The 109786-nt window shown below is 54.2% G+C and overlaps 2 protein-coding genes across 2 annotated transcripts; both read left to right on the forward strand.

Annotated features, from left to right (window-relative positions):
- Positions 1-11663: 11663 nt before the first annotated feature.
- Positions 11664-74018, forward strand: AHRR (aryl hydrocarbon receptor repressor). Its single transcript, XM_065874523.1, has 11 exons — positions 11664-11728; positions 18886-19067; positions 36136-36150; positions 36352-36443; positions 60530-60619; positions 66792-66921; positions 67827-67963; positions 69526-69713; positions 72245-72306; positions 72538-72682; positions 73025-74018. Exons 1-11 carry the CDS (start codon positions 11667-11669, stop codon positions 74016-74018), a joined length of 2097 nt encoding a protein of 698 aa, XP_065730595.1. The 5' UTR covers positions 11664-11666.
- Positions 74019-80713: 6695 nt separating this feature from the next.
- On the forward strand, positions 80714-104712 carry EXOC3 (exocyst complex component 3). The gene is made up of 12 exons (XM_065873974.1): positions 80714-80745; positions 81905-82095; positions 84572-84791; positions 92294-92975; positions 94742-94859; positions 95453-95578; positions 97926-98026; positions 100065-100175; positions 100258-100408; positions 101521-101643; positions 103638-103927; positions 104414-104712. The coding sequence occupies exons 2-12, from the start codon at positions 81952-81954 to the stop codon at positions 104583-104585; spliced, it is 2238 nt and encodes a 745-aa protein (XP_065730046.1). The 5' UTR covers positions 80714-80745; positions 81905-81951; the 3' UTR covers positions 104586-104712.
- Positions 104713-109786: the final 5074 nt, after the last annotated feature.

Raw genomic sequence — 109786 nt, forward strand, 5'->3', positions numbered from 1 at the left:
TTGTCTCTTTTCCAAGCCCTCTTTCCTGCCAGGTGTCGGCCACCCTCCCACCCTGGGAGGACAAATGATCCAGGAAAGAGGAATTTGTCCCCAGCTGGTCGGAAGTTTGGGCGGAGTGGGAGGACGCAGCAACACGGAGCCTACTTGCAGTTGGAGGTCCCGAGTGCAGAGAGGAGGGAGGTTCCGAGAAGGCCTCCCGAGCTGCAGCCCCAAAGGGGAAACACTGCGGTGCGGGGGTGGGTCAGGGTGGTCGCGGTGGAGAAGAAAATAGGGGACACCCAGACGTACTCTGCAAACTGTTGTGTGTGTCTGCAGGACCTGTGTGAACAGGAAGTTCAGAGGGAAGTCGTGTCCGGCTGACCTCGTGGGAATGCTGCCTGGGGGGCCTGGAGTCACCCGCGTTCTGGTGGGAACAACGCCCAAGGTCTCCCACAAAGGGGGCTCACCCTGAATTCCTGGGGCTTCACAGGTGGCACCTCCCTGGCAAGGGTCATCCTTTTCGTGTCCAGTCCCAGTGACTGCCCCCGGGTCTACAGAGACTACAGGCTTTGCGGACAGGCACAGCCAAGGTGGGTTGGAGGGAAGGAGGGGGAGTGGACACTGGTTTCTCCTGCACCTCAGGCTGTGTGGCCTCACCTGCCGTTGTCCTGCCCCGGGAAGTGGCAGCAAGAAGCAAAGAGGCATCTCGCTCAGGCTGGTTCCCAATGGGATTGGGTGGGTGGAGGTGACTGATGCCTAGACAACAGGCTAGAAGGGGTTCTTTGAGACACGTGGGCTCTGTCTTCCCATGCAGGGGACGCAGGCTCTGACTACAAAGCTTCAAATCCTCGGGGCACCCACCCAGGTGTCTCTGCCCAAATTCCTGGGTCTGAGGGTTCCCCTACAGGCCTGGACTTGACAGGGTGGACCCACCTTACCTCTGCCACTCCAAGATATGCCCTCCCAACGTCATACACATGCTTACTTATTCTTTTTAGCAAAAAGAAAGAAAGAAAAAAACGACAAAAATGGTACAAAAGCAGTCCATGCTTCTTGCAAAATGGTCAGGAATGGTGGAAATTTTTAAAAAGTAAAAAATTAAACTTCGCCTGTAACCTGAGTTATTCACCCAGATTTTTTTCTGTGCATAATGCACTTTACAAAAATTGGACCAAGGTGCAACTGCTGATTTTAACTACTTAAAAAATACAGCAATACAGATGGATGTTGTTCCAGGTCAAAAAATAATACAAGATCATTCACTCAGCTGACACTTTTGAGCCCCTGTTCTGCAGTAGAAGCCCTGCTCTTCCTCGGATAGAGGTGAACAGAACAGACCTGGTGAGTTTACCTGTTAGACACAGGAGCAAAGAAACACCTGCTGTAATTTCAGGCAGGAATACGCCCTACAAAAGGCAGAGCAGGGAGAGATGGACAGCGGTGGCCTTTGACTGAGGTGGATATCCTCTCTGAGAACACAGGATCAGAGAGTTAGCCCTGCGAGTATCTGGAAAAGAGCTTTCTCAGAGTGGGGAGCAAGTGCAAAGGTCCTGAGGCACACACGCTGGTCTGTGAGGCTGGGGAAGGTAGCTGGGGCTTGGGTGGGGGTGGGATTTTGCTCAGAGCCGGGCAGGTGCCAGGAATGACTCCCTTGGCTGTGACTGACTGTGGGGTGCGAGTGAGCACTGGAGACCCCACAGGGCTGGCTGTGGTGGCGGTGGTCGGTGGGGCTTGGGTGGGGACATGGTTGGTGCTGAGGGGCTGCCTGGGGAACGCAAAGGGACTGGACATGAGGGGGCAACACAAGCCCCCACACCACCCCCGCCGGGGCAAGGATGGTGGCAGCAGTGGGGCGAGGTTTCTGGGGGGGCCCCTCAGGCCTTGGGGCAGAAAGCCCAGGTTGTGAGGCCAGGCTCACGGCGTGTCCCGGGGCGCTCCGGGACCAGACACACAGTAGGGGCCCGGTGAAGGAAGGGGAGCTTTTCGAAGTCTGGACGTGTCCTCCAGGACGGAGGAGGGGAGGGGCCAGATGGTTCGCGTGGAGGAGGGGGAAGGAGCAGCTGGAGGGGCGGGAAGGGCCCCGCTGGAGGCCTGGCTCCTTCGAACCAGAAATGTCGGGATGAGACTTCCATGAGCTGCCCTGCGGCTCCAGGAAGGTGCAGGGTTAAAAGTATTACATTAATATTTTTAAACTGTAAAACCCTTTGATTTTAGCAACAACCTAATTGGAGCAGGCGGAGCAGGACCTGCTACGCTCACGTTACACATTCGGATCCGGGCGCCGGGACCCAGCCGTTAGGACAGTCTGGGCCCCGCACCTTCGCTCCGCCGGCAGGTGCGCGCTCGGCCTCCGCAGGCGCAGGTGGAAGGGGGCGCGCGACTGCGGGCGAGGAACAGAGGGTCTGGGCCTCCCGCGGGGAGCACGGGGGCCTCGGGGAGCACGGGGGCCTCGAGGGGCACAGGCACCCTGGTGCCGACAGACCCTTGGGTAGACCACGAGGACACGAGAGGCGCAGAGCGCGACCCCACCGTGGCGCACACAGATCCGGAGGACCACGGGGACGGGGGGCCGCAGGGCGGGACCCCACCGTGGCTCACAGAGATCCCAGGGACCACGGGGACGCGAGGGGCGCAGGGCAGGACCCCACCGTGGTGCACACAGACCCGGGGACCATTGGCCGGGCGGAGATGCGCGCGCGCGCCCCCTGCCGCCTCCCGGGCTCGGTCGTCTCCGGGGCGGGGCGGCTCGCGTGCCGGGGTGGGGCTGTCCTTCCGCGGCCACAGCCTCCGCCTGGTCCCCGAGATGCGAGCGCCGGCAGCCGCGCAGCCACAGCTCCCTGTCCCCGCGGACACCTCCCGCGGGCGCGCTTGAACCTCCGCGCCCCGCCGGCCGGGTAAGTGCGCTGGACGTGCTCCGCAGGTCCAACTCCGCGAGGGAGACCCTAGCGCAGGGCCATCTTCCCAAGGCTCCCGCACCCTCGGCCCCCCCCATCCCCCTCTCCCCTCCAACCCCACTCACCCCATCCTCACGTCGCCAGGCCCTGGGGTCCAACGGGCAGCTTCTCACCTAAAACTAAAAACAGGGCTTTTGAGGAAAGCCAGTCCGCTTTCACTGCTTGCGGTCCCTCAGTTTCCCGGCCTGGGAGCGTCCGACCCCCGCGCTGGGGGAGCTGGGCTAACTGCCCTTTGCTCTTGGCACAGTTTCTTTCGGAACTGTTTTGGGCAGATGCTGGGGGGCGGGGGGGGGACTTTGAATTGGACTCCTGAGCCCTCTCCAGGGCAGCTGGTGAGGGGAGGCCCCCAGCCGGGGGTCCCAGAGCTGGGGGTGCACAGCTCAGCCCCTTCCTTCGGGGCCAGGAGCGCCAGCCTTGGTTCACACACTCTGGAAGGGCGGAAGGTGCGTGTTCCAGGAATTCACTGGGTTTCAGTTAGTGGCACCAAGAAAGTTTTTTTCCCTAAAGTCTTATTTTGAGAGGTGGAAAATCCCAGATTGTGGATACTTTGTGAGAGGCACAGGCCCTCAACACTTCAGGGACCCGGTGTTGCTGCTGTGACCCCCCCGCCCTTGGGGAGGGGGCTGCCCACAGGGCAGGTGATTAGCCAGGGTCAGAGGTCAGAGGCCTTGGGCAGTTTGCCCTTGGGTTCCTCGTCTGCTTCCTGGTTGGTCTGAAGGGCTGGGGCCGGAGGCGTCAGCCCCCGTTGGAAGCATCCAGTGGGTCTCCAGCTGTGGCCGCCCTGTGACTCACGCGGGGCCTCTGTGTGACCAGCCACAGGCTCCGGTCCTCGAGGGGCCGGGCACAGAGGGGCTGCGCGAGTGTGTGCCCTGGGCATCTGCCCCCTTGCTCTGGGCACTCAACAGTGGTGAACTGGACTTCTCCCGGCCTGGTCAGCAGCCCAGCCCACCCAGGACACTCTCCAGGGGCCTCTGGCAGAGCCGGGCTTCTGACCGGCTGGCCTCCACCCAGCGTCCGCCATCAGGGCCTAGAGCCTGGCTTCTGCAGCCTCCTGGGCCCACGCCCAATCCCAGTGGAGGCCTCAGGACCCGCTCGTGGGCAGCTGAGCAGCGGTGGGCAGTGTGGCCCTGACGGGGGCTGTGCTACCTCCAACAGCCGTGGCTGCAGGCTCCCTGTTTACGGATGATGACTTCCAGGTGGATACCGGGCAGTCTGGACCCTGACCGTGTGCGTTGTTTCCCTCTCAGTTCAGTCCCAGGGCGGTGCGGCCCTGTGGACGGGGCACACATGCTGGGCGGGAGCTGAGGGCACCGCTACGTGGCATGGGACGATCGTTTATGTTTGTTTTATGCTTATGTGTATTTTCTGAAATGGTCAGCCATTATTTTTACCATAAAAGGTTCTTACAAAAGTTCAGATTCCTCTGAGAAACACAGTCAGCTCAGAGCTTCTGGGGGGCTGGCCCTCGTGCTGCCTCAGTGGCGCATTTCTGTGGGGAGTTTGGGGCAATCCGATGAGGGCTTCACCTTTTTGAGGAAAGTGCACAGTATTTAGTAAAATGGAGCCGGTATTGAGGATTCCTAGGGCAGGAATTGGCAGGAACTGGACCCCAAGCCACGGCTCTTCCAGGGGACAGCGGCTGGCCCCCTTGATTTCTCCCCCACCCCCGAAGGGGTACCTGGAGGGTGTTTATCTGCCCTGGTGCTTTTCGCCATAGCCCGTGTTTCTAGGCCCCTTCCACCAGGGAGGACGGGCCTTGTGGGCCAGCTGGCAGGCCACGTGCGCGGCTGGGGAGGGCCCGCACCCAGGAGCCTGGACCCCGTCTCGGCTCCTGCTGTGGGGAGGGGGTCTTGGCTGGAGGAAAGTGAGGGGCCAGCTCTGCCCCCCGAAGTGCCTCCGGCCCCTGCTTGTCTTCCCTGTCGCCTCCAGCCCGCACCTCCCCTGCTCTGAGCTCGGACTCACTCAGGGAACGGTGGTGCTGGGGATGGGCCTCCTGGGGCTGAGGCAGGTCAGCCAGCCTCCTCGCCTTTGATCTTGAGGGGCGTCCGGCCCGTCTCGTGTGTGGGGAAGCATCCCTGACCGGTTTCCCCCCAGGCTGGGGCCAGGCCTGGGCCCGGCTCCAGCCTCTCCTGCTTGAGTTGAAAGCCCTTGCAGCTCAGATGGGATGACCTTGCCCGCCGGGTTCCAGCTTCCCAGAGAAGCGCAGGCCCGGTGGCCGTGGCTCAGGCAGAGACGAGAAGGCTGGACCCTTCCGAAGCATCCGTCCGCCCGTTCCTGCTCCAGCCTGCGGCCACCGGGGCCCTATCCGCGCCCACCCACCCCAGCCCATCTCTCCAGAGCTCTCCTATCTCCTCTGCCGCGTCATCCCCCGCAGCTTAAAAACCAGCATTTGACCCCCAAGGCCCCGCAGCTGCCACCCGTCCCTGCCTCTGCTCTCACAATGCCCCACAGGCGCTCCTAGTCCCGCTGCACGGTTCTCTCCTGCCACTCCAGACATTTAATTTATATTTATATACAAATTTGTGTTCTTTGTTTTTAGTGAGGTGAAATTCACACTGCATACAATTAACCATTTAAAAATGTAAGGTTCAGTGGTATTTATTGAGTATATTGCCAAAGTTGTGCAACTGCCACCTCTAATTCCAAAACATTTTCTTCATCCCGAACGGAAACTCTATACCCTTTAAGCAGTCACTCCCCATTCCTTTTTCCTCCAGCCCCTGGCAACCATTCACCTACTTTCTGTCTCTGTGGGTTTGCCTGTTCTGGACATTCCATATAAATGCAGTCAATATGTGTCCTTCTGCGTCTGCCTTCGTTTTCACATAGCATGATGTTTTCAAGCTTCGTGTGTGTTGTAGGGTGCATCAGAGCTTCGTTCCTTCTTATGGCTGAGTAATAGTCCACTGTATGGATGGACCACATTTTGTTTATCCATTCATCAGTCGGGCATTTAGGTTGTTTCTGCTTTTTGGCTCTTGTGGGTAATGATGCTGTAAGTATTTGTGTGCCAGATTGTGTTTGAACATATGTTTTCAGTTCTCTCGGGCATATACGTAGGAGTGGAATTGCTGGGTCGTGTAGTGACCCTATGTTTAACTTTTTGAGGAAAGACTAAACTGTTTTCTACAGGAGCTGTGCCATTTTTCATCCCCACCAACACGGCACAAGGGTCCCAGTTTCTCCACAATCTCACCAACCCTTGATATTTTCCTTTTTTTAAAAAAATATTATGGCCATTGTCGTGGGTATGAAGTGGTATCTCATCGTGGGTTTGATTTACATTTCCTTAGTGACTAATGATGTTGAGCATCTTTTCACGTGCTTGTTAACCATTTGTACGTTTTTTGGGGGAGAAAGGTCTATTCAAGTCCTTTGCTCATTTTTAATTAGGTTGTTTGTCTTTTTGTTGTTGAGTTTTAAGAGTTCTTTATGTAGTTTGTATACCAGACCTTTATCAGATATATGATTTGCAAATATTTTCTCCCATCTGTGAGTTGTCTCTTCACTTTCTTGATAGTGTCCTTTGAAGCCCAAGTTTTAAATTTTGATGGGGTTCAATTTATCTCATTTTTCTTTTCTTACCTGTGCTTTTGGTGACATATCTAAGAATCCATTGCCAAATGTAAGGTCATGAAGATATAGCCCTATGTTTTCTTTTAGCTCCTACACTTAGGTCTTTAACTAACTTTGGTTAATTTTTGTAAAGGGTGTGAGGTAGGGGTCCAGCTTCACTCTTTGGTATTGGATGTCCATTTGTGCCAGCACCTTTTGGTGAAGAGACTGTTCTTTCCCCGTTGAATGGCTTTGTTGAAAATCAGTTGACCACATTATGTTTATTCTTGTGCCACATTTCTGTTTTTTCAATGCTTTTTTTAAAATTTTATTTATTTAATTTATTTAGTTTTGGCTGCGTTGGGTCTCCATTGCTGCATGCGGGCTTTCTCTAGTTGCAGTGGGCGGGGACTACTCTTAATTGCGGTGCGTGGGCTTCTCATTGGGGTGGCTTCTCTCATTGCAGAGCATGGGCTCTAGGTGCATGGGCTTCAGTAGTTGTGGCTCACAGGGGCTCAGTAGTTGTGGCGCACGGGCTTAGTTGCTCTGCAGCACGTGGGATCTTCCCAGACCAGAGCTCTAACCCGTGTCCCCTGCATTGGCAGGCGGATTCTTAACCACTGCGCCACCAGGGAAGCCCTCAATGCTTTTTAAAAACCTTTTTATTATGAACATTTTCAAATCTTTTACGAAAGTAGAGAGAATTTTATAATGAGTCCAGTTTATTCATCGAGTATCATAGATGGTCAGCTGTCAATATTGGCTGATTCAGTGTCATGTAAACCGCACACAGAAGCAAATCGCTGAGGTGTCATCCTTTCACAGGTGTTAGCATGTATCGCTAAAACGTGTGAACTTTAAAAACCAGCTTTTATATGTTTTTTACTTAATTTTTTGTTTGAATCGAGAAACTTTAATTCATATAAAGAAGTATTAACAACAGCAGGAGAGCTCGGAAGGGTACTCAGGGCTGCAGGGGTGCCGAGAGGGCTTGCCTGTATGTAGGGGTTCAGGCTCTGGGCTGGAGGAGATGTTTTGCTGGGCTTCCCAGCCTCCGTAAGAGGTGGGCAGGAATAAGAAGACATGGGGGACGCACCGGACCCAGAAGCCCCTCACTCTGTGCTCGCTACAGAGGAGAAAAGCTCGAAGGGTCCAGCCCATCCGTGCAGAGCAAGCCCGAGGGGAACCAATACACCGCTTCCCAGTGGGGTGCCACCACCTCCCATTCCTGGCCTTCGTGCTGTGGTTGCCAAACCTTGACATCTGCATAGGTTATAAACCCCACAACACATTGTTGTCATTGTTGTTGAAACAGTCAATTATTTTTTAGAGATAGTTAGATAGTAAGAAGGAGCCTTGCATTCTTACCCATGCAGTTACCACTTCCTGTGCTTTCTGTTCCATTTTGTGGATCCACGTTACCATCTGGTATCATTTTCCTTTGGCCTGAAGACACTCTTTCACATTTCTTATAGTGTGGGTCAGCTGGCAATGAATTCTTTCAGCTTTTTTATGTCTGAAAAAGTCTTCATTTAGCCTTAATTTTTGAAAGATATTTTCACAGGGTTTAGAATTCTCGTTTCAGGTTTTTTCTTTCAGTGCTTCAAAGACGCTGCTCCACTGTCCCCTCGGGTACACGTTCCTCAGGAGACATCTGCTGTCATACGTATCTCTGTTTCTTTGTACCCAATGCTATTTTCTCTGGTGGCGCTTAAGATTATTCTATTTATCTCTGGTTATGAGTCATTTGATTATGATGTGCCTGGTGTAGTTTTCTTCCTGTTTCTTGTGCTTGGGGTTCATTGACGTCTTGAATCTGTAGGTTTATAGTTTTCATTGTTTGGACAAATTTCTGCTATTATTACTTAAATGTTTTCTGTCACCTCTATTACCCTCCTATTCTTTAGGGCCCCAGTTACACGTATTCAACCTATTGAAATACCTAAATATTTAATTTTTATTTTGCTGCTGTTGTAAACGGTATGGTTCTTAAAAAATGTGTATTCCAGTTGTTCATTGCTAGTGTATAGAAACACAATTGACTTTTTTATATTGTCCTTTTTCCCTGTGACCTTGCTGGACTCAATTATTATAAGTTATAAAAGATTTGTCTTAGCCAAATTTTGGAATTTTCTGTATGTACCATCCTGTTGTCTGTGAACTTTAAGGGGAATGGTGATAGAGGACATCTTTGTCTTATTCATGATCTCTGGGGATGTATACAGTCTCTCACTGTTAGGTGTGATGTCAGCTGTAGGTTTTTTTGGTAGATGTCCTTTATCAGGTTAGTTAAGTTCCTTTCTATTCCTAGTTTGATGAGAGGGTTTTTTTATTATTATGCATGGATTTGGATTTTGTCAAATGCATTTTATGTATGTTGAGGTGACCATATTTTTTTTTCTTTTATTTATTAATAAAGTGAATTATACTGGTCAATTTCTGGATGTCGAATCAGGCTTGAATTCCTTGAGCAAACCCCATTTGTGATGTGTTGTGCTCTTTATATATTGTTGGATCCCATTTGCTAACATCTAATTGAAGATTTTTGTGCCTATGTTCATGAGGGATTTTTGACCATCGTTTCCTCAAAATGTCTTTGGTATCAGGGTAACGCTGAACTTGTAAATGAGTTGGCAATTTTTAATTTAATTTTTGGTTTTCTGCAAACAATTGGTATTATTTCTTCCTTAAATCGGTAGAATTTACCAGTGGATCCATCTGGGCTTTTGCTTTTGTTTGTTGTTGTTGGAATAAATACAGGGCTAAACAGGTTATCTGATTTTTCTTGAGTGAGCTTGGTAGTGTATGTCACTCAAGAAATCGGTCCATTTCATCTAAATTGTTGAATTTGTGGGGATAGCATTTGTTTTAGTCTGCTTGGGCTGCCGTAACAAAATACCACAGACTGGGTGGCTTAACCAACACCTAAAAACAATGAAAATCTATTTCTCACAGTTCCGGAGGCTGGGAAGCCCAAGATCAAGGTACCCACTGATTGGTTTCTGATGACAGTGTGCTCTTCTTGGCTTGCACACGGTGAAGACAGAGCTCTCCTCTCTCTTCTGTTTCTTATAAGGGCAACGCTTCTATCAGATCAGGGTTCCACCTATATGACCTCATTTCACCTTAATCACCTCCTTAAAGGTCCATCTGCAATACAGTCAAACGGGGGATTAGGGCTTTAACATATGAATTTGGCGGGCACACAGCTAAGTTCATGGCAGTGTTCTCTTATTTTCCTTCTAATGTCTGTGGGGTCTGTAGTGATGTCCCTTCTTTTATTCATGATACTAATACTTCATATCTTCTCTATTTCTTGATCAGTCTGGCAAGAAGTTTATCGATTTTGTTGATCTTTTTAAAGAACCGACTCTTGGTTTCGTTGATTTTTCTGTATTTCCATTTTAAGTTTCGTTGATTTTTTTCTCTTTTTTATTTCCACCTTTCGCTTGATTTGGACTTGTTTTCTCTTCTTCTGATTACTTAAAGTGGAAGCTTGGATTACTTATTTGAAACGTTTAATTTTTTGCTAATATAAACACTTAATGTTATCAGTGTCCGTCAAAGTACTGCTCATGTGTATCCCACAGAGTTTGATGTGCTGTGTTTTCAATTTCATTCAGTTCAAAATACGTCTACATTTCTCTGAGACTTTCTCTTTGACCCATGGTTATTTAGAAATGGGTTGCTTACCAAATAGTTGGGAATTTTCCATACATCTTTCTAGTTTAATTCTATTATTGTTAGCGAACGTACTTTGTACTTTTATTCTTTTAAGTTTGTTAAGGATTGTTCTAAGTTCAAGAACATGGTCTATCTGGATGAATGTTCCATGCACGAAGGATGTGTATTCTGCTGCTGTTGGCTGGAGTAGTCTCTATATTTCAATTAGTCTACATCTGTTGTTTGGATATTCTCTTTCCTTTGTGATTTTCTGTTTGTTTGCTCTATCGATTACTCAGAGAGGCATGTTGAAGTTACTAATGAATTATCTTTTCAGTTTCTGCTTCCTGTATTTCGAAGCTGTGGGTGATGCATTCTCATTTAGCATTGCTACGTCTTCTTGGAAAACTGGCCCCTTTATTCTTTTATCATATCCCGCTTTGTCCCTGGTAATACTCCTTTGTCTGAAGTCTGCTCTGTCTGATACTCACACAGCTACTCCAGCTGTACTTTTGATTAGTGTATCTTTTTTGATCCATTTACTTTACCTACTTATGTCAGTAGTCAAAGTGTGTTTCTTATACTTAAAGTGGATCCATGACACGTTTCCAGTATTTTCGGTGCACTTTCTGGACAGGGTGGAAATCGTGTGTTTGACTCTGCTTCCTCTTCCAGGTAGTACACACTTGAGGCCAGGGGAGGGCTCCTAACCTCCTCTCTGGGTCAGCTGGCCCAGAGCCTGGTGTTGAGGGGTCACCGGTCTGCAGGATGTTTGTGACGGCTCAGACATCCTCACTGCACGGGAAAATCAAGATTCTGATGCACTCCCTGAGGTGATGGGCGAGCTGACCAGCCTCAGGGCACAGACACCGACTGCAGTGTCCACACTGCTGGTGGAGGCCAGCTGGCATGGTCAGCTGGGCTCAGTGCGGCCGTGAGTTAGTGGCCAAAGTGGAAGCCCAGCATTGTGGAGTGGAGAGAGATTTTAGTAGAAGAGAGGAAGCCTGTGTGCCTAGAAATACAGGCCGTAGGGGAGGAGTGGGAGGGGCAGCGTGGCCTCAGGCGGCACTGGGATAGCCTGCCTGACTGCGCCCCGACCCAGCACATGGTCCTCGGTGCCCACTGCGGAGTGGCTCCTGTTTTCTGACGCCTCAGGGTGTTTACCTGCCGGAAGCTTTCCCGGCACAGGGCTGTCTCAGGAGTGTGGTGACAGGACTGCGTCCTCTGGCTAGGCTGGTGGCTGCAAGGCGGCCCATCGAAGGGGAGACGTCATGAGCCGGCTTCAACCTTGGGCTGAGGAGGGGATGGTTCACCCCCGCACCCCCGCACCCCACCCCACCCCACCCCGTGCCGGTCGTGCCCTCGGGCATCTCGCTTAGCCAGCGCTGGGGGAGGACAGCGTGCCGGGCCTCCGCTGCTGCTCTCGCCGCCTCGGTGGTTTGGGGGGGTATGGGGGCACTGGGGTCTCTTCAGTGTGACCAACTTGATGCCCCTTTTTCCTTAGGGCCCAAGACGATGATTCCGCCGGGGGAGTGCCTGTATGCCGGGAGGAAAAGAAGGAAGCCCATTCAGAAACAGTAAAGTATCTGTCTTCTGGTTTTGCTGACTGTTACTGATGGAGGGGAGGCATTTGTGTTTGCATTGAAAAAAGTGAATTTTAGAAACAAAGTGAGTGAGGCGAGGTTTCGGTCAAGCCTTACTGAGGGTGCGGGGACCCGCAGGACCAGCGGGGGCCGGGCCGGGCAGGGGACACCCTTGGTGCTCGGGAGCGCAGGTGGGACCCTGGGCCGCCTTCCCAGCCCTGATTGGACGCTGAGGTCTGGCCCAGGGCGCCCCTCTCCCGCCCTGGTAAGACCCCATCCTCGTCCTTGGCTGCATGCACCACAGTGCCTCTGGGCTTCACCCCAAGCGAAAGGAGACTGGGGCTCGGCCTGGGGCGTCCGGGAGGCGGAGTGGGGTGGGGGCAGGGAACCCCAGGCACGGCCCCCGCCAGCCCCGGGACACAGCACCACGCTCGCATCCCCCACCTGCCCGTGGCTGGCCAGTGGGGCTCGGGGCCATGAAGCGGGTGGCCTGCAGTCATGGAACTGGTCTGCAGAGAGCGACTCCCAGAGCCCAGGGCTGCGTCCGTCCTGGGACAGGTCCTGCGGCGTGTCCACTGTGGCTGGGGCTGTGTGTGTGTGTGAGCCTCTGTGTGTGTGCGATACAGATGTGTGAATGTGTGATGTAGCTTCATGTGTGTAACGCAGCCCTGCCTGGGTGTGGGCGTGTGTGCGTGTGTACCTGCAGTAGTGTCTATGTGGGGATCTGGGTTTCTGGGACCCAGGCCACCCTCCGGGCCCCCAGGGGCTGCAGGACCCCATGAGAGGTCGACAGGAATGTGGGCACCTCCAGTCCCAAGGATGGGTGTCAAAGGCTGGTGAGGCTGGACTTCGGAAACTGGTTGTCACCTGAGTCACTTGTGTGGCCACTGTGGGCCTTGGGATGGAGCCAGGGTGCTGGGGGAAGTGTTCAGCCTGGTCTGCAGGTGAGAGGGGCAGGTGTGGGGGGCAGAGCTATGCACTAGAAGGAGGTGATGCGGGGGGCCTATGTCCTGAGCTCATTTGTTCTGGTGAGAACATTTGTCACCTTAAATAAGGAAAGAAGTACCTGGAGAGGCAGCTGTGTACACCAGGATCTGGGGGGCTGGGAGCATCAACGCTCAAATCAGCAAACACGGCATGCAGCACAGGAGCTCCCTGCCTCTGTGCACAAGGGGCCACGGCCGTGCCCCTTCGACATTGCCCCTCATGGATTCCTCGTCCAGCTGTGCGGGGCATGCCGTGTTGTGTCGTCACTAGCCCTCCGCCAGCGTCCGTTCCGACGGGCTTACAGGCGCCACTGAGCTGAGTGCCTTCGTGCCTGGCGTTGGACTCGTGCTCGTCGTCGGAGAGGCCACCGCCGTGGCTGTGTGCTGGCCGTTCCCTCGCGGGCCCGGGCAGTCTTGTTAACTGTTTACTGTGAAAGTGGTGGATTGCTCGGCTTTGACACAAACCCTGCGCCCGCAGCCCCTGCCTGGCCCCTTCTGCGTCACCCTCACAGACTTGGGCTCAGTGATGCATACAGTGGCTCGCGCTGCCTGCCATGCTGTGAGCAGTGAGTTTCCTGTCCTTGACCGTGGAGGCTCACGCCTTCTGCCAGGATCCGTGGACAGCAGCAGGCTACTAGCTTGCAAGCAGGTAAATCAAGGCCAGACCCAACAGGCATATGCATTCTTGCAGGTGGGATTGCTCAGGCCAAGAGTGTGATTTCATAGGTGTCCCCAAACTGGCCAGCACTGGAGGCGTGCCCTGCCGGGCACATGGCGTGCCTCAGACTTCGGTGAATTTGCGTGTCCTTCTCATACGTGAGGCGTAGCAGCCGCTGTATTTCCTTTTCTGTGAACTGTCTGTGTTGACAACTTTTGATAACTTTTCTATTGTATTGTTTATGTTTTTTTTTTTTGCGGTACGCAGGCCTCTCACTGTTGTGGCCTCGCCCGTTGCGGAGCACAGGCTCCGGACGCGCAGGCTCAGCGGCCATGGCTCACGGGCCCAGCCGCTCCGCGGCACGTGGGATCCTCCCGGACCGGGGCACGAACCCGCGTCCCCTGCATCGGCAGGCGGACTCCCAACCACTGCGCCCTGAGGGAAGCCCTATTTATGTTTTTGCTTCTTGATTTGTAAGGGCTTGCTGTACACTGGGGAGACTGGTTCTTAAATGCATTTCACATACCTTTCCCCAGTTTTTATTTACTTGTGGTGTTCTTTGCAGCGCCGAAAGCATTTACTTTGTATGAAGTTGAATTTATTCATCTTTTACTTTGTGTCACAATTGGAAAGATCTCCCCTGCTTCAAGTTTATGAGAATTTTCCCAGGATTTCTTCTAAATTTCTTGGATTCCTTAATATATATATTTAAATTTTGAGCACTTGGAATTTTTCCTGGTGTAAGGTGTGGGGTCTGAATCTCTCTTTTCCCCTGTGGCCACTGGTTGTTCCTAATACCTCTATTCGATAATCAGTGTTTTCCTCACCGATCTGTAATGGCATTGAGCACTTAGACTTGTGATTTGAGGGGCAGTGAAAGACAGTGGAGTAACCTGAACACACTCCCCTGGCTGTGCCTGCGGACCCTCTGGGGGACGTGGCCATGCCGGCTTGTCCGAGTGCCAGCGTCTGTGTATCGCAAAGGCCAGAGGAGCTGCCGGCGGTGTGCACATGTGCAGGTGCCCGGGCCCACGGCCCCTCCTGGGGTGTGAGCCCCACGGGCCAGCTGCAGTACTGCCCCCTCGCCTCGCCGAGGGCTGTGGACTGTGGTCTGGCCCCATCCTCCGTGGATAGGCCGTGAAAGCCGTGAGCCTGTGTTGCCTGAACCGGGAGGTGGAACCTGCTAGAACCCCAGGGTAGAACCTGCCCCCTGCCAGGCCCTCAGGGCTGGACCTGCGCACTGCAGATGGGCACCTTGAGCTCGGAGGTGTGTGAGCAGCGGGGCTCCTCCCTCATTTGCATGTTTGGTCTTGATTGGCTGTGACTGAAGCACGCAGAGCTGCTGTAGCAGCCACTGTATTTCCTTTTCTGTGAACTGTCTGTGTTGACAACTTTTGATAACTTTTCTATTGTACACAGTCTGATTGGTTCTGAGATGTGTAATCACCCGAGAAACATTGCCGAAGCCAAGGTCACAGACGCTCCCATCACGTCCGAAGGTTCCCTATGCCCTTGTCACTCCTCCGGTAGCCTCGTCCCAGGCGACCTTGCCTGCACTCTTGTCCGGTAGGCTGGTTCGCATTTCCTGGAATTTTCTATAAATGGGATCCTACACCTTGTGGGGCTTCTCTCCCTTGTCGAGATGATGTCGGTTCCTCTGTGGTTTGTGTGCCGGGTGTGTCCTTCTTACGCTGAGTGGTGCCCGTCGTGTGGATGAACCACGTGTGTTTGTTCATCTCAGGTGGACATTTGGGTGGTTCCCAGGTTGGGGTATCACGAATAAAGCTGCTGTGAATGTTTACGTACGGGTCTTTGCATGTAAGGTTTTCATTTCTCTTGGGTAAACACCTAGGAGTGGGATTGTGGGTCACATATATAGCAGAGGAAGGTTTGACTTTTTAAGAAACCACCAGACCATTTTCCAAAGCAGCTGCACCGTTTACATTCCTGGCCACTGAGCGTGTGATTCCTCTACTTTCTCAGCGATGTCTGGGGTGTCAGTCTTGGTTTCAGCCACTCTGATGGGTTGTGGTGGTAGCTCACCATGGTTTTAATTTGTGTTTCCCTAGTGGCTAATGGTGTTGATATCCTTTCATGTGCTTATTTGCCGTCCATACAGCTTCTTTGGTGAAGAGTTTTCTAAATAATTTGCCTATCTTCTTAGTGGGCTGTTTGTCTTCTTGTTGAATTGTAAAACTTCTTTACATATTCTGGATACAGGCTCTTTTTGTGAATATTTTTGACCAATCAATGCCTCCCCTTTTCATTTTCTTAATGGTGATTTTCAAAGACAATTAAAAATTTTTGAAAAAAATCAATTTATCATTTTTTTCTTTCACAAGTTTTTTATTTTGGTGTGTGTCCTAAGAGTCCCAGGACTACTCTGAGGTCTCAAAGATTTTCTCGCGTATTTTCTTGTAAAATTTCATGGTACGTTTTAGACTTAGGTCTATGATCTATTTTGAGCTAATTTCAGGTATTTTGTGAGGTAAGGGCTGATGTTTACTTGTTTTCATGGATGTCCAGTTGATTAGCACCATTTATTGAAAAGACTTTCTTTCCCTGTTGAATTGCCTCAGTATCTGTGTCAAATGAATTGACCAAAAATATGTGAGTCTGTTTCTCGGCCCTCTATTCTGTTCCACTGATCTATGTTTCCATCGTTTCTCTAATACCAAACCATTTGGAACACTGCAGCTTCAGAGAGGCTTAGAGTCAGTCAGGCAAGTCCTCTACCTTTGCCCTCTAATTGGCTATTCTCTGTCCTCTGCATGTCCATGTAAAGTCCAGACTGCTTGTCATTTCTGTAAAAAGTCCTGCTGGAATTTCAGTTGAGGCTCCATTGAGTCCACGGATCAGTTTGGGGTAGTAACACAGGCCTAACAGTATTGAGTCTACAGTCCTGTACATGGTGTGTCTTTCTGTTTGTTTATGTCTCTTTAAGTTTCTCTCAGCACTATTTTATAGTCTCCGTTCAGGCGTCTGGAATGTCTTCTGTTGGGGTCGTCCCAGGTGTTCTATGTTTTGGCTCCCTTTGTAACCCTCGTGCCAGCGAGTGGCCAGGCGCCTCCCGTGCTGCTGGTCCCTTGTCCCCTCACCTCCTGCTGCGTCTCCACCCTGGGGAGTTGGAGCTTCCTCCCTGTGGCCCTGGGCTTAAGCCAGAGGCCAGCTCAGGGGAGCATTTCCCTCCACGTGGCCCCTCTCACCCACCTGGCGGGGGCAGGGAGGTTCTGCTCTGGCGCCTGGAGCTGGAGGGGGGCTGCGTGGAGGGGCAGCTAGGTGGTCTGAGAAAGCTGGAAGGACTAGAGCTTTTCCAGCACCTGTTTCTTCAGTTGCGAGTGTCCCCCTAGTTGCCCCTCGGGGGTGCGGGCTGGGGACAGTCACAGCTCGTCCCATCCCAGGCACGCGTGGGCTGGGAGGGGCGACTGCTCCCCACAGGTCTACCCGGAGGTGAGATTTGAGCCGGGCCACCCTCTCCCCTTCTCTGGCCCCCACACCTGCCCTCAGTGCTACCTTGTTTTCTGGGGCGGCTTCGAGTGTCTTTCACTCCTGGGTGGGCCTCTCCTCTGGCCGTCAAGTGCCATTCCACACGGGGTCTGTTCAGTCTCCCCAGGCCTCCTGACCCTTTAAATTTTGGCTAGTAGCATGAGTAATGTTGGTGTAGGTGCCTCACTGAGGGGAAAAAAATAAAAAAGAAACAGCAGAGAGCGGCAGGATAACCAGAGAACGGGAGAAAATAGTTGCAAATTGTATGTCTGTTAAGGATCTAGAATCCTGAATATATAAAGGTTTCCTACAACTCAAGAACAGAAGAGCAAACACCCCAATTCGAAAATGGGCAGAGGACTTGAGTAGACATTTCTCCAAAGAAGATAAAGAGATAGCCAACAAACGCGTGAAAAGACGCTTGACTTTACTGGTCATTAAGGAAATGCCAATCAAACCACAATGAGATACTGCCTTACACCCACGAGAATGGCTCTTATTTTAAAAAAGGAGAAGAGCACGTGCTGGCGAGGCTGTGGAGTGTGGCTGGGGGACGTGGCGGGGCACAGCCGCTGTGGAGGACAGTCTGGCAGCCCCTCTCAAAGTTAAACCTAGAACCAACAGGTTAAGCCGGTTGTTCCGCTCTTAGGCGTATACCCAAGAGAACTGAAAGCACGTGTTCAAGCAGAATCGTGGACTCGAAGTTCATGGCTGCAGGGTTTACGATACCCGTAAAGTGGGAGCGAGGCGAGCGCCGTGGACTGGTGAACAGATGAGCAGGTGCATCCAGCCAGGCCGTGGAACACAGCGTGAAAAGGAGTGGAGCTCCACCCGGGCTGTGCCGTGGGTGAACCTTGACGCCCGAGGGCCGGTGAGGGAGGCCAGGCGCGCAAAGTCTGGTTCCGTTTACACAAAGTGTCTAGAACGGGCAGAGCTGGGGAGACAGAAAGCGATTGTGGCCGCCGGGGGCTGAGAGGCGGGGAAGATGAGAGAAACTGCTTAGTGGCGCGGGGGCGGGGGTGACTTGGGGGTGAAGAAAATGTTTTGGAGCTTGATAGAGGTTGACAGCACTGTAAATGTAGTAAATGCCAAAACTTTAAAACAGCTTTATGTTATGTGAATTGCATCTCCATTAAAAGAAAGAAGCCGCTTCTGGGATTGGAGCTGCAGCTCTTGTGTGGTTTTGTGTGGCCTCGGTGCCGACAGCATGGGTGGGGGGTGAGCCCCGGGGCTTCTGACAGAAAGGATGGCGTAAGGCAGCTTTCCACGTTCGTACAAGTGAAAACACGGTAGAGGAATAGGAACTTCCGGACAAAAGAGTCCCGAGCCCCTAAGAGCGGCAGGGAGGGGCAGGCCTGGGGCAGCGGCCCCTCCCCAGCCGTCCTGGCTTTGCTTTCTAGGAAGGTGAGGGCGGGGCGGGGGAGGGCACCGTCGTCCCGGGGTTGAGAGGGCCCAGGAGCAGGGTCGCGGTGGGCGGGGAAACCTGGGCAGGGGCCGCTCCCTCTGTGGGGGGCGGGGGGGCAGGCCTGTGGCGGGGCCCCGGCCACCGCACTTCGGGGCCTCGGAGGGGCGGGCGGGACAGCGCTGCGGTGCCCGGGCCGCCTCCATCATCTTCACCTCAGAACCTTTCAGCCCTGCTGTGTAGTGGGAAACTGAGGCCCGGAGGGGCCGCTTACACCTGGACTGAGGGCCCTAGAGGAACACCGAGAGAGGTGAGCGGTGCGGCCAGAGCCGGTGTCCTTCTGCCTTGTCGGGGGAGTTAGCACAGAGAGGCCAGGAAGCGTGCTGGGGTCACACAGCTCTCCTGCTGCCCGCTCCGTGTCTCTCTGTGCTTCCTCCCACTACTGTGGGCCAGTGGCTGGCACGGTTGGCGTGGCCGACGGTTTAGTTCGCGCATCTTCGGGGATGGGCGCGTTTTCGTCTGGCAGCTGCATTTTGAAGCTGACGGCTCCTCCTCAGGTCACCGCCTGGGACGGCTTTCAGCCTGGGACTCCCAGTCTGACAGTGATCTTTCCCCACAGGAGGCCCGCCGTGGGCGCTGAGAAGTCGAACCCTTCCAAGAGACACCGGGATCGCCTCAACGCCGAGCTGGACCGCCTAGCCGGCCTGCTGCCACTGCCCCCCGACATCATCTCTAAGCTGGACAAGCTTTCGGTCCTGCGCCTCAGTGTCAGTTACCTCCGGGTGAAGAGCTTCTTCCAAGGTAGGACTCTCACCTGTGCCCACCTGGACCTCACCTGGGTCCCACCCGGCTTTGCTGGGATCGGCCGGTTGGCGCCTCTCAGCCTGGGGAACCATTTAGAGGCGGAGCGACACGAGTGGCCCTGGGGAAAGGGGCTGGGGCCAGACCTCACCCTGCTTGGCCTCACCTGCCCCAGGGCCCTGGGGACGCTGGGAGCTCTGGCCAGGCACCGGCGCCTCTCTGCACGAGGGTGCCTGGTGTGTCGGACCCTTGCAGTAGCTCTGGGTACTTGCCCACATCCGGTGCCCCAGGCCAAGCCTTACTCTGCATGTGGCCTGGCTGAGCTCCTGAGGAAGAAATGTGGTTGTCACCACTCTGCTTCAGACCTAGGACTGCTACCATCACCCCTCAGTTACGTCTGAGCTTCTTACACAATCCTGAATTTGTTATATGTCTTTGGGAGCAGGTAGGATAAGTGTTGAAGGTGGGCAGGCGTGGACGGTAGCCGGTGGTAGGCACTGAGGCAGACTGCTGGGTCCATGCTCTGTCTCAAGGCGTTGGGACAGCCTCCCGCGGCCGAAACCCACCTTGGGGTGTGGTGAGCGTGGCCAGCTGGTGAGGCTGCAGCCCTGCAACCACGGGCACCCGGGCCCGTGCCGCTGCCCAGCCCTGCTGCTGGGCCCGGGAGGCCGTGTGACTCCGACGTGTCTGAGGTGTGACAGCCTCTGCGCCTTCCTGGCTTTCTCGGCCCCGGGAGAGGGAGGGCAGCTTTCCTAAGGACTCAGCCTGCCTTCCACCCTGACCCTCCAGGGACCGCCAGCAGCTCTACCCGCTGTGCTCTCCAGCTGGGCCAGCGCCAACCAGCCCCTCCAAAGGGCCCCCCTTGGCCTTCACTTCCTCTCACGGAGCAGGAAGCCTAGACCCTCCTGCCGCTGCTGGCCTCTGAGAGCACCCTCTGTGTGAGAGCTCTGCACAGGGGCCTGACTCCGCGGGCCCCTCAGCTGTGTCCTGCTCTGCGCTGGGGCCTGGGCCCTCGTTGGTAGTGCAGACCTGAGTGTGTCAAGCTGTCCCTCGTGGAAAGCCGTTCTGCCCCCCGGGGAGGGCCCAGTTCACAGGGCTCTGTGTCTGCACAGCCGGGCTTGGTCCCTGCTCCCTGTGACACCTGCCTGTGTCCATCCCCCCACAGGTTCGTGGGCTGAGCTTTGACAGCCTGGCCTGGGGTTCACCCAGGGCTCAGCCCAGGTCCGTCCCCCTAGTAAATCGTGCTCTTTTACTGGGTGTCCGTCACCCAGACCCCCCATGGCTGGAGGCCCAAGCTCATGAAACATTTCTGGAAAAGTAGGTTTGGAAGACGACAGAGAATGGTGGGTGCCACGGGGGGAGGAATGCGGGGTGTCACCAGGAGGGTTGCGCAGGCTGGTGGGCTTCCAGGAGGAGGTGAGGGGTGGGTGTGATCTGCAGGCCACACAGAGGCAGCCCCCTGAAGGAGCCGTCTAAGGGACCCTTGCTGCTGCATTCCTGCATCTGGGGTGGGGCCTCCTCGGCACCCCAGCCTCCCCAGCTGTGGTATGGGCCCCCTCCCCGAGGCAGAAGGGTTTTCTCTTCCTCCCCCAGTGGCACTGGGACCTCATCAGGCCCCCGGTGCTGGGGCTTAGCGCCCTCCCCCCTGCCAGCCCCCTTTTCCCTGTGGGCGGCTGCGAGGCCCCTGCAGACCCTGTCTCCCAACCTCTGCAGCCTCCGGTGGTCCTGCATATCCCACTGGCCCACATTCAGGACTGGGCCTGAATTTTTTCTGAGCCCTTCTCGTTCCCACGGTGTCCTGTCCCTCCCCGAAAGCGCCTGTATTTCCCTGGATTTCGGGTTACCGTTGCCCCGGGACTTGGCTCTCCGATGGACTCAGGAAAACGGGGAAGTTCGCGGATTGTGCGGTGCTTTGTGCGTGGTGGGCAGCCGCTCTTCCCAGCTCGTCTGTTCAGAGTGGAAGTTGAAAGCGACAGCCCCTAAAGTGGCTTTGAATTATACTACTTTAAAATTAAAAATCAATACCACCGGCCAGTGGCACCTCCCGAGTGGGCTCCAGGGCACGTAATTCCAGGTCAGCAGTGGGCTCACTGCTGGACGCTGTGTCCTCGGGGGCTTCAAGGAGACCAGGGGCTGTGACCAGCTTTCTGACTTGGGGTCAGGCCTTCAGGCCTCTCAGGCCCTCCTTGTGTCCCTCCGGGGGAGGGTCTCTGTCCTACAGGGGCCCTGCTGTGGGGACAATGGGGAGGGCCCTGCACCTTGCCGAAGGAAGCCCTGCAGTGGGGACATCCGCAGACCCCGCCCGAGCCCCCACTGGAACTGACACAGAATCGTTAGCAGCATTTATCTCTGAGGCGCGGTTACAGGAGTTTTGTTTTACTTTCCAGGTTTCCAAAGTCTTACTGAAATGCATCAGTTTTTTAGGTAGGGAAAACTCAAATGTGTAAAACAGCAAAGACAATCATTTCAGTACTGCTGTGGTCTTGGTGTGGAGTCCGGGGTCCTCATCCTGGAACCCAGGCCCTGCCGGTGCTGCCAGGTCGCTGGTGCAGGTTGCTCAGGTGACTGCTGAAGCATCGCTGGCTTCCAAATAAGTGCAGGACATGCAAACACACACAGTCTAAAACGTGTGGTCAGCATGGAGCAGCCTGTGGGGCCCAGGGAGCCGGCTTTGGAAAACGTTGAAGGAGCAGTGGGAATTCCATCTCTTCAGGAGCCAACACCTCTGAAATCGGAAAAGTAGAGATTGCACGCCCAGGTTGGGGTACCGAGGGCTGTGCTCATGAAGCGGAGAGAGTTCCGTGAAGGGATGACAGGAGGTCTCTGGGTCAGCCCGGGAAGTGCTGGGGACTCACAGCCCAGCCTTTGGAAACTATCAGACCCTGGCTTCTGATGCCAGGTCTACCCATGCAAGGGTCTCCATTCCCATGCTGGGGTCTCCATCCCCTTGCTGGGGTCTCCATCTCCCATGCTGGGGTCTCCATCTCCCATGCTGGGGTCTCCATCTCCCATGCTGGGGTCTCCATCCCCATACTGGGGTGTCAGTCCCCATGCTAGGATCTCCATTTCCCATGCTGGGGTCTCCATCTCCATACTGGGGTCTCCATCTCCATACTGGGGTCTCCATCCCCATGCTGGGGTCTCCATGTCCATACGGGGGTCTCCATCCCCTTGCTGGGGTCTCCATCCCCATGCTGGGGTCTCCATCTCCCATGCTGGGGTCTCCATCCCCATACTGGGGTGTCAATCCCCATGCTAGGATCTCCATTTCCCATGCTGGGGTCTCCATCTCCATACTGGGGTCTCCATCCCCATGCTGGGATCTCCATCTCCATACTGGGGTGTCAATCCCCATGCTAGGATCTCCATTTCCCATACTGGGGTCTCCATCTCCCATTCTGGGGTCTCCATCTCCCATACTAGGGTCTCCATCTCCATACTGGGGTCTCCATCCCCATGCTGGGATCTCCATCTCCATACTGGGGTCTCCATCTCCCATACTGGGGTCTCCATCTCCATACTGGGTTTCCCATCTCCCTACTGGGGTCTCTATTTCCCATACTGGGGGCCCCATTCCTATTCTGGGGTCCCCATCACCATGCCTGGGTCTCCATCTCCATACTGGGGTCTCCATCTCCATACTGGGGTCTCCATCCCCATGCTGGGACCTCCATCTCCATACTGGGATGTCAATCCCCATGCTAGGATCTCCATTTCCCATGCTGGGGTCTCCATCTCCATACTGGGGTCTCCATCTCCATGCTGGGGTCTCCATCCCCATGCTGGGGTCTCCATCCCCATGCTGGGATCTCCATCTCCATGCTGGGGTCTCCATCTCCCATTCTGGGGTCTCCATCTCCCATACTTGGGTCTCCATCTCCATGCTGGGGTCTCCATCTCCCATGCTGGGGTCTCCATCTCCTATACTGGGTCTCCGTCTCCATACTAGGGTCTCTGTCTCCCATACTGGGGTCTCCATCTCCCATGCTGGGGTCTCCATCTCCCATTCTGGGGTCTCCATCTCCACACTGGGTCTCCATCTCCACACTGGGGTCTCCATCTCCACACTGGGTCTCCATCTCCACACTGGGGTCTCCATCTCCACGCCGGGTCTCCATCTCCACGCCGGGTCTCCATCTCAATGCTGGGGTCTCCATGTCCATACGGGGGTCTCCATCTCCATGCTGGGGTCTCCATGTCCATATGGGGGTCTCCATTTCCATGCTGGGGTCTCCATCTCCATGCTGGGTCTCCATCTCCACGCTGGGTCTCCATCTCCATGCTGGGATCTCCATATCCATACTGGGGTCTCCATCTCCCATTCTGGGGTCTCCATCTCCATATTGGGGTCTCCATCTCCCATTCTGGGGTCTCCATCTCCACACTGGGTCTCCATCTCCATACTGGGGTCTCTATCTCCCATTCTGGGGTCTCCATCTCCACAATGGGTCTCCATCTCCCATTCTGGGGTCTCCATCTCCACACTGGGTCTCCATCTCCACGCTGGGTCTCCATCTCCACACTGGGTCTCCGTCTCCATCTCCATGCTGGGGTCTCCATCTCCCATACTGGGGTCTCTGTCTCCCATGCTGGGGTCTCCATCTCCCATGCTGGGGTCTCCATCTCCCATGCTGGGGTCTCCATCTCCACACTGGGTCTCCATCTCCACGCTGGGTCTCCATCTCCATGCTGGGTCTCCATCTCCACACTGGGTCTCCATTTCCATGCTGGGGTCTCCATCTCCATACTAGGTCTCCATGTCCATACGGGGGTCTCGATCTCCATGCTGGGGTCTCCATCTCCACGCTGGGTCTCCATCTCCACACTGGGTCTCCATCTCCATCTCCATGCTGGGGTCTCCATCTCCATACTAGGTCTCCATGTCCATACAGGGGTCTCCATCTCCATGCTGGGGTCTCCATGTCCATACGGGGGTCTCCATCTCCATGCTGGGGTCTCCATCTCCATGCTGGGTCTCCATCTCCATGCTGCGGTCTCAATCTCCACGCTGGGTCTCCATCTCCATGCTGGGGTGTCCATCTCCATACGGGGTCTCCCATCTCCATGCTGGGGTTTCCATCCCTGTGCCTGGGGTTCCCCATGCCCTGGGCTTGCACAGTGACCTGTTGGACAGCTTAGGCCAGCTCTGGAGCTGCCCAGGTGGGGCTTCAGTTCACCTTCCTCCCCCAGAAGCATCCAGCTGCATGTGGGACATTAGTAGGGACTGGTCTCTTCCTCTCTGGTCACTTCCTCAGGTCCAGCTGTGCCCAGCCACACCAGGGTTGGTGATCTTGGAAAGGCTTCAGTTTTGCTGTTTCCAGGAGTTCAGGCATCTGTCCAGGTGTCCACCTGAACCCATGGTTCTTCTTGACCAGGAGCAGAGTGCTTTTCCCACATTACGGCCGATCCCACCCCCTCCCCTGAGGCAGGGGGTTGCCTGTCAGGTCTGCTGAGCCCTCGAGCTGCAGGTCACAGTGGGGTGAGCTCATGAACTTGGTTTCTCCATCACACCTTTCTCCCAAGGCTTCCCAAGTTTGTAATCCCCCTCAAGCTCTACATGTTAGGGGAAATTCTAAATATTTTCCTGAATTCATTTCCTCTGCATAGTTAGAAAAAAGTCAAGCTATAAAAATTGGATCTTAATCTGTGCTTCCTGACTCAGAAACGGATAAACTAATTTCATTAAAGCTTCCATAAAAAGTCACCTTCAGGAAGGACATGAACTGGAAAGTTCCAACCTCCCAGGGCAATAATGCCCTGAAAATTTGCTCGTAATGTTTGTGTTGGTGTTGACTTTCATGAATTTTTAAAAGGCAGTGGGCTTATTTAATTAATTTATTTGGTTTTTGCGTAGACTGAGGGCTGGCGCTTCTAAGTTACAAACCGTCTGCTTGTGCCAAAGAGAGGGATTTTCCATTCTTGCAGATTTCACCGTTCGAAAGAGGGGAAATTGGGGGTCGATAAAAGAAAAGGGAGGGAGGGTGGGTGAGTGGAGAGCAGGAAGGACACTGAGGGGGGCCAGAGATGGGTTCCTTCCAGGACATGTGGCCCAGGATGTGAGGTCCCAGCAGCGGTCTGCACCATGGTGTCGGCCCAGCTGGGAGACTCGCCGGGTCTGGGGTTCAAGCGCCCAGAGTGGGGACCAGCGTGGAGATGACCAAGGGCCTGCGGTTCACCGAGGCCTGTCGCGTGGCCTGCAGGCAGGATTGTCGGGGGGATCAACAGAGGGAGGGGACAGCCTCAGCAGGCAAGAAGGGAAGGAAGAGCACGATTCCAGCTTCCCATGAAAATCTGGAGATTTCCACACTGAAAGGCTGCCGCCTCCCCTTCACTGTGCACCCTGGCCTGGATCTGGGCCTCTGTCCACTTGCGCCCTCTGTGATGGGGTCGATCCTGGCCCCTGGCTCACCTGGGCTGGGCGGGTCTGCTTCACCCCCACCCAGTGCGGAGGTCCAGAAGCCCTCACGTCATGAGATGTGTCCGGGACCCCACACAGGATGCAGTGCTCCTTAGCAGGTCAGAGGTGAAATGCTCCTTGAGACTTAGCAATCCTGTAACCCAGGAGTGAAGTGTATGCAGCTATTGAGCTAAATTGTACCGGTTTTCAGCTTTCACTGAAGAGGTATCCTCCCCTGATGAGCCCTGCCACGGACAGAATGTCTGCATCCCCCACAAAGGCATATGTTGAGCCCTACCGCCAGTGTGGCCGTGTTGGAGATGGGGCCTCAGAGGAGGTCATTAGGGTAGGAAGTGGTCACGAGGTGGGGCCCTGATCCCAGAGGGTTAGCGTCCGCATAAGAGGAGGCACCAGAGGGCCCTTTCCTCTTCTGTCCCCTGCGGCCGAGGCCTTATGGGGCAGAGTGAGGAGGTGGCCGTCTGTAAGAAGAGCCCTCTCTGGAAGCTGAGCTTGGGCTCCTGGCCTCAGAGCTGTGAAGAAGTAAGGCTCTGCTGAGTGTGGGCTTTTGTCAAAGTGGCCGAGGCACCTGTGATGATGTGATGGGGAGGGAGGTTTGGGACCTGATTTTTCTCTCTTCACGTGGAGTGTTTGGTGGATTCCTTCCCACCAGGGATTGGATTTGGGTCATCACTGCGTTTACTTTCCAGCCCTTCAGCTGCCAGAGCCCCGTTCCCTCTATCACTGACACTTTCTGGAAGACAGCCTCCCCGGGGCATTTCCAGCAAAGATACACTTGTCTTGGGTTGTGTCAGGGCCTTCAGGGGAGGGAGCTGGCCCTGCTGTGTGCACACCCGCCTCTTACCCTAGACCCCAGGCAGGCCCCTGCAGAGCCATCCTGCAGAAAGTTCACCCTGGATCGTTTTGTGCTGGTTTTATTTCCCCCTTCATCTCTTAATTACCTCTGAAAGGTGAGTCTGGCCCAGCGGAGGGGCAGGCTCTTGGTTCATTCACTCATTCGTTCACTTTCTCCTGGTACCACGTGCCCCCCACCCCCGCCCCAGGACACAGAAAACAACTTTGAATTTTCTCTCGCTGCCCCTGGATGGACTGGGGGTGGCCCCAGACTTTCCTGGTCCCTTCTGGGTCATTTAGTGCCTTTCAGTCAAAACAGTTAAATGTCTAAAAGTATTTCAAGTGTGAGCCTTCTCCCTGCCTGCACAGAGGCTGCAGCAGGCAGGGGTAGGGGGCGCCTGGCGGTGAGGTCAGCTGCTCCTCCCTGAGGTCCTGCCTCATGGGGAGCCATGGTTTCCGGCCCTTCCAGGTTGGAGTAGCAGCAGGAAGAAGAGCTGAAGATTGGCAGAGCTCCTGCCTGACCGGCACTGCCCTGGCACACAAGGCTGGGTGGTCTTGGTGTTTTCCTGGCTTCTGAGGACCATGGACCTGGGGATCTGTTTGCCTCGGTGGCCAACATGGGCGACCCATCCTCTCCAGCTGGTTCTTTGTGTTTCCTTCCTTAGCCTGGGTGTCAGATGGTCTGAAGTCTCTTCTCATGTCTCCAGGCACCCTCCTGGGAGGAGCTGAGATACCCTAGGCCAGTGCTTGGACATTGTGGCCCCACCTGCTCCCCGGGAAACGTACATCTTTGACCTGCTGGTGGGGACGTGGTACTTCTCACTTTCAGTCCAACCTCCTTTGGATTTCTTGAGTGTAGAGAGACCCCAGCCCCACTAGCCCATGGAGGCATGTGGCAGGCCCTCACAGGGCCATCATGAAGCCCCTCTCACTGGGCATCAGGCGAGGAGAGAGCCCCCACCCATCTCCTGGTGCAGGTGGGGGTGTGGGATGAACAGCACAGCCCTCCAACGAGGCCCTTCTCCCAGCTTCAAACATCTCTCACCTCTGACATCTTTGCAGCCTTGCCGAGGTCACCTGGGATCTCACTTTGGGACCCAGGTATAGTTGGCATATGTATAGTTGTGGGGCCTTGGCCCAAATTCAGACTTAAAAGTTTCACATTAAAAACCAGTTATAGGGCTTCCCTGGTGGCGCAGTGGTTGAGAGTCCGCCTGCCGATGCAGGGGACGTGGGTTCGTGCCCCGGTCCGGGAAGATCCCACATGCCGCGGAGCGGCTGGGCCCATGAGCCATGGCCGCTGAGCCTGCGCGTCCGGAGCCTGTGCTCCGCAACGGGAGAGGCCACAACAGTGAGAGGCCCGCGTACCACAAAAAAAAAAAAAAAAATTTAAAGGATGCACTTCATGCAGAAGGAAAGGAAGGTTAGGGCTTTGAGAAGGAATGGATAAGAAGGTGGTGACTATATGTATCAATCAAAGCAAACACTGATGTATAAAATAGTAGTAATGGTGTATTGTAAGAACAAAAAAAGAGAGAAGTAAATCCCTAGCTGTGATAGCATATAAATCTGGAGCAGAAGATTTGAGTTAAAGATTTCAACAGTTCTTGTATTAATTAACTTTGGAGGTTGATTAACTAATTCATAATAAAATTTCCAGGATAACCATCAAGATGACAGAAAGGTATAATTTTCAGACTAATGGAGAGAGAAGAGTGGAATGAGAAAATATAAACAGTCAAAAGAAAAAAGACAAGAAGGGAGAAAAAAGAAACGTGAAGGAGTGGAACAAATAGCATAAAATTCCAAATGTGTCACTAGTTACAGTAAATGTAAATGGACTAAACATGCCAACTAACAGATAAGGATTACTAAAGTGATTTACTATATCTGTTTACAAAAGGCACAGAAAGGGTGAAAGTAAAAGGATGGAAAAGGATATATTGGAAACAAATAAATCTGATGAAGTTATATTAATATCAAAAAATTGATTTGTGGATGAAAAACTACTGGAGATCATGAGAGTATAATTTAATAATCATTTAGTAATGATAAAACATTTTATTTCATCAAGCAAATAAAATTATTTTAAATTTGTGTGCCTTTAATAACATAATCTCAAAAATATAAAACAGATATTGATAGAACTACAAGGAAAAATACATGAATTCATCATCAGAGAGAAAGATTTTAGATAGTTCTCTCAGTACTTAACAGAGCAAATAAATAAAAATCAGTAATGATTATAGAAGATTTGAACAATGCAAAAAAGGGTTAATCTCATGGACATTACATAACACTATACTCTGAAACTCAGAACTCAACATCTTTTCAAACCTAATGGAACTTGTAAATATATTGAAAACATTGGTCAATAAAGCAAGTCACAATAAATTTCAAAAGACAAAACCATGAAGAATGCATGGTGAGCCCTTAAGGCAGTTAAGCTGGAAATCCATAAAAAAGAAGACTTGAAAACCCTGATATATTTGGAAATAAACATATTTATAAATAAAATAGATCAAAGAAGAAAGCATGATGGAACTGAGAAAATATTTATAAATCAAAATGCGTGGGATGCAGTTAATGTAATTCTTAGAAATAAATAACCTTGAGTGTTTATATGTAAAAGAAGGAGGGCTGAAATTAATGAGCTAAGCGTTCAGTTTTGTAGTTTTGATAAAGAAGAGTAAAATAAACAAAAGGAGAGTCAAAGAAAGGAAATAATAAAGGGGAAGATATTCGTGAAATAGAAAGGAAACATACAATAGAGTTCCTTTAAAATGAAAAAAACTGCAAAGATCTGGTGAGACTGATCCAGGGAGAATAGCAAACAGTATTAGGAATGTAAAAGGAACACAATTATAGATGTTGCAGATATTTAAAAGATGGGTTGAGGTTGTCATGAACAAATTTATGCCAATAAATTTGAAAACATAATAAATGCCTAGAAATATAGCTTACTAAAATTGACTCAAGAAGAAATAGAAAACCCGAATAGTCACATGACCATTTGAATCCGTGGTTAAAATCTTCCCACAGAGAAAATCTAGGCCCAGATAGAATTAAAGCAATTTCTATCAAATATTAAAGGAAAAATAAGTCCACTCTGTACTGAATCCTGTGGTGTAGAATTGGAACTGGAGGTATCGGTGTGAACTCACATTATGCACACACATGCGTGTGTGTGTGTGTGTGTGTGTGTTCTAGCTCTGTCTGCTGAAAGGGCCACACCAGTAGCCGAGAGCTACAACTTACATTCAGATCTTGGTTTCCAGACATGGTTCACCATTAAAAGGAGGTTTTCTGGCCTCCGTCTAGAGTTGGAGCAGAGAAAGGACTAGATGAACTTAGAATGTCCGTGCTGGACAGCAGGCCGTGCTCGGAGCGTGAGGAGACCTGCCCTGGGACACAAGCCACCCTAAAGGGGCTCCCTGGCCAGGTCTGGGACAGTTTTCAGCGTTAAAATGAATAAGGATGGTGATGGATTATAATCCAGTGAATAAAATGGGATTCCATAAACCCACACTGATATAAATAAGTGAATGAATCAATAAATACCAAGAGAAAGTTCTTCCTAACAATACATCCATTCTACATGGATGACTGTAGAGAGAAGAGGTGAATTATAAAATCCCCAGTTGGTAACCATTGCAGGAATAATTCAGGCCAGAAACGTCAATGGACGCTAAGATTACTGGGTGAGCAGGTGGGGAACAGCCTGTGGGGACAAGTGTCTCGAGGGCGGGGAGGGGCTCCCCTGCGGCCCCCTCACAGCCCGGCCCGCTGGTCTCTCTCCTCTAGGCTTTGCTCAGAGTCACCCCCTCTGGAGGCCTCCTCCAGCCACACTGGGACGCTCAGTGCTCGCCTGTGTCCCCAGGCGGGGGCTGGAGACATGAATGACTGCGGGCAAGCGAGTGACCCGGCCATAGGAAAATCCACAAGCTGATGCAGGGTAATCCTGGCGTGGACTCGCTTGTTTTCTAAATGCGGCTCTGCGGGAAATGCGCACGTTTATTCACACTCCTGAGGTTTCTTCTCGCTCAAGTGAACTTGGGGCTTTGACTGGCAGTTGGAATCCCTCCTCTCCCGCAGCCTAACCGTGGGGTTTGGAAGGACGGGCACCCTTGCCCGTACCACCTGCTGGTGCCCCCTCCCCAGCCCGCCTCCCTCCGTGGTTAGATACGAGCTCCTGTGGCGCCTGCTGTTTTATTCCCACGTGCTTGCCGTCACCTTCCCCGTGCTGGGTGGGCGGACAGCTGGACGCGAGGGCACAGAGCCCGGCGAGCAAGTCCGTTCTTGGCAGCCCAGGTGCCGAAAACAGCCTGTTGAGAAGGAGACTGAGAGTAAGCAGCGTCCCCTGGTGCAGCGCTTTCTTCCAGCCTGCGTGATGCACGCGCGTCTTCCAAAGGCAAAACAAGGAGTTTATCGTTGAGTTCTTGAAAAGCGAAGGGAGGACAGTTGGAATGTCTGAAAACTGAAGTGGTCCATTAATTTGAGGCCAGGATTGCAGCGGGCTGGGGAGCTCCACGCCCTCCATCTGGCCCCGTCCCGGACGCCAGGCCTGGTCACTGGTCTCCCCCGGCAGGTGCACTGCACTGCACGGGAGCCCCATGTGCGCCCGCTCATCACGGAGAAGAGCGGGTGTCGGGAGAGGTGAGCTGGGGCTCTTCGGGGTTCCTGTCAACCCCTGGACTCACGTGGCCTCTGGGCCCCGAGAGTTGTCGCCAGGGTCACCCAGAGTGGGGCCTAGCGGTGGGGGCAGTGGTGAGTGGAGCCGGTTAGCAGCCCGGCCTGTGAAGGTGGCTGGTCCCCCACGTCCTGGACCTCTGTCTCACGGGAGGGCGTGCCGGCCCCACAGGAGGTGTCAGGGGAGCCCGCCAGAAGGTCCTGCTCACCCAGCCCCCGCGCCTGCTCTCAGCCGCACGAAGGGGCCGGCCGGCCGCCAGGGACTTGCCCCGCCGGCTACCTGGCTCAGCTGCTGTGACAAATACACAGACCTTTACCTCTCACAGTCCTGGAGGCCTGAGGTCCGAGGTCAGGTGCCCCATGGTCGGGCTCTGGTGAGAACCGCTTCTGGGTTGTCCCACATGGCGGAAGGGGTGAGGGAGCTCCCTGGGGTCTCTTATGAGGACACTAATCCCATTCGTGGGGCTCCACCCTTGTGACCCAAAGGCCCCTCCGAACACCATCACCCTGGGGGGCCAGGAATCTGGGGACACAGGCATCCATCCACAGGCCTTGTGGAGGTTGGCGCTGAGTTGGACGCGGAACATCACGACATTTGCAGGGCACCCGCTGCCCCACCCCGCTCAGAGCTCCTCCGGTGTGTGTCCCTGCTGGATCCTCACGACAGCCCACACCCGTCTTACGGCAGCGCTGAGGCTCCCAGGACCCCTGCTCTGAGCCCGAGCTCCTCTGCTAAGCAGGCCTTTGAGGGGGTCTGGGCTGGAAGTGGGCAGAAGTGGGAGGCGTGCCTGCTCCTTGGGGTCCCAGGAGCTCCAAGCTCACTGTTTCCCTCCACCCTGCCCTCTGGGCACAGCTTTGGGGAGAGCCGGGCAGAGCCGTGGTCATGCCAGCTGCCGCCAGAGGGACACGCGGACAAGCGTGGATGTCAGCCCTGAACTCAAGGGCCTGGGGCCCAGCGCGCTGCTGGACCAGGGCTGGAGCGGAAATGACCCAGGTGCCAAGGCCACGTGTGCTGTGCAGAGCCTAGGGTGCTCCCTCGATGCTGAGATGATGCCAGGTTTTACCAGGCATGTGTTCATTCAAAGCAGGGGCTGGGCTGTGGACGTGGACCTATCCACTCCAGGAGCTGCAGCTGGTCAGAATCGGGGTTCAGCCCATCTTCCCGTAGTGTCCCCAGCTTCTCTCTCAATCACCCTGGGTGGCAGAAGTCCTGTACCCCAATCCCCGGACTGCCCTACACGTCCCAGATTCAGCGTGCCCCACGATCTGGGCTCACCTGTCCTGTGCCCTGAGGAGCTGGCTGGCAGCAAAGTGGCTTCTGGGCATCACGCACCATCTAGGGGCAGAGATGGGGCGTCTTCTGGTTTCTCCTCCACCGGGAGCACTTGGCACCCCTCAGGGGCCAGACCCAGGCACAGGACCCCTGAGAAGCTGCTGGTGGGGGCGGGGTGTCCATGGCCCAGGGCTCGGCCCAGGGTGGTAACTGCCCTGAGTCTCCTCTGTGGGAAGGACTCGGAAGGAAGCGGGGTACCGGGTGGGGCCGGCGGGGTGCAGTCAGCCCCAGTCCGAGCCCCAAAGGGCAGTGGCCTTTCCATTCCCCCCTCCCCCTGCGGCTATGTGTGCCGCATATTCACAGGGACGCCCACTGTCTCCAGCACGATTCCTCACGTTCTCTCGGTTCCAAATGAGCCTTTTCAGGTATGCAAGAAATCAAGGAAGTGAGAGGAAGGCTGGTTCCGGTTGATTCTACAGCCAGTTGGTGGACAGCCTGGACCAGGCAGTGAGAACCTCAAGTGCGGCTGAGCTCGGGCCTGAGTGGCGGAGGGGGCCAGGGCTCCAGGCGGAGCACCGGGTCCAGGCTGGGCTGCGCGAGCCCCTGGGAGTCTCCGGAAGGGGCGGCCCTGGCCGGGCCTCCTGTCTGCCTCGAGACCCTGAGCTCTGTCTACCGACCAGAGGCGGCCCGGGCTCTGCCCTGCGGGAGGACGGCTTCCGTGGGGCCAGGGCTCTTGGCCGCTCTCACCTGCCACTGCCCCTCAGGCTAGGCTGGGCAGGAGGAGGGCCAGCTGCCCGCAGGGTGGGGCTGAAGGGACGCGGGTGCCACCGGGGTCCCGTCTCGTGGCTTGGCCCCCTTTCTGGGGACAGCGGCTCACCAGGGGCACGAGGCCCTTCGACGTGACAGGCCTCTCCGCCCCTGGCTGGACCGCAGGGGACGCCTCGAGCTCCGGGCCTCGGGGCACTGCTCCCCCACCCCGTCCCCAAACGTCCCTCTTCGCGGGGCCTAGGGGGCCACAGTGACTCCTCTGCACGCGTTCACCAACTCTCCGTGGACCCTCGCCCCACACACCTGCTCCCTGCCGCCGTTTCTCCCCGGCCTGTTGCCAGGGGCGACCAGGAGCAGGCGGGGCGAGGCGTGGCGGCGGGCTTGCCCCTCGTCCCGAGGGAGACCGGGCGGAGAGGGCGCCGGCGATGGGGCGGGGGGGGGGGGGGGGTCCGCCGGCGGAGGCCCCTGCCCAGAGCCCTGCCTCCCCTCCAGGGCCCCGCTCAGACCCGCGGGTGAGACGTGTGGTGGCTGGGAGAGCAGAAGCGGCACCCTGGAGAGAGACGCTGGGCCGAATACCAGAGCCAGGTGACGGCGGAGCTACCGCCCCGCCCCGGGGCTCTTCCCCCAGCTGCTCTCTCCCAGCGCCGCGGGCGCTCCCCCCCTCCCGACTGCCCCCCACCCGGAAGAGGGCTGGCACCCGCCGCCTGCGGGCCTGGCCGTGGCCCCCACCCGCACTGGAGTTTGCTGCCCTGAGTCAGCTTCCGGGCGCTCCTGACCTGGGGGCCGGGGCTGTCGGCTCTGATGAGTTTTAGGGAAGGCGCCCCCCACCCTGGCTGGGCCTCCGGGACAGCCTCGGAATCACATTCGGTTTCTTCTAGTCTCACCACAGGCCTGGGGGTGGGGCGCGCTGGCGGCCCTGCTCGCACGCGAGGCCCTGGCCGGGGTCCAGGCGGCTGTCACCGCGGCGCTGACGCCGCATCGCGTGACAGGAGCCCGAGGAGGCCCCGCCGGGCGTGCCCCGCGGAATGTGGCTGTGGAGGAGGGAAGTGCGGGTGCCCGGCGGGGGCGCACGCGAGGCCGGGGAGCCGCGTGGGGGGGCGGGGAGGGAGGTTAGGAGGGGGACCCCCGCCGCGGCTGCCCCGGTGCGGGCCGCGGCCCCTGCGCGTCTGTGGGCGACGGAGCGCATCTGTCTGCGCGCCGCCGAGTGGGGCTGGGTCCCGGCGGGGGTCGGCGAACCGCGTCCGCCGCGGTGACGTCACCGCCTGGGGCTCCCCAGCCTCCGGCCGTGGGCGGCAGCACAGCCGGCTCGGCGTCCGCAGGCCCGGCGAGCAGGGGAGACCCGTCCCAGCGTCCCCTTCCCCTCAGCCCAGCGCGCGCGGGGGCGGGGAGCTGGCTGGAGCCGGGGCGGCCCCTGCAGCGGCGTGTGTGGCGGGCAGGCCTTGGCGGTCCGGGCTGTGGCGGTCCCCCTGGGCGCACCGAGGCGGGGTCCTGCCCCCCAGCCCCGCCGCTGTGACCCCACGTCCGCCCAGGCCCGCTTGGGCTCTGCCCACCCAGCCGGGAGACGTGGCCTTGTGCTGGCAGGGGGCTGCGGGGAGGGGTGGGGTGGGAGTGGGTCCCGGGCCCCCGCCGGTCGGCGTTTCCCTCCTTTAGCTTTCTCAGCCCCTGAGAGCAGAGCACGGGGTCTGTGTGACCCTCTGTCAGAGGCTCGGAGCATTCTGACGCCAGAAGGTTCCCGCGCGGACATGCGCCTCTCTCGGTGGGCTCCTCCTGGGTCTGAGTAATCCGAGCTGTATGAGTTTCACGCATTCACCTCTCAGCTTCCTGAGCAGAGTGGAGCTCAAGATGGACTAAACTTTAGTTAACGCCTCTGGCTTCTCTGCTCAGAGCTGTCTCACTGCCTAGAGAACCAGCAGCCTCGAGGGGAGCTTGGCTGCTGGCGGGTTTCGGTTGGGAAGGGAGGCCTGGGCGTCTAAGGCACACACGGCGGCGTCTGCGTCTCTGCCCAGGCACCCAGGTGTGCCTGTCGTGTTTCCCAGAACACACCTGCTTTCCCTCGAGGAAATGGGTTCGTTTCTTGTTCTATCTAGTGCAGGAGAGGAAGGCGATGAAGCGAAGCTTCTGAGAGAGGGAGGGACGGAGAGGCCAGCGGAGACTGAAGGCCATGGCAGGGCCACCAAGGGCCACCGTCCAGGGGCCTCGAGGCCTCTGCATCCGTGCACTTTGCCCCCGTGGATGCCCTGAGCCTGGCGTCAGGGGTGTAAATGAAGGGCCACCTTGGCCACTGCCTGTGTGTGTGTGTGTGTGTGTGTGTGTGTGTGTGAGGGGCCTCGGTCCACAGTGGTCCTGGCCCAACCTGGAGAGCACGTCGGGGGCCTGCTGTCCTGGGGCCTGGGACCCTGCATTTCTGACCATCGCCTGGGGGAGCGGATGCGCCCTGGAGGGAAAGTTCGGCACAGCTTGCTGGTTTTGAAAGAGAAATGCTGGGGAGTCCCATACTGTGGTTGTATTTTACTCCAAAACCAGACGAGACGGGGACCGCCTGCAGGGCCCTTGGTGGCATTGACATTTCCCCTGAATGAGGGAAACGGTACGCACAGCCCTCCTGGCCTCCACAGAGGCACCAGCGCCAGGCCCGCTCCTGGCCGGGGCCCCCTTTAATGCCTGTGCCCTCAGCAGCCCCCAGCGGCCCCCATAATTCCCAGGTGCTGATGATGCTGAGCACGGAGTTGGGGGTCCCCCACCAAGCGCCAGGGGCTGGGATGTGGATGACGTCTGTCTGAGCTTTTCACCCCAAGTGGGTGTGAGGCCAGAGGGGGCGTTGGGAGAAGCAGCGTGAGCCTGCAGGGGGCGCCCGCCTGCCGGGGGCATCGTCTGCTCCGCTCTGGGTGCGGGGCGGGGGCTCCAGGAGGGAGGGGTGGGTGAGGGGCACGTGGGGGTCCCGGCCGGTGATTGGTTACCCAGACCAATGGTGTCCAGTTTGGGGACCTGCCCATGCTTGGGTCTTGAGAGAGGAGTTTTGGGGACCCCCGGGGGGTCCCTGAGATGGGGAGGGGGGTTAAGGGGTTTGCAGGAGGGGAGGGGGAGTGCAGTTTCTGGGGAGCAGAGTGGGGCGGGGTCCTCAGATGCGGCCTAGCCGTGAAGTCCCGGTCCCCCGAATGTCACCCGGCTCCCACCCAGCTGCCCCGCCCGCCGCCCTGGGTGTCTTCTGGGCAGCGAGGAGACCACAGGTCAGCGTGCCTGTGGAGGGTGGGTGGAAGTTGGAGAAACGTCAGGGAACCATCACTAACTGTGCTCTCCTCCAACAGCCCTGCAGCAGCCGGCGGCCGGTGCCCCCTCCCCAGAAGACAGGGATCCCTGTGGAGGGTCTGCCGTGCTGGAGGGAAGGCTGCTACTGGAGGTGAGCCCTCGCCCGTGTCACGTGCGGCTGTGTCCCGGTGGGCCTCGGTGGTGACTGCTTACAGCCACTGGGAAGTTAAGCCTCAGGAAGGGTTGCAGGGTGTGGCTCCAGGAACCCCTGGGGGCAGCACAGGCAGTGACCTGAGGCCCATGAGCTTCAAATCTGAAAACCGTTTTCTGTTCTGCATTTTCTGGTTTTACTTGTCAACGGGAGAACCTAACGAAAAATTGAGCGGGCTTTTTACCCCTCAAAGTGAGGACAGAAGACTGTGCACTGTGCGTCCCAGCTCTAGCGGGCGAGCCAGCTGCCCTGTTGTTGGTACTACACGCTGGGCGTCACGCCCGGGCTGGGCTTCTCACCTGAGACAGACCCGGCCGGCTGGTTCTGAACTGCTTTTCCTGACCCTGTTGCTCGTGGGTCAGTTTCTTAAACAAGAAGAGAGGAGGTGGAGCTTCCTGGGTTGGATCAAATCACAGAGCAAGGGTGCCACCGCCTCCGCTAGAGAGACTCGGGCCCTGGTCTGCCCCTCCTCCAAGGGGCTGGGGGGATGCAGGCTGTCCCTCCACAGGACAGTGTGGGTGCCGAGGGAGAGGAGCCCGTGGCAGGCTGCCCCTCAGCTGGCCACCGAGGTGACCCTGGAGCCGTGCTTCGCTGGCTGTGCCCACGTGTGTCCCTGCCTGTCCACCTAGGGCCCTAGAGCCCCACTGGGTGGGCAGCTCTGCCCCCAGGGGAAGCCAGCGGCATCCTCGATGCCCTCCGCACCCCGACATTCGGTGCATCTGTTAGGTTGACCCGATGAGGGGCAGACGTGGCCCAGGATGGGTGCCGCTTACACTAGGAGAAGTTCCACCGCGCAGGAGCCCATCGGCTTCCTCCAGGGGCTGCTCTGTAGCCCAGGCTGCTCCGTCGGCCGAGCCCCTCCCGCACCTGTCGCTCTGGGCTCAGCGCCCTCGCCAGCACGAGGGGACTGATCACAGCGGTCAGCTCCCGTTCACGTCCCGGCCCCCCGGGGCCAGCGCCTCTCACAGGGAACACATTGCGCTCCGCCCACGGAGACACACGGCTGAGCACGGCAGCGGCCGCAGCACCCCACTTCCCCCGCGGCCCCGACAGCGCCCCCCGTCCAGCAGCGCCCGCCGCGAGGAAGGGAGCCCACGAGACGCCCTTTCTGTCCCACCTCGGCCAAGCCTCTCGGAGGCGGGCAGCCTCTCTGCACGCTACTCCAGCTTTTTACTAGAAGCATCAAACGCCGACCAGGAAGGGAGGATGGACTGACAGGTGGCGGGACTGGTGGCCGGGCTCCGGCTGTGGTCAGCAGTGGCCAACCGGTTCCTCCAGTTCTGCCCATGTCTCCTCGGACACCCCTCGCCCTGGTGCCCCTCCTCACGCTGCACCTTCTCATCGTGCGGGCACTGCGTCCAGCCCTCTGCTCTCCCATGTGCCCGACCATGGCGCCCCCTCCGGTCCGGCCCCCCAAGCTCTCGGCCCCTGCTGAAGGGTGGATGTGCTTTGAGGATCTATGAGCTTAGGGACCTTTTGCTTTCTAAAGAGATAAGAACAGGCGAGGACTGAAGTTCTTGCAGGCAACGGGGTTCACGTCTGAGTCTCCTGTGTGGGGAGCCCGGGGCCTCCCACCCCTGGAGCCCGTCGGGAGCAGAGTGTGGGCCTGAGAGCAGCGTGCTTTTGGAGATGTCGTGCTTTCGGTAGAGGAAGTGTTCCCATATTCATTATTCATCAGGTTTTTAGGAAGCAAATCTTAAATATTGTTCTTTTTCCTTTGCAACTGTTTTTTTTTCTGTCAGTGCTGGTAATCATGGAGCTGAAAAATGTCCTGCCAGTTTGAATTCTATTCTTGGCAAAAGATAGCTGGCATTGCTCTTTTTCGTATTCATGTTCAAAATTAAAATGACATCTTAGCCATAAAATCTTTTTTAAACTTTTGTTCTGAGCTATAAATACAGAAGCCAATGCACACAGCCCGGTCTCCCAGTTAGTGCCCAGGGCACTGTCGTCAACTCTGTGCCCAGGGCCACACTCTTCCTGCTTCTCCAGTGGGTGCAGAGCTGCGGCACCGGAAGGCTCTCCTGCCTTCGGGGTGGGGGAGCGTGGGGCGGGCCGGGGGCACCTCGGGCCTTTCTGCTCGTGGGTGTGCCTCGAAGCCTGGACTACTAAGTCTTCCCTGGGGCCTCCGGACGTGGACGGCCGCCCTGCGTCCTGGCTGAGGCTGAAGCCCAAGATGTGATGACCAGGCCTGACTCCCAGGTCCCCACAAGCTCCTGGGGGGCTAGGGCCAGGGGAAGTGGTGCGTCCTGTGTCTGGCCTGGGGATGTCTGGGGAGCTACCCGCCGGGTGGACTTTCTCAAGAAGAGGTCCTGAGGCTGAGGGGTCTGGGTCTGCTGCCCATCGCCCTGGGCACCACAGCCTGCCCTGGTGCACACCCTGCCCACTGGGCTCGCTGGCCAGGCCAGAAGGGTGCCCACCCGCCTGCTCCATTTTGGAGAATGAGGTCCAGCAGTTCCTGAAGTGGCCGCCTTCATATCCAACATTCTCTGTGGCCACAGCATGTTTCTGGAAGCTCCCTTTGATTGGAATCAGGGTTGGTTATATGACGAGGGCCCTTCACAGCACTGCCAGAGCAATGATTCTCAAACTTCGGGATTAGAGACTAATTTTCAAGTTAAAAATATTCCCAAACAGAGCAAAATAAGCAAACCAAGCAATAATAACAAGAAAATCCTAGGTTTTATTTCCAATCTTCAGTCTCTTGAAGATAAACTGTCATCAATTCCTGTAAGATTTAGAGCTGACACAGACATTAAGAGTGACTGTGGTCTAACATCTGTGATTTTAACATGAAACAACCAAGAATTAGAGCCGTTAGGGGCTTGTCCAGGGTCCCCGTTGGGGTGGGACTGGACGCCCAGTCTCTTGGTCCATGTTTGGAGGCTCCCCCGGGGAAGCCAAGACCCAGCAGAGCTGCCGCCGGTAAGCACCTTGGTACAGGCACTGGGAGGGGTGGAGGAGGCGTGGGAGTGGGGAATGAGGGCAGACGTGGATCTGGAAGCACCGACTTGGGTGTGTGGTCAGTGCCACGCCCGGGGCTCATCCTCCGTCCAAGCTGGGCTACAGGGCCATCTAGTTCAGTGGGGACGGGACAACGTGCCCGCAGGAGCCATGAGTTCAGGCCTGTCCGGCTGGAAGACACTCTGATCACTTGACCCAGGCTGGAGTTCGGGTGTCCTGTGCTGCATGGGACATTTCCTGGTTGAGTTCTTTCGGGGAGTATAGGGTGAGCAACACAGCAATTCCTCCACCCCCAGGTTTCCCTCCCGCTGTCCATTTGCAGTCACGTCCTCCACCTGAGTGTCCGTCACCCATGTTGTGGGAGTCTCAGAGCGCTTGCCCACCCAACTGCTGAGGCCATCGGGGTTGTTTCCAGGGTGTGCTGGCTATGAGTAAAGCTGTGATAAACATTCACACACAGATTTTTCTCTGAACATAGGTTTTCCTTTTGTTTGGATGATACCTACATATGTGTGTGCCAAACTTCGTAAGAAATGGCCACTCTGCTTTCCAACGTGGCTGTGCTGACGCGTCCCCGCCAGCAGGGAATGGGAGTTCCAGCTGCTGCAAGTCCCTGGTTTGCACAGTATTACCAAGCAGTTTTAATAGCTGGACTCTCACTATGGTTTTAGTTTGCATTTCCCTCATGACTAATGATTCTGAGCATCTTTTCATGTGTCTATTTGCCATCCGTAGATCCTCCTTGTAAACTGTCTGTTCAGGTCTTTGTCCACTAAAAAAAAAAGAAAAAGAAATCAGGTCGTTTGCTTTCTTGCTGTTGAGTTTAGAGCTCATATAAATGTTCTGGACAAGTGTCCTCACTGTATGTACGTTCTGTTGTATGTAGGTTCTGTTGTGTGTAGGTTCTGTAGTGATTGCTCCCAACCTGGCTTGTCTTTTCCTTCTCTTGACGAGGCCTTGCAGAGAGTGAAAGTATTTAACTTTGACAAAGTCCAGTCTATCCATCTTTTTAATAAGTCATGATTTTGATGTCACATGCAACAACTCTTTACCTACCCTAAGCTTACAAAGATTTTTCTTTTATGTTTGAGTCCAGTGTTTTATACTCTTACATTCAGTTTTAAGTTTTACACTGAAGTCTGTGATCCATTTTTAGTTAACTTGGTGTAAGGTGGGAGGCATAGGTCAAGATTTATTTTTTTTTGGCATATGAATTCCAGTTCTTTCAGAACCATTGATTTGAAAATTGATCCTTTCTCCTCTGAATTGCCTTTACACCTTCGTAAAAAATCAGTTGGCCACATTTTTGTGTCTGTTTCTGGACTCTCTGTCCTGGTGCATAGATTGTTTGTCTGACCTTTCACAAATAAGTCGCTCACTGTCTTAATTAATAGAGCTTTATGGGCTTCCCTGGTGGCACAGTGGTTGAGAGTCCGCCTGCTGATGCAGGGGACACGGGTTCGTGCCCCGGTCCGGGAAGATCCCACATGCTGCGGAGCGGCTGGGACCGTGAGCCATGGCCGCTGGGCCTGCGCGTCTGGAGGCTGTGCTCTGCAACGGGAGAGGCCACAACAGTGAGAGGCCCGCATACCGCAAAAAAAAAAATAAATAAATTAAATTAAATTAAAGAAAAATATATATATATAGCTTTATAATAAGTCCTGAAATCAGACAGTGTGAATTGGCCCCTGTTTTTTGTTGTCCTTTTTCAGAATTGTTTTGACTATTCTGGTTTCTCTGTCTTTCCACATAAATTTTATTTCATTTTTTTGAGAGTTCAAGTATTATTTCTTTTATTTTTTTAATTAATTTTTATTGGAGTATAGTTGCTTTACAATGTTGTGTTAGTTTCTGCTGTACAGCAAAGTGAATCAGTCATACGTATACATATATCCACTCTTTTAAAGATTTCCTTCCCATTTAGGTCACCACAGATCATTGAGTAGAGTTCCCTGTGCTATACGGTAGGTTCTCATTAGTTATCTATTCTATACATAGTAGTGTATGTATGTTAATCCTAATCTCCCAATTCTCCACATAAATTTTATTTATTTTATTTTATTATTATTTTTTTAATTAATTATTTTTGGCCGCATTGGGTCTTTGTTGCTGCACGCAGGCTTTCTCTAGTTGTGGCGAGCAGGGGCTACTCTTTGTTGCGGTGCGCGGGCTTCTCATTGAGATGGCTTCCCTTGTTGAGGAGCGCAGGCTCTAGGCGCACGGGCTTCAGTAGTTGTGGCATGCAGGCTCAGTAGTTGTGGCTCACGGGCTCTAGAGCATAGGCTCAGTAGTTGTGGCGCACGGGCTTAGTTGCTCCGCGGCATGTGGGATCTTCCCAGACCAGGGCTCGAACCCATGTCCCCTGCATCGGCGGGTGGATTCTTAACCACTGCACCACCAGGGAAGCCCTGTTTTATTTTTTAAAATATTTATTTAATTTAATTTTTTGGCTGCTCTGGGTCTTAGTTGCGGCACTCGGGATCTTTGTTGCCACGTGCGGGATCTTCATTGTGGCATGCGAACACTTACTTAGTTGCAGCATGTGGGATCTAGTTCCCTGACCAGGGATCAAACCTGGGCCCCCTGCGTTGGGAGCACGGAGTCTTAGTCACTAGACCACCAGGGAAGTCCCTCCACATAAAGTTTAGAATTAGCTTGTTGACAGCTATAGAAATTCTGGCTGGAGTTTTGACTGGGATTGTGTTAGAGCAGGAGATCAGTTTGGGGAGAATTGACAGCCTGACAGCACTACTCTCCCAATTCGTGAACAGCGTCTCCCATTAATTTAGGTCTTTTATTACTTTCATCAGCGTTTCATAGCTTTCAGCCTAAAGAGCCTGTGTATATTGTTAGATTTATACCTTAGTATTTTCCATTAATATTTGTATCGCTATCGTACGTGGAGCTGTTGTTTAGCTTCTCTTTTCGTTACTAGTATACAGAAATACAATTTATTTTTCTAGGTTGACTTTTTGTCTGTGACCCTTCTGAATTCACCAGTAATTCTTGGAGCTTTTTTGTAGATCCCATGGGAATTTTTACGTAGATCATCACGTTTTCCGAGAATAGAGACAGCTTTTATCTACTTTTCAAGCTGCATGCTTTATTTTTCCTGCCTTATTGCACTCCTAGGCCTTCCAGTGCAACAGAGTAGATGAGGTGAGAGCGAACACCTCTGCGTTTCCCTAACCTTAGGGAGAAAACTTCAGTCTTTTGCTTGTTTTGCTTTTTGTAGATGCCTTATATCAGATTAGGAAACTTCCCTCTATTCCTTGTTTTCTGAGACTTCTTATGAATGGATTCGTTTTGTCAGATGCTTTTTCTGCGTTTATCGAGATGATTTTTCTTCCTGAGTCTGTTAATATTGTGAATTACATTAATCGATTTTCAAACGCTGACCCAACCTTGCATGCCCAGGATAGATCTTATTTATATATTGCTGGGTTAAATTCGGTAATATTTGTGGGGACTTTTGTGTTTATGTTCATGAGAAACACTTTTGTTTTTTTCTTGTCTGGTTGTGGTGTTATGCTGGTGGAGGCCTCGTAAAACCATCTGAGCGTGTTCCCCTCTCTTCTCTTTTCTGAAGGAGATTGTGTAGAATTGGTATTATTTCCTCCTGAAATACTTATTAGAATTCACCAGAGAAAACAACTGGTCTGGGAGTTTTCTTTAGAAGTTTAATAATTCAAATCACAGTTTTAATCATGGAGATTAAACTATGAATTCAGTTTTGTTAATTGATAAAGGACTATTCAGGTTATCTAGTCTAGTGTGAACTTCAGTAGTTTGTATCTTTCAAAGAGTTGGTCTATTTCATCTATGTTATTGATTTTATGGGTACAAAATTGTCCATGGTTTTCCCAAGTTGCCCTATTTTTTTGCTTTTTTTTAACCTCTTTCTTCTTTTATTATTTCGGTGTGATTTCGGACTTACGAAACAGTTGACAGAGCGGTACAAAGAATTTTTCAGATTCCCAGACGTTTCCGTGTTAGCACTTGCCCTCTCTCCACACTCATTTTCTCTTCTGACGCGATTTAGGTTGTGTGGCAGGCGTGATGCCCTTTACTCCTAGAGGCCTCGGTGCATTTGCTAAACCAGGATGCCCCCCACGGCCTGGGCACAGATGCGGGACCAAGGGCTCTGAGGCCGTGTTGTGACTGTGTCCATAGCCGACTCAGCTCCCACACGGTCCCAGTGCCCCGTTTGTGCCAACAGGAAACCTGTCACATGTTTAGCTGTCCTGCCTCTCTCACCTCCTTTAATCTAGAACGTTCCTTGGCCTGCCCTGGGGTTCTGGGACACTGACTTCCCAAGGAGCACTGGCCTGTCGTCTTGCAGAGAACCCCTCAGTTTGGGTGTGACTGGCCTTCCGAGAGTGTGACGTTCCGGGGGTCCTTTCCTATCTTTGCTGATTTCACTTACTATCCTTTTGTGAGAATGTGAAACACAAACTTGATTCCAAAAGTCATAAGGAGAAGGAAAAGTCAGAGGAGGGCCCCCACCGTCCCCCCCCCGCCTCAGGGTGGTGAGCTCTTTCCTCTATCTCTCCAGCTCACATGTACCCAGCAGGGGCCGCTAGCTCGCAGGCAGCCCCTCAGGGCCCCGCCGGGCTCACCACCAGCCGGCCTACTCATCCTACCAGCCCACTCCCACACAGGGCTGTCGGGTAGGCTGGGAGGCTGCCCTCTCCCCCTACAAGGACCCTGGGGCACCTGGGCCCAGTCTTCTCCCATTGCCCCCTCACCTCCGCAGAATGTGGCTTCCCAGGCCCCTCAGCGCCTCCCAGCCGTCTCCCAGCCTCCGCAGTCCAGCACCATGGGCTCCATGTTGCCTTCTTAATGTCTGTGGGTTCTGTGACTATGTCTCCTTTCTCATTTCATTGGTAATTTGCATCTTCTCTTATTTTTTCTCAATCAGTTGGGCTAGAGGTGTATTCATTTTATTGACTTTTTTCAAAGACACAGCTGTTGGTTTCATTGGTTGTTGCTGTGGACCAAATATTTGTATCCCCCGCAAATTAATATAATTCAAATTCATACTAGATTGGAGACCTAACCCCCAGTGCAATGGTGTTTGGTGGTGGGGTCTTTGGGAGGAGATTTGGTCATGAGGGTGGAGCCGTCATGAACGGGATCTGTATTCTTATAAAAGAGACCCCAGAGAGTCCCCTGCCCCTTCTACCACGTGGGAGACGGCTATCTGTGAGCCAGGAAGGGGCCCCCACCGGATTGCTGTCCTTGGGTGAGGTGTTCTATAAACACCAGTCACATCAAGTTGGTTGACAATGTTGATGGCTTTTATATTCTTGTTGAGTTTCTGTCTAGTCTTAACCTGAAAGACATCTTCTAGTATAATTGTGGAATCTTGTATTTCTCCTTTAAGTTCTGCCAGTTTTTGCTCTATGTGTTTTGGAGTTCTGTCGTATATTGCAAACGCACTTAGGATTGCTATGTTTTCTTCATGAATTGACCTTTCTGTCATTATCATTATATAAGATGCCTCTTTATTCCCGGTAATTGTCCTTGCTCTGAAGTGGGCTTTGTCTAATGCTAACGTTGCCACCCCAGCTTCCTTTTAGTTAATGTTTCCTCGGCATGTCTTGCTTCATCTTCTTACTTTCGGTCCATTTGTATTATTATATTTAATGTATATCTTTCCTTTGTTGGCAGTACATATTTGGACCTTTTTTGGTTTTCTAAGTCCAGTCTGACAGTATCTTTTTTTTTTAATTGGTGTGTGAGGCCGTTTATATTAGGGTAATCATTGATGTTATTGGATTTCAGTCTACCGTTTCATAATTTTTCTATTTTTTGTTTCCATCTTTTTGATTTTAGTAATATTTATTAGTATTCCATTTCAGTATCTCTGTTGACTTTTGTTTTGTTTTTGTTTTTGTTTTTGCGGTACGTGGGCCTTTCACTGTTGTGGCCTCTCCCGTTGCGGAGCACAGGCTCCGGATGTGCAGGCTCAGCGGCCATGGCTCACGGGCGCAGCCGCTCCACGGCATGTGGGATCTTCCCGGACCGGGGCACGAACCTGTGTCCCCTGCATTGGCAGGCGGACTCTCAACCACTGCGCCACCGGGGAAGCCCCTCTGTTGACTTTTGATGCTTAATTTTGATGTGCTTGGGAGTGGGTTTATTAGATTGTCCTGTTTAACGTTCGCTGAGCTTTCTGAATCTATAAATTTATGTCTTTCACCAAATTTGGAAAGTTTTCAGCCATACTCTTCAAATATTTTTATTTCCCCAACCTCTTTCTCTTTTATTTCAGAAACTCCACTGGCCCAGGTGTTAGGCCTTTTCACACTGTCCCACAGGTCCTTGAGGCTCTCTTCACTTTTTTCCAATATTTTCTCTCTCAGGCTGGATACTTCCTATTATCTGCCTTTACTGACCCTTTTCTCTGTCACCTCCATTCTGCCATTAAGCCCATCCAGTGAAAATTTAACTTCATATATTTTATTTCTCAGTTCTAAAATTCTCATTTGGTTCTTTTCTTTATAGTGTCTGTTTCTCTTCTGAGACTCTTCATCTTTTTTGTTGTTTTCATTTCAAAGTGCTACCTTTATCTCATGGAGGAGGGTGTGTTAGCTGGTTTGCATCCCTTACCTGGTCGCTCCGCTGTTTGTGTCAGCTCAGAGGTAGGGCCCTGTTTCTCGCCTTCCCCCAAGCGTGACTCGAACATTCTGATGCTAAGCGTACGCAGTAACTGGGGTCGGCTGCTCAGCAGAGGAAGGGCCTCCAGTGCTCCCGTCTTGGTTCCCAGAGCCTGTGAATGTGCTACTTTATATGGATAAGGGACTAAAAGTGCAGACGTCCGGGCTCCCCCTGCAGGACATGCGGCACCGAGGCCGCACAGGCTTGTGGTGGCGGGCCTCCTGTCGGCTGTCCCAAACCCACTCCTCAAATCCAGCGCACACAGGGATCCTGGACCCTCCGGGAAAGAGGCTGATGGAGCAAAACACAGAATCCAGGAGGAAAGTCAGCTTGGAGGAGACAGATGTGCAAAGTGGAGATGACCAGACAGGCAGACCATACGGCCCTCGAGCCGCTCGGACACCGGGGACACAGGTAGCTGTAAAAGCGACCACTCAGAGATCTTAAAAGAGCTCAGAAATTAAAAGCGTGAGAGCAACACCTAGAAATCCGTAGAAGGGTCTGCAGTTAGAGCGCTCCGTGCGTAAGTGAAGAACGAGCGAATGACAGAGGGAAGTCGGGGAAATGGCCGGGCCCCACGGGACCTGCATAATGGGAGCTCCAGAAAGACCACAGGGGAGGAAATCGTCAAGGAAGCAACCCAGAAGGTTTCCCAGAGCCCAGGACTGAGCTTCCAGCCTGAGAGGCCCTGCTGGGTGAACAGCACAGAGGATGAGAAGGACCAGGTGTTCGCCTCTGTGAAATTCTGCACCCAGGACAGGAGAGTCCGGGCTCGGAGACGAGAAGGTGGAGGCTGGAAGGCCACGAGGAGGTGCCTCAGGGGAGGGGGCTTCCAGCCGGGGATCCACATGTACCTGCCTGTCCTTGGAGTCGCGGCGGGGAGTGAGGACAGCCCCGGCATCCTGGCCGCCCCCCCAGTTCCACTTCCTCTGCATGGACCAGGCCGTGACCAAGTGGCAGCTGGGGACCTGGAGCCCAAGGCCCCTCCAGAAGGGGTGGGGGGAGAAGGCGGTGGACCAGACAGTGTGGGGGGCAGCTCGTCCGCCAGGGAGGTAAGGAAGGCCCAGGCCTGGGGTCACTGAGGACAGTGCATTCCCTGCCCCCCCCCCCCCCCCCGCCTCCCCGCAGAAGAGTCTGCGAGCACAGACGCCAGGCGGATTCCAGCAGAACCATGACGCAGCTCAATGCCCCGGCAGAGCGGAAGCGAGGGCTGCAGTGGCGGCGGGGACACGCGGACGCCTGAAACCTGGGGAAACCCGGGGGCAGCAGCTCTGTGAGCTGTCAGCTGCAGCTCACGCCACCCCGGCTCCAGGCGGCCGCTCTAGCAGGAAGCCTGGCCGGGGCTCCGGGGCTTTGTGGCTCTCACATCCTGCACGTTTGACTCCAGCCCTCGTCCCGCTAGAGTCCAGACTTTGAAGCTGCTCAGCTTTCTGGTGTCCTTGCAGCTGGGACCCCTCCTCGTACTTTCATCGTCAGCTTTCCTTTCTTGGGAAGTGGCTCTCTTGCAGTGTTTGTGGGGGGATCCTGTAGTTGGCGAGTCGAGCCCGTTTCTTCTTCTTGTAGTTACTCTTGTCTGGGGGCGAGTTTCTGTCCTTGTATTTTGTTTCTATTGACTGCACCGTCCTTGGTTGCTTTTTCTTCTCTCCAGCCCCCATTCTGACTGAGCTTCATGCTAGTTTAAGTCACACACTCTGCTTTCGTTCTCGGGGGATCACCTTCAGAGCAGGTCTTTCCAAGCAGGTTTCTTTTGACCCCCTAGATTTAGCAGGGCTGGCGTCTCCCCAGCAGTCCTGCATCTGTCCAGGCCCCCAGACCCCGCACGGACACAGTGACTTTGTCCAGAAGTGGAATCCTGGATGGCACAGATCTGGTCTGTGTTCCTGACTTTTTAAGGCCCCCCTGAGGTTCAGGATGTGAGTCACCCTCCTCGCAGCCCCCAGATGTGCTTCTTGTTCTGAGGGCCTCCCCTCAGTGCTTTCACTGGGGTCTTGATGTGAAATCTTCCTGCATCTCACCCCGCGCCTTCATGCTTGGATAACAGTTTGGTGGGATGTAGAATCTTAGGTTCGAAGTTTTTCCTTCAGCCTTCGAAACTCCTGTCCCATTGTTTGCAGCACGGGTGCCGCTGATGGGGTCCGAGGCTGGTTCTCTGCAGCGGCTCTGCTCTGGCTCCCTCTTGAACTTTCGTGAGCCCGATGTTCTTGGCTTTGATATTTTTGAATCGCACCGTAATGTGTCTGTCGTCTTGTTTTGCCTGCTTCGTGCTCCAAGTTCTTTCCATCTGAGGCCTTTCTTCTTTAATCTGGATTTTGTTTTCCATCATTGCATCCAATGCTGTCCCTCTCCGTTAGTGCTTCTACCTCTGGAGCCACCTTTACCCAGCTATTCCTGGGCACTGTCTCCCATCTACTGCTCTTCTGTGTTCTGTCTGGTTTCCCTTCTCTGCTGTCTTCAGGACTGATCTTCCAGGTTGGTACCCGTCACAGCACACCCTCAAATGTTCTCTTTCTTCCCTACGTTCTCACACCTAATAGATAGTTCCCCTTGCTTTGCTTCTACCATTTCTCCTTCCTAGCTCGTCTTGCCAATCGACTTTCTTATCTCCGTAAACATATTTATTTAAATTTGTGCTTGTCTCATCCTTGGTCTCCTTTCTGTGCTGCCCCACCTGCCGGGCATCTCCCAGGCTGTCTCCTGGTCCGTGTGTTCTGTCCCTGAGCAGCTGTGTGCTGGGGGCAGGAGGGAGGGTCAGAGGGCAGGGGTTGGGGGCAGGGGCTGGGCCAGCGGGTTTGCCTCCTTGGTGAGGGCTCCCCTTTAGAAAGGGCCACCTCGGAAGGAGCCCTGGCCTGGGGTTTGCATGAGACTGTGGAGGGGGGGCAGGGAGGGGTGAGTGCCCGGTGCGCCCTTGCCTGTGTCATCCCACCGGGCCGACCGCCCCCGGGCAGATGGGGGACGGGCCGCAGCAGACCATAGAGAGGCTTCCTTCTACCTGTTCTCTGCTCCCCCGGCCCCACCCCCACCGTGAGGAGCAGCTGGGGTCCCCATGGCCTTTCTGGGGCTCACTCCCGTTTGGATGACGTGGGCTGACTTTGGGGAGGGGACAGAACCCGTGCTGGCTCGCCCTGCGCCCACACAGAAGCCTCGCATCCCTGCTTAACCTGGTTGCCAAAAGAAGTTAAAAGGAGCCGGAGGGGAGGCTCAGACTCATTGGATTGTGTTTGGTTTCTGAGTTCGAGGCTGGAGCAGGACCCTAAGGTTAAAACAATAAAAATCCTCAGGGGAGGGGGTGGCCAATGGGCAGATGTGCTGACTCGCCGAGGTGAAGGGGTTTCACCCGTTCCCACCGCCAGCCTCGGGCCTGTGAAGGTGACCCATGCAGCCTGGACCCAGTGGCACCCACGGACCCGGCGGAAATGGTGTGAGAGCGGCCTTGCGCGTCTGGGAGCCCCGCAGACACCCAGCAGGCCACCGACCCCTGCCGACCCGTGCTGGCGTGGTTTCTGGAAAAGCCAGCACAGTTGCCGGGAACTTCTCAGGAACCACAGGCGACCTACTGGGAACAAGAGTGGAGACTTTCTCACGTTCAGGCCGTCGCTCTTCTAGAGAAAGACCTAGAAAACCCTTCCCTGGTTGGGAGAAGTCGCCGGGGGCCCCGAGGGTGTCGGCTCCCGGCAGGTCGTGGACGGGGCCTCCCTGCTGCTATTTCTGCCCCTTGGTGCCGGGCGCGCAGGTGAGGGCCCACGCGTCCTCCAGAAACGCAGGTGTGAAACCCCAGAGCACGTGTGGCCGAATCACGGAGTCACCCGGCGCAGAAAGTGGAGCACAGTAGGAGTCGGCCGGAAGGGCAGAGCAGAGCCGGCAGGGGTGGGGGGGCCGGGTGGCCCGGGAGCAAGGGTCTCGGGGTGGCTGTGAGGGATGGCGGGCCGCACAACCCCCTGGGTCCCCAGCTGTTGAAGAATGCACTGGTGAGGCTGACGGGCGTATGTCTGGGGATCCGGGGCGGGCCGCCCCAGGGTGCCCAGCTCGACTGCTCCGGGGAGAATTCCTTGATGTCCTCACCCCGCACCCACACTTTTCCGGGGCCTCCGCTGAGCAGGCTGTGGCACGGGCTGCTCTGTCTCCCACTTTGGTCTCGGTGCTCAGAGGAATCACACTTTCTCACCTCCCGTTGTGACCGCTGATCCTGTTGTTCCCAAACTCCTTTGACGTGGCTTTTCTTTCAGGGGTTCGACAGACATAGATAAAAGTGTCAGAGGCTTCATGAGAGCTGGCCTGCAGGTGGACGCAGCCGGGAAGGGCAGCCTGCCCCCCACTCCCCGGCAGCCGCCAGCCCACACCCTGCCTCCTTCCCGCTGGCCCACAGTCCCCGCCAGCCCGACCGTACACCAAGCGGCCGAGGGCAGCGCCACGCCCAGGCTGTGTCCCACCGAGGCCCTCAAGGTCGTGCTTTCTGTCCACTCAGTGGTCTCCCTGTGGGTCAGAAGCCCCCAGCTCCTGGCTCCACCCCTGAAGGCAGTTCAGCTGCCTGGGGCCTGGCTGGACATGGCCTCTCTGTGGCTTTTAGACCCCCAGAACTCTCCACTGTGAAACCCCTGACTGTCCACCAGGAGCCCCTGACCGTCCAGGGTCACTGTGCAGGGCTCACTGGTCAGCGATCGCTGTGGTCACTCAGGCCCTGCTCTGCCCCTTGACTTGTCCAAGGTCACACAGCTGAAAAGGCAGCACTCGGTTGGAATAGCTGCGTCCCCCCAGGGAAGGAAGAGAGGTGTCTGTCTGCTGTGGCCACGTTCTGTGTCCGGGTCTGGGCTTCACTCCCACCAGCCACAGGGAGGCTGGAGGGCCCAGGGCCAAGCTCACCGTCCAGGTACCTCCACCGCCCAGGTGTCTGTGCCACAACCAAGTCACTCACCTGGAGAGAAGGACCTGGAGGGCCCTGGGCAGTGGACGGCCAGAGCAGGGGCCGTGCTGGCACGAGGGTCTAGCTCCCAGGGCCTGGGCGTCCGCACCTGCCTCCACCCTTGCGGTCCTGCCCCAGTCAGGCAACTGCATCTTTCGAGAACTGCTTTCAAGTGCCGTAGCCGCTCCGTGGCAGGAGCCCAAGGCCAAGTTTACTGTTTGTGGGATCTATAAACAGCCAGCGATCCGCTCCCAGCAGGAGCGCCTCGCACGCACTCAGGCCCCACTGCGAGGCCTGGCGAGTGATCTGGCTCCAGCAGGGCCGAGCGGCTGCCCTACACGCCGGGTGCCCCTCACTAGCTCGCGTGACTGGCGGCCCTGGCCTTGCGGTGTTGCTCTGTAACCGTGGCAACGGCTCTCAGGGGAGGGCACAGCTCCCAACTTCCCTTCATTCCAGGGAGGGGCGGTGAGAGGGGCCGTTGGAATTGTTCCTTTTTCCCTCTTCTTTTTCCTCTGCCGTGACCTTGACAAGCAATCTTTGAAGTACAGGCTAGCTATTTTTTCTGCGTGGGCTGGAAGAGATCAGGATATTCAAGGGTTGGCAAAAGGAAGTTCCGCTTTCTCACCCGTTTGGCTTGATCCCCGAAGAGGGGCTGGGGCAGCGGCGTCGGCGTCGGGGGGGGCAGAGCGAGTGGCAGGCCCTGCGGTGGCAGGTGCAGGTCCTGTGACTGCTAACTAATTGAATGTGGATGTGGTTGTTCCTCCCCTTAAGAAAGTGCAGCCTTCCACTTGGGGCCAAATTCTTTTTTCCACTTGGAAAAGTGACCTCATTTTCCATGTACCATGTTTAAAAAAACACAAAAGTCTTGTAGGATTAAAAAGAGAGAGAGAGAAAACAAACAAATGTTTGCGATGCATATTTGAAAGACGGTCCCACATGTGCAAAAGTATTTGGCGTGATGGTTCTGGACCAGAACGTCAATCTGATATTGAATCCATATGAGTCGGCAAACAGCACTTTATGGTCTTTTCTTTTTTAAATTTCTGCCTTAGGAGTTAAAATTAAGGTTGTTTTTGGTCGTGACTAATCTCGTAAAATCTTTTTTGAGACGGCATTTTATATACTCAAACCCTGAACATTTCTTTGGTCTTTGGACTATTATTAGTGGGATGTCACGAGTCTGTGCAGCCTCTGAAATGGGAAATGCTGTGCAAGGGCTGGTGGCACAGCCAGCACCCACCTCGCCCCCTCCCGCTGCCGGGGGGCTGGGGGGGAATGCACCGAGTCTGCAGCTTGCCCGGGGGAGGGCGCAAGGCCCTCGCGGCCACCACTGCCCAGCCCCATGAGGTGTCTGGGCTCAGTCACCTGGGCCGCATGGCCACTGGTGACGTCATCTCTCCCTGGTCAGCGCTGAGCTGAGGCTGTAAGAAGGATGGATGCTGTGTCCTGACAGTCCCGAGGTGGACCCAGCGCCACCCACCCTGCTTCTGCCCAGACCCCTGGCGGAGGGGCACTGCAGAGCCCCGAGGGAAGGTGTTGGACCGGCAGCCTGCAGGGCCCCCTTCTGGGGCGCTGCGGCCAGCTCCCGATAAGACGCGAGGCCTGTGGAGGCCAGAGCTGGCTTCCCTTGTCTGAGGGTCACAGTCACGGCTGCAATGGGCGGCACCAGCCCCCGGGGTCTCGGCCATCAGACCCCGCTGGGCATGGGCACGGGGCAGGGAGGGAGGCAGGTGCCCATTCAGATCAAATCCCAGCAGCACAGGAACCCCGGGTTTCCCAGGTGAGGCGCTTGAAGCCAGAGCAGGAGGGCCAGTGAGAACACAGGCACCGTCCTCATTCTGGAAAGACTCCCAGCTCTGAGCTGGCGGCAGGTCCGCCCCATCACACGCCTCCTTCCTCCCAGGCAGTGTTGCAGGGGGAGAAGGCTGTGGACTTTCCTCCTTGCTTTAGACACCTTCCTTCCTGGAAGTGTGCTCACGCCTTGCAGGAGCCCCTGTCCACAGCAGCATCGTCCTGGGGGGCCAGGAGCTGAAAGCAGCCCAGATGCCCGTCAAACGATGACGGATAAGCAAAGGTGGTCTGTACGTGCAATGGAATATTAGTCAGCCTTAAAGAGGAAGGACATTCTGACACATTCTTCAACACGGATGCACCGGAGGGTGTGGTGCTAAATAAACAAGCCCGTCACAGAAGGACCAGTCCTGCACGAGTTCACTTAGGCGGTCCCTGGAGGAGGGGGTAGATGGCGGGGCCGGGCTGGGGCGGGCAGTGTGTCAGTTTGGGAAGATGTGAAAGTTCTGGAGATGGTGGTGACGGCCATACAACCACGTGAATGTGCCACAGAATCGTGCACTTGAAAGTGGCTAAAATGGTGAGTTTTCTGTTACATAGATTTTACCGCAATGTAAGAAAACCTGGCATTAACAAAGTGCAGTGTCTCGGTTGGGTCAGTGTCTGAGGGGCACAGGAATCTGAGCCTCAGAGGCCCAGCCTCATCTTCGATTCTGAGACTGACAGCGCTTCAGGAAATCCTCCAGACCGGTGGAAGTGGATGCGAAGGTTTTCTGTTTTTAGGTAAAGCATCTCTGATGTGGCACAGAAACTGTGAGAAGTGCTGTCTATACTTGCCATCTCTGGGCTGGCACCCAGTCTGGGTGGGAAGGACTCACCGACGAGGCTCTTCGGGGTCTGCTTCGTGTCCTAGTGATTGACCCAAGCAGTGGGAGGGAAAGAGGCAGTCAACATATAGGAAAATTGGGCCTTTTGTTAACCATAGAACATCGCAAACGTTTCATAGGTTCCCCCCGCACCAAGAAACACTGGGGGTTGGCATATTCACAGACTCGTGACTAGCCCACTGGGATGAGATCCAGGCAAACACCGGACTTTCCATCTGCGGCTCAAAGACGTGAGGACAGTGGGACCAGACACTTCTCCCGGGAGCCGCACAGGAATTACAGTGACAAATGGCACAGTCTGTCTGGTTCTGGAGACGTTCCAGTGGACATGGGTGTCACCCAGCGTCGATTTCCAGTTCACTGGGGTTTGGGGTGGGTGAGTGATAACGGGCTTTGCGATGAGATGTGGTCACCAGTGCCACACTGTTTAGGGCAGAGGTGCAGCTGGGGGCTATGTGAGGCTTGGGTTTGTTTCTTGCTCAGAAAACTCAGCACAAAGTCTAAATCCTATTGCAAAGTCACCACCCTGGTGTTTGAACCTCTGTGTCAGAAAGTTGTCCAGAATTTTGAAATAAAGTGAAAAGTTGGGTGGCACCTCCTTTTCAAGTCATGTAGGCACAGGGCTGCTCAGGGATCACCCAGGGGGATTTGAATTTTGCATCTAACGCAGCAATCTTATCCCAGCTGCCTGTGAGCACCTAGTGTCTCAGACACGTCTTAGTCTGGTTTAATGTCTCAGTGCTTCCCTCTTGAATAAGATCTTTGTCGAGTGTTTACTGTATGTTTTCTGAGGGCTGCGACGTTTCTTCTCTGAGTTATACTTTAATGGCTAAGTTGTGGCTTTGTCTCGTTTGAGGCTGCGAGACTGCGTCCCTTTCCAGGGGGTTTCCTCGTGAATTGTGTGTGGTGTGATGTCACTTTGGGCAGAACACATGACCTCCGTTTAAGCCGGACACCAGTCAGCAGCTCCGTGTCCCCGCTGCCCCCGACACCCAACGACAGAGAAACACACACATCTGAAACAAAAGTGCCGTCCTAATGTGAAACGGAGAAGGCAGAAAATCTGCAACAAAATTAACTGAAAGAATGTAGGGAGAAGACAAGGCAGAAGCCTGAGCACGCAGCAGCCTCCGGGGCTGCGGGTTGGCTGGGGCAGGGCTGGACAGTGGAGTCTCCAGCCTTCCGGCTGCAGGAGCTGAGGGGACGCTGACCAGAGTGGCAGCTGCTCAGACTCTTGCCTCTCTGGTATCTGGTCCACTTGTTTTAAGAGCAAATTTTAGGTAAACCTCTAAGGGACAGAAAATACCATTCCAGAGCACACAAAATGAGGGAAGCGGCAGCTAATTCTGTACAGTCAGGAACCCTGTACTAAAACCAGGCAGAGACGGCGCTTGGGAGAAATTCGGCCCGTTTTACTTGTGAGGCTAGATGAAACCATCCTGAACGCGGCACGGCACACCAAGCCCGTCATCGCCGTGAAGGAATGAGGCGTGGTGGCTGAGCGCAGATCTGGAATGGATGATGCTCCGCGACAAGAAATATCGGTCAACTGTAGATGAGCACTCAGCCTGTGAAACAGACAGACAGAATCTCAGGGGAGAACCGTTTACTGAAAAGCCCGCTTCGTCTAGTAGTTTGGATGACACCACCTTTCCGCCTGTACTTGCACCTGCTCTGGGCTTCCTATCCCAGGCTCTGGACGCACTTGTCCATTCACGCGCCAGCACCCAACTCCTTTAGTTGTGGAGGCCTGATGGTATGTTTTGACAAGAAATAACAGTCTTCCCTAACTTTCTTTTTCAGTGTTTTTGTAACAATTAGTGCATGTTTACTTTCCATATTTAGTATCAACTTGATGGCGCCATAAAGATTTGATATACACTCCACTATATATAAAATAGATAAACCGTAAGGGCCTACTGCATAGCACAGGGAACTATACTCAGTATCTTGTAATAACCTATAATGGGAAAGAATCCGAAAAAGAGTATATGGAAATATATATAGTGATTCAGATATATATATATATATATCTGTACACCTGTACTAACACAATATTGTAAATCAACTATAGTTCAATAAAAAAAGTTTGATATAGACAACATTGCACTCTGTTGATAACTTCACTTAGGAAGAATGGTGAGTCACCCAGTCCAAGAACAAAGGATGTCTTTCCATTTGTTCACATATAATTTTGTGTCTGTTGAGATTTTTTTTTTTTTTTGTGCTACGCCGGCCTCTCACTGTTGTGGCGTCTCCTGTTGTGGAGCACAGGCTCCGGACGCACAGGCTCAGCGGCCATGGCTCATGGGCCCAGCTGCTCCGCGGCATGTGGGATCTTCCCGGACTGGGGCACGAACCCGCGTCCCCTGCATCGGCAGGCGGACTCTCAACCACTGCGCCACCAGGGAAGCCCTGTTGAGATGTTTTGACGTTTTCTTTGCATCGATTTTGCACATTTCTTGTTGAGTTTACAAGTCCTGGGTCTTCTTTGTAAATGGGGTTTTAACCACCATGATGTCCTCTAATATGGTCATTTTTCTCAGATGTAAAGGTTATTGAGTATATATATTTAATTTTATATCCTTGCTGCTTACTGAAATCTTTTATTTGAGTTATTTTATCATTGATTCTCTAGGGTTTCCTGAGTAAACCATGGTATCATCTGCAAATAGTGATCGTTTTACTTTCTCAATTCTTATACCTCCCATTGATTTCTCTCTTCTAGTTGCAACAGTTAACACCCCCCAGATACTACAGGACGGGAGTCAGCAAACTCTTTCTTTAAATGGCCAGATGGTGAAATATTTCAGGCTTTGTGGGCCATATCAACGGTCCCCAACTTTTTTGGCACCAGCGACTAGTTTCATGAAAGACAGCTTTTCCACGGATGGGGTTGGGGGGATATTCAGGCGGGGATGCTAGTGATGGACAGCCATGGGGAGCGGCAGGTGTAGCTTCTCTCACTTGCCCGCTGCGCTCACCTCCTGCTGTGCGGCCTGGGCACTGGGGACCCCTGGGCCATATTGTCTCTGTCATAACTACTCAGCCTTGCTGTTGTAGTGCAAAAGTGGCTCGAGACAATACGTAAATGAACAGGTGTGGCCGTGTTCTAGTAAAATTTCATTTACAAAACCAGTGGCAGGCTATATGTTGGGGGGTGTAGTTTACACACCCCAGTATGGGATGTCATAGGCATCGTTGCCTTGCTTCCTGATCATACTGGAAACACCTAGAATTTTCCCCCATTAAGTTGCTACCTTGGGAATAACGTGGACAGACACACACACACATACAACATGCACACACACGTTACCATGTTAAGATGTATCCACAATTCCTATTTTCTTGTGTGTTTTTATCAGGAACAAGTGTTGAATTTTGTTGAAAGCTTTTTGCCATCTATAAAGATAATCATAGGGAATTCCCTGGTGGCGCAGTGGTTAAGAATCCGCCTGCCAATGCAGGGGACATGGGTGCAAGCCCTGGTCCGGGAAGATCCCACATGCTGCGGAACAGCTAAGCCCATGCGCCACAACTACTGAGCCTGCACTCTAGAGCCCACAAGCCACAGCTACTGAGCCCGTGTGTTGCAACTACTGAAACCTGCACGCCTAGAGCCTGTGCTCTGCAACAAGAGAAACCACCGCTATGAGAAGCCCATGCACCGCAATGAAAAGTTGCCCCCACTCACCACAACTAGAGAAAGCCCACGTGCAGCAACAAAGACCCAACAGAGCCAAAAAAAAAAAAGATAATCATAGGTTTTTCTCCTTAGATCTATAAATGTGGTGTATTATATTAATGAATTTCTTAATATTTCCTGATATCCAACTTTGCATTCCTGGAATACATTCATTTGGTCATGATGTATTCTTTTCTTAATGTGAAATTGAAGTCTGTTTGCTAATATTTATTTAGCATATTTGTACCAATAGTCAAAGTAAGCAATTTTATTCTTATTGTATTTTCCTTATCAGAATCAAGTGTCAGTGTTATACTTCTTAAAAAGAATTAGAAAATTTCCTTCACTTTCTATTTCTGAGACAATTTATGGGGCATTGGTGTTATCTGATTTTAAAAGATTTGGTAGAATTCCTTTTTAAAACCATCTGGGCCTGGTGCATTATCCTGGGTTAGTTCCTTGGTAACTTTATTTCTTCTACAGAAATTGATCTTCTAAGGTTTCTATCTCTAATGGGTCAATTCTGGTAAATTAATTTCTTGAGTATCATTTTTATTATTTCCTCACTATCTTTTTAATGTCTGTAGGATCTGTAATGATGTATCCTTTAAAATTCCTGGTGTCTGTAATTTGTATTTTTCTTGATCAATCTTGCTAAGAGTTTATCAATTTTATTAATCTTTTTAAAGAAGCAATTTTTCACTTTGTTGACAATCTTTATCGTTTAACTGTTTAAACAATTTTCATTGTTTTTTCTCTTATTCAAATTTTTTCTTTCCCTCTCCTTACATTGTATTTAATTGTCTCTGCTTTCTCTAGTTTCTTGAGGAGGGGTTACACACTTTGTTCTTTTGAAACAGTCATCGTAAGCTTTCTGGGACTTTTATGTTGCCTTTTCTGCTTGTATGTAACTTGAAGTTCATCACCTCTCTGTGTTCTCATTAGGATTGGGGTGCAGATTTGTGTAGTTTTACCTGTTCTCGTTGTTCTCCATCATTTTTTAGAAGTGTGGGGATTTGAATTTAGGTGGCTGCCTAGAAATCTTCGATATCAGTAATTTAAAAGCTCTTGGATGTTGATATGTATAAACCCTAATAGAAAAATCAGCACATGACATGCACGGGCAGTTTACCAAAGAAGAAATACAAGTTATCAATGAATGTATGAAAAATTTTCCATCTCATCAATAATCAAAGAAATGAAAATTATAATGGCGGTTAGATAATTTATCACTTATAAAATTGGCAAAGATTAGAAAAAAAGAAAAAGGTATCCAGCCTGGTCAAGAGTTAAGGGAAATGGGTATTATAATACACTGCTGATAGCTACAAACTTCACAGAAGTTAAAGTCTCTATATGTCTGGGGACTTCTCTGGCGGTCCTGTGGCTAGGACTCCTCGCTTCCACTGCAGGGGGCGCAGGTTCGATCCTTGGTCAGGGAACTAAGATCCTGCATGCCGCGCGACCAAAAAATTAAAAAAAAAAAGAGTCTCTGAATGTCTGTATGTTAAAGATTCAAACCGAAATATTTTGAACGCCACTGTCCAGTTGCCTGAACCTCCCTTACCTCCAGCTTCTGTATTGGCCCAGTAGAATCCGACTGTTCCTGCCTCACGGAGGTGGCGCAGAACTGAGTGCGCTATTCCACGTATGGTGCCTGACACTCACCAGGACCTACACAGAGCGTGCTGCCATTTTCTGTATCAAAGCGATGATGATGATGCCAGATGATAGATAGATACAGATAGGTAGGTAGAATGCGCGTTGATCACGCGCTCTAGTGGCCGTGGCCCCTCGTGCATCCTCACTAGTGATGGTTCTGGGAAGCCTGTGCAGGAGGGGCTGGAGGGCCCGCTTTTCGAACAAAGAGAGACTTTAAGTTGAGCCCAACACAGCACATGCCACAATAATTACAGATATAACTGAAATTTAATAATCATAAAAATATTGTGAATAACATACATGAGTAAATTTAAAATCAAGATGCAATGAGTGCATTACTAAAAAATATTTTTAAATGCCATAATTGATATACGAGAAAAATCCTGAATACACTAACAACCATTACATAAACTGACATGGGGCTTCCCTGGTGGCGCAGTGGTTGAGAGCCCGCCTGCCGATGCAGGGAACGCGGGTTCGTGCCCCGGTCCGGCAAGATCCCACGTGCCGCGGAGCGGCTGGGCCCGTGAGCCATGGCCGCTGGGCCTGCGTGTCCAGAGCCTGTGCTCTGCAACGGGAGAGGCCACAACAGTGGGAGGCCCGCGTACCACACACAAAAATAATAATAATAAATAAATAAATAAACTGACATGGTACTAAAATCCACCCCCTTTCACTCACCATCTCTCCCAAAATGCACCCAAACTGGAGGATCTTAGAGGTGAGGTGAACCAGACTTTCAAGGAATACATCATTCTCATCATAAATAAGTGGGTCCCGAGAATGAAAAGAGAGGGAAGATGAGGTATACTTGACACCAAAATAAAGAGAGACGCTTCTAGGCTGGATTTCCTTATATATAAATGAATATTTCGTAAGTGAAATGAATCAATTCCAAGAGCATATTAAAAATTATGATCAGATAAGGTTTACCCTACGTAGGCAAGAATGATTTCACCATCAGAAAATCTGTCACTGTAACTCACCACATTAATAGATTAAAGAAAATCTATGTGATGATTTCAGTAGATATAGAAATAGCACTTGATGGAGCTCAACATTTTTTCAGGATAAAAATTCTTAGAAAAATCAGAACACGGTATAGAGGAGGGTGCATGAATGGGGAAATCCACAAGGTGGCATAAAGGTTCTGTTCTGTTTCAGGTACTGACGTGTCATCTCATAGTGATGGTGTATATTTTATAAGACATAAATTTGATAATCATTAGAAAAAGAAGAACCCTAGTCTTGAGCCTTATAAACCGTGACCAAGTTCCCGTGTCACCTGCTAGCTTGGGGCCTTTTGCAAAATGGTCATAAATAAATTAAAAGTGGGCCTTTCTGGAGGTTATGAATACAGACCACAAAACGGGGGAGAAATGGTTGAAAAGCCGAACAGAATCAATGCTTGACTTTTTCATTTTGAATGATTTCACAAAGGTATCTTGGAGCCAACTCGATTTTTTGTTTTTTCTAGTCCCTCCACGGCTTTGCTCTGGTGGTAAGCGCAGAAGGGATGATATTCTACGCGTCAGCAACGATTGTGGACTATCTGGGCTTCCACCAGGTAAACACAGCTACTCTATCTGCTGCGGTTCGGTTCTGTTACCTTGAAAGTACGCGTTGTCTTCAAGGTGTAAAATGTCTCTAAAATCAAGCTGCTTTTTTTTTTTTTTTTTTTTAAATCATGGAGCTTTTGTCAGATGAGGAGTTGCACACCTAGCTTTGTCTAGGGCCCAGGGTCACAGCGAGAGGCGTGACAGTGTCCTGGGCGTCCCCCGTCTAAAGGGCAGCAGCTTGTGCTGACTGAGGCCGGGCCTCCCGGGCTCCTCGCCGTGAGAGGCTGGTCAGGGCCAGGGCAGTGGACCTGTCCTCATCTGTGCATTGGTGTCTCAAAGCCCAGACACGAGGTACAGTCAGGACGTAGTGTGTTCTGGAAACGCTCTTGTTGGTGTACAGATAATTCATCTGGAACGTTGCCCCAGGCCAGCCTAGCTTGGATGACTCCAGACCTTGGGGCAGAGCTGGATGGAGTCCCATGCAACACTGGGTCCTAGAAGGGTGGCTCAATGAAAAGTCCCAGGAAAGGAAGAAGGATCTGGCTTGGCCTCCGGGAAGGAAAAGAAGTCTCTCGTGAGAAATCCCAGCCCAAAGTCACCAGCCTGATGGTGCAGCCTCCCGGCTCTGGAACTTCGACGGCTGAGGTCTGAGGACAAGCCGGGCACCACAGTGGCCGCAGCTGCTCTGCCAGGGGCCACCCACCAGACGCAGCCCTCTGCAGGGAGCTCGCGGTGCGGAGTTATCAACTCGAGGAAGCCATGGGCCAGCGGCACTGGCACCCTCCCTGAGGAATTCAAGACAAAAACAGGTGGATTTGCGAGAGAACAAAACAGAACCTGGAGGAACGGAGAACAGTGTGTCTGTCCTCAGGGCCACATCCGGAGGCAGAACCTGTGCAGTGATTCGCACGGCTTAATATACAGAATCTACAAACTTACACTAATGTAAGTTTAGTGTAAAGAATCATCGCCTAGTGACACAGGATGAGCGAGAAAGGGGTGCAGACACAGTGGGTGCAGAGGGAGCAGCGCCCGCAGGGCGGAGCCCCGGCGCCCGGGAGGAGCACATTTCGGAGACCACGCCCCTCCCCGCCCCCAGCCCCACCCCCCGTTGGCTGGGGCGAGGCGGCGGCCCCTGGGGGATGGAGAGTCCCCCGAGGCGCCCACCCGCTGGGACGCTGGCGAGACTGGGACAGGGGTGCTCGCCTGGAGGTCGTGGACGGCCCCGCGGGGCCGGGGTACCTCTGCCGGCAGAGGGGAAATACCTGCAGAGCCGGGATCAGAGCCAAGCGAGGGAGCGGGGACAGGCCAGACTGGCGTTAAGAACGAAAATCTCCCTGGATGGGCCGAGCACCAAGGGGGTGCCCGAAGCTGAGGGCAGCGGAAGCCAAGGTGTGAGAGCCCGGTCCCCGACAGGCTGAGAACTGAGGTCCGCCTGAGCCCCTGAGGCCGATGGGGCCCGTGATCTAATTTCCATGAAAATCCTCATTCGAATCGTTTTCGATTCCTCCCACGCTCGTTTCCAGGTTGACTTTCCCGCCACCCGGACCCACACAGAGTGACCGCCAGGCCCTGTCCTGGCCCCGGGACCGTCTGGGCGGCCTCGCGGGCAGCGATCGCGCGGTCACGGCCTGTGGCCGAACAGCAGGCGGAGGCGCGGCCCCCCGCGGGGGCGTGGCCTCGGGGAGCCGGCCCCGCCCCTTCGAGTCGGGGTCGCCCGACTTCCTCCTCCGCGCGGTGGGGCTGCGAGGCCGCGGCCGGGAGCCCCAGGGGGCTGGGGGCGCTCCTGACGAGGGAGCTGGGCCACCCGCTCCGCCTCTGCAGTCGCTGTGCGGAGGCCGCGCTCGCACGAGGTCGGGGGCCGTGGCCGGGGTGCAGGCTCGGGCTCAGGGTCCCCTGGAGCAGCGCCCCCTCCAGGACGGCAGGTGACTCCGCGAGGCCGTGGGCACGAGGGATTCCAGACCCAAATAGCGAAGCCTTCCACGTGCTCCCCTGGAGGTCGTGTGCAGGATGTGGATCTAGAAAAACGTGGTTCGGTCTGCCTTTTGCGTGCTCAGAATTTCTTTTCGTTCCCATCACTGTCGCCTGAGTTGCTCTGTGAATTCTCCAGACACCCCAGAGCCACCTGCCTTTGGCTGTAATTCGAAGGTCTCACCACCAGGTAGGACCTTCGTGGGAAAAGCCCTGCAGAGGAGACCTGCTTCCAGGTCTGAACTTGCTAATTGGCTCTTTTGGTTTCTTGGAACTTGGTTATTTCCGCTGAAGCGTTAGAAGTGAAAACAAAAAAAAAGTTTTGCCTTTTATTATAAAGAAATTGTTTCCAAATGCCATTAAATCAGGCCGTGCCTCTAGTTTATGCAAAATATTTCATGAACATGTTAGGATTGCTTTGTGCTATTGTAAGCTGCTTGTGCAAAACGCCTTACAAAAAGTCAGGAACCAGGTATTTCCTGTCACAACCTGAGTGCAGCGGTTCAGTATCTTGCACTTAGCGCTCTCTGAGACGAATGGATAGGCTTTAGATGTATATTTTAGTTGCTGTTACCGTTTGCTGTTTCAGGATGTTGTCTGTTCTCTCGGAGGTCTGCGGTAGGGGCAGCTTGTCCCCATGTGAACCGGGGCAGATGTGAGGGCCTGTGGAAGGAATCCACGGGCATGGAGAGTGGATGTGCGCCCTCTCTGCACAGAAAGTAGAGATGGTTACTGCTGGAACGAGCCGTTTGTGAAAACAGTTGTATCAATACTTTTATCCTCAACTCCACAAAGGGTGGTTTAGAGGCAGGATGAAGACCGCCTGACCCAACCAAAGCAGGGCCTGTTGTGCTGTTTGAATCATTGTTACCTACTCTCTCCCCTCCGTCTCACGTTTCCCACCATTTATTTTTCTTGACCTCATTTGTAGGAATCAGACCCTAGGAGATTAGGAAGGACGAAGGGCAGCCACACTAGTTGCTACCAACTTGGTTTCCTCACCCCAGATAACTGGTCTTCAAATTCACCTTGGTCAGCGATGTCTCCTCCAAGTCAACCTGCCCCCTGTGCCCGTTAAGCCACAGACCCACACCTTGCGTCCCATTCGTGAATCATCTGAGGTGTGTGGAGACGGCAAATGGGGCAGCAGGGAGGCCCTGGGGTTCTGCGAAGCTTGGGGTCACCTGCCAAAACGCACCAGAGAATAACCTGGATCACAGTGCCTGTGTATCAGTTTATGGTGAGACGTATCCAGCGCTCACAGGTCAGCACAATTGTTTTCCTTTAATCAAAACCATGGAGGGGAAAATGCCATCCATCAAAGCAGGATGGAAAAACACCAGATTCCTAGGAATGAGTCAAGCAAATGATATGCAATATCTCCACACAGAATATAAAACATTATTTAAAGAAGTTAAAGAAGATCCAGGTAAATGGAAGGGTATGCCATATCATGGACTGGAGGACTCGATATTATTATCATAAAGACATCAGATCAGGTTATAGAATGACATTAATTAATAACACTGCCGTAAAAACTGAGCAGCTTCTCTGGGAGGAAACTGACAAGCTAATTGGGGATGCAGAGGGCTGAGCATTCCCATCGGCAGGGCGGTGGGGGGTGTGATTTTCCCTGGGACGTACAATCCCGGAGACAAGACTGTCCGTCTAGCTCAGTGGCTGAGACGTGTGGGGTTGGTGGAAGAGGGACAGGTGGACCCACAGGACAGAGCGGAGGTTCAGAGCAGCCGCGGGTTTACAGTGAAGCTGGTGCTGCCGAGAGGTGGGCAGGCGCTGGTCTCGTCAGTAAATGGTGCTTCGTGAACTGGAACCACATGAATGAGTCTTGACTCCTACCTCACACCATGCACAGTCAATGTCGGGTGGGTGGTGGAAGCTTCTAGAAGATAACAGGGCAGAGTTAGGAGGTATATGAGGACAGAGTACATAGACAGGACAAAAACTCTAAAACCCTGTCCATGAGGATAGATTGATGAATCAGGCTGTGTCAGACCCATTAGGAGAGCAACAGTGGAGGCCAGGGAGTGGAGAAGAGTTTTGCAAAGGAATCCACCCAAGAAAGGACTCCTGTCCAGAAGGATGAAGAACGCTGACAAACCAGCAAGACAGCTCGACGGAAATTCATGGGAAAGACAGAAGCGAGCAACACGCACACACACCCCCACATCTAAAAACCAATAAACATGTGAGAAGATGTTCAATTTCATTAGTCTTCGTGACGTGCTAATTAAAACCATCAAAAGAAACCATGATGCATCCACCACCGTAGCTCAAAAAAAAAAAAAAAAAGGGTTGAAAATACCAAAGGTTGGCCAGAACATAAAGCAACTGGAGCTCCACACACTGTCACGACGGAAGTGCGTATTCGTGTGCTCACTTTGGACGGCTGTTTGGCCTTTTCCACTAAAGCTGAGGCTCTGCTCACTCCACGACCCACTCATTCCACTCCTGGGTGTGCATCCAACAGAAACGCCCTCGAGGACACAGCAGCAGCCTCTGTAACAGGCTCAGACGGGAGATAACTCAGAGGGCCCAGCAGCGAGTGGAGTAATCAGTGTGGTATGTCCTGACAGTGGAGTACCACACGATGGTGGGGCTGAAACACCGCCGTCACACGCACAACTGTGATGTGACACAGAGGTCACAGCGCTCCATTTACATCCAGTATCAGCCGGCAGTGCGGGGTTCTGCGCCACGACCGCCTCTGGGGAGGGTGGAGGGAAGGGGTTCTGAGATGCTGTAGGGGTCCTGATTCCCGACTGGGTGGTGAAGCTGCATATTTATGATGTGGGCACTTTTCAGACTATGTGTTATGTCTGAATCACAAAAGTGTATTAGGAAAGCATGGCTATGGGATGTGCCCTTGTAACCACAGAGCTACCAGGTGAGGTGGGAGCCTCTGGTGAGAGGGAGCCTCCAGGTGAGGCTGCCAGTTGCCAGTCGGGTGAGAACCAGAAGGTGCGGCAGGTGCCACCAGGTCTCAGCAGGAGGGAAAGTCAGGTGTGCCCACGTCCACCATGAGTTGGTCCCCAGTCACGCCAGACTCCCTGAGGCTGGACAGCACTGACAGAGGACCACAATCACTTCTGACCTCAGGGTCCTGTTGTTCCTGTGAAAACAGCGTCTTGGACTGGGGGGCGCACAGGGGATAGAGTCCAGCCTTCGAGTTATGATCACACTCATTTTCTAACTTTCTGAGGCTACCCGTTTGATGTCCGGGGGCCAGTTACAGGAGGAGCCTGTGGAGAGATGCTGCACCTCATCCACTCTGGGTGGGGTTACCTGTTACCTTCTAAGGAGGTAACGTCATTTGTGAAGTCTTCATCCTTCAGGCGCTTTTCCTCCATCTAGTGTTGCAGGGATCCAGTCGAGAAATGATGGAAACTCAGAAATGGACCAGTTGAAGAGGTCACAGACAGCACCTGGCAGGCTGGGCTCCCAGGCGGGTAATGAGTGATGCCCTTCAGTTAAGAGAGGGTAGTGGGGAGATGTGCTCCAGGCTCGTCATCTGTCGACACTCTGCGGACGTTTTTGCCGACAACAGCAACCGTTGAGTCTAATGAAACCAGTCTTCGTAGTCCGTGGCAGTGGCCTTTGTGCCGCAGACCGCAGTTTCCCAGCATGGACCTGTGGGTTGGCCTCTGCGTTCGGGGCCCGAGCAGGTGGGAGGATCCAGCACCAGAGAGAGGGCTGTGGACTGGTGGGTCTCTGCGGCGTCCTACCAGGGGGGGTGGTGGTCAGGCCTGGAGGTGCTGGCCTGGCCCCCATCTCACCTGGTGGCCCCCAGCTCACTTCACAGGGATGCTCTTTTAGTTAACTTTTGTGATTCAAGTATAACAGATAGTCTGGAAAGTGACCAAACACAAACGCACAGCTTGGTGAGGTTGGAGTCAACTTGGAAAAGTGGGTATCTTGACCCCAAGTGACGTTTGGTCTCTGAGTCCCCGACCTGCCCCTGAAGGCACCGCCTGGCCTGGGGGGCACCCGCAGTGTGCCCGGCTCTGTGCCTCGTGAGCCGGGTGCCTAGTGTCCAGGCCATGTGGTCATGTCCTCCGGGGAAGGACTTTCTCTTCACAGGTGTGACTTGCCTTTGACAGATGGAGGAGACATTTTCGCAGTTATTAACACTGGAATAAAGTGTGGAGATTCACTCAGGGTAATGCTAAAATGACTGTTGCCATGTTCCAGACGGACGTGATGCACCAAAATATTTACGACTACATCCACGTGGACGACCGCCAGGACTTCTGCCGGCAGCTGCACTGGGCCATGGACCCTCCCCAGGCTGGGTGTGGGCAGAACCTGCTCTCAGAGACAGGTGGGTCTTGGGGGGGCCCTGGTCTAACTCAGACACGGATCGCCCCCTTTCCTTCCCATCCAGTTGGTGCGGTGTGGATGCCCCCTCCTCGGAGACCTCGTCCCGCGCCCCGCCCCGCCCTCCTCCAGCCCCACGTGGCTCCCGAGTGCCCCTGTGTCTTGGGCTGCTGCTCTGTGCCCCCCGGGGCGTGGCGTGAGGCCGAGAAGCCACGGTACTTGTCTCCGGTTTTGCAAACTCCCCCTCAGACACACGTCTTCCAGGAAATTCCTTCCACTCACTTTAGATTTACCAGAAAAAATCCCCCAGAGACTGTTGTCTGTTCAGGGACGTTGCCCGCTGTGAGCGAGACCTCCTACAAAGTCCCGGATCCGTGGCCCCTGCCCACTGGACACACCGGGCAGGCATCCAAGTGCCCAAGAGACTGCAGAGCCGACGGGAGCTCGAGGGGAAGGGCGGCGTTCATCTGGGGTCCAGAGCTGGGGGAGGGAGTGCTGGCTCTCCCACACGTCTCCCCACGAGCAGTCCGTGATTCAGGAGGACTTTGCAGCACCCCTTCACGCAGCAGCATGAGTTACCCTGTAAAGTTAGAGAAAAGCACAACCCCCGGGTGCCGACACAGCTTTGTAGAGCTCAGAACCAAAAACCCTGAACTGGTCAACAGTCTCACGTGTGGTTGTCACACTCGCGGTTGTACCAAGACGCCGTTTTCGAGGGCAAAGACCTGACTTTGTCAGGGCGGCTGGCTCTGCGGGGGTGGGGGCGGGAGGGATGCTCAGAGGCAGGTGTCAGTTTGGGGCAGGCGTGTGTGTTATGTGCTGATAGCTCGCTGTTACGTTACGAACTTGCTTATCAGAGTGTGTTTCCGGTTTCTCCCTGACCACCACCGCCTGTGCCAACGCGGCCAGGAGAGGACGCCGTCCTGGGGAGGCTGCTCCGGGCCCAGGAGGGGGCCGCGGGCTGGCCCACCGAGTACTCGGCCTTCCTGACGCGGTGCTTCATTTGCCGCGTGCGCTGCCTGCTGGACAGCACCTCGGGCTTCCTGGTGAGTGAGCGGCTGCTGGGCGGGAGAAGCCAGGGGCCGGGGTGCTGGCGGCACGCGGGCTCCGGCCTTGATGTGGCAAGGCTGAGAGACGGCGGGCGAGCGAGAATGAAGTGGGAGGTCCGCCGGGGCGGATGAAGCACTGGCAACCCCCTGCACCCCGCTGCTCGTCTCTTATTCAGGCAGTCAGCTGGTTGTCCAGAAAGTCTTTTGTTCTGATCATACTTTGTTCTCAGTTCTGTGGGAAACTAAGGTAGTTTTCCCTCTACGTGAACGTAGGTAGATTTCACTGTACAGTGAGGCAGAGATCGAAACCTAAGCTGAAGTGAAGCTGTGTCAGAAGTACCGAGTAGAGGAAACAAGCAAAAGAAATCAGTTTGAAAAGTGTCTCATCATATTTTACCGCGAGGTCGGTCACTGCACGTGCGGGAAAGGGGTCCGGCACGGGCAGCGGAGCGCCGAGGACAGGGCAGTGGGCAGCGGCATCACGTGGCCCCCGGGCTCACCACAGCTGCTCCTGAGCCTGTGCAGAGCCTGTCCGCACCCGGCAGGTGGGGCTGCCCACGGGAGCCCGTTGTCGAAACTTCAGGAGTATAGAGATCCAGCTGATGGTAGGTTGGCAGCTCGAAATCAGCCACGGTGGGAATTTTTACACCGAAGAAATCGTCAAAAACTAAAAGTCAGGGCTTTTTCCCTCTGGAGAGCTGGATGTTAAAGATGTCCCAGTACCACTGCCCTGACTGCGCCACCAAGCATGTGACCATCACACAGCAGGTGCTCTGCAGGCATTTGTTCACCCAATAAAGTCATAGACAAATGGAGGGATGGCAGATGGATGGGTGAATGAAGGGATGGTGGAGGAGGGAGAGATGGATGGACAGATGGAAGGATGGAGGGAGGGGTGAATGGACAGACGAGGGATAGGGAAGGAGTGCAGCCACACTGTGGGCTTATTCCTCCATCCAGGGCTGGGGCACCCTGAAGTCACCTGTGAACTAACTCAATTATAGATCAACTCTTCCATAATAGGGAGATCTTTTATTTTCTTTTATCACAAACTCCAGAGTTACTTTCTGGCTTTTTAACTCGCACCATGTGCTCCAGATAAACAAATCAAGTTGTCCCTAAGTTTTATCACCATGAATGACAATTGTCAATGAATGACAATTTGGAAGTGGACGGTTAATGTAGAACAGTCCTCAGAGATGATCTGCTCCAGCAAATCCTCCTGGGGGGCTGCCTGGTGGCTCCGGCCAAGCCCACGCACATTCACGCCCCCGAGTGAGGGCTCGCACACCCTCACACCCATGAGTGCACACATGAGAACACGCTGGAAGGTTAGAGGATGTTACGGGGATGCCAGAGAAACCCTGAGTCATTCAAAGGCGGTAGGGAGCGCCTGTCCCAGGGGCCAGCGTGGAAGACGCGTTGGTTCATGGCTCCTCAGAGACTCGGGATCAGAGCTCTCTGGTTTTCTGTCCCCGGGAATGTGAGCTCCACGGCCTTTGACCGCGTCGATGATTCACTCTGTGAACATGCCTTCGCTTCTGTCTTTGAAACACCAGACGATGCAGTTTCAAGGGAAACTAAAATTCCTGTTCGGGCAGAAGAGGAGGGCCCCGTCGGGAGCCGCCCTGCCCCCTCGGCTCTCCCTGTTCTGCATCGTGGCGCCCCTGCCTACTGCGGTGAAGATGCAGAGTGTGTGTCTGAGGGCGAAGCACAGGGTGGACGCCTCGGCCACGCCGGACACAAAGTGAGTCAGAGCCCCCAGCAGCCGCGGTCCCATCCTGGTGGTTCAAACACAGCGTCTCCACACTTAGTATCTTCTGTCTGTCCCTCCTTCGTTTCCAGCAAGGAATGTAATGAGAAGCTTGCTGTTAAAGTTACTACGTCACGTAGGAAGCAGCTATTAGAAAACAGAAAACCTTTCACTGATACTTGTGGACTGTGGCGCCGAACACTGCTGCATCTCTTCATGCCTAAGCCCTCCACTTACCTGGGCCCGTGTCCCCCGTGGGGGACGGGAGGCCGGACCGCAGCCTCCCTGCCTCTCTCTGCGTGTCCTCCCTCAACACCAGGCCCACCGCCGGGGCACACGCTGCAGACAGGCGTGCCGCACACATCGCCCCACCCCCGCGACTTCTTGGCTCTTCGGAGTTAGGTTTTCTGGGAGATTCCTGTCTGTAATTTCTCGGAATGGGTTAGGTCTGTGTTGCATGGGTCAGGTTCTGGGAGAGATTAAGATGCTGTGCGCGTGCAAACCGTGTTTCCCGTGGTGCGAGGGAGACCCCGGGGAAGAGGAGAGACGTCTGAGGTCTGCCTTTCTTCTTCCTCAATACCCTCCCCTGTGCCGCGACCAGGGGCAGAATGTCAGGAGACCTGAGTCTCCAACCCGCTTCTTTGTCCTTCCTCAGTACCCAGGTTCCCCTTTGACCTCAGCGCCCGTTCAGATGACCGGGCTCTGAGCCCCCTGCGTCCCCATTCCTGCCCCGGGTTTGCAGGTGGAGCCATGTCTTCACGGCCTCTGGGTCTCACACGTGCCGGCTCGTTAAGACAGCAGTTTTCTGGAGCATTTGAAAATTAAATACATATCCCTTCGTTTTTACAAAGGTAGAAAATGTTGTAAAATAGGAGGAAGGTAAAACAGAATGCCCGCGGGGAAAAACTCCTAAAATAAGAGTTGTGAGGTGCGACAAAGCACGTAGATTACGCTCGACCACACCTACGGGTGTCTTGCCGGCGGCGAGACAGCTCTGCCGCACCTGCTTTCTCCCCACCGCCTGGGCTGACGCTGGCGAGAAATACCCTCCACCTGCCTTTGCCGTCTGAGTTCTCTGCTTTCGAGCTCTCTGGCCCGATGATGGTAACTGAGCCCCACACGATGAGCTCTCCTCTCCTGTGTGTTTCCCCAGCCCTACAAACGAGATGGAGGGAAAATCGTCCCCTCCTATCGCTTTTCCTAGAGGCCCTGCTGCCCCCCGGCGGCCACGCGGGGAAGCGCAGGTGTGCGGACGGCACTCCCAGCCAGGGCCGCGCAGGAGCCCTGAGCCTGGGGCGGTGGGTGCGGGCTCCCCGGCTCACCTGCCACTGCCCCGGGCGGCGTGGACACCTGGACGTCCCTCGGAGGTCTGGCGAGGGTCTGTGCGGTGAAGGTTAGGATGCTGCCCACAGAGTGACCGTGCAACGAATACTAGATACACATTGTACAGAACATCATTAAAACTCGAAGAGAGGAAGAGCCAGCCAACATTTTAGGAAGGAAGCAAATAGCTTCTCTCGACTTCAGGTTTTCTGGAGCTGAATTCAGCTCTGACCTGAATTCCTGACCGGCCTCGGTGCCCGCGTCATGCCCGTTCCCTTCTGAGCTCAGAGGCTGTGAGGAAGTAACCCGGGAGCCCGAGGCCCAGGAGGGTTGCTCCGGAAGGGACGTCGTGGTCGCTGGAAGGCATTTCAGGTCCTTCACAATTTTTCCTGAACGGGACTTCGTGATACCCCCTCACACCTAAATGTTCACAGGATCTGCGTGTGTGATCTGCACCCCGCTAAGGGTGACACTCCAACCTCGTGTCTCTGTCTCCGTCTCTGTCTCCATCTCCACCTCTGTCTCTGGCTCTGTCTCTGGCTCTGGCTCCTACAGAGACGCCCAGAAGATGGAGAGGTAGGGCCAACGGCAGTTCAGGAAGCTCTGGCTGCGGTGCCAGTCGGACGGGGTTAGAATCCCATTCTCGTACCTGCTATAGGGGCAGCTTTAGGCAAATCACTTAACAACCGTGAGCCTTGTTTTTTCTTTTGAAATATGAAGAAAATATGATCTCCCAGGATAAGTTGCACATTGCCTTAGGATCTAAGATTACAAGATCTGTGAGACGCGTGCGTGTGCGTGTGTGTGTGTGTGTACACACTCCCCTGGGGCGATGGCTCAGTATCACTAACTTAGTACTCACGATGACTTTGTAAACTACCGCAAATAACTGCTGCAAATCAGAGGAATCTGTATTTCCATGCTGACCACGCAGAAGAAAACAAATGCACTGAAAGTCCTCTTAGGCGCATGTCTGCTTTCTGAAGGAAGTTCATTAGTGCTTCATTGGCCTGAAAGGTGATGAGAGTTGGAATTTTCAGCAAACCTGTAACTGGGAAGAGGCTTTGCAATGTATACAGGCTTAAAAAGTGTGAGTCATTGTATCTTCTGCTCTTGGGTGTGACAACAACACGGGTCGTGTTGTCATTTCTGCCCTCACACACGTTTCATCTGCGCGTTTTGCTGTTTCCTGTCCTTCGCAGAGCAAAAGCTGCCGCAAGTCTCTGTGAACCAGAATTGCACGGAAAACCCAGTTACTTAGCAGGTACTTGTTAAATTCTCCATCTCGTCTTTTTGAAATGGGTAAAATGACCGTGCCCCTGGAGACATGCTGCGTTCTGTGGCGATGCGGCCTGGAGGGCTGGGCGGGAGGACGGAGGGTGCCCGGCCCCTCGGGCATCGCGGGGAAGCCGTGCGTCATGCGTGGATGGTGCCGAGGATGAGGCCTCGCCCAGCCCAGGCACGGCTCACCCCCCCCTTTTCTGAATCCTGGCAGGGAGGGGCAGCGGAGGAAACGGCCTGTCCGTGTTCAGGAGGCCCGCAGACGCCTGCCACTGGGGCCGGCTGGCAACCCGGGGCCCCTGCCTGTGCCTGCGGGGCGGCCACGACCTCCTCCACCCCCACCCCGAGGGGGCCGCAGGGTAAGTGGCTGAGGCACAGCGTCGGCGGCCTTGACCACGTGGCTGAACCTCTCTCTGTGGGATGTGGGGATGCACAGAGGGTGCCCACACCCACTCCTCACCCTGGAGGGGTCGTCATCACTCACGTGGGGACCACGGCCGTGGCTCTGCCCATGGTTTGGACCCCCGGGTGACGCCCGGCCTCCGTGCTCACCTTTGCTCAGAAACCCTCTCCCCTCCCAGGCCCCACCCGCCCTCGCCTCTGGGTGCAGCCCCGGCAGGTGGCCGGCACCATCGTGATGCAGGGCCTCCCCTTGGGCCCCCGCTACCCCTGCTCTGTCTGACGGGCGTCTCTTCCCACAGGGATGGGCGAGGAGAGGAACTGGGGGGGGTGCCGAGGGGCCCCTCCTGCCCAAGGGAGCGGAGGGACGTCCCCCCGTACAGCTGCCACCTCGAGACACAGGGACCCTCGAAGCACCTGAACTGGACGCCGGGGAGACACGGTCAGGACGGCGGCGCCAAGCTGAAGCTGGAGCCCGGCAAGGGTGACCCATTCCCCGCCGCGCAGGCCCGTGGCGCCTGCCTGCCCTACCCGGGCACCCAGGGCACTGTCCACGCCGTCAGAAGTTCACCTGGCTCTCACCAGCCAAAGCCTCCCCCCGGGCCCTGCGCCAGCCGGACCAGCAGAGCCTTGCGGGATGGCCACCAGGGCCAGGCTCCCCTTCCCACCAGCTGCCCCTTCCCTCAGGGGAGCCTGGAGGACGGGCTTCCTCGGCCGGGAAGGCAGCGTCTCCCCGCGGGGTGCTATCCCACCGAGGACAAGCTTCGAGGCATCCCAATGCCCCCGGGAGCCCCGTGTAACCCCATGTTGTCACTCGATGTGCCCATCAAGATGGAGAGCGAATCCGGGTCCGAGGATGCGGCGGATGGCTACTGTGTGTCCCCGAGCCAGGCGTGGCTGGGGGCCAGCGACGTGGCCAAGAGACAGCTGGTCACTTTCCCTACCAGGATGCACCTGAAGATGGAGCCGGACTCCAGGCACCCCCTCTACAGCCCACCCCTGGGGCCCGGCCTGCTGGGGGCCCACCCCAGGCCCGGCAGGGAGCTGGCCCCATTGCACCCCGCACCCTGCGCCTGCCTGGAGCCTCCGCCCCGCCTCTGTGCTGGGGGCCACCAACCCCCGAGCCTGGGCTGTGACTGCCAGGCTCCCGGGCCTGTGCCTGTAGTCAAGCTTGAGCCCCTGGACTCGCCCCCGTGGGCCGCTCACGGCCAGGGCGGGGCGCCCGGGATGCTCCCCAGGAGTATCTTGGCGACACGGATGCCACCCAGAGACCCCGAGTGCATGTTCCTGCCGTAAAGCAGGCGTCTGCAGAGGCTGACGTCCGTCCCTCGGCCGGCCGGGATGGCGGTGCAGGGGCAGAGACTTTCCTGAGGGAGGCGCGTGCAATAGCAAATCCTGTATCCCGTCCAATGCCACTGAAGTTCTTAAATGCAGTGCGGTCTTAGGTCTGCTCAAGTGTGACAGTATTGCCCTCTAAGGGGACACGGTTTCTCAGAAAGAGGCCGGAGGGAGCTGGGCCGCCCGGCCGGGCCGCACTCGGCGCTCCGAGAGGTGCAGCAAGCGAGGGCAGGCGACCGGCGACCTGGCCCGACCGCAGCACCCAGCGCCCCCCCTTCCCAGCTTCCCCGACGCCGCCTCCGGCGAGTGGACCTCGGGGAGCAGCCTCACCCTGGGGGTCCCACTGCCGAGACAGCAAGTTGGGAATCAAGCTTATTGAGCGGCAGGTGACCACTTGCCCGATCCTGGGCGGAGTCCAGAAGTTCCAGGCGGAAGAGGCTGTCAGCACCGGGCCGGCACTTCACCACGACGACGTGCGGGTGCCTGAGGCGCTGGCGCAGGCTGAGGCCAGCCCGGGGGAGGATTGGCCTGATCCCACCCCGTTCCTCCTTCCGCGAGCGTCTCTGGTGTCGTCAGGGGGCCCCTGAAGGTGGTTCTTGCTCATCTGCCTCTCACCGCATCACGCGACCTAGTTTACAGGGTCTGGATCTGCAGGTCTAGAGAAGTACAAGATGTAGGGAGAGGAACGGGTTAGCCCAGTTGTCCGGCTGCCTCGCTGACTCTCTAGAGGTTTTTAAACGAGACGCCAGTCGTCACCCTAGGAGGAGCTATTAGAGACAAGACAGACAGGTAATGCTTTATAAAAACGAAGAAATCGTGGGGACTTCCCTGGCGGTCCAGCGGTTACGGGGGAAAGTGCATGTCACCTGCAATCACCAGGGCTCAGGGCGAAGTTCACCGCGCCTTCCGGGGTGACCCCACGCCACGGGTGCAGTTAGTACGGGACACGACACCAGGGGACAACATCACCACCGAGCAGGAGGGAGCTGGTCGGAGACCCCCCTGTGCTGTGGTTGGAGACCCTCCTTACGGATGTGACCACCCGCCCCGGGAGGCTCGGGACGGGCAGGGGCCCCTTGCAGCCCCGCCACGTTCAGCGGGGGGTCTTTCTGTCCAGCATCTGTGGCTTTGGGGTGTCAATGTTCAGCTCCTGAGTTACTGCTGAAGCTGTTTGCTAAATGCATCGTCACCCTGTCAGACTCGGGACTGGGCTGGCGGGACTGGGTCTTCTGACCCTTAGGCAGCTGTCTGCTTCGTGGAGAGGCTTCCCCTGGGGGGCGTGGTGGGAGCTGAAGGTCTCTCCCTGGACTGACAGAGGTTACTCGTTGGAGCCCAGGGTTGGGAGTCATCAATTTGTGGCCTCCTGGGATCCCCGAGCCCTGCCCAGCGGCCTGCTTATCTCTGCCCAGCCCCCGGGGGCCTTGCAAAAGTGACATCGGTGCTGTGCTGTCCCCCCCGCCTTGCCAGAGTCTCCCCCTCCCCGTCACAATGGCAGCCAGGCCGCCCGTCGGGACCACCTGCTTCCCACCCTCGCATCCCGCTGGCTCAGCATCCCTCTCTACTTAGTTCTCACGCTGAGCCCAGCACACCTGATAGATTTCATCCCTAAGACAAGGGGTGGAATATCGGAAACTTCCTCCTTCCTTTCTATTCACGCCAAGTACCCAGCTCCTTGCGGGCAGCCCTGCACCGTCTCTCAGAAGTAACTGTCAGCCTCTCTGGAGCTCCCTCTGAGCAATGTCACCCTCGGCACAGGGGTGGGTCCTGGGATGCACCGGGGCACCCCTCAGTGTGACGCCTGCCCTTCCCATCTCAGGGTACAGCAGACAGGTGCGCTGCATGTGCGTAACACGTAAGCGGGAAAACCCTGGACCGAGAAGATGGATTGAGAGACACCATTGCATGTTTGCACGCTGTAGCCAGATCCTAGTGTAACCGAAAAAGAGCTGCAGGCTGAAGGACATTCAGCTGTCCCCGCCCATGAGGGCCACGGTGCCCCAACATTTCAGATGCACCCACTCTCCTGGGACCAAGTGCACCAAATTGGTCACGGTTGGTGGGCGGACAAGTCGTGCATTGCCGATGCAGAATTCAGCATCTGGACATCAGCGCTGCAGGTCTTGCGTTCTGAAGAGGCCATCATGCTCGGGGCCCGGGTCCTGACATGCTAGGCCGGTGGGAACAAAATGTCTCTCAGGGCTCTCCTGGTGGCGCAGTGGTTGAGAGTCCACCTGCCGATGCAGGGGACGCGGGTTCGTGCCCCGGTCCGGGAAGATCCCACATGCCGCGGAGCGGCTGGGCCCGTGAGCCATGGCCGCTGAGCCTGCGCGTCCGGAGCCTGTGCTCCGCAGAGGGAGAGGCCACAACAGTGAGAGGCCCGCGTACCGCAAAAAAAAAAAAAAACAAACCAAAAACGTCCCTCAGTCAGCACCTTTGTTATTTTCCAGCCATGCCCCTGCTGAAAAATCGTGTGGGGAAGGTGAGGATGGAATGTAGAAGGTCAGGTGTGGCCAGTCCTGCTTTAAAATGTCATTACCGTGCTAATTACGGGCTTGTATTTTCTGTTGCCTGTAGCTTTTGTCTATATAGCTGAAAAATATTAAAATCAAATACGATGTAGGAATGGGGTGGAAGGGAGGAGATAAACAAATTATATTTTATATTTTTGCAGTTTCTACTGGATGAAAAAAGTTTTCAATATCTAGACTGACTTGTTGAATTTTTAAAAATGGATACACTATAATATAACTATTTGTACTGTTTTCTCAGTGCCTTTAGAAAGCTTTCAAATACATTTCCGATACTGTGGTTTGTATTAAATTTGCAATACTGATGTAAAATAAATCATACATGTTAGTACATGTTTACTGTAAATGGAAACGTCTACTTGAGTTTCCAAATTTATTTCCTTTAAAGCGTGCGTAGGCTAATTTATATTATAAGACTGTCCTTCACCACCAGATCCGAGGCGGTAATAAAAGCACAAGTGGACCCGGGGCCAAAGGAGGAGCGCCGGTGGCCGCTTTCTCAGCGCTCCCTCCCTTTCCTGCCCATCACTGAGGGTTGGGGGGGACCATCCCAGGTGTCTTTAGGACACCCCAGACTCAAGCTCTCCTGCGAGGAGCAGACGCCTGGCCTCGTGTCATGTGTGTGGTGGGGTTGGCCTCGGCCCGCCCAGGACCTGGTGACAGGTGTGTGTGGGCAGGGCTGGGAGGTCACCAGGGCCCAGGCAGAGACTCCTCCCAAGCCCAGGGAGCCGTGTTTTCATTTCCTTTGTTTGGTCAAGGAGCACCCCCAAACTGCACTAGCGTCAAGTGCCCTGTACAGAGCTTGGATCTGACCCCTGCTGCAGCAGTCGCGCCCTGGCCAGGCCCCCTTCCGGCGTCCTGCAGGCCACCACCCCCGTCTGTTCTCTGTGACTCCCTGTCCCTCCTGGGGAGACCAGGCCAACCTGCCCCCGCCAGCCGGGTGTAAGCCAGCTGCTCCCCGTCCCAGGAGGCCACCTGCCCAGCTTGCCGTCCCCCACACCCTCCCCCCATCTGTGATCTTCAGACTCACGGCCTTGAGGCCTGGGGCTGGACAACACTCACGTTCACGCCGTCACGTGACTCTCCCACCACCTAGCTGCTGCTGCGGTGGACTTGCGGGTAGTTCCCAGACTTCTACGTGCCCAGCGGCTGCCCCCACCCCCGCCCAGTGCGCCTCTGCGGGACCGAGGACACACCCGAGGGTGCTCGTGGCTCACACCTCACCAGGGCGGGGTCACCAGGGGCTGCCCAGGCGTCCTCCAAAGGTGTCCTGCCACGGGCAGCTGTCACAGCCCGTTCGGGCCGCTGGAACGAAGATACCAGAGGCTGGGTGGCTTATCAACAACAGACACGTATTCCTCATGGCTCTGGAGGCTGCAGGCCTGAGGCCTGGCTGCGGTGGCAGTGGGGTCTGGCGCAGGCCAGCTTCCAGGTTGCTGACTGCTCGCTGTGTCCTCGCCGGTGGGAGGGGCGCGGGAGTCTCGTGAGGTCTCTCTGAAGGGGACTGGTCCCATTCTCATGGCCTAGTCACTCCCCCAAGGCCCACCTCCTAACACCATCACCTTGGGGGGCGGTTTAGCATGTGAGATCTGGGGGGACACAGCATTCAGCCCGTAGCAGCAGCCCACCGGTGCCCACTGGGGTCTCACCTCCCCACCGATTTGGTGCCGCCAGACGTTTCAGCTCCGTCTCTCCGAGGGGCGAGGAGGCAGCGAGTTGTTTTATGTGCATTTCCCTCCCTCCTTCACTCAGCTGGTTGTTGAGCCCCTGCTGAAGACCAGGCCCTGTGACAGCGCCGGGGACACATTAGGGAAGAAAAGATGCAGAAATCATGCTGCTGACATCCCTGTGCATGTGGACAGGGGACAGGGAGCAGAGAAGTGACCAAAGAACCGTGTAAGTTCTGTGATGCATCGGGAGGCGGCGGGTGCTGCGCAGACGGGTCAGCTGGCGTCCTGTAGCCCAGGTGGCAGTTCTGTGGGCCAGGCAGACTTCGAGCCAAGACTTGACAGGAACAGTGTCCAGGGTAGGGGTGGAGGAGCCTTACGGGCTGGGGCGAGAGGGTGGGATGAGGTCAGGCAGGGGCAGCGGGTCACAGGCAGGTCTGAGGGAGGGGAGCACGGCAGGGCTTCCGGTGAAAGCGACCCTGAGCCGCGGTTTGGAGGCCGCATCGGCTGCAGGGCAGGAGAGGGGCCCCACGGCCACCCTAAGGACCATGACAGTGCCGGGAGGCAGCCCCGCCCTGGTTTCTTCCCCGGTGCGCTGGCAGCTCCTCTACTGTCTGTCCTGCACTTGTTTGCCGTTTTTGGTGAATTGTGGGTGTCATTTTAAAGTTCAGGACAGTAGTGCCTCGTCAAAGATTTTCTCTCAGTCTATGGCTTGTCTTTTAAGAATTAAAAAAAAATACAAGGGTTTAAAATCTTAGCATGGCAAACTATCTTTTTTTCTTTATGGCTTATGCGTTGTGTATCTTAAGAAAATGACTCTCTCTGACCGTGCCTTTGATATAAAGCTCATTTTGTCTGGTATTAACATTGCCACACCAGCTTTCTCGGGCCTGGACTAGCCGGCGTGCAAACCTCCTCCACACCTAACCATCCTGTTCCTTTATGTTCTAGATATTTTTCTCATAAATAGCTGGTTGGTTTAAAATCCATTTTACTCGTGTTCTTTTTTCCTTTTTCCCGGCTGCGTGGGGTCTTCGTTGCTGCGCGCGGGCTTCCTCTAGTGGCGGCGAGCGGGGGCTACTCTTCGTTGCAGTGCGCGGGCTTCTTGTCGCGGTGGCTTCTAGGCCCGTGGGCTTCAGTAGTTGTGGCTCATGTGCTCTAGAGCGCAGGCTCAGTAGCTGTGGCGCGCGGGCTTAGTTGCTCCTTGGCATGTGGGATCTTCCCGGACCAGGGCTCAAACCCGTGTCCCCTGCACTGGCAGGCGGATTCTTAACCGCTGCGCCACCAGGAAAGCCCCACTTGCTTGTTTTCTGATAACTGATATATCTGAACATATCTGTACTCCTTACTCTATGTTTCTAGTTACATATGATCCTTTGGCTTTTCTCTTCCTAGTGTCCCTGTGGGATTGCTTGCACTTTCTTTTCATATTTAACAAAGTCTAAGCTAGAGCTTATCAAGACCTCTGTTCTCTCAGGACGCTTTAGAAGCAAACCACCTGGCTCCCTTCTTTACTCCTGCCAAGGTTGGAGGGCCTCTCTAAAAACGCTCCTGGATTGCTTCTGCTGAGCAGTGAGTTTCAGTGAGAGCTTCTAGGCTGAGGAGGACACCAAACCCAAGTGAAGCGCAGGCCCCTAGCTATGCGTTCTTGGGGGCCTTTCCTGACCCAGGGATCCCAGTACCTGGGAAGTATGGCTTTTGGGGGTCTTGTCCTTTGTTTTCCCTGGTTCCACTCTTGCACTGAGGATGATCAAACTGCCTTTACAGTTAGAATTTCAAACATAATTTTAACTTTTGTTTACATTCTTCATTTCTCAGCTTGGTGCTATATTTTCATAAATTACTAGGTGCAGATGACATAGTAGAGGGATCAGCCATCAGAGTCAGTACGGTGCTTAAGTCCTGGCCCCTGGAACGTGATCCGCTAATCAGCTGACTGGTCATTTTTGGTGTACGTGGCCACAGCAACGGGGGGCTCACACAGCTCCACCTTCCTGCCCCCGTGTGCCTGTGTGTGCTCACGTGGATGTGGTGTGTGTGTGTACGTTTATGGCGTGTGTGCGTATGTGTGTGGCGTGTCTGTATGTGGTATGTGTCTGTGCGGTGTGTGTCTGCTGTGTGTGCTGTGTCTATACGGGTGGTGCGTGTCTTTGGGTGTGGTGTGCAAGTGTTTGGTGTGTCTACACGTGCGTGTCTGTGTCTGTCTGTGGCGTGTGCCTGTGGTATGTGTTTACGTGCGTGCGGTGTGTGTGCGCTCGCGCCCTCCCGCGCCGCGCCGCGCCGCGCCGCATCCCCGCTCTGCTCCCTCCTGGTCGCGCGGTCTCCACCAATCTGGGCGACACCCGTCGGCAGCCAGCTCGCCAGGTCACTCACCCCGCGCGCCGGGCACGCAGCGTCGGGACCGCCCAGACCCCACCCTTCCAGTCGCGAGGCCGGAAGCGGAAGTGCCTGCCGGCCGCTCACTTCCGGGTGGCGGCGGCGGCACGCACGGTGAGGCGGCTGTGGTAGGGCGGTCTCCGGGCGGTGGTCGCGGTCGCCGCCCGCTGTCCCTTCCCCGGGCTCCGGCGGGTGCGGGCGCGGCCGGGAGGCGGTGCGGGTGGCAGTGGGGTCCCGGGGGCGGGCTCTCGTCCGCGAAGGGGCGGACGACGCGCCGCGCGAGGAGGGAGGAAGCAGGTGCAGAGCTGCTCGCGCGGGTGGCGGGCGGGGAGACGCGCGGCCGCCCCGGGTGTCCGGCCCTGTGCGCGTGCCTGTGATCAGGAAAGGGGGCGAGGAGGGACGGCGCCGCAGCCCCGCTCCGTGGGCGGGCACGAAAGGCACTCGTGTCCAGGGCCCTCGGGGGCCTGCGCGGACTTGGGTGGCGCTCTGAAAGCGTGTGAGGAGGGGTGAGAAATGTCTTTGAGAATTTTGTACAGAAAACACGCATGGAGACGGGCGGCTAATAGCTGAAGTCAGTCCTGCTCTGCCAGACGCTCACCAGGTGTCCCTAGTTCCGTGGCTGGGATGTTGGTGGAGCTGGCGCTGAAGGCAGGTGTGCCTGGTGTCCAAGCACCTGTGCCCCGTGCGCTGCACCTGCGCACAGTGCCTTCTGCCCTCTCCCCTTTGTTGACTAGGGCTGTTAAGCGGTAGGAAATGGAATTGGGGATACTGCAGACGGTGATTTTTGAGGGAAATGGTAGGACGGGTGCTGGAACCTCAGCTAGGGACGGTAAGGTGCGTGCTGTCCCTGTGTCTCCACGTGTTCACGAGGTGTCCTGGCGTGGCCCCCGCCCCCGTCCCCTGGTGTGTAAAGGGGTGGTGTGAGGGCTCTGGAAATGAGAAATTGGCCCTATCTGGGGCAGAGAAGTGCCCTGGAGACTGACATCTGATACGATGAGTAGTCTGGGGCCCCCATAGAGGCATCATCTGTATGTCAATATCTTATGCCTGTAATCGCCTCCGGTCGCTTAAGGGTAAAACCGTGTTCTGAAGGTTTGTCTTGCTTATCGAGCAGTTCACAATCCTAGTTCCGCCTGGTTAATGATCTCGAATGCTCTCATTAGAGCCCCGCTGTGAACAGCACTGTTGGTGGAGGGGGTAAGTTTTGTTGCTAACATTTCTATCTCCCTAACACATTTTCCCCCTCCTGTTCCCTCTCTGCCTATGGACACAGGATGCCTCTAGCATGACAGGCGCAGAGATTCTGCCAGCTTTGTAGCCATGAAGGAGACGGACCGGGAGGCTGTTGCGACAGCGGTCCAGAGGGTTGCTGGGATGCTTCAGCGCCCGGACCAGCTGGACAAAGTGGAGCAGTATCGCCGGAGAGAGGCCCGGAAGAAGGCCTCTGTGGAGGCCAGATTGAAGGTATGAGGCCTGAGTGGCCATGGGCACCTGCTTCACTCCCAGGTGGGACACAGGCTTGTATCTCAAGTTTCTGGTTCCTGCTTAACAGCTGGACTTTGTGATGACGTGGAAGGGGGCAGCCTTGAACGTACCTTGACTTAGCACGTTCCTTCCAACAGTATCCTGCCAATCAGTAGATTGACAAACAAGACGGGGGGAATGTTGAAAACACCAAAGGAACAACCTTTTTGAGCACCCAGAAATGTCCGTTTAACTTTTTAAAGAACGCTAGAAGAATGACAGCTTCTCTTCATTAAAAGCTCTTCTGCAGAGCGTATCCAGAGAGCGTTTTGTTAGGCTCATTCTGGCACGTGCTGTAGTAGGCTGGCTGCGTACCCGGCGTGCTGCTGGCCCTGGGGCAGGAAGCAGGAGAGCTCGGCACATTTATTAGAGTGTGGGAGACTGAGGCAAGAAAGAAAATCGATCTTGTATGATTTGGATTGGCTTTCAACTTAATTCACACGGAGAGAGGAGGTTTTATTAAAACTACGCACACTTGCTGTAGTTGTAAAAACGTTGAGACCGTGGCCTGCTGTAGTTGACTGGCAGCACGGCGGTCCTGAGGACTCGAGAGCGCGTTTTAGGAAGGTTACTTGTCATGCTGACAGGGCAGTGAGGTCACCTCTCCAGCTGAACGTTAGTGGCCAGGTAAGTGCAGGTTTGTTGAGACAGGTTGAGGTTCGTTCACTTGCACCAGTGAAGCAGCCAGAGACCTGTTGGACTAATTTGAAACAGTTTCATGTCAATTTAAAAAATGGTTTAGGGCTTCCCTGGTGGCACAGTAGTTAAGAATCTGCCTGTCAACACAGGGGACACGGGTTCAATACCTGGTCCGGGAAGATCCCACGTGCTGCAGAGCAGCTAAGCCCGTGCGCCACAACTACTGAACCTGCGCTGTAGAGCTGCGAGCCACAACTACTGAAGCCCGTGCGCCTGGAGCCTGTGCTCCACAAGAGAAGACACCGCAGTGAGAAGTCCACACACTGCAACGAAGAGTAGTCCCTGCTCGCCGCAACTAGAAGAAAGCCCACGTGCAGCAACGAAGACCCAACGCAGCCAAAAAAAAAAAAAAAGGAAAAAAAATAGTTTAGACCTGCTACGTTTTTATTCAGAATTTTATTTTATTTTATTTTATTTTTATTTATTTATTTATTTTTGCGGTACGCGGGCCTCTCACTGCTGCGACCTCTCCCATTGTGGAGCACAGGCTCCAGACGCGCAGGCCCAGCGGCCACGGCTCACGGGCCCAGCCGCTCCGCGGCGTGTGGGATCCTCCCGGACCGGGGCACGAACCCGTGTCCCCTGCATCGGCAGGCGGACTCTCAACCACTGTGCCACCAGGGGAGCCCTATTTTATTTATTTTAAATTTATTTTAAATTTATTTTTGGCTGTGTTGGGTCTTCGTTGCTGCACGTGGGCTTTCTCTAGTTGCAGCGAGTGGGGTCTCCTCTTCCTTGCGGTGCGTGGGCTTCTCATGGCAGTGGCTTCTCTTATTGTGGAGCACGGGCTCTAGGCACGGGGGCTTCAGTAGTTGTGGCTCTTGGGCTCCAGAGCGCAGGCTCAGCAGTTGTGGTGCCCGGGCTTAGCTGCTCCACGGCATGTGGGATCTTCCCCGACCGGGGCTCGAACCCCTATCCCCTGCATTGGCAGGCGGATTCTTAACCACTGCGCCACCAGGGAAGCCCTTATTTAGAATTTTAATCTGTTCTAGGAACTTGTGGGATTAGCTAACAGTTGTTGTGTTTTGTTGAAATCATGAACTATTTCTAAACGCTACTTAGTGTTTCATGGGTGAAAGGTATTCCTGGGCACCGTTGTGCTCCCTGGCCTTTCCCTTCCTTTTCCCATCCACCTGCTGCTCCTTCACGCCATCTCCATTCTGACTGTACGGATCACTGGGTGGCATTGCCACGGGCTCTCAGAGTGAGTCTGAATCTCAGGTGCACCAGCTCTGCGTTGTGGGGCCGGCCGTCCTGGAGCGGAGTCTGGTTCTGGCCGAATGGCAGGAAAACCCTCTCCGCTCAAGGTGATGAGCAAGTCCTGACGGTTTCTCCGTGTAGTGAAGGCCTGTTAGGAAGCTGAGGGGTGCCCGAGAGGTGGTGTGTAGAGTCCTTCTAAGGGCACCACTTAAGGGGCGGCCCTGGGACTCGGGGTATTCCCACGGTGGAGTCTGGCGTTCTCAGGTCAAGGGGCTGGATGAGGGGTGTTGTGAGGTTTTCCCAACAGCTTTAAAAACGTTGTTTTGTGCTAAGAAGCAATGGAAAAAAGGAAAAGCTACCTTATGAATCAGTGGAATCCTTGTTGCGTTTTTGTCTTGTCTGTGGGCACTGACTGTTCTCTACTACTGAAACGCCTCTTTTCTACACTCTGAGCCTCCTGGGGAAGGTCTGCTCGTGGCCGTCCCAGCTCTGCTCACCCACCCAGTGTCTTCCCTAGGCCGCGATCCAGTCGCAGTTGGACGGGGTGCGCACGGGCCTCAGCCAGCTCCACAGCGCGCTGAGCGACGTCAAGGACATCCAGCGGTCCCTGGCCGACGTCAGCAAGGACTGGAGGCAGAGCATCAACACCGTGGAGAGCCTCAAGGCCGTGAAGGACGCCGTCGTGCGGCACAGCCAGCTCGCGGCCGCCGTGGAGAACCTCAAGAACATCTTCTCAGGTAGCCGGGCCACGGCCGCGCTCTCCCACGACTCACGTGTGCCTTTCCTCGCCCTGTGGGTGCTGCAGGGCAGTTGTCGCTGTCGTCGCCCTGCTCAGAGGGGTGATTTCTGCCTGCACAGTTGGGTTCTTATTTTGAACACAGGCGGATGGTCAGTTGAGCAAATGAAGGCTGGTGGAACGTTTGTGGCTGTGAAATGGTCAGGACAGGCACAGAAATGGGTAGCTGAGCGAGCGCTGTGTGGGCATTGTTCCCTCAGCTGCAGTGTGGCTCAGCGGGGCTCGGCCAGGTCTGGCGGATGAAGATGCGCCGCCCGCGGGACGGCTCGTGGTCAGGCTCACGGTCTGCGGGCGAAGCAGCCCTGCGAACGGGACGAGCGGGCGCGGTTCCCAGACAGGAAGGGTGTGCACGGGTCGCAGGCTGGGGGCAGGGCAGGGGGCGGATAGGGCACACCCTGGAGTCTCAGTCCCCATGGGAGCTGGGCCTGGGGGCGTCCTTGGGGCTGGTGGGGAAGGTGGGCGCACGGGAGGGGCCCTTTCAGAAGCCTGTCCCAGTACCTCGCTGGCGGGAGGAAGGGTGGGCTCAGCGTCGGCTGTCACCAGCACAGGGTGCCCTGCTGTGTTCGGCACAGCCTCCTCGCTTGTGCTCCACCCCCTGGAGCTAGTCCCTCGCCCCGTCCCCTCGTTCCCCGTCCCCTCGTCGCCTCGTCGCCTCGTCCCTTCGTCCCCTCGTCCCCCCGTCCCCCCGCCCCCTCGTCCCCTCGTCCCCCCGTCCCCCCGTCCCCCCATCCCCTCGTCCCCTCGTCCCCTCGTCCCCTCGCCCCCTCGCCCCCTCGTCCCCCCGTCCCCCCGTCCCCCCGTCCCCTCGCCTCCTCGTCCCCTCGTCCCCTCGTCCCCTCGCCGCTGTCAGGGTCATCATCCCAGCCCGAAGTCTTGGGATGGTCCGACCCCTTCCCTGCCTTTATCTGGTGTCTGGTCTCAGCGAGTTCTTTCTGCGCTTCCTTCTGAACTCTGCTCCACCCCGAGTGGAACCTGGTGCAGTTCTTCCCCTCCGCCCACCAGCCCACCATGTGAACCTCAGCGTGTCTGAGGGCAGCATTATTGAGTACTTGACCCCGCCCCTCTGCACGCTCAGCCTCCCGGGGCCCTTCTCCGTCCCCCCATTAATGACACAGCACTGCCGACTGTGGTGGGTGCTCTGGAAGCAGCTTCTCTTGGTGACTGTGGACGACCTGGAATTGGTCCAGTCTACCTGCCACAATCTCCTTCATGACATTCAACCAGCCTTCTTAGTTAACTTCCCTCTTATAATTTCCTGTTGACTGACATTTTCTTCCAATCTTGTAAGCTAATGTCAAATGACCAAAAAGTTACCTTTTCATCCACAGAGGTTGAAAATAGTTTTCTTCCTTTGATGAACAATGAGGCTGTGATGTAGATGTGGTTTTTGTTAGGAGTATGTTCTTATTGGGAAGATGTTGTGCTTATTTGGCGCCCTTCCGACTTTTCTCATTGCCTGTAATTCGGTAGTGTTGCGCACACAGCCTGTTTTTTCCTCCACACTTTTAACAATTATAAAATATGCATAATAGAAGATTTACCATCTTGACCATTTTTAATTGCAGTTCTGTAGTATGAAGTGCTTTCATATCGTGAAACCATCACTATCCATCTCTAGAACTCTTCTCACCTTGCAAAATTAAAACTTTATTATATAGTGCAGTGTCAATTCTATCTCAATAAAACTGAAAGAAAAAAAAATCTGCAGCCATTAAATAATAGTTCCCCATGCCCCCTCCCCCAAGTCCCTTACTAGTTATAGGTCTATTTAGATTTTCTGTTTCTTTGTGGTTTCGGTTTTGTGTTTCTAGGAATCTGCACTTCATCTGGGTTATCCAGTTTGCTGGTGTACAGTTGCTCATAGCTCTCTTACAATCCTTTTTGTTTCTGTAGAATTGGTAGTAATGTCCTCACTTTTATTTCTGATTTTAGTTTTTGAGTCTTCTTATTTTCTTAGTTCATCTAGGTAAGATTTGTCAGTTGTTAATCTTTTCAAAGAACTGCCTTTGGTTTTGTTGATTTTCTGTTGTGTTCTTCGATTCTCTGTTTATCCCTGCTCTAATCTTTATTATTGCCTTCCTTTTGGTAGCTTTTTTTTTCTAAGAACTTTTTAAAAAAAAATTAGTATAGTTGACTTATGTTGTGTTAGTTTCTCTTACACAGCAAAGTGGTTTAGTTATACACATATATGTAGGTATATTCTTTTTCATATTCTTTTCCATTGTAGTTGAGGGTTTAGTTCATTCTTTTTCTAGTTCCTTAAGTTGTAAAGCTAGGTTGTTGATGTGAAATCGTTCTCTTTAACTGAAGTGTTTATAGCTGTACTTCGCCCTTAGCACTGCAAGTCCTGGTATGTTGTGTTTTCATTTTCATTTGTCTCTAAGTGTTTTCTAATTTCCCTTGTAATTTCTTCTTTGGCCCATTGATGAAGAGTGTGCTCCTTAATTTCCACAAATTTGTGAATTTTTTGTCAGTCACAGATATTTAACTTTATCCGTTTGTAGTCAGAGAAGAGATTGTGTATGATATTTATCTTTTAAAATCTATTGAGATTTAATTCATGGTTTAAATGAATTCATGCTAATGATTTAATTTAATTCATGCCTAAGGGTATGGTCTGCCCTAGAAAATGTCCCATGTGCACTTAAGAGGACTGACTGTGTGTGCTGTTGGGTCGGGTGAAGTGTTCTGTATACGTCTGTTAGATCTAGTTAGTTTGTCGTGAGGTTCAAGTCCCATTTCCCTACTGGTCTTGTGTCTGGTTGTGTTCATTATTGTGAGCGGCATATTGAAGTCTCCAGCCATCATTGTAGAACCGTCTGTTTTTCCAGTTCTGTCAATTTTTGTTTCGTATATTTTGATGGTCATTAGGTGTGTAAATGTTTATACTTGTATCTTCTTACTGAATTGAACGTCTTATTAATATAAAATTCCTTCTTTGTTTCTTACAACCTTTTTTGACTTTGAATCTGTTTTGTCTGATGTTAGTAGGGCCACCCCCGCTCTCTTTTGGTTACTGTTTGCATGGAATAACTTTTCCCATCCTTTCACTTTCAATCTATTTGTGTCTTTGGATCTCAAGTGAGTCTTTTGTAGGCAGCGTAAAGTTGGATCATGTGTTTTTATCCATTCTGCCAGTCTCTGTCTTTTGATTGGAGAGTTTATTAATCCACTTACATTTGAAGTAATTACTGGTAAGGAGGGACTTAATTCTGTCATTTCCCAACTGTTTTCTGTATGCCCTTATTTTGTCATTTTCTGCATTATAGTCTTTTGTTTAGTTGATTTTTTTTTGTAGTAAAGTGTTTTAATTCCTTTCTCAATCCTTTTTTTGGTATATTCTATAGCTATTATCGTTTTTTGTTCCCATGGGGATTACATTTAACATCCTAAAGTTATAACACTAATTTGAATTTATACCAGCGTAACTTCAATAATATACGGAAACTCTGCTCCTATACAACACTTCCCATCTCCTTTCAGTTATTGATGTCACAAAACTACGCCTTTATATATTGTGTATCCAAAAACATAGACTAGTTGCTATTTTAAAAAAAATGCGTTAGTCTTTCAAATTATGTAGAAAGTAAAGTGTGGAATTATAAACCAGAGTTACAGCAATTCTAGCTTTCTATTAGTACTAGCTTTGGACTAATTTTTTTTTTCTCTAAATGTATTAGTCTCTTGAATTATGTAAAACAAAAAGAGTTACAAAGCAAAGTTACAATAATACTGGCTTTACAGTTGCCCATGTATTTACCTTTACTGAGACCTTCATTTCTTCCCACAGCTTCAAGTTGCTGTCTGGTGTCATTTCACCTGCAGGACTCCTTTAGCATTTCTCACAGCGTAGGTCCAGTGGTCACAAACTCCTTCAGCTATTGTTTGGGAATGTCTTAATTTCTCCTTCACTTTTGGGGGACAGTTTTACCAGATACAGGATTCTTGAGTTACAGGTTTTTTTCCTTTTAGCACTTTGAATATTACCAGCAGGCTGCTTTTTGTCCTTCAAAGTCTCTGAAGAGAAATCTGCTGATACTCCACTGAGGATCCCTTGTATGCGATCAGCTGCTTCTCCCTTGCAGCTTTCAAGATTTCTCTCTCTGTGTTTGGCTTTCTATGGTTTGATTACAATGTGTCTTGGTGTTGGGTCTCTGAGTTTTTTCTGTTTGGAGTTTGTTGAGTTCTTGAATGTTTATGTCTTTCATCAAATTTAGTGAGTTTTTGACCATTATTTAAAATACAGGCACACCTTGGAGATAATGCAGGTTCGTTTTTAGACTACCTCAGTTAAGCAAATTATCTCAGCAAAGCGAGTCACGTGAATTTTTTGGTTTCCCACTGAATGTAAGTTATGTTTACATTGTGTTGTAGTTTATTAAGTGTGCGATACCAGTATGTCTAAAAAAAATGTACATACCTAAAATAAAAAATACTTTATTGCTGAAAAATGCTAACTTATCCAAACCTTCAGTGAGTGCTAATCTTTTTGCTGGTGGAGGGTCTTGCCTTAACGTTGATGGCTGCTGACTGATGGGGGCAGTGGTTGCTGAAGGCTGGAGTGGCTGCGGCCGTTTCTTAAATAAGACAGTAGTGACGCTGGCTGTGTTGACTGACTCTTCCTTTCAGGAATGGTTTCTCTGTAGCAGCAATGTTGTTTGATAGCATTTTACCACAGGAGAACTTCTAAAATTGGAGTCAGTCCTCTTAAACCCTGCTGCTGCTTTGTCAACTAAGTTTATGTAATATTCTAAATCCTTTGTTATTTCAACAATTTTCACAGCATCTTTAAACTTCAGGAGTAGTTTCTGTCTTAAGAACTTTGTTCATCCATAAGAAGCAACTCTGCATGTATTAAAGTTCTATCGTGAGATCACAGCAGTTCAGTCCCATCTTCAGGCTCCTCTTCTAATTCTGGTTCTCTTGCTGTTTCCACCACATCTGCCTCCGCTGAAGTCGTGAACCCCTCAAAGTCATCCATGAGGGTTGGAATCAGCTGCTTCCAAACTCCTGTTAATGTTGGTATTTGGACCTCTTCTCATGAATCATGAGTGTTCTTAATGGCCTCCAGAACGGTAAATCCTTTCCTGAAGGTCTTCAATTGACTCTGCCCTGATCTATGAGAGGAATCGCTATGTATGGCAGCTGTAGCCTTTCGAAATGTATTTCTTAAATAATAAGATTTGCAAGTCGATGTTATTCCTCTCTCCGTGGGCTGCAGAATAGATGTTGTGTTAGCAGACGTGAAAACAACAAGGATGTTGTTGCACATCTCTGTCGGAGCTCGAGTGGCCACGTGCATTATCAATGAGCAGTAATGTTTTGAAAGACATCTTTTTTTTCTGAGCAGTAGGTCTCAACAGTGGGCTTGAAATATTCAGCAGATGATGTTGTAAAGAGATGTGCTGTCATCCAGTCTTTGCTGTTCCAGTTATAGAGCACAGGTGGAATAGATTTAATATAATTCTTAAGGGCCCCAGGATTTTTGGAATGATAAATGAAGATTGGTTTCACCTTAGGGTCACCACCTGCGTTAGCCCCTAACAAGAGAGTCAGCCTGTCCTCTGAAGCTTTGAAGCCGGGCGCTGACTTCTCTCTACTATGCAAGTCCTAGATGGCACCTTCTTTCAATAGAAGGCTGTTTTGTCTGCGTTGAAAATCTGTTGTTTCGTGGAGCCACCTTCGTGAGTTATCTCAGCTAGATCTTCTGGAGAACTTGCTGCAGCTCCTACGCCAGCACTTGCAGCTTCACCTTGGGCTTCTGTGTTATCGAGACGGCTTCTTTCCTTCAACCTCATGAGCCAGACTCTGCTGGCTTCTGACTTTAGATCTGTAGTTTCCTCACCTGTCTCAGCCTCAGAGAAATGAAGGGGGTTAGGGACTTGCTCTGGATTAGGCTTTGATTAAGGGAATGTTGTGGCTGGTTTGATCTGTCCAGTCACTAAAACTTTCTCCATATCAGCAATAAGGCTGTATTGCTTTCCTTCCATTTGTGTGTTCACTGAAGTAGCACTATTAATTTCCTTCCAGAACTGTCCTTTGCCTTCAGAGCTTGGCTAACTGTTTGGCATAAGAGGCCCAGCTTTCTGCTTATCTCAGCTTTCGACAGGCCTTCCTCACTCAGCTTAATCATTTCTAGCTTTTGATTTAAATTGAGAGATGTGCGACTCTTCCTTTCACTGGACCACTTAGAAGCCATTGTAGGGTTATTAATTGGCCCAATTTCAGTATTCTTGTGTCTCGGAATCGGGAGGCCTGAGGAGAGGGAGAGAGCACGGGGAGCAGTGAGAAGACACACCACATTTGTCCGTTATGTTTGCCATGTTATACGGGCACGAGTCTTGGTGCCCCCAAACAATTACAGTAGTAACATCAAAGGTGACTGATCACGGATCACCGTAACACTTATACTCATAGTGAAAAGTTTGAAATATTGAAAGAATAACTGGAATGTGACACAGAGACACGAAGTGAGCAAATGATGTTGGAAAAATGGTGCTGATTGACTTGCTCGATGCAGGGTTGCCACAGACCTTCAGTTTGTAAAACATGCAGCGTCTGTGGAGCACAGTCAAGCGAAGCGTGGTAAAGCGCAGCGTGCCTGTAGTCGCTCTGCCCATTTTCTTTCTTCCTCTGGGTCTCCCACCGTGTGCACCCCACAGACCCCTTAGGCCCTGTTTACTCTTCTCTAGTTGTTTTTCCTTTTATCCTCATGCTTGATAACTTCCTTTGTCCTGTCTTCAAGTTTGCTGTTTCTTTCTTCTGCTTGATGAAATCTGCTTTAAAAATCTGAAGTGAATTTTCCATCCAGTTTTTATACTTTCCTGCGCGTTTTCTTTTAGTTCTTTGAGCGTGTTGAAGAGTTTGCTTCAGAGGCTTTGTCTAGTCCACCATCTGGTCCTTCTCGGGGGTGATTTCTGTTGGTTTATTTTTTCCTTGAATCTCCGTTTTCTCCTGCGTCTTCGTATGCCTTGTGATGATGTTGTTGAACGTTGGACATTCGAATCTAATAACGTGACTCTGGAAATCAGGTTTTCCTCTTGGCCAGGGTGTGCTGATTCTGTTTATTGTTTTTGTTGTTTTGATTGTCGTAGGCTGTGTGTGTGCAGAGGGTCGGGCTGAGATGTAGACTCAAGGTCTTCTCAGGTCTTTCTGAGCCTGCGCCTCTCCTGGTCATTTGCAGTCAGCTTCTACTTTTCTACTGGTGCCGAGAGCTGAAATGCACCAGTATTAACCACACCTTACTTTCACACCTGTCCCTGGAAGTTGTATGCCTTCAGTAGACTCCAGAGTTCCAAAACAGGTACTCGGATGGAGTCTGTCAGTGCAGCAGTCGTCCAAGTGGGAGGCAGATTGCTGGTCACCCTTGTCCCCATCTGCCCAGAGTCCCGTATGGCCCTTTGTGTGGTTTTTCACGGTGCCATCTTGTGCCTTTCCCCGCAGTGCCCGAGATCGTGAGGGAGACCCAGGACCTCATAGAGCAAGGGGCACTGCTGCAGGCCCACCGGAAGCTGATGGACCTGGAGTGTTCCCGGGACGGGCTGATGTACGAGCAGTACCGCATGGACAGCGGGAACACACGTGACATGACCCTCATCCACAGCTACTTTGGGAGCACGCAGGCGCTGTCCGACGAGCTGGCCAAGCAGCTGTGGATGGTGCTGCAGAGGTCTCTGGTCACCGTGCGCCGTGACCCCACCTTGCTGGTCTCAGTTGTCAGGATCATCGAAAGGGAAGAAAAAATTGACAGGCGCATACTTGACCGAAAGAAGCAAACTGGCTTTGTTCCTCCTGGAAGGCCCAAGAACTGGAAGGAGAAGATGTTCGCCGTCCTGGACAGAACCGTGACCACGAGGATTGAGGGCACGCAGGCGGACACCAGGGAGTCTGACAGGATGTGGCTCGTGCGCCACCTGGAGATCATAAGGAAGTGTGTCCTGGACGACCTCCTCGTCGCCCGGAGCCTGATGGTGCAGTGCTTTCCTCCTCGCTACCAGATTTTCAGGAGCCTCCTGAACGTGTACCACCAGGCTCTAAGCACGCGGATGCAGGAGCTCGCAGCAGAGGACCTGGAAGCAAACGAGATCGTGAGCCTGCTGACCTGGGTCTTAAACACTTACACCAGGTAACTCCACCTGTATGCCTGGCGTTTCCTGTTTCCTGGGGGCGAAGCATACTGACCGTTTCTAAACGGCCGCCGAGTCCTCTTGCTCAGGGCGTTGCCTTCCGCCTGACGCGTCCCCTTTTGGTCCGTCTGTGACCCGAGGTCGGGCCCGGCCCCTGGTCGTGTGCACGCTCTTGCATTTGGGTGGTGCCTGTGCCCTGGCCGGTCAGTCCGTAGTGAGCAGTTCGGCCTCGCGTTTCCTGCACTCCTGACCCGCCTTCTCGCGGTGACACTGAGAGCGGGTGGTGTCACCTGTTGGACAGGTGAGGACACGTGGACCCAGGAGGCCCCGAGACCTGCACAGAGTCACGTGCTGCTGAGGAGACACCAGCTTGCTCCTGCTGGCTTCCGCCCACCCGAGTCTGGTTTCTTCTCAGCAGCACGAGAGGAAAGTCGGCTGCCCTTCGGCACTTCAGCCTTGACGTTCTGTTGCTTCCTGAGAGGGCTGTGAGCCACTTTGCGCAGGCATTACTTTGAGGTAGGGTTTGAAAAACAAGCCAGCGGTTGGGCATTCTGAAATTCTTAACGGTTAGCTAGCGAGAGGAAGCACATCTTATTCTAGCCTGTCTTGTTACTAGTGTGTAGAAATTAATTAAACCTCTCGTTTTAGCAATAAGGTTTGGGGATTTGGGGGTCTGTGTGTGTTTGTTTTTTGGTAGCTGCTTGTGGTAGAGAATATGTACATTTCAACACGGAAACATATAAAGAGAAAGAAAACATCGTATTCATTGTGGCTGGTGCTGCCTCTGCTTTCCCGTGCTGGGCCTGGGCCTCGGCGCCTCCTGTGTGCCGCCCTCCATCGCCGTCGCGTGATCCTGTCGTCAGGCCACCCTCGAGGAAGACCTCTCACCATCATCTTCGTTTTGAGGCACAGGGAGGAACACGCCCAGGGTCACACGGCCCGCGGGTGGGGGGCGCGACTTGAACTGGGGTCGGGGCCCTCACCGTGCTCCGGCCACCAGACCTCGGGGTGCGCATTTGTGTGACCTGCACGGTTCTAGGCCTTGATTTTGTTTTCCACTCGCCACGTTGTGAGCGTTCTTCTGTCCTTGGCAGTTCTTGACAGCTCCTTGTTGGTCACCACATCCTTTTGTATTGGAGTTTCTTGTGGGAAAAGTTGGACCGCTTTCACGCTAGAAACATTTGCACGCGGAGTTAAGGTTCTTGGGGCAGAAATAATCTAAGTTGTAGATGGTCTCTTAGTATTTGCAGAATCTCATGCTTTTTCATTCAGGAAGACCTTGGATGTCTTAGGAGTGGTGGACAAGCTGTTACCACTCAGGACTGTCATTCTGAATCCATACTTAGGGAGTCGTCCGAGCGACCAGCCTTGGACATTTAGGAACCCAGCCGCATACCTGGCTTTTATCTGTTCTTCATGAAAACTGTTTTCTGAAGCTTGCTTCGCATCCCTCCCTTCTTCAGCCCCTAGGCTGGAAGTGCTGACTCTTCACTTGCTGAGTCGCGTTTGGTTGCGGGCGTCAGGTGTTCTCTGCTCTGGTCCTTGTCCTGCTGGACCAGCAGCGTTAGCGCCTGTGCCCTACGTTTCTAAATGCAGTGCTTGTCTGTTGTTCTCCAACTCATGGGACCTCCTACCTGCCAGGCCCTGGTCTTCCTCGGGGCACCGTGGGTGGAGCCAGCAAACCTTGCCCTGCAGGCCCCTGGGACGGGGAACTGCACCACCTACCTGAGGGCTTCCTGTTTCCCCTTCCCGGCTGTGCCCGCAGTGCAGAGATGATGGGGAACGCAGAGCTGGCCCCGGACGTGGACGTCGGGGCCCTGGAGCCCCTGCTTTCTCCAGACGTGGTCGCCGAGCTGCTCGACACCTACATGTCGACTCTGACAGTGAGTGGAGGGATGTGGGCCCACGTGGGCCGAGTCGGGCTGCAGCCAGGACCCATCTGGCCGTTGGGCTTCCAGAGGACACGCGGCTCTTTCTGAGAAGTCGGGTCTGGAGGCGTCCTGGATGTGCCATGGCGCCTGCCCGCCTCACAGCGCCGAGCCTGGGAGTGGGAGGGCGGCAGGTGGCGGGTACTGCCTAGTGCCCTTGGGGGTCCGAGGGTGCGATGAGGTGGTCAGGTCTGCTCCTTGGACGCGGGGAGCCTGACACCAGGCAGCCTCTGACGGAGGCGCCGAGGCCGTGCTGGGACGCAGGGGCGGCTGGGGTAGTGGCCGTGGGGTCTGGTCTCCGTGAATGGCCTGCCAGAGGCACGTAGGTCTCGTGCTTCCCTGTCCTGACTGACCTGGCCTGTCCTCCAGCATGACCGTCGTCCAGAAGGTTAAGCTGAGGGAGGCTGGCGGGCTCCCGCGCATGGAGGTGGATTGTCCCCTTGTGTGCGGCCTGGGATCCCCAGGGGGTGGTGTTGGCTTCTGCAGCTGCTCCACTGAAGAGCGGCCTGTTGACTCCAAGCCTGGTTCTGTTCTTTCCTCCTGCTTAGTCAAACATCATTGCCTGGCTGCGGAAAGCCCTAGAAACAGACAAGAAGGACTGGGTGAAAGAGACTGAACCTGAGGCCGACCAGGACGGCTACTACCAGACGACACTGCCCGCCATCGTCTTCCAGGTACCGGGCCTCGGGCTTCACAGATGCACGCAGTTGCGTGCTGCCGGCGGAGAGAACCTGCTTCTCTCTGAAGCTGCGCAACCAAGGGTCAGACTTGCCAAGTAGTTTTGCCCACGGCCGCAAAACCTAATGTTTTTTGTTCTCCTAATGGTTTTTTTTTTTTTTTTTTTTTTAATCTTTGGCTGTGTTGGGTCTTCGTTTCTGTGCGAGGGCTGTCTCTAGTTGCGGCGAGCTGGGGCCACTCTTCATCGCGGTACATGGGCCTCTCACTATCGTGGCCTCTCTTGTTGCGGAGCACAGGCTCCAGACGCGCAGGCTCAGTAGTTGTGGCTCACGGGCCCAGTTGCTCCACAGCACGTGGGATCTTCCCGGACCAGGGCTTGAACCCGTGTCCCCTGCATTGGCAGGCGGACTCTCAACCACTGTGCCACCAGGGAAGCCCTCCTAATGGTTTTTTTTTTTTTTTTTAAACATCTTTATTGGGGTATAATTGCTTTACAATGGCGTGTTAGTTTCTGCTTTATTTTTTTTTTTTTTTTTTTTTTTGCGGTACGCAGGCCTCTCACTGTTGTGGCCTCTCCCGCTGCGGAGCACAGGCTCCGAACGCACAGGCTCAGCGGCCATGGCTCACGGGCCCAGCCGCTCCGCGGCATGTGGGATCTTCCCAGACCGGGGCACGAACCCATGTTCCCTGCATCGGCAGGCGGACTCCCAACCACTGCGCCACCAGGGAAGCCCAGTTTCTGCTTTATAACAAAGTGAATCAGTTATACACATACAGATGTTCCCATATCTCTTCCCTCTTGCGTCTCCCTCCCTCCCACCCTCCCTGTCCCACCCCTCCAGGCGGTCACAAAGCGCGGAGCTGATATCCCTGTGCTATTCCTGCCTTTTTTTTTTTTTTTAATTTTTATTTTTTATTTATTTATTTTTTTAAACATCTTTATTGGGGTATAATTGCTTTACAATGGTGTGTTAGTTTCTGCTTTATAACAAAGTGAATCAGCTATACATACACATATGTTCCCATATGTCTTCCCTCTTGCGTCTCCCTCCCTCCCACTCTCCCCATCCCACCCCTCCAGGCTGTCACAAAGCACCGAGCTAATATCCCTGTGCCTTGCGGCTGCTTCCCCCCAGCTATCTACCTTACTACGTTTGTTAGTGTGTATATGTCCCTGACTCTCTCTCGCCCTGTCAAAACTCACCCTTCCCCCTCCCCATATCCTCAAGTCCGTTCTCCAGTAGGTCTGCGTCTTTATTCCTGTCTTACCCCTAGGTTCTTCATGACATTTTTTTTCCCTTAAATTCCATATATATGTGTTAGCATACGGTATTTGTCTTTTTCTTTCTGACTTACTTCACTCTGTATGACAGACTCTAGGTCTATCCATCTCATTACAAATAGCTCAATTTCATTTCTTTTTAAGGCTGAGTAATATTCCATTGTGTATATGTGCCACATCTTCTTTATCCATTCATCTGATGATGGGCGCTTAGGTTGTTTCCATCTCCCCTCCTAATGGTTTTTGATCTCAAACCGGAAGCTAATTATGTGTTATGTGTGTCTGATGCTCAAATTTGAATTTGCTTATTTCCTGATGTAATGGCCAAGGTTTGTCTTCGTAAATGCTACACGATCGAGTCTAATCTGACGTACTTTGGGAGGAGTCTTTTAGGGTTTTAGTGTCATCGTGCGTTCTTACAGGTAGCCTGCTCTCTTTGTCTGGCCTGTCCAGTCCCCTTCCTTTGAGAAACATTGCTGATGGTAGGAGGGCCGAGCCGCGTTAGAGGGCTCTCCTTCTGCTGACATGGAGCTGGGGCTCTAGCCAGGCTCTGGGTGATCCCACTAGTCCATGATGTGTTGGGCTTCACCTTTCCTTTATTTTGGAAGCTGACGTCCGGTGACCACGTGGGGTGAGCTCTGCCTTCTGGCGCTTCTCCACCTTCCCACGTCCGGCCCCCCAGCTCCAGCGTGTGTCCTCCTAGCGCTTCTTAAGAAACCCACATCACAAACCACAGCCCAGCCCCTGGTACCCGTGTGACCCCTGCCACACCCGCCCTCCCCGGACCCCTCGTTTCCCTGTCTCCCCGTGAGAACATACGTGTCCCCCTTGTGGAGACCAGCCTGTTTGCAGGGAATTAGGAAATGATTCCCTGGGTTTTTTTTTTTTACCTGGTAAGAAAGTTTTGTGTGTTTGTTTAAGTAACTTTGTTATTTTTCACCTGGCGTCATTTTTTCCTCTGAATTTGGACTGTCCTGTTAACACAGGTGGGGGGTTTATATAATGGGAAATCTGCACCCTTGTGAGTTTCTATCAGAATTCATAAGTTCTCCAATTTTTAGATGTTTGAACAGAACCTTCAAGTCGCTGCTCAGATAAGTGAAGATTTGAAAACAAAGGTACTCGTTTTGTGTCTTCAGCAAATGAATTCTTTTTTAAGTAGGTATGTATTTTTGCCAATGTGCTAATTTAGTAGGTTTTGTTTTTTTTAATGGCGAGGAAACTGTGTTGATCCTAACCTGGCTAGTATTAAGAAAGAATTCAAGCCTGGATTCACTGTAGTCACCTTTTTCCGTTAGTCAGAACTCAAGCCCTTTCTTGTTATCTGCCTTGTGAATGGGTTGCATTCCCCCGGGGTCCCGGGTGTGATGGTGTGGGGTTCTCAGCAGTGCGCTGGTGCTACTGCAGGCTTGGAGCTGGGGACCTCCTTCAGTCAGCCTTCCTGTTGTCCCATTTCCCGGGGTGCCCTCCACAGGGATGCCCCCCCCCACCAAGTTGTACACAAAGAAGGTTTTCAAATGTATACGGAGGTAGGAAGAATGGCCTAAAAACCTGTTTAGCCCACCATCCAGGTTCAAAAGCTGCCCTATAAAGCCACCCCCTGCCTCATCTGGCTCTCCTCCCCCTCGCTCTGCTGAAGTACACTTGACCCTTGAACAACATGGGGGTTGGAGGGGACAACCCCCTGGTGCGGCTGAAAATCCACGTGTAAGCTTGCAGTCGGCGCTCCTGCCGTGGCCGCGCACGCACAGGTCAGCCAGCCTCGGCTCGTGTAGTGCTGCGGTGCGTGTTGGCTGAAGAAGTTCCCGTGTAAGTGAACCTGCACACTTCAGACCCACGTTGTTCAGGGCTCAGCTGTGCTTTACAGCAAATCCCGGACGTCGCGGCGTTTCATCCCCTGCATTCCCTACCCTAACTGCAGTGCCGTCAACCCACCGAGTCTGTCAGGAGCGTTCCGTGGGGCCGCCTGACACCAGGTTTGCGTTTGGGCTTTCCCGCTGGTCTCAGACCCACCTGTTTATAGCTGTGTGTTCAGCCGGGTTGGCAGAAGGCCTGCAGTCTGTGGTACCGGAGGGCAGCCCCTCCCGCTCTGAGCCGCTGGCTTGTGGAGATGCACAGACCCTCCTGTCCAGTGTCCTCCAGCCTGGCCTCAAGCTGCCGTCTGCCCACGAACCACAGGTTGGCTCTGAAGGCCGTGGGGCTCCTCCGTGTTTCCTTACCGTTTGCCCATAGCCTGCTCCTGTGGCTCGGGTGCCGACAGCCGGGCCTCTGCTTAGGATCCCCGTCAGCTGTCCACCCTTGGGTCATGGCCTGGGTTAGTCATCCCGTTGGTATTGTTCTGTAAAGTAGATGTTTTCCTCAGCAGTCTCAGCTGTGTGGCTACCTGAATCATGCTTTGGACAGAAGGGTGGAATAGACGCTTGATCACTTCCCTTTAATTGCCAGTTTTCAGTTTGCTCCTTCCTTAACACCTTTTGAAAACGCACACAGATTATACGGTGCGTTGTGCTTGGACTCCCGTATATGTTTGAGAATCTCCTTGATAAATTCAAAAATGAAGTGTGTAGCCATCTCAGCTGTTTTCTTGACATCTTAAAGAGTCTAATTTATTTTTAGTTTGATTTTTTCGGGGAAAGTCTCAGAAAAGGACATTTTATCTAACATTTGATTGTGTCCCAAACACTATTGTATGAGTTTCTAGCTGGATCATATGTCAGACGAAATAATACTCTCCCAATTACAAATGTTTCAGAATACTTGTAAAATCAGAGCACTGAGCCATATTTCAGAGGCTGATAACGAAGTTAATTTTTTTTTTTTTTTTTGCGGTATGCGGGCCTCTCACTGCTGTGGCCTCTCCCATTGCGGAACACAGGCTCTGGACGCGCAGGCTTAGCGGCCGTGGCTCATGGGCCCAGCTGCTCCGCATCATGTGGGATCTTCCCGGACCGGGGCACGAACCCGTGTCCCCTGCATCGGCAGGCGGACTCTCAACCACTGCGCCACCAGGGAAGCCCACGAAGTTAATTTTTAATAATCTTTTTTAGATGATCCACTTCTATTAGCATAGGTCACCCCCCCAGAATCCTTTACTTTTGAAGACTCGTCTGGCCAGATGCTAGCGATGCAGAATGCGGTCGGTAGGCTGCGCGTTGGCGCCGTGCCGCGAGGCTGCTCTGACGTGGCCGTGTGTCCCCCAGGTACAGAGAGGAGGCGCAGCTGTACAAGGAGGAGCACCTGCGGAAGCGGCAGCACCCGCACTGCTACGTGCAGTACATGATCGCGCTCATCAACAACTGCTGGACCCTCAGGTGAGCGGGGGCCCTGCGGCCACGGGGCGGGGGTGCCCGGCTGCCTCACCGGCCCTCTGTCTCCTCCTCTGTCTCCTCGCAGAGAATCCATAGTCAGTTTAAAAAGAAAGTACCTGCAGCATGACGCGGACGAAGGCGTGTCTCTGAGCCAGCCGAGCATGGATGGGCTTCTGGACGCCATCGCTGAGGAGGGCTGCAGCAGCCTGCTTGAGGAAGTCTTCCTGGACCTGGAGGTGGGCGCCGCGGGCCGGGTGCCCTGGTGTGGCGTCAAGGAGAGGCCCTTGCAGGAAGTGTCAGAGACCAGAGCACTCAGCAGGTTACAGGGTAGAAGCTGGTATCGGAGAGGAGACTGGTTATGGCCATTAGCAGATTGGTGCTTGAGGGCACGAGCTGGGCTGCATGCCCGTCACACAGCCGGGCTCGGGTTTGAGCAAAGGCACAGAGCACAGCCATAAACAAAGTGCATTCAGGTCACAGCCAAGGCGTGGTGTGTGTTGAGCAAGTAAGTTTGCTTCAGAAGGTATGAAAATGGCTCAGCATCATGTAGAACTGGCAGAAACCAGAGTGTATTTAACAAATGGAATCACCATCATCTTGGGTCCTGCAGGGAAGGAGCTCCTGGGGTGATGGGTGGTATCATTTCCTGACAGCTGTAATTTTCTTAGAAATGGTTTAGAAAACAAAGTGTACTTAAAAAGACAACATAATAGAGAAATAGACAAAGGACATGAATAACTGTTTCACGGAACAAGGAGTCATGTGTCCTAAGTAGGAAACAGAGTGCCCAGTCTTAACTGCTCTTCAAAGAAAAGCAAATTAAAACTGAATATTTTTGTTGCTTACCAGGACGGTAGAGATTAAGAACATTGCTACCACGTGATGTCGAGGGCATGAGACTCCTGTATTCCGTGTAGAACCGTGAATCGGCACAGTTATGGGAGGGCAGTTGGCACGAGTTTTGGAGGGCAACAGTCGTCAAGGTTGTAGTTTGTATACTTTCTGACTAATAACTTTTAGTTTTAGGAATTTCACCTGCAAAAATATACAGATTCACTGCAGCATTCTTTATAATTGCAAAATGAGACATTTTAAATGTTCATCAGAATTGGGTACACAAATTAATAGGTGTACTACACAATAAATAGGTGTAGTCAGTTAAGGTAAGATGTGTCCGCACAGATACCTCCCTTGCGTCTCATATAAGTCTTTACAGTTAAAGTACATATTTGCAGAGTTTCTGCCTGAGCATCGCTGAACATCAGGCGGGCGTAGGAAGGTGGCTCCAAGTGCCTCTCTCCCGATGACAGGCCGTCACGAGGGTGTTTTCTGTGGTCTGTGCTTTCAGCAACATCTCAATGAGCTGATGACGAAGAAGTGGCTGTTAGGATCAAATGCTGTAGACATCATCTGTGTCACCGTGGAAGACTATTTTAATGATTTTGCCAAAATTAAAAAGCCATATAGAAAGGTAAGAGTGTGGGGCACACATGTGGCCTGAGTCCCCTGGCATCTTGTGTAGAATTTGGTGTCATCAGTTCTTGGGTGGAAGTTCACGGGTGGTTTTGTGAACCCAAGCAGGTCAGAGACGTTGCTGTCTGAAGGTGGCAGAGGCGGAGGTGATGGGGCACGCACCTTGCTGTCCAAGGCCACGCTGACACGGCCGCAGACCCAGAACCCCATGGGTAGTGGGGACTTCCTCAGCAGGGACCCCTCAAAGGGCGGGTGGGGCTGTGGCCATGGCTCTGATGAGAGACTGGGCAGGAACCGCAGTTCCCCCTTCACGTCCACGCTTGGGGGCCAGCGGGCGGCTCTCAGCACAGGGCCCACGGGAGACTCCAGGGTCCCCGGCCGTCGGGGTCCCCTCCAGGCCCTGTGAAATGCCCCTGTTCCCGTCTGGGGCTCAGGCAGCTTTCCACGGGGGAATTCTCAGGGCCTTGGGTGGTTTTTGCTGTTGTTGCTTTAAAATCAGCCTTTCTGTTTGTGGTTTATGGAAGCGTGAGTGGTTTGACACACAGAGCTTGGGTGCAGACGCTTCAGGACGTGTCTCCAGGTCCTCTGGGCATCCCTGTAGACACTTGTCTCATTTGTGAGCAGCGTCACTGTGTCATTTCATTTCTGGTTCTTGTACCTTCGTGTCTTGTCTTTGTCTCGCTGCCCTGGCTGGGACCTCCCAGCACGGGGGCATCTTTGTCTCATCGTAAGCTTAAATTCTCCTAACCCTGCCATTAAAAGTGATGCTTGCAGGGAGACCCAGGTGTTTTAAACCCACCTGGTTGGTCGCTTCACAGCTGTCAGGAGCCTCTGGTGGTTAGAGGTCGGTGGGACCAGCTCTGTTCAATTTTGAATTTCTTGTTTTTTGTACAGTTTTTGGTTCCACCTTTTATGTTTCTCAGCATCTGTCCTTTGATCTAACCGGGTGTGTGAAGTCCCTGGGGCTTGTGTCTCAGCCACTCCTGGTCCAGATGGCTCGCCTCCTGGAGCGGCCGGGAGCCCGCGGTCTCACTTGCTCTGCCAAGAGCCTGGCCTCCGCCTGAGTCCCTGCAGCTGCCGGGTGTCATCTCGCTTTGTCTTGTTTGGGGCCCTTGGGGTCCCCCTCACTGCCCAGCCTCCCTGGTACACAGAGCTTATGATGTCTGTTCTTGGGACTCTGAGGCTGCGCCTTGTGTCAGCAGAGTCGTGCTCGCGTGTTCGTGGGTGACGGCCAGGTGTCCATTTACCTGTGGGTGGGCTCCGGAGAAAACCACGGCCTTCTCCAAAACTTCCCCAAACGTGTGGACTTGGGGCTCCTCTTTTCCCAGAAGCTCGTCACACCATCTCCAGAGACTGGTCGTTGACTAGCCTCTGTGCACGAGGTGTGATGTGTGTGGAGCCCTTCAGCCTGTGAGGGGCAGAGCAGGGCCTGGCCCAGGGTCCCCAGCCCTCCCACTGAACCCACACCCCACACTTCTGGGCTGAGAAGCTGAGAGACGCGTGCAGGATGGGCAGGGCGAGGAAGATAGACCCGGATCCCCCGGGGGGGCCCGTGAGTCACCAGACGGGTCTCAGTAAAGCGGGTGACGCCCTGGCACCTGCCCTTTCGCCCCCGACGGGAAGCTGCTCTGCAGCGGGTCCGCGCCCAGAACGACGTGTCTGGCGGGGCTGCAGGCAGGCGTCCCCGCGGCGTACTTTATTCTGTGGGCTCTCTAGAATGGACGTGAGCATCCGAGGTGTCCAGGCAGTACCGACTTCCGGCTGCTGCCGTGCGGCCAGTGCGTCGGCCCGCATCCCAGACGTGAAACACGGTGAACCTGCTACAGTTTTCTAAGATAGAATTTGTAATAAAGACTCAGGTGTGCTTACTTTGTTGACTCTAAAATTTGTATCGATGAGAAACGGGAAGGAGCGCACTGGCCCGTGCACCGTGGGCCTGGACTCGCCTTGGGGCCGCGTGCCAGCTGACCCCGTTCTCCGTGTACCCCGTAGCGGATGATCGCCGAGGCGCACCGGCGCGTGGTGCAGGAGTACCTGCGGGCCGTCCTGCAGAAGCGCATCTCGTTCCGGAACGCCGAGGAGCGCAAGGAGGGCGCCGAGCGCATGGGGCGGGAGGCCGAGCAGCTGCGCTTCCTCTTCCACAAGCTGGCTGCCGGGTTTGGTGAGGAGATGGACGGGCACTGTGACACCATTGTCGCCGTTGCCGAAGTCATTAAGCTCACGGACCCTTCTCTGCTCTACCTGGAGGTCTCGACCCTGGTCAGCAAATACCCAGACATCAGGTAGCGGCAGGATCATTCCTGAGGTCTCTGGGGAGAGGGAGGGTCCTGGGCATTAGGTGGGAGCCTCCCGGGTGAGTGTGGCAGGTCTGGGCTCCAGCGAGGACCCCAGATGCCGTGCGGACGGCGATGCGGGCAGAGTGGGTTTCAGAGACGACAGCGGTGCCTGCCAGCCCCACCGCGGGTCACGGTTCCCGGGCGTCACCAGGCCACAGTTGGTGCTCGGGGCACCGATGGGAGGGTGGCCGAGCAGACTGGCTTCTGGAGGCTGATCCTGTGCCGCGTGTAGGTGGAACCAGGGAACGGAGCCGGGCCCCTCCTGCGTGTGGGGGAAGGAAGCGAGGGGAGCGGCTCCCCGGCGCTGGCTCCCCGCCAGCCTTTGTGAACCTCCAGGAACCCTGCCACCCGGTCGGGGGTCGGGGGGGCTTGAGTCGGCTTTGGAGGCTGAGTGGCTGCGGCTGCACCCTGACGCCCCCTCCTCCCCCCCAGGGACGAGCACATCGGCGCGCTGCTGGCCGTGCGGGGGGATGCCAGCCGGGACATGAAGCAGACCATCATCGAGACGCTGGAGCAGGGCCCGGCCCAGGCGAGTCCAGACTACGTGCCCATCTTCAAGGATATCGTGGTTCCTAGCCTGAACGTGGCCAAGCTCCTCAAGTAGCCGGCGGGGCCCCCCACCAGGCGTCAGCTGCGTGTCTGGGGACGGCCTTGTCTCGGGAGAGCTCCCCCTTGCCTCTGCGCTGTGTACACACTTCTGAAACTGCTGCTCAGTAGAGTCTGGACTTCTGATGGGACGTGAGGGCTTCCCGCTGTGAGGGTCTCTTCCTGGTGATGAGCCAGCCTGCTGGGGTCTGGTGGGCGCACTGCTCCCTCCCTCCCTCCCTCCCTCCTCCCTCCCTCCTCCCTCCCTCCCTCCTCCCTCCCTCCCTCCTCCCTCCTCCCTCCTCCCTCCTCCCTCCTCCCTCCCATGGGGTCACACCTGCCACCGGGTGGGGGTGGCGCGTGAATCCCCATCGCCTGCAAATCTGTCTTACTTTTCCGCCAAGTGAATTGAGAGTCGCACCCTGAGTAAACGGTGAGCCCCGTGTGGTCCCTACCCTCGCCGCTGCCCTGCTGGACAGGTTTCTTGGCAGCCGAGCTCCGAGGGAACCACGGGGATGGCTCCAGCGTTCGCCCCGTTCCTCCTCCTGTGCAGGACGTGGCGTGTGGTGCTGGGCTGCTCTGAGGGTCCCAGTTCCTTCCTCACAGGCTTTCAGGACGGAAGAGTGGATGCTGTGCTCTTATTTCCTCCTCACGAGGGGTGAAAAATTCACAGGTGGGACTTTTTTCTCGAAGGATCAAAACCTAAATGGAGACATGAGGGTGTTCTTACAAGTGTTGCTCAGAAGAGACGTGATCCTCCTCGAGGCTTCGTGCCAGTGTCTGTCTGTCAGTACACACGATCAGTGCCCTGTGTGACGGGACTCAGTGTCTAGTAGGTGGCGGTGCTCGGTACACGGTGTTTGCGTGAATAAAGTCGAGTGTTAACAGTCCTTGGGCATTGCCCCTTACGATAATGCAGATTACGTTTAGTTTTCCACTGGCTGAGAGAATTTTCACTCTGAGTTACTTCTGGAATAAATACCCGGGGTGGCTCTTCCCAACAGCAGACCCAAGTGCCCTGTGCTGTCCTTGCCCTGATTACACAGTGGTCACCACAGGGCAGGCAGGGCCCTCGGTCGCTGGGGACACCTGTGCGATGGTGGGCCCCAAGCTGAGCGCCAGATGCCACCATGTTCCAGCGGGGCCAGGATGTGCTGGGAGGTGTGGTGAGGGCCACGTCCCGGTGGGTGGGCGGTGGCGTCCACACCGGCACCTAGGGGAGGGTCACCTCCGGGTCACTGGGCGAAAGGCTAGCAGGCACCCACACCGAAGGCCAGTGCCTGCCTCTTGATCAGGCTGCCACGTGCCCGGCAGGGCGAGTGGGTGCACCAGGACGGACAGCCTGCGGCCCATGCTGGAAGGCAGCTTCACCTTGTCAGCCCGTGGCAGACTCACCGAGTCTTGGGGCGGTTCTCCCTGTAAGTTCAGTCGAAAAGCGTCCTTCAAGTCGGGAAGTTTCCAACTCTCAGCGGGTTTCCAAAAAGCAGGGGAGAGGGGCGCCTGACCCTGTGTGTCTGTCGCACTGCCTGGCGTGCTGTCCCCCTGCACCTGCCCACGTACAGTCCACGCTGCTGTAACAAGGACACCCCACGACGGATCCCGGAAGCAGGGGGTTTCTTCCTTTTCCGAGGAAGTTGGGGCTGGGGGGCAACACGGGGGCTTCCAGCTGCCCCGTGCACCCTCCTGCCTGGGCAGCCAACGTGGAAGAGTGGAGGTGGGGCCCCTAAGCAGACGTGGCTGTCCCGATGAGGCAACGCTACGTGGAGACGGGGTTGTCGTGAAGCTGCTACCCGCCTAGGAGCACCAGAGGCTGAAGCGGCCCGAGGTGGCGCGGCCCTGCCCTCACCTGATGCCGATTCCCTGCAGTAAGTGTTGTTTGAATCCACCTGCTTTGTGATACTTTCTTATCCCAGGGAGTGAGGGGAGCTGCGGGAAAGAGCCCCCTCCTTGCTGGAGTCTGTGCTTTCCACCAACATGGAAAGGGCTGTAAATTTACTGGGTAGGCTCCTCTTGGAAACAGTGTCTGTGGACTCCACTTGGACTTGCTGTTTTCTTTTTACAGTAAAATTAAAAATTTTAACTATTAAAATCAAAGGCTGTCTCTGGCAGGGAGGCCCCAAGGATGACCTGCAGGAGATGACCCACAGCCCCAGGTGGCTCCACCTGGGGGATGGGGTCCGCCCACTCGGCTGCCTCCCCCACCAGCCTCCTCTCAAACCTGCAGAGCCGCCTCCTTGCCCCCCAGGCTCTGGACTCCGCTGTCCCCACCCACCTCTTTCCAGCCCTGGGCCCACGCCTGGGACAGGTGCTTGGTCCTCCCACTCTGGCCGGGTGGGCTGCCCCTGCCGCAGAAGCCAGAGAGTGGTGCATGTCTAGTCTCTGCTGAGGAGGGACTGGCTCCCAGGGCCCAGGCCGTGGCACAGCCTCTGCACTACCCCTGAGCCTAACGCGCACGCGGGCACACCCACATGCACAGGCGCGTACGCGTTAATTTCAGGGCCAGAATACAGTCTGCCTGCCGAAGACGGCTCCTTAAAGCCTCCTTGATATGAACTCTCACTTGTGAACAAAGTTTTCTCCCAAACGCCTTGAAACATTTTTAATGGACTTGATCAAGCAGGTGTCGTAGGGTCTGTGGTGGGCGCTGCCCAGACGCTGCCGACAGCACGTGGGGCAGGACTTTGATAAGGCACATGGATTGTGATTCGGGTCACACAAAGCTTGCTTGACTAGACTACATTCACAAAACTAGCATTCACAGTCTTCACCGCTCATAGCTTAAAATGCATTCCAATTCCAGTTTCAGTGAAATTTCTCCATTAAATCTCCTTTAACAATAGAGATCGATAATAGTACACAGTATGCGAGCAGTGTGACTACAGACGTGAGAGTGACCCCTAAATTTGTGTGCTTTCTGGTCTACCACAAAGTAGGCCAAAGTTCAGTATTAAATAAATAAGAATTCTTTCCTAATAAAAAATTTTACAAGTTTTCCTAAGGAGATACATTCATAAGACTGTTTACATTCTGTTTTACAATGACAAGAACAGCTAGGATTCTCATTTATGAAATGTATCCACAGTACTAGGGTTTATAACACCGTGTCACAGACCAAACACAGTCTTTCAGGTTGAAATGTCCGGCCTGGAACCTTCACGATGCTGCGCTCAGCTTGTGCCAGTCACAGAGAGCCTGCCTCCCAATCCCAGAAAACACCGGCTGCGGAGCCAGCCCAGGAGAGGTTGGCCACCTGCAAGTTTACTGTCTACTGTGTCGAGTGGCCGTCCAGAGCTGCTCTTCCCGGCTCAGCCTCTGGCCCTGCAGCCGGTAATCAGATCTGGGTCCAGCGGTCCAGGGGAGTTGTTAAGGCAGCTGGAGATGCCGGGCTGGCTGGGCTGTGGAGTCTGGACCGGCCAGCCTGCTCTGGATGAACCACTCCTGCAGCGAGTGGACGGAGCATGTGCCTTGGTCTGTGCGTCAGACAAATGGCTGGCTTTTGTGCTCAGAGTGGGTCAAAATGGCTGCAAGTGTGGGGACAAGTATTGCAAACCGTGTGTCACTCCTGTCCTGGTGACGGCTGAGCGAGCGGCTCCCGTGGTGAGCAGATCTGCACATCAGCCTACAGACCCAGAAGCCACCATACTGAGACTGGGGTGTCTGCGGGGCGAGGGCTGGGCTCTGGGAATCTCAGCACAAAAAGCATGAGCAAACGCAGAATGTTTCTGCGGTTGTACCTACAGTCCCTAAGGTGACAGGTGGTTCAAAGACCTGGTGAGTGGACACGAAGATATCCCGCATCCCAGCCTGGAGTCGGGGCTGCCCCAAGGTGAGAAGCCTGGGGGCTTTGGGAGAGGCCAGCCTGGCCTGGAGTCCCTGGGTGGGTATCACAGTGGGCAAATCTCATCTGGTTTGGGTCTCCGTTTCTCGAGCAGTGATGAGAATGGACACCGGTGGCAAGAACTCAAGCACAGACTGTCCCTGAGTCAGGGGTGACTGTGGAAACAGTAACACAAGTGCCGGCTCAGTTCAAATCCAGGACGGGACAGAGGGCCCACAATGGAGTCTCCCGGCAAGGGCACCTGCCCAGGCCTCCCAGAAGGTGGAGGCGGCTCACGGCCCACTTCCTGGCCCGCAGCGGCCTCTCTGCAGGAACCCTATGCAATGCCGAGGTTCAGGCCTTGCTGCACATCTGGTCCCCGGGGAGTCCAGCTCCTGTCCACTCCAGCACCCAAGTGGATGGGTGAGTGTCCAGGGCTACTCCAGGCGACCGGAAGACCCCTTGGGAGTGAGGCCATGGAGGGCACGACTCCAGGCGACACGGCCATGGGAGCAGATCCCCGGATGGGCGGCTATGGCGGGGTAGAGACCCCTGGAAGGCGAGGTCGTGAGGGTCGAGGTTATCGCCTGGGGCGAGGTAATGGGTGCAGATGCCGGGAAAGCCGCCGTGATGAGGGCGGAGACCCCCCCGAGGGGCACGGCCATGGGGGCGGGGCGGAGACCCCAGGGGGGCGCGGCCGTGGGGCACACCCCGGGGGCGAGGTCGTGCGTGCAGACCCCTGGTGGGCGGCCATCACAGCGGCGTTTCCTCCTGCTCCAGCGCGTGCGGCGGCGCGTAGCACGACGGCTGCAGCGAAGACAGCTTGAGCAACGCGGGGCGGCGGCGCGCGCGGGGCCGCTGGAAAGAGCGCCGGCTATGCACGCGGCGCGCCGCCGCCGACCGCGCGTGCGCGCCAGGTAGCCCGCGGCGCTCTGGCCCCGTCCCCGGAGCAGGCCCGGCTCCCGTATCGGGGTCGGGCGGCGCAGTGGGCGGGGCGTTCGCGGGGCTGGGCGGGGCCGGGCTCGGGGCGCGCACGCGCGGGGTCTTTTCGGCGGCGGGCTGGGCCTCGCGCGGGGACGAGCGTCCGGTCAGCGGCGCGTCGGAGCCGGTGTCACCTGCGGGAGAAGCCGGCGTGAGCGCGCGGCAGCGCGGCGCCCCCAGCCCAGGCGGGACCGGGGACCACACCCCAGGCCCGAGGAGGGTGCGAGGCCCGGAGGCGAAGCCGCGGGAAGAAGACTGCCCCAGAGGCGCCGGCCCTCGGGGAGCCCCCCTGCACTGCCCTCGGTGTGAGGGTCTCTCCTGGACTCACTTCTGTCAGTCAGTGGGCTCTCCGGGGCCGCAGGCCTTCAGGGGGAAAAGCACCTTCCCCTTCCCTGTGCCCCGCCCGCTCTGAGCTCACGTTC

Source organism: Phocoena phocoena, chromosome 3 (genome assembly GCF_963924675.1).
Source record: "Phocoena phocoena chromosome 3, mPhoPho1.1, whole genome shotgun sequence".
NCBI lineage: Eukaryota > Metazoa > Chordata > Mammalia > Artiodactyla > Phocoenidae > Phocoena > Phocoena phocoena.

Excerpts from the sequence above, each read along its gene's own strand:
- AHRR (XM_065874523.1), top strand. The coding sequence starts at position 11,667 with ATGATTCCGCCGGGGGAGTGCCTGTATGCCGGGAGGAAAAGAAGGAAG. Across the intron at positions 60,620-66,791 it reads ACTATCTGGGCTTCCACCAG|ACGGACGTGATGCACCAAAA; the intron begins GTAAACACAGCT and ends GCCATGTTCCAG. Across the intron at positions 69,714-72,244 it reads TCGGCCACGCCGGACACAAA|AGCAAAAGCTGCCGCAAGTC; the intron begins GTGAGTCAGAGC and ends TGTCCTTCGCAG.
- EXOC3 (XM_065873974.1), top strand. The coding sequence starts at position 81,952 with ATGAAGGAGACGGACCGGGAGGCTGTTGCGACAGCGGTCCAGAGGGTT. Across the intron at positions 82,096-84,571 it reads CTGTGGAGGCCAGATTGAAG|GCCGCGATCCAGTCGCAGTT; the intron begins GTATGAGGCCTG and ends TGTCTTCCCTAG. Across the intron at positions 95,579-97,925 it reads TGCCCGCCATCGTCTTCCAG|ATGTTTGAACAGAACCTTCA; the intron begins GTACCGGGCCTC and ends TCCAATTTTTAG.